Source organism: Gracilinanus agilis, chromosome 4, assembly GCF_016433145.1.
Source record: "Gracilinanus agilis isolate LMUSP501 chromosome 4, AgileGrace, whole genome shotgun sequence".
NCBI lineage: Eukaryota > Metazoa > Chordata > Mammalia > Didelphimorphia > Didelphidae > Gracilinanus > Gracilinanus agilis.
The window spans coordinates 421,121,971-421,266,149 of NC_058133.1; the positions used below are offsets into that span (position 1 = coordinate 421,121,971).

The 144,179-nt window shown below is 36.9% G+C and overlaps 2 protein-coding genes across 3 annotated transcripts in view; one reads left to right on the forward strand and one right to left on the reverse strand.

Moving 5' to 3' along the window:
- Positions 1-8,335: 8,335 nt before the first annotated feature.
- TMEM242 (transmembrane protein 242) lies at positions 8,336-71,712 on the reverse strand. The gene is made up of 4 exons (XM_044671753.1): positions 71,621-71,712; positions 70,675-70,775; positions 59,434-59,571; positions 8,336-9,115 (listed from the first exon to the last, which is right to left on the reverse strand). The coding sequence occupies exons 1-4, from the start codon at positions 71,706-71,708 to the stop codon at positions 9,017-9,019; spliced, it is 426 nt and encodes a 141-aa protein (XP_044527688.1). The 5' UTR covers positions 71,709-71,712; the 3' UTR covers positions 8,336-9,016.
- A 61,416-nt stretch (positions 71,713-133,128) lies between these two features.
- Positions 133,129-144,179, forward strand: part of ZDHHC14 (zinc finger DHHC-type palmitoyltransferase 14) — a 346,310-nt gene continuing 335,259 nt past the window's right edge. For both annotated transcript variants that reach the window (XM_044671756.1, XM_044671758.1), the window contains exon 1: positions 133,129-133,473. In XM_044671756.1, the coding sequence (XP_044527691.1) occupies positions 133,229-133,473 (245 nt within the window). In that variant the 5' untranslated portion in view covers positions 133,129-133,228. The remainder of the gene's footprint in view (positions 133,474-144,179) is intronic.

Genomic DNA, 144,179 nt, shown 5'->3' on the forward strand with positions numbered 1-144,179 from the left:
TAATCTAATTTTTAGGAAGGGAAATGTACTGAGTGGGTAAACTGAAGGACCCCAATTTGGCTTATTAAAAGAATATTACATATTGCAGTGCTTCAATGAATTCCAGTGCTTGGGACAAGATAAATCAACTGACTGGTTGTATTCTTAAGAAACAATTGCTATTTTTCTGAAGACTTTCCTATCTCAAAATCTAGGTTTTAGAAATGCTTAGGCAGACTGCTATTCAGAAACCATTTTCGAAGTCTTTCTTAGTATTTACAGATGAAGATAGCTACAAACAACAAAATACTTTCTGCTTCATTTTCTCTAGATACCCCAATTTTAGTATTTTTCAATTTCATAATCCAAACTTTGGTAATTATCCATGCCATTTAAAAAGAAATGCATGTATTCGTTTTGTTGACTAGCCCCTGGGGAAAGAAAAGCAAAAGTGTGAATCAGTGAAAAGTGGCTGTAAGAAGACCTGGTTTCAAGCTCCACCTCTGATAATACCAATGTGAATTTGGACAAGCCTCCTAAAATGAGACTTGAACTAGAACAAGTGTTCTTGATCTTTTTTTATGATTTATTTTAGTCTGATGAAATCTACAGACTACTTCTTAGAAGTAGTTTTTTTTTAAATCATAATTGATATGTAGATATGAAGGAAAGTAAGTTAAACATGTAGGAGATGTGTGACTTCATTTTGCAATATCTCCTTTTTCTTTATATATGGAAATGCTTGTTTTGTTTGGCTTTCTAAATATTTGGAATAATAAAAAAAATCATAACCAAAGAAAAAAAACTGAATCTCTTGTCAATTTCACCATCACAACATCTCTAGAATACACCCCTTTATATACTCCGACCCTGCCAGCACCTGGTCCAGGTCTTCACCACTTCATACTTGGACTATGACAATAGCTACTAGTGGGTATGCCTGCTTCAAGGCTCTCTCCACTCCAATCCAGCCTCCATCAGTCATTAAAGTGATTTTTCCTGAAGCACAAGTTGAATCATGTTACCACTCCCCACATATACAAACCCACTCAATAAATAAATTCTAGTGGCTCCCTATTGCCTCCAAAATCAAATACAAAATATCCTGGCATTCAAAGCCCTTCATAGCCTAGCCCTCTCCTGTAAGACTTTCAGGTCTTCTTACACCTTTTTACCTTTCCAGTTTTTTCACATGTTACATCTTGACACATACTCTTTGAACTGGTGTCATGGTCTTCTTCTAGCAGGTCCACAGACATTCCATCTCTTGGCTTGGGGCATTTTCTCTGTCTCTTATGCCTGGAAATCTCCTTGCTCTTCTCCAACCACTGACCTCTCTGGTTTTCTTTAAATTCCACCTAAAATCTCACTTTCCCCAATTGCTTTTAATTCCAGTGCCTTCTTCCTGTTAATTAATTCCTGTTTATCCTTTATATAGCTGGTCGACAACCTGGTGTTCAACTTTTCTAATAATGAGGCTCTCTACACTTAACTAGCCAGGACTTTGTCCCTGGAGTCCTGCTTAAAGTCTTTCTGTTTTGGTAGAATTTGCCAAATCTTGTCACTCCACTGAAGCATTAGAGGATGTAAAGTCAACATCATCTATACACAGAAAAAAATCAAAGGGTTCTCCAAATAGAAGTTAAATTCAATGGATTTTAATTTCCTCCGTCCATATGGTTTTAAAGTTTTTTTGTTTGATAAAAAAATGAGGCTGGTTTATTGAGGAGCTTTACAAACTCAACCTAGATCCTGAGTTGCCATTTTATCGAAAGTAATAGAAAAATAATAGGTTTATTTCTTAAGGTGATCAAGGAAAAAAGAAAAGAAACTGTTCTAAAATATTTATAACAGCTCTTTTTTTATGTGGCAAAGAACTGGAAGCTGAAGAGATGTCCATCAGTTAGGGAACAGCTGAACAATTTGTGGCATATGATTGTAATGGAATACTATTGTACCACAACAAATGGCAAAGAAGATGATCACAAAAAAACCTGGACTTACATGAAGTGATGCAAAGTGAAGTGAGCAGAACCAGAACGTCAAACACAGTAATAACAATAATATATGATGATCCACCGTGAATGGCAATTATTATTAACAAAGCAAGGATCCAGAACAACTCCAAGAGACTTGTGATAAAAAAGGCTATCCACCACCACAGAAGGAACAGATGGAGTCTGAAGGCAGAGTGAAACATACCGTTCTTCATTTTATTTTCTCCATGAATTTTTCTCCAGTCTAAGCAATATGTTGTCTTGTTTCAAAACATGATGAACAGGGAAATATGGATTGTATGATTATATATACAATCTATATCATATTACCTGCCTTCTTGGTTGAGAAGGAGACAGAGGTTTAGGCATATCTAATGTGAGAATTTGTTTCTCTTGGATAAACATATTTATTATAATTTATCAAATATTGATAACGAAGACCATATATTATATTATGATGCTACATATTATAGTTATAGAAATATTATGGTTATATAAATAAAATAAATGGTAAATTTCTTTTTTTACACATTTTTAAAAAGTAATGGAAATGATTGCATTTACCATTCACTTGCGGCTAATGAATGTTTTCATTCAATTTCGACTATATTGGTATGTGGCAAGGTAGGTAATTCCCTATAATCACACCATTAGCTCTGCTGGTATTTAACACTAGGTTCTATACTCTGTAACCTTATGAAAACCCATTTTGTTTTAGAGACAGACTACTGTCTATAGTTAATATATATTGTATGTTTTATATATATCAGAGGTACTTTGTGTTATCAACCGTATATTCACATACATGCCCATATATAGGAGAGTTTTGTGGCATAGTGGATAGGATGTTAGGCTTTGAGTTAGGAAATTCCAAGTTCAGTCTCATCTCAGAGACTTGCTAGATATGACCCCAAACAGATCACCTCTCTCGGCCTATTTTATCATCTCAAAATTAAGGATAATTACCTTTTTTTTCAAGTTTTTATTATTTTTTTCTGGGTTATACATGTATTATCACTCAAAACATATTTCCATATTATTTATTTTTGTAAGTGAATAATCTTATAAAACCAAAACCTCCAAAAATACACCCAAATAAATGTGATAAATCACATGTTTTCATCTGCATTCTTACTCCAACAGTTCTTTCTCTGGAGGTGGAAGCATTCTTTTTCATAAGTCCCTCAGAATTGTTCTGGGTCATTGTACTGGTGATAGTAGCAAAGCCTGTCCCATTTGATCATTCCACAATACTGCTATTGTTACTGTGTACAATGTTTTCCTGGTTCTGCTTATTTCATTCTGCATCAGTTCATGAAGGTTTTTCTGGCTCTTTCTGAAATCACCCTGTTTATCATTCCTTAATAGCATAATAGTATTCTATCACTATCATATACCACAATTAGTTCAGCCATTCCCCAACTGAGAGACATCCCTTTAGTTTCCAATTCTTTGCCACCACAAAAAGGGTGGCTATAAGTATTTTTGAACTTATGGGTGCTTTCCCATCTTTTTTAAGGGATAATTATCTTACTGCATGGCAAAGATCAAACAAGGTAATATTATAAAGCACTTTGGAAACCTTTGAACGCTATGTAAAATGGTATGTATTGTTGTTATTCAGTATCATTCCAAGGTCTGCTTTCCACTCCCAAGACCTTTCTTTCTTTGTCCTGAGAATAAACACTGTCCATGGGCAAATTTTTTACTTAGTAGCAGTAAATAACAAGAGTATTTTTCTTGAATGAATGCTGAGTTCTTGTAAACATTTCTTCATATTCTCTCTCTGTTGCTTTGCCTACCAGCCCTTTTGGGACAATGAAATTCCAAGTTTAGAGTTTAACTTCAAAACCAATATAAAGAGTAAAAAGTCTCCTTAATGTTGGTTTAGATGTGCAAGGGAAATAATTTGTGTTATCCATCCTTTAAAAAAATTTCTAGTGCTCAGCCTCCATGAAATGGATTGCTTATGGAGAGATAATGTCTGCTCTGTTCCTTTTTAAGTCTGTGAAAAATGTCATCCTGGTTAATAGGGTGATTAAAACTCTTTATGCTCCAGGAGATAAATGTGATTATGTTTGTCATATACTACCCAAGATAAAGACAGCAAGGAAGGCAAACTTGAAATTCCATAACGTTTCCCTTCTTCCATATCCAGAAACATTCAGAGCTCGATATACAGATGGTACGCCACATAAAAGAATAAGATTATCTGTTAAACATTTTTCCCTTCCATTAACCAATTTAACAATATGTTACTAATATAAAAGGAATAGACAAATGACAATATCTTCTGACATATAAATTCTGAGTTTAAAAAAACACTATTTTATTAGATTGCAGGTTTTCATCTGTATTACTTTTTATCCTGTAAAAAATAAAACTTGCAGTCAACATAGGAAAATAATTCTAGTTGTACATACCTTCCCGACACTAGTCTCATCTCATTAGGCCTCTGATTCATGACCATTCTTCTTACAGCATTCATAATCTCAAACTTTGTTTTTAGCATTTTTCATTTTACTGCTCCTTGTTCTTGAAGATTTCATTTGTTAGTATCAATCAGGTCATGTGGTTGAGACTTCAAAAAAATCAAATTTTGAAAAAAATCTCCCAAGTTCCTAAAAAGTCAGGAATAACTTTATAGTAGGAGGAAAAGGGGGCTATTTTGCTGTAGAGCATCAGCCTTGCCTCTCAAAAAAGAATACAGTAAAAATCACGGAGTACAAAAATGTTATATTTAATCTCCCCAAAAAACTACAAAATTTGCAAGGATATGGATTCAAAGGCAGCATGTGACAGTAGATAAAAAAGCAAAAGGACCTGGTTTCAAGACTCATTTGCAATATATACTATCAATTTGAATCTAGGGAAATCATTAAACCTCATTAAAATAGCTCGCTCTTCTGTCCATCTGCAGTTCTATTTGTTTTTGGCTCCCCGGAACAAGACCCTGGATACTCCCTAGTGGTTCCTCTCCCATCCCCTCTTCTAGCTTCCTTTTATGTGTTGTCTTTTCCCATTAGATTGTATACTCTTGAGAGCAGAGATGATCTTTCTATTCCTTATTTAATAAATGTCTCTTGATTGATTGATTCAATTCAATAAACATTTATTAAGCACCTACTATGTGCCAGGCACTATGTATGCTAGATGCAAAGGATACAAAAAGAGGTAAAAGACAGTTTTTTACTTTCAAGGAGTTTACAATCTAATGAGGGAAACAACATGCCAACAAGTTAAAAAGAGGAAATAATTAAGGAAGGGAAGGCTTTGGGTAGAATTTTAGTTGGAACTCAAAATAAAGTAGGGAGTTCAGCTAAGGAGGAAGAGTATTGTAGGCATAGAGGACAGCCAGAGAATTCCTGGAGCTGACAAACGTCTTGTTGGTAGAGCAGCCAGAAGGCCGGTGTCACTGGATCAAAGAGAAGACGAGGTAATGAAGGACTCTGAATGGCAAACAGCATTTTCTTTTCGATCCTGGAGGCAATAGGGAGCCATTGGATTTCTTGAGCATGAGGGTGACAGGGTCAGACCTGAACTTTAGGAAAATCACTTTAGAGCACGATGGCAGATGGATTGGGGATTGGGAGACACTTGGGCCTGCCTAGAGTGGCAATGTCAGGAGAGAAGGAGGCGCATATCAGGGATGCTGTTAAGGTGAACTGGATGGCTATAGATCTCACCCCCGGGGGTGAGAGATAGTGAGGAGTCGGGGACAACATCTAGGTTGTGGGCTGGGGGTCTGGGAGGAGGATGTAGCCCTGCTGTGATATGGGAAGTGAAGGGAGGAGCAGGTAAAAGCTCTACTTTGGACTTACTGAGTTTTAAGATGCCTCCTGGACATCTAGTTTGCGATGTCTGAAAGGTGGTTAGAGGTGTGAGAATGGGGCAGGAAAGGTAGATTTAAGAATCATTAGTATAGGGGCTACTACGGAGCACAGTGCCCTATCAAGAACCAAGCCTGGAATTGGGAGAACCTGAGTTCAAATCTGGACTCATATATGTAGGTCCAGGCAAGTCACTTATCCCCAATTGCCTGGCTTTTAGTGCTCTTTAGCCTTAGAATCAATAAGCATAAAGGATTTAAAAAAAAAAAAAAAGAATCATCAGTATAAACCTCTCAGTGCCCCCCGGGAACTCTCTAAAATTACTTTATAAAGTAAAGACTAGCTAATGATCTTCATTAGCAAAGGAAGTCCCCTTCTGGAAATTTCCCTGAACCTGCAGTGTCAAACACATGGCCTACAGGCCACATACAACTCACAACCATGTGCGCCTAAAGTAGATTAAAATGTAATTGTGAAATAGGTAACAAAATAAATAAAAATGACAAAACATAGATGTTAATATGTGGTTTTCAAAGTGTGACCTGCAGGAATCCTACCAGCAATCCCTGCTTCTATTTGAGTTTGATATCAAGGCCCTATACTAGTGAAATCATATAACCAATTTTTTTTTTTAACCCTTACCTTCCGTCTTGGAGTCAGTACTGTGTATTGGCTCCAAGGCAGAAGAGTGGTAAGGGTAGGCAATGGGGGTCAAGTGACTTGCCCAGGGTCACACAGCTGGGAAGTGTCTGAGGTCACATTTGAACCTAGGACCTCCTGTCTCTAGGCCTGGCTCTCAATCCACTGAGCTACCCAGCTGCCATATAACCAATTTTTAAAAAATTGGCACAGATTGGTTTAACATTGAAAGCATTTATTATTTAAGGCTTCTCCACTTCCTGTCCCCCACAGGTGTGTTGGGCTAACAAGCTCCATATCACATTTATTTTGTAGGTGGCCACTGTCTTCAATCTACCCTATAATGCTCATTTGTAATATGTCTCCATAAAAGCAATAATAAGATTCATTATGCAGAAGCACTCGCAAAATATTCTGCATCTACTATGTCATTTATTTTGTCAATTAACACAAAACATTCCAAGGTTTTCTAGGCTAGTTGTTATCACTATTAACAGAAGATACATATTACACATCTTGCATAACATTAAAGGAGGTGCTACAGTGGGATTCACAAAGAATAAAAGATATTCCCTGCACTCAGGGGCTTATACTTTATAAGTTTATTTCAAACCATGGTTAGTAACTTATTCTAACTCTTATTCTCCTAAAAAAAATTGACTTCTTTCCCCTCCCCTAACCCCACACTCTGGAGGAATTCCATATGTAAAGATAAACAAGAATCTTAAATTCTAGCTACAGGTATTTTCTGTAGTGCTTACTCCACTTTTTCATATAGACCTAGATGCATATGATTGAAAACCCTGATGCATGCACTAGAAAAAAAAATCAATGAATTATTTTCCAGCCTTTGTATTTGTCTTCATCCAAGGCTACAAACCTTTTGTTACCTGTGTTATTTAGTTTAAAACAAAAGATGAGGTGAATCTTGAGACAACACATACATAATCATAAATTTCACTATAATTTCTTTTTAGTCTTAGATTTTTGCAATAAGTTTTATATGAAACCCAGACACTGATTACAACTATTTAATCACAATTCAGCAATTTGAGTATGGCATCATGATTCAGAGAAAAATGCTAAATTATGCACTTGACATTTAATTTTTTATTTTTTATTAGAACTAAAAGGTTTCATAATAACAAATAAATTTCAAATGTACTTTATTAGACCTGATAGCTGACTAATTAGAGCTTAAGCAATCATAAAAAAAACCTTCACAATTGCTTTTTCAACCAGATGTTGTTTCTCTGAAAAATTTACATATTAAAAATATTTTTCCTTGTTCTTTTTAAAACTTTTAAGTCTCTGATAAATTCAGTGATTGCAATTAGGCACTGTTCTCCATCAGTTTCTATAAGAGACCACAGAGAAACAAAGAGTGTTTTCTTAATGACACATTACTTAGAAATTTACTCACAGAAAATTCATTAGAATTATTATACTAAATATTGAATTGTCCATGTGAGTTTTTAGTTAAAAATATTTGCTAGATGGGTGGGTTCAACATTATGTTGTTTTCACTTTGATGAGTGAGGTAAAATTATAATCTAACAGGTAGTATTCAGGAATCTAGCATAAAATTATGTCATAAACATATGCTTTATATCAATGACAGCATGTCAAAGACAACAAATTACTCTCAAATTATATTATCTATTGCTGGTTTCTTGCTCCCTCAAAGTATAAAAGACATGTAGAAATATAATGAATGGCCTTTAAGTGGGCCATTGAATGAGTGAACAAAAAGGCACAGAGCAAATGAAAAATCATTTCAAACAAATGATCCAATATTATGATGTATACCAAGAGGCAAATGTTTGGGCAGCTCAGCTGGCTCTTAATATGCCAAGCTAAGCCAGATAATCACACAATAACACAGGAAGCTCTTGGAATAAACTCATTTATTTTAAAAGATTGAGCCACTATTATTTCATTGTTAGCTATGGTTATGTTAGCTAACTAGCACTTATTAAGCACCTACTACATGCCAGGCATTGTACTAAGCTCTGGGGATACAGAGAACAACAAAAGCCAGTCTAGTCCTCTGCGCTTGAGGAGTTTACAGTCCAAAATTTTTTAGTTATTTTTTAAATTCTAAAAATGGACTGCTTTTAATTTTTAGCTTGATCTTCTAAGCTGGTAGTGAGATGTAACAAAGGTTTAGAAAGAGTATTTTTTAGAATATTTATGATAAAATTTAGCTTTTCAAATTAGAAACTTATTTTTAAAGTTTATAGAAATATACCTAATTTTCTATACTACTATATCATCCACAAAGGGAAGTTATTTACCTACAAACTAATATTCTTTACTACAACTCTCTAAGTCATGGAAAACATGTCCCATTCCCATTCATTTCCAAGATAAAGCAAATGCAGAATGACTTTGAGTTTTCACAGACTTCAGTGAAGATGCTGACAGCCAGAGTCCATGTTCCATCAATGATTTGTTCACTTTCCTGAGTAGAAATCAATTTGATCTTTTTCCTTCAAAGAAGATGGATATTTTGGCATTTCCAAGCTACTTTCCCTGTAACAATCACTTTGGAATTCTTTCATGCTCATCTCATTTGGATTTCAGTGCTTCCTCCCACTCAACAGATGACCCAGGGTTCTTGGGAATCATTGGAAATATTGATTGCATTTTACTCTGAAAGTCTTTCATCTAAAAGAAGGGGAAAAAAAAATCAGTCATCAAATGTTAAAAGAAGGGGTAAATATCCAAAGCTATTACAGACTGACACCTTTGCTGACTGGATAAAATTGCACTGTTCATGAGTAAAGACCAAAGAGTAACACCTGAATACAAATAAAAAGTAGGACCAAATTCTGGTTCTTTTGAAAGAAAAATGAAATGCCTACTTACCACATTCCAAGTATTATTTTCTGAATCTTAAAAAACACAAATCTCACATATGATTCCAAATGGCAGGAGTTCCAAATTACTACAAAATGGTATTTATTAATGACTTTCAATTTAAAAGGTAATGCTGAGGAGGGTATTGCTGTGTATCAGAAAAAACATTTTATACATCTATTCTATAGTTACGTATACAAATATTTTCTATTTAAGAACTGGGGTTATAAACTAATGAGACTTTTTTCTAACCTTAATGCAAACATGTCACAATTTCAACCTCCAAATTATTGTTGCCTCTTTCGATGAAGCCACTTGGTTAGGCTTCATTTATTTCAGTGATGTTTCTTTTGTACAAAACATTCTGGTAACTCTTCCTTTGAGACAGTGTTGTCAAAGGGTCTAAAGTGTATTCTCAGGAATATCAAGGTTGGATCTGATTTTTGTAAAAAGGCAAAAGTCATTGGAGGGAGCAGTTGAGTGGCTCATTGGATTGAGAGCTAGGCCTAGAGATAGGAGGTCCTGGGTTCAAATCTGGCCTCAGACACTTCCTAGCTCTGTGATCCTGGGCAAGTCACTTAACCCCCATTATCCCTTACCACTCTTCTGCCTTGGAGCCAATACACAGTATTGATTCTAAGATGGAAGGTAACGGTTTAAAAAAAAAAGTCATTGGAGACAAGTCTGATGAATAATGTAAATGAACAACCTGATTAATAACATGTTTTGTAAATACAACCCCCCCCCCCAAATGTTTTTTGGAAAGAAACAAATCTTATTTTTTTGTGGTTTAAAAACTGGTTTTGAAGGTAATTCTGTAAGAGAAGATTCCAGAAACATTTTCAACCACAGAAGTATCATTAAAATTAATTTAAAATTATTAAGATTCTTGAATAATAAGGATAATGAAAGTCCCAGCATCTTAATATCTTCCCCACCCTCCAAACCCACCACTCTTTTGAATGTCCCTATTTCTGTGGAGGGTACCACTAGTCTCTCAGGTTTAAAATTCTCTCTCTAACCCCAAATATCCATTCAGTTGCTAAAATCTCCACAACATCTTGCATCTGATTCCTCTCTAGTCACAGGGTAACTATCCTAATTCAGGCCCTAATTGTCTCTCATCTAGATTACTACAACAGCTCATTAACTGGCCTACCTGGCTCAAGTCTCACCCCTCTCCATCACACAATAACCAAAGTGATTTCCCTAAAGTGCAGCTCTAAACATATCACTCCCTTGCTCAATAAGCTATAAAAATGGTTCCCTATTGCCACTAAAGTTAAATTCCTGTTTTCACATTTAAAGTCCTTCACAATCTGGTCCCAACCTACCTTTCCAGTTATTATCTTATAACTCCTCTTCTCATACTCAATGGTTAATCCAAACTGGCCTTCTAATTGTTCTTCCTTCATGACAGTGTCCCTATATACTGGCTGTCCCCCAGATCTAAAATTTATTCCTTTCTCATATTCACCCCTTAGGAATCATTGTATTTTTTTAAAAGGCTCACCTTCAACACCACCTTCAAAATAAAGCCTTTCTCAATCTCTCTAGCTCTGAGCACTCTCCCTCCTAAAACTTACCTTGAATTTATTTTGAATATGCTTACTTGTATATACTGTAACACACCTTTAGAACATTTTGTATACACTTATGTTTGTTTCCCCCAAAGAACGTAGGTTCCTTGAGGGCAATGACTATTTCATGTCCGCCTTTGTATCTCCAGAGCCTAGCACAGTGTCTAGCAAGTGTTTACTAAATGTCTGTTGACTGAAAACTTTCATTTAAATCTATACATGCTGATGCATATTTTTCTTAAATCCTCAAACCAGTCCCGGGCTTGTTTTTGTTCTTGTTTCTCAAACTTCTCACAGGAAGGAGCATTTTGCTCCCAGTCTACTAAGAGATGAAGAATAGGTATAAAGGGAACTTAAAAGTACTCAACTCAGATTAGAGTTTCAGAAACTAGAAAACCTTTTAGAAACAAATAAAGAAAGGGAATATTTAAAAATAATAGGATATCAGGGGCAGCTGGGTAGCTCAGTGGATTGAGAGTCAGGCCTAGAGACAGGAGGTCCTAGGTTCAGATCTGGCCTCAGACACTTCCCAGCTGAGTGACCCTGGGCAGGTCACTTGACCCCCATTGCCCACCCTTATCACTCTTCCACCTAAAAGCCAATACACAGAAAATTAAGGGTTTAAAAAATAATAATAATAGGATCTCAATCAAGACTTTCTTCAAAAAAGAATTAAAAGTCAAACAAAACAATAATGACAATGAAATGTATATTTTAGCAGACAGGAAAGAATTCATTAATCATGTGAGAAAAATCATTCAACAACTTGTTGTCTGTCCTTGGGCTTATTTAACAAAAATGTTAATTAACATAAAGCTGGAAAAATCAAAATGCTTTTTTAAAAAATACTATTAAAATTAAAATAATTTTAACAACTTGAACAAATTATTGACATGGGAAACTGAAAATAACTGGAAAAAAGGACATCAACATAAATTACAGTAATTTCATACAGAAATATAACTGATTTAAATCAAATGCAATAACTAGAAAAGATCAAGAGCACCTAAAAAACTTCTTGGTTAGAAAAGAGTTTTAACAAATGAGAAAACTAGCAACCAAGAATAACATAGATTTATTGGATTTTAGTATATCTAAGATACTGGATTTTATTAGAAGAAAAATATATTTGTAAAATCTTATGGGGAAAGATGGTAGAAAATCATGAGTAGTGTCACCTTATAAACAGTATGAAATCAATGAAGAAAAAACCAATATAAAGAAACCTTAGTGAGAGACTCAACTAAGCAAAATCATCTCAGGAAGAAACTGGAGGGACAAAAGATGGAAAAGTTTTTATAACAAATCCTTTTTACCATCAGACAGTCCTTCATCACATTTGGACTCAATTCCAGATATGCATATAAATGAGGTGGGAATGGCACTTAAGAGAACAAAGATGGAAAGAACAGGTAGACGAGGTCAAATGTACACAGAAGAGATCCAGCTAGGAGATGCAATAATTTTGTAGGAATTGAAAAATCAATTCTCAGGGTATCTGAATAAGGGAAAGATATCATGGGAATGGGAAAAACCTTAACCTTTATTATTATGAAAAAAGGTGTTCAAGAAAATATCAACAACCATCAACTTACAGGCTTACTTTCCTATCTGTATAACATTATGAAACTAATAGATATGTATTTAGAGAATCCTCAATGAAAATATTAATAGGCAGGCTTTTGCAAGTAATATTCCATAGCCAATTACATTTTTACCATCACACAACTGACTGATGATTATAAATAGTAAAAGATTCCTCCATCTTCCTGGCTTATTGTCTTTTGACTATTTTTAAAATTAATTCAAGATTAAAAGATATTCACTGGTAAAGTGCTGCCTATGTATAAGTTTAGAATTATATAAGATTCTCTAAATGATTTAATAACAGAAGTAATATAATTCAACAACCCTGAGATCACTAACTTCAGAGGAGGCATTAAACAGGGAGATATGATTGTCAGAGGTATTCATCACTGTCATAAAGGAGGTCAGGTATAGCATATATGTTGAAAGGATAGTCTCTATAGATATTATAGAATCCCCTGTATGAAATCAGTGATCACTCAAAAGTCTGACCTAGCTACACAAGAAAACAATAATAATGATGCCCATTTGTCCAGTCCATGCTAAAAATTGAATTCAGAATTAAAAAGAATGGGCACGGCAGGATGGTATCACCGCTGGAAAATTTTAAAAAGATTTTAATGACTCCCAATTTCTGGTTGAAAGGTCCAGTTTTCCAGTTCTTCCTTTCTTTCCAGAAAGTATAGGAATAGATGGGCCTTTCCTAAAAATAATAAACAATATATATTTGTTTAAAAAAATTTTTTTTAAACCCTTAACTTCTGTGTATTGGCTCCTAGGTGGAAGAGTGGTAAGGGTGGGCAATGGGGGTTAAGTGACTTGCCCAGGGTCACACAGCTGGGAAGTGTCTGAGGCCAGATTTGAACCCAGGACCTCCTGTCTCTAGGCCTGACTCTCAATCCACTGAGCTACCCAGCTGCCCCTAACATATATTTATATATGTTCATATTTATGTATATGTATATTTATATGTGCATATAAATATACATGTGTATAAATGTTTATATTTATATATGTGTGTACATATATATATATATTTAAAACCATCAGCAAGCATCATTTGCAATGAGGATAAAAGCCTTCCCTCTAAGATCAGGAGAAACAAGAATGCCCATTATCACCTCTATTATTTAACATTGTACTAGAAATGCTAGCGGTAGCAATTAGAGAAGAAAAAGAAATTGAAGGGATTAATGTAGGCAGTGAGGAGACTAAGCTATCACTCTTTACAGATGATATGATGATCTACTTAAAGAATCCTAGAAAATCAACTAAAAAGCTAGTGAAAATAATCAATAACTTTAGCAAAGTTGCAGGATTCAAAATAAACCTACATAAATCATCAGCATTTCTACATATTTCCAACACAACTCAGCAAGAAGAGTTTAAAATCACCCTAGAGCTATAAAAGACTGTTTGCCCTTTGACCCAGCCATATTACTACTGCATTTATACCACAAAGATATCATAGGGGAAAAGACTTGTACAAAAATACTTATAGCTGTGCTCTTTGTGGTGGCAAAAAATTGGAAAATGAGGGTATATCATTCAATTGGAGAATGGCTGAACAAATTGTGGTACCTGTTAGTGATGGAATACTATTGTGCTCAAAGGAATAATAAACTGGAGGAATTCCATGTGAACTGGAAAGATCTCTAGGAATTGATACAGAGTGAAAGGAATAGAACCAGGAGAACCTTATACACAGAGACTGATACACTGTGGTAAAATTGAATATAATGGACATCTCTACTAGCAGCAATGCAATGATCCAGAACAATTCTGAGGGACTTATGAGAAAGAATTCGATACTCATTCAGAGGAAAAACTGTGGGAATAGAAACACAGAAGAAAAACAACTGCTTGAACACATGGGTTGATGGGGATATGATCTGGGATGCAGACTCTAAAAGACCACCCCAGTACAACTATCAATAACATGGAAATAGGTCTTGATCAATGATACATATAAAACCCAGTGGAATTGTGCATTGTCTACAGGGAGGGGGAAAGGTATTGGGGGGGAGGGAAAGAATATGAATCATGTAACCATGGAAAAATATTCTAAAATAAATTTTAAAATAAAATAAAATAAAATCACCCTAGACAATATAAAATATTTAGGAATCTATTTGCCAAGACAAACACAGGAATTATATGAACACAACTACAAAACACTTTCCACACAATTAAAACTAGATCTAAATAATGGGAAAAATATTAATTGCTCCTGGGTAGGACAAGCTATTATAATAAAAATGACAATCCTACCCAAATTAATATGCTTTTTCAGTGCTATACCTATCAAACTACCAAAAAACTTTGTTATAATTTTTTCTAATTCTATAAAAAAGTTCATTTGGAAGAACAAAAGATCAAGAATATCAAGGGAAATAATGAAAAAAATATGAAGGATGGAGGCCTAGCAGTGCCAGATCTTAAACTGAACTATAAAGCGGTGATTATCAAAACAATATGGAACTGGCTAAGAGACAGGAGAGTGGATCAATGGAATAGACTTGGGGTTAACGACCTCAGCAAGATAGTGTACAATAAACCCAAAGATCTTAGCTTTTGGGACAAAAGACCACTATTTAACAAAAACTGCTGGGAAAATTGGAAAACAGTATAGAAAAGATTAGATTTAGATCAACATCTCACACCCTATATCAAGATAAATTCAGAATGGGCAAATGACTTAAATATAAAGAGGGAAAATTATAAGTAAATTAAGTGAACATAGAATAGTATACCTGTCAGATCTATGGGAAGGAAAGGAAAGAATTTAAGACCAAGCAAGAGATGCAGAATATTATAAAATGTAAAATGAACAATTTTGATCATATTAAATTAAAAAGATTTTGTACAAACAAAATTAGAAGGGAGGCAACAAATTGGGAAAAAATATTTAAAACAAAAACCTCTAACAAGGGTTTAATTTCTCAAATTCATAAGGAGCTAAATCCCCAATTGATAAATGGGCAAGGGTCATGAATAGGCAATTTTCAGATAAAGAAGCCAAAACTATCAATAAGCACATGAAAAAGTGTTCTAAATCTCTCATAATTAGAGAAATGCAAATCAAAACAACTCCAAGATACCACCTCACACCTAGCAGATTGACCAATATGACAGTAAAAGAAAATAATAAATGTTGGAGGGGTTGTGGCAAAATCAGTACATTAATGCATTGCTGATGGAGTTGTGAATGGATCCAACCATCCCAGAGGGCAATTTGGAATTATACCCAAAGGGCTTTAAAAGACTACTTGGCCTTTCATCCAGCTATACCACTGCTAGATCTGTACCCCAAAGAGATAATAAGGAAAAAGACTCGTACAAAAATATTCATAGCCTCACTCTTTGTAGTGGCAAAAAATTGGAAAATGAGAGAGTGCCCATTGATTGGGGAATGGCTGAACAAATTGTGGTATCTGATGGTGATGCACTATTGTGCTGCAAGGAATGATGAACTGGAGGAATTCCATGTAAACTGGAAAGACCTCCAGGAATTGATGCAGAGTGAAAGGAGCAGAACCAGGAGAACATTGTACATAGAGACTGATACACTGTGGTACAATCAAATGTAACAGACTTTTCTACTAGCAGCAAAGCAATGATCCAGGACAATCCCAAAGGACTTATGAGAAAGAACATTATCCACATCCAGAGAAACAACGGTAGGAATAGAAATGCATAAGAAAAATATATGATCAATTATGTGGGTTATTGGGGATATGATTGAGGACTCTGACTTTATTGCAAATATTAATAACATGGAAATGGATTTTGAACAACGATACACATATAAGCCAGTGGAACTGCTTGTCAGCTCGGGGAGGGGGGGAGGGAAGAGGGTAGGGAAATAACATGAATCATGTAACCATGGAAAATATTCTTAATTAATTTTAAGGAGTCATAAATAAAAAAATAAAAATATCAATACTTTGTAGAATAGACTTAAATTTTTAAAGGGCAATAGAGAGCATGAAACACAATGTAGATACTACAAAAAAGGAATTACTAAGGAAAAATGGGATAAAGAATTTCATCAAATAAAAATATTAGTGAAAAGTAAGCTGATCATGTGGCAAGAGTATGAGATAGTTGTAAGGACAGCCCATGTATTCTACTAGCATAACTGCAGGATCAAGAAAAAGTGAAGAAGGGCTGTATCAAATTTATCAGAAGTTTTTTTCAGATAAAGAAATCAAAATTATCAATAAGCACATGAAAAAGTTCTAAATCTCTAATAATTAGAGAAATGCAAATCAAAACAACTCTGAGGCATCATCTCATACCTAGCAGATTGGCTAACATGACAGCAAAGGAAAGTAATAAATGTTGGAGGGGATGTGGCAAAATTGGGACATTAATGCATTGTTGGTTGAGTTGTGAATTGATCCAACCATTCTGGATGGCAATTTGGAACTATGCCCAAAGGGCACTAAAAGACCACCTGCCCTTTGATCCACTCATACACTGCTGGGTTTATACTCCAAAGAGATCATAAGGAAAAAGACTTGTACAAAAATATTTATAGCCGCGCTTTTTGTGGTGGCAAAAAACTGGAAAAATGAGGGTATGTCCTCCAATTGGGGAATGGCTGAACAAATTGTGGTGTCTGTTGGTGATGGAATACTATTGTGTTCAAAGGAATAATGAACTGGAGGAATTCCATGTGAACTGGAAAGACCTCCAGGAATTGATGCAGAGTGAAAGGAGCAGAGCCAGAAGAACATTGTACACAGAGACTGATACACTGTGGTAAAATAGAATGTAATGGATGTCTGTACTAGCAGCAATGCAATGACTTGGGACAATTCTGAGGGATTTATGAGAAAGAACACTATCTACATTCAAAGGAAGAACTATGGCAAAGGAAGAACATTAGAAAAACAACTGCTTGATCACATGGGTTGATGGGGATATGATTGGGGAATGTAGACTCTAAATGATCACTCTAAACTTCCGGGTTAAGATGGCAGCAGAGTAAAAAGCAGCTGCTTGACTTCTCCTAACCCACACATATAGGACTCCTCAAGAAGACATAAAAACAAATCCAGATGAACGAAGGGACTCCACAACAGGGTGCAACATTGAAGGTACGTGGAATCGGGGCATTTCCATGCTATAAGTAGGTAAAACAGCTCTCACTAAAACGCAAGCTGAGCAACCTCCTCCCCCCACACACACCACCTACAAAGCCAGCGCACAAGAGTTAGAGCAAATTTGGGGCAACCATTAAGTCCTTGGCAGTTACCTGGGGTCACCAGGGCCGGTTCCTGAGAGCAGCAAGACTTAAGACCCCAAGAGGCTAAAGAATGCACGGACTTGGAACACAGACCCTGAGCGCAGATACAATCACAGCTGCAGACACAGATCCTGAGCGCAGGCGTGGACCTAGAGTGGGGACCCAGTGCAGAGGGGTGCACGACTATGGAAGCAGCGCCCTGAGACTGTTAAAGGAGCTTCGGGCAGAGGAACAAGCAAGAGGCCCACCAGGAGGCTTGACCCTGAGAACAACTAGACCTGAGACGTCAGGAGCCCAAAGAGTGCAGACAGACCCTGGGCATGAAGATAAAGCTGAGAGGGTGCTGGGTTAACAATGGCAAGCCAGAGACAAGAACCCCAGAAGAGAAAGATCAAGAAGAAATCCTTAACACTCAACAACTTTTATGCAGAAAAATACAGACAACAGAGCAAACAGCAGAGGAGAACAAACAAGTAATCATATCTAAACCTTCCCCAAAAAAATGAAAACTGGTCACAAGCTATTGAAGAGTTCAAATCTGAGATTATGAGAAAGATGGTAGAGAACTGGCAATAAAATAACAGTTTAAAGGCTAGAATTTCACAATTAGAAAGTGAGGCTCAGAAATCAAATGAATTGATAAGCAAATTGAAGACCAGAAATGACCAGCTGGAAACCTTGAAGAACCAAACAAACCAGATTCAAAAGGAAAACCAAAAGATTATAGCTGAAAACCAGTCTCTAAAGTCTAGAATTGGGCAATCAGAAAAAGATGCCCCCAAATCAAAAAGAATTAATAAACGAATTGAAGTCCAAAATCAAACAGCTGGAAAACAATATAGACCAAATTGAAAAGGAAAAATCAAAAGAATATAGCAGAAAACCAGTCTCTAAAGACAAGAATTGGGCAAATAGAAGCCAATGATCTCTCAAGACAACAAGAACAAATAAAGCAAAGTCAAAAGACTGATAAAATAGAAGGAAACATGAAATATCTCACTGAGAAATTGACAGATCAAGAAAACAGGTCTAGAAGGGATAATCTGAGAATCACTGGTCTTCCTGAAAAAGCAGAAATTAATAGAAATTTGGACTCCATACTAAAGGAAATTATTCAGCAAAATTGCCTTGAAGTTCTACAACAAGAGGGCAATATAGACATTGGAAGGATCCATAGATCCCCCTCTACACTTAACCCTGAAAAGACAACCCCCAGGAATATAATAGCCAAAATCAAGAGCTTCCAAGTAAAAGAAAAAAATTTTACAAGAAGCCATAAAGAGACGATTCAGATATCAAGGAGCATCAATCAGGATCACACAGGATCTGGCAGCCTCCACACTACAAGACCGCAAGGCTTGGAATATGATATTCAGAAAGGCAAGAGAACTGGGTCTACAACCAAGGATCACCTACCCATCAAAACTGACTATAAGGTCCTAGGTTCAAATCTGACCTCAAACACTTCCTAGCTGTGTGACCCTGGGCAAGTCACTTGACCCCCATTGCCTACCCTTACCACTCTTCTGTCTTGGAGCCAATGTACAGTATTGACTTCAAGACATAAGGTAAGGGTTTAAAAAAAAAAAATCCTGACTATATACTTCCAGGGGAAAGTATGGGCATTCAAAAGATAGAAGATTTCCAAGTATTTGCACAGAAAAGACCAGGACTAAATGGAAAGTTCGATATCCAACCACAAAAACCAAAAGAAACATGAAAAGGTAAATAAGAAGCAGAGGGGAAAGAAAGAAAACTCTTATTTTTAAAGTTGCCTCTTTAAGGGCTTCAATAAGATCTAATTATTTGTATTTCTATATGGAGAAATGTTATGTGTAATTCTCTGTAGTGAACTCTATTCACTATTATAGTAATTAGAAGAATTATTCACAAGGAGAGGTTGGAGTACTAAATGGTCTAAGATGATAAGGGGGTGGGTGGGAAAGAATAGTAGAGGTGGGTGAATAGTAGAGGATACCAAGAGAAACTTGAATGAATAAGAAAAATAGGATATTCTATTACACACAAAGAGGGCATGGGAAGGGGAGGGGATGAATATTATGATAAGAAGGAGAAGAAGAGAACATTAAGAGGTAATATGTAAACCTTACTCTCAAAGGAATTAACCCTAAGAGGGAAGAGTAGCTATATCCATTGAGATATAGAACTCTATCTAACCCTACTGAGAAAGTCAGAAGGGATAAACCAAGAGGAGCAGAGGAGTAGGGAGGACAAAAAAGGGAGGGAAGGAGAAGGGAGAGGGAATTAAATATTTTCGTACAAGTCTGTTTATTTATGATCTCTTTGGGGTACAGACCCAACAATGGTATGGCTGGATCAAAGGGCAGGCAATCTTTTATAGTCCTTTAAGCGTAGTTCCAAATTGCCATCCAGGATGGTTGGATCAGTTCACAACTTAAAAATAAAAAGAGGGGAACAACAAGGGAGGGGGTAGAAAGGGTAGTAAATCAAGGGAGGGGACAAGGGTTACTGGTTTAAAACAAATCACTGTTTTAAAAGGAAATAGCCTAAGAAGAAGGGGTAGAACTAAGAGAGGATACCAAAATGTTGGGGAATACACAACTGATAATTATAACTCTGAATGTGAATGGGATGATTGATTATACTAAATTAAAAAGCTTTTGTAGAAACAAAAACAATGCAACCAAAATCAGAAGGGAAACAACAAATTAGGAAAATATATTTTTAACAAAAACTCTGAAAGGGGTCTAATTACTCAAATATACAAGGAGCTAAATCAATTGTATAAAAAAATCAAGCCATTCCCCAATCGATAAATGGGCAAGGGACATGAATAGGCAATTTTCACATAAATAAATCAAAACTATCAATAAGCACATGAGAAAGTGTTCTAACTCTCTAATAATTAGAGAAATGCAAATCAAAGCAACTCTGAGGTATCGCCTCACACCTAGCAGATTGGCTAACATGATAGAAGGGGAGAGTAATGAATGTTGGTGGGGATGTGGCAAAATTGGGACATTAATGCATTGCTGGTGGAGTTGTGAACTGATCCAACCATCCTGGATGGCAATTTGGAACTACGCTTAAAGGACTATAAAAGATTGCCTGCCCTTTGATCCAGCCATACCATTGTTGGGTCTGTACCCCAAAGAGATCATAGATAAACAGACTTGTATGAAAATATTTATAGCCGCGATTTTTGTGGTGGCAAAAAACTGGAAAATGAGGGTATGCCCTTCTATTGGGGAATGGCTGGACAAATTGTGGTATATGCTGATGATGGAATATTATTGCACTAAAAGGAATAATAAACTGGAGGAATTCCATGTGAACTGGAAAGACCTCCAGGAATTGATGCAGGGTGAAAGTAGCAGAGCCAAAAGAACACTGTACATAGAGACGGATACACTGTGGTAAAATAGAATGTAATGGTCATCTGTACTAGCAGCAATGCAATGACCCAAGACAATTCTGAGGGACTTATGGAAAAGAATGTTACCCACATTCAGAGGAAGAACTACAGGAGAGGAAACACAGAAGAAAAGCAACTGCTTGAACACATGGGTTGAGGCGGACATGATTGGGGATATAGATTCGAAACTACTATACCAATGCAACTATCAACAATTTGGAAATAAGTCTTGATCGATGGCACATGTTAAAACCAGGGGAAATGCGCAGTGGCTATGGGGGGCTGGGGGGTGGAAGAAGTTGGGGGAGGGGTTGAAGGGGAAAGTAAGAACATGAATCATGTAACCATGATAACTTTTCCAAAAAATAAAAATTATTTTAAATAAATAAATGATCACTCTAGTGCAAATACCAATAATATGAAAATAGGTCTTGATCAATGACACATGTAAAACCAAGTGGAATTGTGCATTGGCTATGAGAGGGGGTGGTGGGAGGGGAGGAAAAGAATGTAAATTCTGTAACCATGAGAAAATGTCCTTAATTAATTAATTAGTTAATTAGAGGTTTAAAAAATTTTTATCAGAAGTTGTGGACAAGAGCTCTACAAGATAGGCAGGCATGGATGAATTCTAACCAGCATAGCTGAAGGGAATAACCACAATGATTAGATCAGTCATTTGACTATCTGAGAAAAATCTCCATCTTGAATTATAAAAAATCATTTCTTGAGATTCTGGGGTCATGAAGTTTTTACTACACTAACAAACAGCTCTCTTCCATGCTTACAAGACTATAAAATTGATTCGTGTGACAAAATGACTGATATGAAACCAGTAGTTCTTTCTATATTTTATATAAGTAATCTGTAATTTCAAACTTTGCTATACATTCAGCAAACTCCATCTACATGCTTGCAGAAATAATATAACCCTTCCTTTACAGAATAGATAAAAACCTGCAAATTTGACTATAAAATAATCCCTATATTCAAAAAAACTCCCATTGCGAAATTGATGATACATTCCCCTAAGAAAAAAAGGTTCAATAATCTAAGTCAAATGAAATAACATAAGTAAAGCATTTTGTAAACCTTAAAGAATTATATAAATGCTAGCTATTATTATTATTAAATTGAGAATTTTGATTAAGGACGTAGTTAAAATAGCTGCCAGAACTACAGTATGTGGGCACTGCTGTTCCACCATCACTTAACTTTTCCAACTCTGAGATAGGTTCAGTTTTTAGTGATCCCACTATTTTCTCAGATCCACAAGAATTTAACTATATGGTTATGGATCTCAATTCTACATTCATCTTCCTCTCCAATTTCCGTTTTTTGTGTTTGTTTTTTTTTTTTGGCCCAAGTATTTACAATGTTTGGTAATGCTAGAGCAGCACTAATATCATTAGGTTTAACAAATGAATGTCTATAAAATTCTCTACAAAAGTTCCTATAGAAATGTAATTATTAATCTTAAATTCACTTTCTGGTAAACAGTAATATCTTTATGTCACAATAAAATCCTATTGAAATGTTGTTGCCAGTGGACAAGAATAAATAACATTTGTGAAAAGTAAAAAAAGATTCATAATGATCATGTTATATTTATCATAAATTAATTTTTTTGTTGGGGAGGTGGACTTGTACATTCATTGATGTAGAGAAACATCAGTGATGAAATTATTTCTACCAATGAATTGCAACTGTTCTGCAGTTTGTAGTCTTAGAATACAAAGAGAGACAATTCAAGATCATGTGGTCAGTATTTGTCAACAACTTGAAGTTGGCTTTACTTATTCAAAAGTCAGCTCTTTACTATGCCTCGTTGCCTTTCCATCCAACATTTTTGTTTATAGGGATATTATTTGACCAGAAGTATAACTACTGGCTGTCTGAACTATAGCCCTCACTCAATATAATCCCATATTCTATGCACCAATTTTCAAGGAAATCTTTTAAATTACAGAAAATATACACATCTGAAAACTGTGAATGGATGCCATTTTGTTTCAGAACCAAAACTTCAATGTAAACCGCATTTTAACTTCTCTATTTTCAAAAACATCCTCCTGATTAGAGGTTTGCACTTAAGTTTTATCTTCAATTCCTCATTTAAATTTGCTCCACATACTCAATCAGTTACTAAATCTTGTCATTTCTACTTCTATATTTCCTACATTTATCTCTACTTCCATGGCCACTATGCTAGTTAAGATCTTTATTACCACTTGTCTGGACTACTGTTATATCCTCCTAATTTTTTGTCTCTCTACCTTAGGTCTCTCCCTTTCTTATCTATCCTCCACGCTGTTGTCAAAGTGATTTTCCAAAAATGAAGGTCTGACCATGTCATTCTTCTATTCAATAAATCTCAAAGGATCCTTATTACCTTTATGATCAAATTCCCTAGTTTGGTTTTTAAAGTCCCTCTCAATCTCTGACCCCTTTTCCAATCTTGTTATACATCGTTGCCCTTTCCACACTTTTGTGGTTGGCTGAACTGATTCTGATATTATTCCTCACACACTGTAATTCATCTTCAGTCTCTGGGCCTTTTGAGTTAGTTGTTTTCCATCTCTGGAATGCTCTCCCCCATTACCTCTACCATCAAAACTCAATGCAAACGCCACTTTCTACTTAAGGCCTTTCCTAAGAGTATCCCACCCCATTCTAACTAATATCCTTCTGCTACCTTTGTATACATGTTTATACACTTATATGTGCACATATTGTCTCCTCCAGTAGAAGGCATAAACAATTTTACATTTGCCCTTGCATCCCTCAGTACCTGGCATATAATAGGTGCTTGATAAATGCTTACTGATTTTGAAACTTTAAAATTATATCAAATTCAGCAAAGTAAATTCATTTAAATAATCTCATGATACACATAAATTCAAAATGTCTGGCAAATGAAGACTTCATTTCACTCAGTAAACAAAGCATAAAATTGTGGAATAATGTTGTTTTACAATATCACAAACCAGAGCACCTGGTGTTTTATTCCTACATGATGCCACAGTGTGACATGTCATTGTATTGACAAGCAAGTTGCTTCAATTAGCCCATCTCTCCTTACAATATTTCTTTAATCAGGGTAAGCCAGAATATTTTTCTATCTTTGGAATTAAATATTATGATAAGCTCCTTTATTCTGTAAGGCAAGGTAAATGCTAATTTTCCAGGGAGTACCACTGACAAATGTCAGCTTGATATAGCTTAACTGAGAAGTGCTATTAGTTTACAGTACAGACACCAGAGCCTTTCATTTCTAATTAGGAGTTTTAACATCTATGATGCTCCTGAGATAAGGAATGCTTGAATATTCCATATTAATTTATTTACATTATTATATTAGCATGTATACTAATATCAGATCCATAATCCCAGCTTTCCATTTTCTAAGTTGCCCTAGCAGCTTCCTTTTTATCTAATGATAGCCTCTTGAGAATCTTTACTTCCTTCCAAATCCCTATCATCTCACATGCAGAAAGCTTAGAATCTATACTAAAGTCAATTGATTTAGAAATAAAAGCTAATGGGTAATGTTCTGAGAAATACAATCTCTGGAAGTAATCATTCAAATGGCCAATTTTTATTATACTGAGCAGCATTATGGCACAATTCAAAAGTAATCTTCTTCTATTAACAATAAAGTAAACTGAGCAATAGGGGTTGACTCTACAGCCCTTATTTAAATGTCAAGTACCCAGGATGACTGGGAATTTTGCCTATCCCAGGGCTTCTGGTAGCAGGATATTACTAAGACCCTGTTCAATAAGAACGATTTATAACACATTCTTTGATTTAACACCCCAACATGCTCAGTACCCAGAGGTAGTTCTCTAAAGTGATTTCACTAAGTTGAGCTTTATTTTTAGTAACTGTAAAATTTGTGATACTGCCTTTTCCTGCCAAATAAATTACAGTAACTGTTCCACTTCTGACAGGATTCTTTCTAAAAGCCAATCATATACTTTACTGCATTAAATAATCTCTAAATGCTACAGATCACTGTTATTTTCCTATCTTAACCTAATGATTCCACCTCGTCTGGCAAAATCAAGAGCACCTAAAAGCAGCTTCCATTTCGTAATGTCTTTTTAATGTGCACAGCTGACAGAATGTCACAGAGAGAAAAAAAAGGAAAAAAAAAAAGCTTTAGAATTGTTCCATTACAGAAAGTCACTGCAAGTCTTGCTTGGATTAAAATTATGAAAATGGCTTTCTCAATCAAGTAAATCCTAGAGTTAAAGTTTTCAAACACATGCTCCTTCCAATGTTCAATATGTATATTAGGTCAACCTAGATTTCTGGAAGACTCAGTTTTTTTATTTTTAGTTCATGTGCCAATAGAAAAAAATGCTTGTATTAATTTCCAGAGTAAAATAAGATTAGAATCTCTAAAGAGAAATATTAACTGGTAACATAATAATGGTATACACATATCTTGTCCTCTGAATTTACCTCAACATTTCTATACCTATATAACCGATCCTCAGTTCTAGAGCATTCATTTTGTATAAGCACAGAGAAAACTGTTACTCTTATTCCATTCTCCTTTTTCATCATTAATGATATCAACAATTCTAGAGATGTGGGTCAGCAAAAAGCAAATAAAGTTGAGAAAATGCATCCAGTGAATAATTCACTAAATGTTCATTTTGGATACCTATCAAATTTTTATATACAGAAGAGATAGTTTGATACTTTTACTCATAATTAAAAATAATGCTTTTGAGTTGCAAAGAGAGGTTTACAGTGTCTTCTGCAAAAATGGAGAAAAATTTTAAATAACTATCAAAATAAAACCTTGTAAAATTTTCAGAATTTCAAATTTAGAATATGAAGAAAATCTGATCACTGATTACTCACTGATTACCAACAAAACCACCACTACTACCAACCACATAAGTCCTGATGAGCTAAGTAAATAGTAGTATTTACATCCAACATAAATAAATCTTACTTAACGTCTCACTTTGGCATGGAAGTTCTCAAAAGTTGGCAGGGTCTTTGCAAGCTGGAAAACCTTCAATAATGGGTACATCAATGCACTATGTGTCTTGTCTAAGGACCAGATTAAGTCCCAAGACTCTCATTTCTAGAAGGATGGCTACTAGCAGATTAATTTTTTTTTAAGCCATAGCAATTCAGGAAGGCTATCTGTGGAAGAAGTACTCATGATAATGAGATCATAAATATTTTGTAGTGAAACATATTGAAAACCATGCCTTCTACATTTCCTTATAATTTTCTACGAATGAAATGTAATCTCTATGTTTGATGAAATATACTATTAAACTTAATCAATCAATACAATTACTAACACCTGAATAAGAAGTTTTTTTTCTCCACCTAATAACTCATAAGCAAATCCTAACCTTAGAATAGTTCCTCAAACCTACCTATTTATATCCCCAATAAGCAGCATGATGAATGTTTGTTTCATGGAAGACTTAGACTATGCCATAGGGTACTCAAGTCCTTTCACACTGAGTAATAAGTGATTTTAGTTTCAGGATGCTAGATCTTGACAAAATGAATCATTTATATCTATGACTTGAAAAGCTACCTTTATTCCCTCTGCTGGGAAAATATAGGTCAGCAAGAAAGAGATTATAGTAAAAGGAGTGGTTAAGCAAGGCAGAAGAAAATGTAGTAAATGAATTCTATTTTGACATACCTTCATTCTATCTTTCAAAATGGCTCCTTTGCTGATCTTAACTCTTAGATTTCCTTTTATCATCATCATTTGTCCTTCCATCTCCCCTATCAATTCACTCCTTCTGAACTCCTTCTTTGCTCTGGCCACATCATCCTTTCCTTCTCTTTGTTGTCCCTATTCCCTGCCCCACCCCCCTCTTTTCACTTCCTTCCCTTTACACTCTTGAGTGCATAGCTGGGCATTTCAATATGGCACCTGAATACATTGTCCCCTTGTTATTACCCCATTTCCACCCAAGTCCACAAACTTGGATTATTCTCATCATTCATAGTTTTCTTTCACTCCTATGCTGGACCATGGGTGCAAGTTCCACAACATATTTCAACTCCATCTAAGGAAGAAAATATTTCTAACAATTAGTGCTGTCCACAAGCAAAATAAGATACCTCAGAAAAGAGAGCTCAGGATAGCTTTGGGGAATACCACCCCCACACACACCCTACAAAGGGGCAGGACCAATCACTATAGACTCAAGCAAAGACTTGATGAGTGCTTTTCAAGGATAATGAGGAAGGGATTCATTCCCATTTACGTATGGCTTGGCATAGGTGAACTCTTCCAAAACTTAAGGTTCAGTGAGTTTATGAATGATGCTGTAAGATCTAAAGTCATGTTGACTGGGTCCACTTTATGAATTCACATAATCTAATTTCAACTAGATTCTCATCACTATATGGTGATCCTTCTATCCACTTCCATTTGTCTTCAATTCTCAAAGGTATTCCAAACTTCTCTCAAGCTTCCAATGTCATATCATTCCCCACCTTCTCTCAGATCTTTTTACATTACTTAATAATGGTAATTAAATTATAAGTTCCTTGAGGGCAAGGACTGTCTTTTGCCATTTTTTTTGTAGCTCCAGTACCTGGTGCCTTGACACATAGGAGATATTTAATAATGTTCACTGAATCACTTCCTGAGAAATTTGAGGCCTCCTGTTACAATTTCCCTCAATTTCCATTTTCTTGCACCTCAAAACTTTTCTCTCTTCATCAATCTTGTCTTCCAACTCCAGATTTCACAAATGGGGTAGCCTGTTTCCATGCCAAAACTAACCTTTTCATTTGTGTTCCTTAACCCATATCCCTCATCACTGATTTTCCCATTTCTCCCACCTTGATGTTTCCTTTCCCTATTTATGTAAATATGTTCAGGTCTACTTTAGCCTAAAAATAAAACAAGTCCCCTTGACTCAGCCACCCACTTCCATATTACTCCTTTTCTTCTCTTCCCATACTTCTAGAGAGAGTAAACAGTCCTCAATACCTCTAAGGCTTCTTCCTCACTCTTCAATCACCTCACTTCTACAATCTGGTTTCCCTCCCTACCACATGACTGAAAATGCTTTCTCCACTGCCACCAATGATTTCCTAATAATTCAGTGATTTCTATGCAGTCAGTCTTCCATGTCTCTGATCTTGCTATATATTTGCTACTGTTGACCACTAACTCCTGAGAGTCTCTTTTCCTTAGCTTCCAAAACTGTTTTCTACTTGGCCAACTATATTTTTCTTATTCTTCTTTGCAAATTCATCACTCACCACCTGCTCTTTAAGTGCAGGTGTTCTCCAAACCTGTCCTCAGTTCTCTTTCTTCTTTCTCTAATTTCATTCTTCCTTAATGTTTTCATCTACTCCCATGGCTTCAATGACCACCTCTTTGGAAATGTCTCAAATTTATTTTTAGTTCCAAACTCTCCCATATACTCCAGAAACATCCCAGATACGTTCAATCAAATAAATAGTCGATCAGCTTTTTAATTGAGGCACTATATGTTAGGCATTAGAAATACATGTACAGAGAATGAAACAATTCCTACTTACAAGCTTCTGTCCTAGTGGGGAACATAAGTATACATAAAACTACATAAAGAATAAATATAGTTAACAAATATCCACATATATGAATTAGTTTAATAAGGTGGTTTGGGAGAAAGGACATTAGCAAATGAGGGGGAGAGGTCAGAAAAGGTTTTGTACAAAAGAGGTTATTTGAAATGTATTTCTAAGGAAGAGGACTCTGAAGTGGTGGGGAAGAGGAAGTACATCTTAGGCACACAGGACAGCCAGTGAAAAGATAAAGAGATGGAGGGTGAGGAACAAAAAAGAAAGCAAGCTAGACTACAGTGGGATATGGAATAATGTTGTGAGGGAAAAAAAGATTAAGACTGAATTGTGAAGGGCTTTAATAGAGAAACAGTTTATATTTTGTTCTAAAAGCAAGAGCAAACCATTCAATTCCAGAGCTTAAAACTCAACATGTTCAAAAATGACATCTTTTGTCCAAAAATCTGCCCTTCTTCCCATGCTTCAGATGTCTCCCTATTCCCATCTATCTTCCACATAACTTTCTAAGGAATTTTTCTTTTTTTTAATTTTTTATTTAAATTTTTTTCATTTTTATTGTCACGAAAAACACTTCCATATTGGACATTGTTGTAAAAGCAAACTCATACATAATCAAAACTCCAAAATAAAACCACAAATACCCCAAAAAGAATGATGACTCCAACAATTCTTTCTCTGGAGGTGGATAGCATGACCAGTCAAAAATCTTTCAGGATTATCCCAGATCACTGCATTGCTGAGAGTAGCCAAGTTTTCACAGATAAATCATCGTCCAATATTTGGATGATGTTATTGTGTACAATGTTCTCCCAGTTCTGTTTATTTCACTCTGCATCAGTTCTTGCAGATCTTTCCAGCTTTTTCTGAAATCATCTTGCTTATCATTTCTTATAGCACAATAGTATTCCATTACCAACATGTACCACAATTTGTTCAGCCATTCTCTAACTGATGGGACATCCCCTCAATTTCCAATTCTTTGCCTCCACAAAAAAAGCAGCTATAAATATTTTGTACAAGTAGGTCCTTTCCCCTTTTTTATTATCTCTTTGGGAGATAGACCCAGTACTGGTATTATCAGATTAAAGGGTACTCACAGTTTTATAGCCCTTTAGGTATAATTGCCCTCCAGAATGGTCAGATCAGTTCATAACTACTAAGGAATTTTTCTAAAGCATAAGTCTGACCATGCAATTCACCTTGCACTCAGTAAACTCAAGTGGCTCCTTATTACCTATCCAATCAAATATAACATCTTCATATCCAACCTTTCCAATCTTCTTACACTATACCCCTCTTTATATAATCCAAAATACAGGTACATTGACCTCCTGATGTTTTTACACACAACATTTCATCTCTGTTCCTTTGCAATAACTGTCCCTCAGGTCCAAAATACTATGCCTTCAGCTTCATACCTTAGTTCCTTGGCTTATTTCAAGACAACTGAAAACCCACCTTTTTCAGGAGGTCCTTCCCATCCCCCACATTTGCTACTGCCTTCTCATGTGAGATTATTACCCATCTACTTTGTATGTGTTTGATATGTGCCTGGTTATTTTTTTTACATGCTCTTTTCCTCATTAGAATGTAAGCTCCTTGAAATCAAGGACTTTTCTTGTCTTTCTATCCCCAGCACTTAGAATAGCACCTGGGACGCAGTACTTGCTTAAAACTTATTGGGGGTTTTTTTCATATCAAGTCTAAATTTGCCTTCTTACAACATCCACCCAACTACCCAGACATTCTCCAGGCTCTTTCATCTCAAATTTGTCTTTATGTTTTGTTTCATTTTTACAAAGTTTTATTGATGGCTTGGCTTATATTACAAACATTTATAGATTGCCCCTACTCAGAATGTTCTCATGTAACAAAGTAAAACAATTAAGCAAAACTAACAATATAGTAGCTTCATTTGAAAGTGCAAGTAAAGGGGCAGCTAGGCAGCTCAGTGGATAGAGGGCCAGGCCTGGAGATAGGAGATCCTGGGTTCAAATTTGACCATCTGGCCTCTGACACTTCCTACCTGTGTGACCCTGGACAAGTCACTTAACCCCCCTGCCTAGACCTTACCACTCTTCTGCCACAGAACCAATACTTGGCATTGATTCTAAGATAAGGATAAAAAAAAAAGCAACATTCCATATGTATCTGTAGTATGGCTCTTCATCTTTTATTTATAATTTAAAACAAAGAACAAAAACTTATTTTCTCTTCCTCCTACCTCATTAAAAAAAAGAAAAGAAAAACAAATTCCTTTTATCATACAAAAATATATATGACTCATTCTGCACAAGGAAGTGGAGAGTATGTTTCATCATCAGTCCTCTAAAATCATGGAAGGTCTTTTTATTGATCATAATTCTTATAGCTTTCAAAGTTGTTTGTCTGTATACTGTTGTATTACAATTGCATATATTGTTCTGATTATGCTCATTTTATTCTCTATCAAGCTTATATGTCTTCAAAATTATTCATTTTCATCATATCGATGTTATAGCTTAACATTTTCTGCTAACTTCCTGCTTTTCAGTTCATGTCTTTCTGAAATCATCTATTTCCTCTTTTCTTACAACAATCTACCTTTTACAGACCTACCAAAATTAGTTCCACATCACTCTCCCGTTCAAAAACCTCCAGTGGCTCTCTACTGCTTAGAAATGCAACACATCCCAATTTGCTCAGTGTGGCACTGGTGTACTCTACAATTTTTCTGCCTACTTTTCCAGCTTTATTCTATTTTGTTACTCTTCATTTTCCCTAACTTCCAGCCAAACTGGAGTACTAGCTATTTCTTATTCCCTTGTTCTGCTCTCTTAAGTATCTGTACATTTGCACAAACCATCCTAAATGCCTGGAATATATCTTTTCCATTCCTTCTTCCTTGTCCCCCAAAATGCTCTTACTTCAAAGTCCAGTTCAGATATCATTCCCCTCTGAAAGCTTCTCTTATTCCCCCTCCTCCCCAAATGAAAAGGATTTCTCTTCTTGAAATTTCTTCTAGCACTTTCTCTGGAACTTTCCTTCTATCTTTCTTACATTATAACTTGTATCCATGTCTTATTAAAATTTAAAGGATGTGATGTGTCATTTTCCATCACTGTATCCACAATACTATACACACAATAGACATTTAATGAATGTTTAACTGAATGTCCTTAATTCTTTTTTCAACTCAATGATAAGTCATTTGTAATGGCATTTTTCCCCACAGGCAAAACACAAAACAAAAAGTTTCAATTTATGAAATCATTATCAAGCACATAATTTTAGTCTAGCACAAACCTTTGGCACAAAGTGGACATTTAACATGTTTACTGATTTTAGCTGAATCAAATAGGCAGATAGACTATACAACAGGCCTTCTGGTAGAGCACTAGCAATCTTCTCCAAGGATAAGATTATTTAAAAAGATTATTTAAGAGCAATCATTACTTTGAGCTCAGTCTGAAAAATTCCTTCAATCGGATGCCTTTACTTTTTATTTCTCCATCTTATTCTTGGGTATTTGATTTTTTTTCTCCCCTGTCACCTGTCCTACCTCCTTTCTGTAATGGTTTCTTTCACTGAGCAGTCATATTCTTTCAAGGTGAGTGTGGTGTATAATGTTCAAGGGGATGAAGACTCCATAGCTGAATTATTTCTTCCTACAGCGGCTTTTTGAATTTGTAGCACTTCAAAGAAACAGTATTGTAAGTAGGGACTTCTTCAGTTCTTTCTTATGGTGATTACCAAATCAATTTTTTTTAAGGCTTAAATAGAATTTCCCCAGATAAATAAGATATGTATATACACATTAAGTTTCTAGACAAAAAAAAGTTAAAAAAGACAAAAATGTCAATGTCATCCGAAATGGACTTAAGTCTGCTGAAAGTGCTAAATATAGCTAGACAATTTCCTAATGACCTAAGTTACATTCATATTCCCTCCAATATAGAATAAAAAAATCCAAAATTCGGTACAAAAATATAGTTGACAGTATGATTAACACTCTATACTTTTGGCAGGAAGAACCAAGAATTGCTAACTAGTAAGACTTTCTAGTCTTGGAACAAGAGAGCAATGGCATCATAATCATTTGTCCAAGGAAGTATATTGGTTAGGCTAGCAAGTTATGAGATGAGGTTAGAAGTTTTAGGTGAGGGGGAAAATATGTAGGTAAGGCTTAGGTCATATGGCCATGGCTTAGCAACCTAAACTAAGGGGCAAATCTCTGAGTGGGGCTAATACAAAACTGTGAACTAAAATTGTACTCTTAACAATTTGTAAATTATAACACATCTTTTACTCTGGTAAAAAAACAACCATAAAAACACAACTGCTTTTAATACAGAAGAAAATAAAGCAAATAGATGATGGTAGAGATTTCTGGCCCCACTCCTAAGTGTTAAATGTAATTTCATCTTTAAAATTTTTCTTAAATCAAAATGTAAAACCCTTGATTAGCAAAGCAAATTTGAGTGCATTAAATGAATATTTACACTGAACTTGGAAAAAGGCTGAAAGCCCCTAGCATGTCTACTGAAGTCTTTTTATTAAGTCTTCATTATAGCTTGGAAATCATAAAATATGAATTGTAGTTTTCAGTTACATTTGTAGTCTTTGTTTCTGTCTTTCACTCAGACACAAAGAGAAAAGTTGATAATGCATCCTATCTATAAGTGCTCTCTCAACAAGCCCCAGGCCCTCAAAGTATTTCCCTTATCTATAAACTTGTTTGAACTAGTAGGAAACAGTAAGAGCTTAAAAAAAGTTTTTTTTTTCATACTCTTCTTGAAGAAAAGAGGACTTGATGCTAAATGGAGAATGCAGTGATTGTCCTCTTAGGTAGTATCCCATATACCTACTCCAGAAAAAACTAAAATTCATTCCCAATCAAGAAGTCTGATAAGAAACCACAGTGACTTCTACCACCTCAAAACTGTACAAAAAAAATAATCAGCCAGAATCCTGCAGGCAACAACAGAAAAGGGGTCTCTAGCAAAGGGAACTTGGTTTTAATTCAATTCTTTCTACTTAAGAGAATAACTTTGGGTTCTTAGGACGTTTACCCTTTTCCAAAAGTAGCCTTCTACTCATTGATCAAACACTAGGGGTCCTGATTTTGTCTATCACAGAATTTTAAAGGACCTCAATATCCATCCAAGTCTAACAGTACTTGAAAGGAATCCCCACCATAGCATATGACCAGCAATCTTCTGATGACCTCCATGACAGGGAGAAACATTATACTTTTAAACAGCTCTAATTATTAAAACATTTTTTCAGCGGGCAGCAATCTGTGCCTCAGTTGATAGAGTAAAGCCTAGAGATGGGAGGTCTTTGGTTCAAATCTGGTCTCAGACACTTCCTAGCTATGTCATCCTGGGCAAGCCACTTACCTCCCATTGCATAGCTTTTACCACTCTTCTGCAATGGAACCAATACACAGTATTGCTCCTGAGACAGAAGGCAAGGGTTTTTATAAGAAAGAAAAAAATTTTCCTTGACTTTAAGCCCTACAATTGCCATTTTGCAACTTTTTGCCCATTTCTTCTGTTTCTGCCTTCTTTGCAGCATACACAGAATAAGATGAATCCTTCTTCCACAAGACAGGCCTTTGGATATTTAAAGAAAACATCATGTCCCACCTCATGAAGCTAAGTGTCCTCAGTTCCTTTAACTGATATTCATATGAAATATGGATTTCAGATTTTCATCATCCTCGCTGTCTTTCTCTGGATACTTTCTAGCTTCTCAGTGTTCTTCTTAAACTATGCCATCTTAAATTAAACATAATAGTCAAGATACGATTTTCTATAAGGACTACATGAAACCTAAGAGAAATGAGACAATATATATTTTAATACAAATTAAAAGCACTTGATGAAAGAATTAGAAGGAATATATAAATAGCTTAGCACAGAAATGATAAATCTTACTCAAGCAACAAATTCCCTGAAAATTAGGTCCTCTGGAGACATGATCATTTCACAGATCAGTTGACTTTCAGAGGTTTTCTTTACAGTGTTGTTGGTCTTATATAAATTTATTCACCTACTTCTACTAACTCCATTCAAACTAGCCAGGATTACCTGCAATTGTCTCTTACAGTTTAATAACATTCCATTATACTCTAATGCCATATTTATTCAACTATTACTTGATGAGAACCCCCTTTAAGTGATGGGCAAACTACTGCCAACAGGCCAGATGCGGGCCCCCTGAAATGTTCTATCCTGCTGCACAACATTATTCCTAATCTGACGAATACAATGAGTAGGATACAATACAATGAAATTTTGAAAGAGTTGCCTTAGAAACAGACTAACAGATGAGCATTTCCTTTCCTTTGGCCCCCCCCCCTTTAAAAAGTTTGCCCATCACTGCCTTAGATCCTTTGCTTTTGTTTTTTCCCTTTTAATTTGCCTCTTGGTATATTTTATTACTTTTACCTATATCAGAAGCTTATGCCATCATGATTATGATTCCTTGATACATGAACTGATTCTTTCTGGATACGTCCAGTATTTTTTCTTTAATTCGGAAGCTCTGGAGTTTGGCTATGACTTTTCCTTTTAGATTTTCTTTTAGGAGGCAATTACTTCCGTCTTTTCCTTGATCTCTGGATCTAACAGGTCTACCTAGTTAATTTACATCCAATATTTTAAAAAAATGTTTTTCAGGGAGTCCAATGATTCTTAAATTATCTTTCCTTGACCAATTTTCCACATTATTTCTGATATCCTATATCTCACATTTTCTTCTATTTTTTTTAACCTTTTGATTTTGTTCTAATATTTATTGTTATTTCATGGAGTCACTTCTTTCTATTTGGTCAGTTTTAGTTTTCAGCTTGTCTATAATTTGGGTAAGGTTTATCTCTTTTAAGTCAGTTATTCTTCTAATTATTTAATTTCATTTTAAAATCTCTTATCTGGTTTTTCCATCAAGACCCTCAATATATGTTCGATGGGTAGAACACTACTCTGGGAAAAGGGTAAAAATAATGAGAATCCAAAGTGATTCTCTTAACTAGAAAAAAATAGATTGACATCAAGTTCCCTTGTTATTACTTAAAAATCACATAATTAACAAGTAGCTCATGTTCATAATCAAAATGGAATAACTAAACAATACCTTAAAGATAAATTGCATGTCATTTTTAATGAAATAAAAATTTTATAAGGTTCCTGAGCTTTCAAAAAGCTACTTATATTAATTTCTTGATTAGCAGAAAAAAGAGCTATAAAGAATTTGAATGAAAAAATAACCTCCCCAAGTGGGAAAAATTAATTTTGTGGCTTTAGGCTTTAATTAAAAACACTACTTATAGATTGATTTGTCCTTTTTCTTGGTGTTTGTTTCCCCTATCATAATTCTATTAATAATGTGAATCCAAGGAAACATGAATGGGTAAAATGATCTGAGGCATAAAAGTTACTTTTATTTTTGAGGTGAGATTTTAATTATTCTAAAGCAAAAGAACACATAAATGTAATTTTGAAATTTAACTACTTCTGAAATATTTGAAATTATTCAAGGAATAATCTGTTAAAAATTTAAAATGCTGTATTTGGAAAGAACATTTAATTCCATGACACATTTTAGCAGATTAATACCCCAGTATCTAGATATAAAAGTTTCAACAGCCCCAACCCTGTAGAAAAAGGCAATATTGCAGAAGAAAATGAAAAAGGGCTCTGAGCAGCAAAGCTATCACAAGGTTCAAGCACTTTATTCCATAAGAGAGGTTAGTAAGGCCTTCATCAGAAAATCAAACAGTAAATTATATTACTATAAATAAAATAAAGTAGTCAGGCTGGAAGTGACATAGAGGAAAGAGACAGGAGGAAAATAAAAAGTAAAAAAAAATAACTATAAAAGCATAGTCTATTTTTATATGTATGAGAAAAACAGTCTAATATACCTCAATAGTTCTTGAGGTTAACACATATAGTCAAATACAATGTCGTGCTCAAAACAATGTCCTTGAATTACCAAGAAAAAAAAGTTTATTCAATATATGTTAAGTTAGGAAAGTATATAAAACATATGGAATTTCTACTAAAAATATATGTATATCTATACACACACATATATATATAACATATAACATATATATATATATATATATATATATATATATATATATATATATGGGCTTGGGGGTTTAGGGAATTTTTGCCTAAAAGGTGAAGCTTCAATATTTGGAAATTTTATTTGATGTGGAACATCTTATTTCCTGACAATATTACTATTATTAGTACATATACATACAAAAGTTTTTTAATAGTTTTTGTATTATATTTAACAATTTGCAAGTGTAGAAACATAAAAAGTAAAACTTTAAATAGAACTTGGGGAGAAATCATCTTTTAAGAACATGTATCATTAGCTATTCAGCTCACATCTCCCTAGATATCTTTCCCTCCATATGCTCCTTTGGGGGGGGGGGCAGTTATGTAAGAAACAAGGGGGGAAATCCCTCATGTAAGTATTTTTCATAAATCAAAGATATCTTTTCCTTATGGTAGAATAACATGCTTTCTTAGAGTGATTAAACCCGATTTATACCAAGCATGAAGTTTTAAAGGCTTTTATGACTGAGTTTATCTTTTCTATTAATTGCTATATGTTCTGGATCCAAAAATGCTTGGGGCTCAGTTCCACTTTTAAAAGAAAGCTATTGGTTTAAAAAAAAAAAAAAAAGGCCAAAAGGCACTTACAAATGTTGCCAAAATGGTTTAATTTTTCATGAAAATGAAACAATTGCATCGATCATTACTTCTTTTAAAACTACTGCTTGTAATTCAGCCTCACAGTCATCACATTACTTCTCCACATTTACATCAAGTAGCCTTCCTTGCATCAAAATGTTATGTCTTGGGGGCAGCTGGGTAACTCAGTGGATTGAGAGTCAGGCCTAGAGACGGGAGGTCCTAGGTTCAAATCTGGCCTCAGACATTTCCCAGCTGTGTGACCCTGGGCAAGTCACTTGACCCCCATTGCCCACCTTTATCACTCTTCCACCTATAAGCCAATACAGAGAAGCTACGAGTTTAAAAAAACAAAACAAAAAAAAAATGTTATGTCTGTTATAGCTGCAACAGAATTTGAAATAAGGGCTATAAAGACGTATTCTTGTCGTCATGTTTTTTAATTTAAAATAACTGATCCATAACACTAATTTCAAATAGTTTAAAAAAAGTTATTTCACAATCAATTCCATAAACCTTAAATTTACTAAATCTCCAAGAGCACTTGTGATGGATGGAGCTTTCCTCTGATGGAACAGTCTTACAGAGATCACTGTGATTCTATGTTCACTGATTTCTAGTAAGTGCTATCAAGAGTCAGAACAAGAGGGAACTAGACAGGGCACTCTGACATGCAGTAATCAGAATATGAAATTCAAGCATGCACCCTGGGGAAGAGAAACTGGCTGGGAATGCTTTGAGAGTATAGTATTTAGGAAGCAGAGAAGAAATGCAGCAATTGCTTGTGAGATTCCCTCCTCAGAAGCAGTTACAATCAAGGCTCGTCAGGAGCCTCTCTGTGCTAATCTTAAAATTTCAACTTTCTACTGTACAGTAAGTGGAAAATGATCTTCTCTAGGCCCCAAGACAACCAATTGGTAGACATAAGAAATTTGGTAAAATGTCAAGGAAGAATTATCTGGATTAAATTTGCAGAATGTCAAAGATCAAAAGAAAATTAAAAAGGAAGCTAGGAAACTTAGCTAGGGTATTTGAGGGGAAAAGAAAAGAAGAAAATAAACATTTAGTGTCTCCTGTATTCCAAGCACTGTGGTAAGTATTTTACAAACATTATCTTATTTGCTCCATACAATAATTCTGGGAGTAGGTGCTGTTACTATCCCCATTTTACTGCTGAATAAAATGAGGCAGACAGAGATGAAATTACTTGTCCAGGGTCACATGCTAGTAAGTGAAGCTGCATTTGAATTCAGTTTCTTCTGACTCCAGGACCAGCGCTCTACCCCTGCACCACGTAGCAGTCAAATACTCCACCAAATACTATTGTGCTAAAAGGAATAATAAACTGGAGGAATTCCATGTGAACTGGAAAGACCTCCAGGAATTGATGCAGAGTGAAAGGAGCAGAACCAGAAGAACATTGTACACAGAGACTGATATACTATGGTAAAATCGAATGTAATGGACTTCTGTACCAGCAGTAATGCAATGACACAAGACAGCTTTGAAGGATTTATGGTAAAGAACGCTACCCACATTCAGAGGAAGAACTGCAGGAGAGGAAACATAGAAGATAAACAATTGCTTGAACACATGGGTCGGGGTGGACATGATTGGGGATGTAGACTCAAAACTACCACACCAATGCAACTATCAACAATTTGGAAATAGGCCCTGAACAAGGACACATGTTACAACCAGTGGAAATGTGCGTCGGCCATGGGTGGGGGAAGAGCGGGGGGTGAAGGGGAAAATAGGGGCATGAAGCATGTAAACATGTTAAAAATGAATATTAATAAATGTTTTAAAAAATACTCCACCAAAGATTAAACATAGAGAAAGGAGATTGGGAGAAAAAATAACCTTGCTGGGAAATATTTAATGATTTCCAAAGAAGATATTCTGAGTTCTAATTTGCATTTGAATTCAGTGCAAACAAATTCAGTGCAGGTGGTCAGTAGCATCCAAGGTATGAAGCCAAAGTAGACTGGAGAAAAAGTTCATGGAATTTAAGGAGATTGAGAAATTGGAAGGCCAGAATGTTTAAATATTATGAAGTATTATGTTCAAAATTATTATTGTTATTACTACATCATTTATATTCAAACATTCTGAAGATCAAATCAGATATTTGTAAAGTACTTAGCACAGTGCCTGGCACATAGTAGGTACTATATAAATACTTATTCCCTTCCCTTCCTTGTCAAATTTGGAAATGGTTAGAAGTGCAGAAGAAAACTGAGTCAGGTGCTGAATTTATTTCCTAATGAAGAAAAGTAAGTGACGTTAGTCCATAAATGACAGCCACAAAGATCTGGACAGGATAGAGTGAACTTTAAAGCTTCCAATTCTTCAGGGCTTCCTTCATGAGATCTATAACTACTCAAAAGAGTTTAGTCTAATTAGTCAGGCAACAAACAATTTATTAAATGTCTATGTTCCAAGTGGGGAAAAGAAGACAAATATTAAGCCATCACTTTTCTCAAAAAGCTAACGCTTGATAAGGAGAGGCGATATATATTACACAAAATTTATAGGTGTGAAATATATGCATATAACACACACATACCATATTAGCCCGAATACAATATGACTCCAAATATTGTGCAATCTCAAGTATTTTGAAGGGTAACTCAGAAAGAGAAAGCACCCTTTTTATTTTCTCCTTTTAAATTACAACTTTCTCTTAACTTGTGAATAATGCAGGCACTTTATATTCAAATTTTTTCAACTTGAAAACAAGTTAAAGAAGTTTTCATGCCAATGCTTTTATTAAATATGTATCACTTTTATAGATACTTGTGAGAAACTACCTTCCAATTCCAAATTTACCTTCCAATCATGTTCTCCTTCCTCTTCTATTTCATCATCTCCCAAAGTAGAAACATCATTTGAGTCACTGCCATCACCCTCTTCTTCCCACAAAACACCATCTTCACTACCATCCATACTGTTTGATATATAACATTTTTTTAAATCCAAGCACAATGGACTTAGTGGAGATTTTGTCCCAAGTGGTTTTGATCCAGTTCCCTAATACAGTGACCAACAGTTTCTTTATTTATCCCAGTTGAAGTAAATTCATGGTTTCTGGCCAACATCCACTCATTATATTTTTTCCTCAAATGATCTTAGAATAGCTTATTAATTACTACATCTAACACTTGTAATTGCAATGTCATTCCTTCCTAGAATAACAACTAGGTTTGTGTGCATTTCAGCAATTCTCTTCTTCACATTTTCAGTCAGATGACCCTTGATGAGTCCAGTACGAGCATTCCTCTCAGACACAGTAATGCACCCCGACGCCTACCCCAGACCACATTCAACCAATCTAATGCAAGTTCTTCATTAAACCATCCCTTTTCCTGCACATGAAAGATCACTCCCGATGGTAACTTTTTCTTAGGTAATGTTTTACACCTTAAAATTACATAAGGAGTCAGTTTTTACCCATCAGCTGTGACTACAAACATCACAGTCATTTTAGTTTTCTAATTTCCAGTAGTTTTCATCAGCACTGATTCGGTACCTATAATATTAATGGTGACATTTAACAGAATATCAAAACAAACAGGCTTTTGGTCGGCATTTCCCATCTGCCCCAGGAGATAGCCATGCTTTTTACGTATGCTTAGGCATACAATGCACAACTTATGGTTTCAAAGCTGGAAGTGCTTGAATATAGTGCAAATGCGACTTTCAAAGGTACACATTGGGGAAAAAAAGTCGTGCTATATTCAGACTAATATAGTATGTATTTTGTGTGTGTGTATGTGTGTGTGTGTACACATACATTAAATGTAAGTGTGATGTGGGTTGATGGGGATATGACTGGGAATACTGACTCTAAACGATCACTCTAATGCAAATATCAATAATATGGAAATAGGTCTTGATCAATGACACAAGTAAAACTCAGTGGAATTGCACGTTGGCTACTGGAAGGGGCTGGGGGAAGGGAGGGAAATAACATGAATCTTGTAACCATGGAAAAATATTCTTGATTAATTAATTGGGTTTCCGATGGGGGGGGGGGAATATATATATATATATATAAGTATGGTGCCCCTATAGGCCTACCCTCCAATTCTCATTCACAATTGGGTTCACAACTGGGTCCACAAAGGGCTATCCCAAGTTCAAGGAACCTTCTTGGTTCATACTCCTAAAAGCTTCTCCTGAGACTTCCCTGATGACCTGACCTTCAGTGTCGGCCAAATGTCAAAATTTGCTCAATAAAGAGATGAGATGAAATGGCATTCCATGAATAGTAACTAGAAAACCCGTCGATTCTCCCAAATATACACTTTCAGTAGAAAGAGTGACTCAGACAGTGGGAACACATGTGGCCAAAGCAATGTACACCTCTGCAGGGCTCCATCTAATAGTCAAGGTTAAATAATCCACTTGAAGTTGATTAAAGAACTTCTTCGTACTTCCTAAATGAGTAAATAAATGCTTGTTTATAGTAGCCAAGTCTCTACAATCATCTCAGGTTAATTACTGATTTCTTCACATTTCTGGTTTTTAGAAAATTCCTTAACACTTCCATTCCACAAAATAATTTGGGAAGGGGGAAAGAAGTACTAGCAGCTGAAGGATCTATAAAGACTTCATGTAGAAAATGTTTTCCTGAGTTGAATTTTGAAGGAAATCAAAAATTCTAAGAGGCAGCGATGAAGGATGTATTTAAGGCATAGGGGATGGCTGATATAAAGGCATTAGGTAGCAGGAATGTCATGTAACAGCAAGAAGGGTAGTTTTGCTGGATCATAGAGTATGGGCAGGAGATTAATAAATGTTTGGAAATGTAAGTTGGAGACAGATTGTAAAGGGCCTTAAATGCAAAACTGAGGGGTTTGTATTTCAAACTAGAAATAACAGGGGAATCACTGGGGTTTACTGAATAAGGAGAGTTAGGGATAGTCAGTGACATGGTCAGATATACACTTTAAGAAAATCACTTTGGAAACTGTAAAGAAGATGGGATTGGAGAGAGGAGAGACTTTAAACAGGGAGATCAATTTGGAGCTCCCATATAATATTTCAGGTGAGACCTAATGATTACTTGATGATAATGGACCCAATCAGCATAAGTTATATGACTTCCCCTGATTCCATTCAGAAATACATTGAGTAGGAGGAGGGTTGGGGGGTCTAACAGAGCATGAATGTTGATAGAAAAACAGGGAAAGGGATCCAAGAGGAGAGAAGAGTATAGAGTTGAACTAATTATCTGCTAGATCGAAATAGGAAAAACCAAGTTGTTGAAGAATGTTTATTGTCCTGACAGTTAGTTGGATAATCTAGGTGATTCAAAAACTAAAAAGGAAGAAGAGAACGACCTTGATATTCTTTGGGGAAATTAGGTGATGTTTTTAATGACTGTGAAATCCTCCCTGACACAAAAAGCCTATTTTTTAATATCAATATTCTTCCAATGATGCAAGGCTATGAGTCATGAACTATAACAGTCTCTCAACAGGTTCTAGATCACTCAAAGGGCAATGAGAGGCAGATGGTGGGAGTGAGCATGCTGCAACACACAAAAAATTGTGCAGGGGATGCACCATAAAGGATCTTATCTAAGAAATATATGCCCAGAAAAGAAAAAAACAAACCATGTGCTGGTCTTGTAATATGAACAAGGCATTACTGATAGACAGCTTATATACCTCATTGATATTCATGCAGTGAAAAAAGATTAGAGGAAGGCCCCCAGCACACTGAGAGGAATTCTTGTGGTAGTTTTATGGGAGGGCATGAGGAAAAGTCACCCAGGATAGGCTGATATTAATGGGCTATATGCTTCCTAAGATGAAATACCCACATTCACAGATCCATTGTTATGTCTTTTTCATGCATTTATCATGTATCATTTTGTAGTTTATGTATCATATTCTTTCTACTAGATTGTGATCACTATGATGACAAGGATCAGATCTTATTTAATACTTGTATCACCTTTGGCTCCTAGTACAGTAATCACTAGGTATTATAAGCATTTAATAAATGCTTGATTGTTGAAAACTACCATTATCCAGGCTTTTAAGGTCAGTGAAGAAGTCAAATAAAATGAACTCCCTTTTAATTATAAGAGGACTGTAACAGGGGATTCACAAAGTAAATGAATATACAGGTAGTCAGAATAACTCTCTTTTTGTTTTAACAACTAAAAATGGAAAATCAATTTTCCCCTTCCATAAAGACGCAGAAAGGGAGTGGGACATGTAAAACCCAGTGGAACTGCATGTTGGCTACAGGAGGGGGCTGGGAGGAGGGCAGAGAAAGAACATGAATCACATAACCACGGAAAATTTTTCTTAATTAATCAACTTAAAATTTAAAAAAAAAAAAATGGAGTGGGAAGTTAGAGAATGTTGTTCATAACTATAAGAGAATAAAGAATAAAGTTTCAAACTCCCTAATGCTACCACATTTCAAACCCAGAACAAGAAACTATATACTTCTGACTTTAAGACAGAATTCAATTTGAGGTGAACATTGGTTTTTTTTGTCTGATTTTACTGAACTCCAGAATAGAACAGTCTAAAATACCAAATAGAGGCAGCTAAGTGGATCCATGGAGAGAGAGCCAAGCCTAGAGACAAGAGGTCCTGGGTTCAAATCTGGTCTCAGATATTTCCTAGCTGTGTGACCCTAAGCAAGTCATTTAAGTCTATTTGTTGAGCCCTTGCCCTTTTGTCTCAGAATTCTAACTAAGACAGAAAGTAAGGGTTGAAAAAATAATAATAATAATTAAAATCTTGGATGATTAGGAAGAAAGTATTTGATTGTTCCTAGAAGTATGTACTTCTTTACATTTTATTTTAAAACTTATCAATTAAAAATAATATTTCATTAAATTAATACTTTTAATCCAAAAGAACAATTCTGATTTATAAAAGCATTCTATAGTCTTGTGTTTTGGCCATTCAGTATATGCTTGTGTTGTGATAATGAGATTAAATCTACTTTGCCCATTCTCAAATCTAATCACCAAAAGTGTAAACAACTTCACTTAACTCACAAGTTGGGAGGTCCATGACACATGTGTATTAGAGTGATGAATCAGAATTTACTGACTGCCTCCTGGGCAGTCCTAAGAAAAGCATCTGTTGTGATTGGACATGTAAACTAGGAGGAAGGCACAGGAAGTAATGCAAAAGAAGCCCCTTTAAAAGAGAGTTCAGTGAGTTCAGCTTCACTCTTCTCCTTCATGTCTTGGACCTGAAGGAACTCTTCTTGTTTTAGAATTGAAAGAGCACTGGACCTGGGACCCTGAGACCCTTATTTTCCTTAGAATTGCATATGGTAAGTGTAAAGTCTAAATCTTCCTGACTGTGGGAGTAGAAACACAGAAGAAAAACAACTGCTTGATCACATGGCCTGATGGGAATATTATTGGGGTTGTAGACATTAAACGATAACTCTAGTCCAACTATCAATAATATGGAATTAGGTCTTAATCAATGATACATATAAAACCCAGTGGAAATCCGGCCTCAGACACTTCCCAGCTGTGTGACCCTGGGCAAGTCACTTGACCCCCATTGCCTACCCTTACCAATCTTCCACCTATAAGTCAATACACAGAAGTTAAGGGTTTAAAATTTAAAAAACAAACAAACAAACAAACAAAAAAACAGTGGAATTGTGCGTCAGCTATGGGGGGTTGGTGGGGGGTGTCAAGGGGTTTGGGGGAGAGGGAAAGAACATGAAATATGTAACTATGGGAAAATATTCAAAATTTAAATTTAAATTAAAAAATAAATTAATTACATTTAAGAAATAATTTTTAAAAAGACTAAATCTTCCTGGACTTCTCTAAAGGAACTGCTCTTTCAAAAGAAATTCTGTAACTGAAGCTCCTGCTTCATTCATCTTCGGCCCTCCAGGGCCATCTGGCCTTGGGCTCGAGGCTGAGCCTCCTCCCACTGAAGACTAATTAGATCTGCCTGGGTTAAACTAGGGGGCCAGAGCAAATTACCTAGTGTGTTAGATTACTTATCCTCTCTTATCCTCTTTCTGATTTTTTTATTTTCTCTTCCTCTCCTCATTTGTAAATAAACTTCCATAAAAGTCATTTTGACTTGAGGTTATTCTTTAATTGGGGATTGATAATTATTCAATTCCCTGGTGACCAAACCTTTTAATATCCACCTAACCAAAACCCCTTTTTACCCGGTCTGACACGGTCATTCAGATTATATGACCACTGACTCAAGCACCACTGCTTACCTGCCATTTTCCATGTTACACAAGCTGCCTTCCAGGAACAGAGCTTATAAGAAAAAATAAACAGCCTTTTGAGTGTTAGCTTTGCTAGTACAAACTAAAGAGATGGGAATGTGACACCATTCAATTCTACATTTACAAAGCAAGTTTTTAAGCTTAACTTGGGTTTTACATATAATTTCCTACTAGGAAACACATTTTCTACAGGCTGACTCAAAAATTCCAGTAGAAATCATTGTAAAACTGTCTTAATGTAAGATAATAAATTAGCATTCAAGTTTGTAGATAAACTTCCTATGAGTTTGATTACCTGAGAGATTAAATTAAATGCAATCTCTGTGTTATATAGCAAGGTGATAAGGTGCAAGAAGTTTTCCAGACATTTTTAAAACCTTAGACCAGTGATGGGCAAACTACTGTCCGAGGGCCAGAATGTGGCCCCTTGAAATGTTCTATCCGGCCACATGACATTATTCCTAATCTGACAAATGCAATGAGTAGGATACAATACAATGAAACTTTGAAAGAGTTGTCTTAGAAACAGACCAAGGGATGAGCATTTCCTTTCCTTTGGCCCTCTCTTTAAAAAGTTTGCCTAGCACTGCCTTAAACCATAGTGAAGATAGTTATTTATGTGTAAGGAAAAATCTTTTTAAAAAATAACAAAAAAGATTGTTAATCCTATATCTCAGAGTTTAATGAAGCAACTTGCCATAACAAAGTAAATGTTATAATAATTATCCACAGTAAAGGGGGATGGGAATTATACTTGTGATTTGGTAGTACAACAAACTCTCAGATAAGGCAACTCCCAGACCAATTATGCAGGTCAGCATCTTATCTGAAATTTGTAGTTTTAAAGTGCTGCCTGGAATACTGAAAAGTTAAGGGACCTATCCAAGGTCACATAAGCAGGATGTATCAAAAGCAATACTTGAGTTCAGGTCTTAATGACATGGAAGTCAACTTTCTCTCTCCTACTCCACCTACCCTCTTTTACAAGATAAAATTTCAACATAAAGAGATCAAATCAACTGACTAGAAAATCAGTACCATTACTTTATAATTACACCACATTTTACAAAGTCCTTAAAATAATTTATATAAACCAATTTTTTGTTTTTAAAAATCCCTAACAGTGTTTTTCTTTAAAAACAAGAAATGAATTCATGAGGGTCAATTAACTAAATAGATTAAGATTATATCACAGAATAGGGAAAAAACATTACTTCTAAAATATTTTTCTTAATCCCCAAACATAATATTCTTATATTTCAAAATAATTTTAAAGTTTTAAAATAGGTTGGACTATAGTATGAAATTGTCTCAATTCTTTAATTTTACATTTCTTTTCTCATCAAAGTTTTATAGATTACAGTTCCTCCAGAGGGCATGAATTGTGTTTTTATAATTTCCAATCATATTCTCAGTAAATGTTGGCAATGAAAATGATATGAACTTTCATTTTCACAGGGGTGTTAATCTGGGAAACAGATTGTAATGTCAGATTAAATCCAAAAGAATGTAATATTTCAATATCGTAACAACAACACTGGTAATTTGTTTGCTTATTCAACTATTCCAGATAGCTAAATAAGAAAACACCACAAACTACTCTAGAAATTATTTTCAAGTGTCACTTTGGACAACTTGTTAAAATATACATAAAAGGAAAAGATATACAAAAGCTCTAGAAAATTATGAAGAAGACATTCATGATCTATGACCTCAGAGAGCTGTATCCACTCTAACACCATGAGGGCAAAATAACCAAATGAAATGTTACTGAAATTTTAGTTTTATAACATATTAATTAAAAGATGCATTGTACTTTAGCCCATTTTGAAGTTTTAAAAAATGAAATACACTGATGAATTTAAAAATAGTTAATGTGAAAAGACATTCTTTCATTTAGCAATGTATTACAAGAGGAAGAGCTCAGATTCAGAGCTGCTAAAGTATTATTATGAGATTTAGCTCTGCCACTAATCTCTGTGAATTTGAATTTGGTGCACCCACTCTGAGCTTCAGTTTCCTCTTTTATAAAGATGAGGTAATGAATATGTGCTAACTGTACTAATACTTGAATTGAATGTTCAGAAGACATCTTAAACTGGACATGCCCCAAACCAAACTCAATATTTTCCCCCCCTAAACTTTTCCCCCTTTCAAACTTCCCTATTACTGTCGAGAACACCATCATATCTTTCCATTCCCCAAACTTACATCTTAGGCTTCATTTTCAAATCCTCACTGCTTCTCACTCCCATACCCTCTTACCTCCAGGATCAAATACAAAATCCTAGCCCCAACCATTCACTCTTCTAGTCTTCTTACACCTTACTCCCAAACACATACTCTTCAATCCAATGTCACTGGCCTCCTAGCTGTTCCATGAAAAAGGGATTCCACTCCTTGGCTCTAGGCATTTTCTGTGACTGCCTTCCATGCTTGGAACATTCTTTCCCCTTGTCTCTGCCTCTTGGCTTCCCTAGCTTTTTTCAAGTTGCAACAGAAATGATATTTTTTATAAGCCTTTCCCAACCTCTTTTATTTCTTTTGCCTTCTCATGGTTAATTATTTCTTATTTATCCTGTCAACAGCTTGTTTGTACACATTTCTTTGCTTGTTGTCTACTCTACTAGATTGTTATCTCCTTGAGGGCAGAGACTTCTTTTGCTTTTTTTGGTCTCTCAAATCCTAAGCACAGTACATAGTAGGTATTTATTTACTAAATGCCTGCTGACTTAATGACTAAGTGTTTAAAGAAGTTCTTAAGAAGAGCAAATAATACAGGATGAAAGGATTTATAGTTTCCACTAGTTCTCTCATTCAGTAACCTCTTATTATTATTTATTAAAATAAACCTATTAAAATAAATGACTGTGGAAATTGAGAGGAGGCCCATCAATTGGGGGAATGGCTAAATAAATCATGACATATGGTTGTAATAAACTATTACTTCACCATACCAAATGATGACCAAATTATTTTTAGAAAAATATGGAAAGAATTTACATGAAATTATGAAAAGTGAAAGTAGAACCAAGAGAACTTTATATATAGCTACAGAGTTAGTATCTAAAGAAGAACTTGTGAATGTCTATCTCCAGAGAAAAGAACTCAAAAGATATCATTTATATATAAATTTTTTTTTGTCAAATGTTGTCTTCTATAGTGTGGTGAGGGGAGGAATGAAAGGAGATACCTAGGATTTTACTATAACCAATAAACAAATAAATTAATATTCTCAAAAAAATAAATGATTGAAAAATAGAAATGGAAATCTCTATATTCCATTGAAAGAAAACTTCCTTTTTTGGCCAGCAGATGTAGCTACAGTTTAAATAGTGAAAGTAAGCATCTTTTATTAAGTGCTCTCCAGGTCAGTCATCAGATGGCACTTTTCCTTGGGCTAGATCTACCTTACAACCTGAAGTCAGCAATTTCACACTGTAATATAATTAGGTTTACTATGTGAATTACTCCCCAGAGAGCCTCAATTCTTCATCTTGCCTTATGTACATAGACTTGTCTTATTTCTAACTATACCAGAGTTTGTATGTTAAACATGCTTTCCTTATTCATAGGCATAGTTTTTTTAAAAGAAAAGATGATTGTTGTTAAAGCTTGATCACAGATAACTATTACTTTTTATGTCATAATTATCACATATATGTATATAAATGCCTTCTTGAGCAAAGGGTAGAAACTGGAAGCCCACTGATTTCCAAGCACGTGTATAGTGAGAAAACTGAAGTTTAAATTCTCTCACTATGTAAGATTATGAGTACAGAATTGCACAAGAAAAGTGACATAAAAAGGAAGTCATTAGGGAAATTTAAGACTAGAAAAGAAAGTGGCTGGGCACATGGGTGAAGAACAAGAGGTAAACAACAGATTGCCTATATGGTCCACTCTATCCAGTATCAGGAGAGCAGCAGGAAGAGGACAACAGGTACATAAGAAGAGAAAGTATGGTTGGGCTGAGGCCTCCACTGCCAGATGGAGAGCCCACATCAATGAGATCACAGATCCAATGACGAAGTATTGTGCAGGTCACCAAATGATGGAGGGCTAATAAGCCTTTTTCTGCAGTGCTCACTGGCTCACAAACGCTCTTCCAAGTGAAGAAGTACATGCCAGAAAAAAAGCAATCACAGCTGTCTCCTTAATGTCCTCAGGACATTAAGAAACCTAACAAGGTAAGAGCCTTATGGCAGCAGAGAAAATTATTCCTTTACTTGCTCACATAGCAAACTCACAAGTCCCCATGCCTATGTTCTGAGACCCACTCAAAAATTTCCCTATTGCTACTTTGGTCTTTGCCAGCACACTCTGCCCATGCCCTCACCCACCAACTTGTGGTAACAAGCAGCAGATCAACTCTGGTTGATATGTGGAAGTCTACTCTCCCAAGCTGATTCAGAGAAAAAGACAGAAGGCACTTAAACAAGATCCCAGTATGCAAGAAGATGGGGGCTCTTCTAACCTAAAAGAAAGGAGGCTAATATCTAGTTGAGACTATTTCTGGTCCTCCAGAAGTTTCTTAAGGCAGGGATTGAGACTGGAAGAAAGTGAACTCCCCATCATGAAAGAGGGCTGAGACATCCTTGAGGTCTATGTCCAAGAGGAACACCTTCAAAAGGGAAGGAGTAAGAAAATGAGTAAAAGAGAAAAAGGACTAAAAGTAAAAAAGATCTCAGGTGGGGCAGCTGGGTAGCTCAGTGGATTGAGAGCCAGGCCTAGAGACAGGAGGTCCTAGGTTCAAATCCAGCCTCAGACACTTCCCAGCTGTGTGACCCTGGGCAAGTCACTTGACCCCCATTGCCTACCCTTACCACTCTTCCACCTATAAGTCAATACACAGAAGTTAAGGGTTTAAAATAAAAAAAAAAAAAAAAAGATCTCAGGAGGAAGAAAACTCAGTTAAAAATGTTGAAGAAGCTGTGGTAGGCCTATGAATTAAGCCAGTCATTCTGGAAAGCAATTTGAAAGTATGCCCAGAAAGTTACCATACTATGCACTCCCGGTGACCCAGCACTCTGAGTATTATACCCAAAGAAATCCAAGTCAGGAGAAAAGGAATCTTATGTATAAAAATACAGGATAGACAAAAATTGCAAACTAAAGGAATAGTCTCTTATTGAGAAAAATAGCTAAACCAATGCTAATGGCCAAACAATGGTTAAACAAATTATGCTATATGAATGTAATGGAATATTGCCATTTCATAAGAAATGATTAAATGGTCTATTTTAGAAGAAACTGAAAAAACTTTTATGAACTGATACACAGAGAAGTAAGAAGAACTAAGGGAGCAATTTATACTATAATATTCTATAGGAAAAACAACTTTGAAAGACTTTAGAACTCTTATCAACATGACAAATCACAAGTCCAAAAGAATGAAGATAAAACTCACCACTCATCTCCTAACAGAGTGGTGAAGAACACAAAATGCAGAGATACATTTTCAAATATAATCAATATGCAACTATGTAGTTAAATATTTTAAATAATATTTTATTTTTTCCCCATATGTTTATGTTTTTACGTGTAAAAACAATTTTTAAATTTGTTTTAAGTTTTGAGTTCTAAATTGCCTTCCGATGATGCATTTGTGTCCTAATTTTACCACATCTCCTCTAACATTTATTACTTTCCTTTACTTTCAGATTGGCCATCTGATATATGTGAGGTGGTACCTCAGAGTTGTTTCAATTTTCATTTCTCTAATCAAGAGTGTGAAGATAGGGTTAACTCTCTTATCTATTTTTAGCTAATCAAATCAAGAACTTAAAGTACCCCTACTTGACACTAAGTAAGAAAGTTCTGCAAGTCACTTACTAGAGTAAGCTAACACCTCCAAAGGTCACTGCCCACCCCCCTTGGGCAGTGCTAGGCAAATTAAAAGACTATGATTGGCGTAAAGTAAGGAAGTGACAGGAAGTAATGTTGAGAAAACTGCTTTAAAAAGGCCAGCTCAAAGATTCAGTCATTCTCTTTGCTTTGGTGAGCCAAACTGGAGGAGTAGACTCTCCCTGGATTCTGTGTCAGCTTGTGGTGGGTAGAGTGCTTCCTTCCTTGGTTCTTCAGTGAGGAGACCCTCACTGCTTATTGGTGTTTCAGTAGGACACACCCTTCAGTGAGTTCTGGTGAGATTCTTAGCAGTCTTACCCTCATGTGCACTAAAGGTTCTCTTTGGATTCTTTAGCATCTCCTGGCTCTTCAGATTTCAACTTCCTAATTAAGACTTTGGGGTTTTTTTGTTTTGTTTTGTTTTGTTTTAAATCCTTACCTTCCATCTTAGAATCAATATTGTGTATTGCTTATAAGGCAGAAAAGTGGTAAGGGCTAAGCAATGGGGGTAAGTGACTTGGTCAGGGTCACATAGCTGGGAAGTGTCTGAGGTTATATTTGAACCCATGACCTCCAGTCTCTAGGCCTAGCTCTCAATCCATTGAGCAACCCAGCTGCCCCCCACCCCCATTAGGACTTTGGATTCTGGTGAGATTTGCTTTCAGATTCGCATTTGCAGTATGGAGACATTAGGATTAAACTTAGGGTATTTGTAGCTAGGCAGTACTTTCTGCCTCTTTCTTACATTTCCCACTTTCACTCTTTCCTACCTAAAATAAAGCTGCTACAGTCATTTTGACTTAAGGGATAATATTTTAAATCAGTGACCACAATATTACTTTAGAATTTTCATATTTAGCATAAAACCTAAATTTAAAATCTTACAAGAGTGACTTAGAACATATTTTCATAAGATTATTGATAGCTTTGATTCTTCATCTGAAAATTGCTTGTTCATGTCCTTTGACCATATGTCAATTGGGGAATGGCTTGTATTATAAATTTGACTTAGTTTCTCTATATATTTGAGAAATGGGACCTTTATCAGGGAAATGTGTTACAAAAATTTCCCCCCAGTTTATTGTTTCCCTTCTAATCCTGGTTGCATTGATTTTCTTTGTACAAAAAAATTTTAATTTAATAAAATCAAACTATTCATTTTACATCTTCTAATGTTCTCTAACTCTGGTTTAGTCATAAATTCTTCCCTTCTTCATAGATCTTATTGCTAAACTATTCTATGTTTCCCTAATTTACTTAGAGTATCACTCTTTATGTCTAAATCATATATCCAATTTGGCCTTATCTTGGTATGGGGTGTGAGATATTTACCATTACTTTTTTGTTTGTTTGTTTGTTTGTTTTTTTATTTTAAACCCTTAACTTCTGTGTATTGACTTATAGGTGGAAGATTGGCAAGGGTAGGCAATGGGGGTCAAGTGACTTGCCCAGGGTCACACAGCTGGGAAGCGTCTGAGGCCAGATTTGAACCTAGGACCTCCTGTCTCTAGGCCTGGCTCTCAATCCACTGAGCTACCTAGCTGCCCATTTACCATTACTTTTTTTTTTTAAACCCTTGTACTTCGGTGTATTGTCTCATAGGTGGAAGATTGGTAAGGGTGGGCAATGGGGTTCAAGTGACTTGCCCAGGGTCACACAGCTGGGAAGTGGCTGAGGCTGGGTTTGAACCTAGGACCTCCTGTCTCTAGGCCTGACTCTCACTCCACTGAGCTACCCAGCTGCCCTACCATTACTTTTTGACAGTGTAATTCAGTCCCTAAGATTTAATTCCAAGCAACTCCACTATATAAATATTGAGTGCCATATCCTAAGCATCCTTTAGTTTTTTTTGCTTTAAAAAAATATATCGGGGGCAGCTGGGTGGCTCAGTGGATTGAGAGCCAGGCCTAGAGATGGGAGGTCCTAGGTTCAAATCTAACCTCAGACACTTCCCAGTTGTGTGACCCTGACCAAGACACTTAACCTCCATTGCCTAGCCCTTACCACTCTTCTGCCTTGGAACCAATACATTGTATTGATTCTAAGATGGAAAGGTAAGGGTTTTAAAAAATAAAAATAAAAAAATGTATCTATTTTCCCATCCCCTCCGTCATTGAGCAAAAAAAAACCCAAACACAAAAAACCCTTGAAAAATAACACCTTGCTTATGGTCCCCTGGAATTCTGGGTGAGGCTTGACCCTGTATCTTGCAGGAATTCCACCCTGCCATTTTCCATGTTACAGTAGGCTGAGCAAATATTATAAAAATGATCATTTTACCTAAACTAATCTACTTATTCAAGGTCATACCAATCAAACTGCTCAAATATTGCTAGAAAAAATAACAACAGAATTTGTCTGGAAGAAAGAACAAAAGGTCAAGAATGTCAAGGGAATCATCGAAAAAAAAATAAGAAGGAAGGGAGCTTAGGAGTACCAGATCACAAACTATCTTACAAAGCAGTAATCATCAAGACAGTCTGGAACTAGTTAAGAAATAGAGTAGTGGATCAGTGGAATAGATTAGTTACATAATGCCTAGTAATTAATGACTATAATAACTTAAGTGTTTGATAAATCAAAAGATCCAATCTTTTGGGACAAAAATTCACTGTTTAATAAAACCTTTGGGAAAATAAAAAAAATGGTATGACAAAAACTGAGAATGGACCAATATCTCATACTTTGTGCCAAGACAGTCAACATGGGTATATGATCTAAACATAAAGGGTGGTACCATAAACAAATTAGAGGAGTATAGTAGTAGGAAATTATTTGAAACTGAGGGGATGTCCATCAATTGGGGAATGGTGGAACAAGCTGTGGTATATGATAGTAAGAGAATACTTTTGCACCATAAGAAAAATGAATAAGGGGGCAGCTGGGTAGCTCAGTGGATTGAGAGCCAGGCCTAGAGACAGGAGGTCCTGGGTTCAAATCTGGCCTCAGACACTTCCCAGCTGTGTGACCCTGGGCAAGTCACTTAACCCCCATTGCCTACCCCTTACCACTCTTCTGCCTTGGAGCCAATATACAATATTGACTCCAAGATGGAAGGTAAGGGTTTAAAAAAAAAAAAAAGAAAAATGAATAAGATGAGTTCAGAAAAACCTGGGAAGATTTATATAAACTGATACAAAGTAACATGAGCAGAATCAGGAGAATACAGTATAAAGTAAAAGAATATTGTATTATTCTTTTATGTATAACTGATGATTAATTGTGAAGGATTAAACTATTCTCAACAAAGCTAGTTTCCAAGATATCCACAAGGGACTCATGATGAAAATGTTATCGATACCCAAAGAAGGACCTGTTGGAGTCTGACTCAAAAGCATACCATTTTCCACTTTATTTCCTTCATAAGTTTTTTATTGTATGTATTATATCTGTCTTCTGTCACTGCCTAAGCAATATGGAAATATGTAGTGCATGAAAGCACTGGTATAATTACATAATGGGAATCACTGGATTTTGCTACTTGCACTGTCACACCCACTGAGTGAGACACCATCATTTTCCTAATTATATATATGACTATTCAACTAAATAAAAATTTATTGAACATTTAAAAAGCAATTATTTACCTCCAGAGGGAGAAGTGGAAAGAAATCTTAATCATAAAAAGTCAGAAACAATTCTCAAAAATTGTTTCTACGTGTAATTGAAAAATAAGATAAATAAAATAAAGATAAAATTTTAAAAACTTTCTAATGTGAGAACTCAGACTATTCACATATATTCATTTTACACTCATATATGAAACTGATGGGATAGTAGGACAAAATTAGGAGTTATCATAACCTTTAGAATGATTTGTACTACATGATAAAACTGCTAAGCAAGGAGAATCTCAAATGCATAACTAGTAAAATCATTTTGGCAACCCTTTACCATTATAATTTTCTTAATACTAAGCAAAGACTAAAGATTGAAAATTTTAGATTAATGCCTAAAATTCTTTATAATGAAATATATCTCATAACTAAAGAGTTAATAACTGACTGGTCTGGACAAATTATTCTCTTGTGAAACTAAAACAAAGTCAGACTCTTATTAATTTCTTTATTAACTCTGGGTGCAATCCCAGTTACTTTCTTTGCCTGGAAGTACTTTTGAGTTCCAGGGGCTTTGCTGATATTTTTGGCCAGGATGGATTTTCCTTGGATCACTGATACTCATGAGAAAGGGTAGAAATGGAGCTGCAGGTGCATTTCCATTGCTCCACATAAAAGAGAGGGCAGTCTAAATGATCTTGCCTGTACAGTTTATGTTCATAAAGCATTAAGATAACATGGTAGATACAGTATTTTTAAGAATATTTTTATTCTTTGTGATCAATGAAATATTATAATTAAATAAGGCTAACTAGCATATAAGAGAGTAATATCATAGTAACTATCCTACATTCTTGAAATTCAGGAACCACATTGGCCTCTATAATACCTTAGACTAATATATCTATATAAGCAGGCCCAGATAAAGAATTTGGTCGATCAAAGCTAAAGCAACAGCTCAAAAAGTGCTGGGCTCAGAGTGAATCACTCAGGTCAGAAGAAAAAATATGGGCAGGCAGGAGGACAGGATGAAGAAGATAAAAGGTGAAGGACACTGGAGGCCAGAGACTGACTACATGGAAGGATATACTAAGGAAGTGTTGAACAAACTGAACACAGTATAAGGAAGTGAAGACAGAAAGGACTTGGATTCAGGGGTAGGAAATTATAATACAAAAAGAGGAGAGAGCAATAAGAGTGTTCAGTATGAAGTAGCAAGAGAATGAGCACAAGCATGGTAAGAGGTGAAAAAGAAAACTGCGAGGAAGAAACTGAAAAGTAAAGAAGGGGAAGGAGACAGATGAAAAGGCCAAAGATAAAGGAAGACAAGCTTAGAGTCTGGAAAGGATGCCAGTTAAAGGATGAAGAGTTGGCACATGGAGAACACTACAGAAGGGACTGAATAAATAACTACTGATAAACATGTAAGTTTTTTGACTAGAGTCAGGATTCCCTGGTAGAGGGAGCTCTCTGTGAGGAATCCCTTCTATCAAGCCATTAGCACCTGCTCTACATCTTCCAATTTTAGAAAGATGCCAGGGACAATGGGGGTTAAGTAATGTGCCTGGGATCATACAGCAGGAATGACAGAGACAGGATATAGACCCAGGTCCAGCTTTCTATCCATTTTTATCATGTTAACTCTCTATATATTTATAATCATTGTTTGGGGAGTCTCTAACTGTAAGTTATCACAGACACAAACCATATGGCCTGCTTTAACAAATGACATTTATGTGGTGCTTTAAGGTGAGCAAAGTATTTGACATATACCACCTCATTTGATCTTTACAACCCTATAATCTAAATCCCATAGATATAACTGTCCTCATTTGGGGGATAAGAAAAATAAAGTTAGAGAGGTTAAATGTCCTGACCAGGGTGACATAGCCAATAGGTATCAGAGTTAAGATTTGAAACAAGGTCTTCCTTACTCCTAACCCAACACAGTATATTGTGTCAGGCAGCTTCTAGGCAGTTCTGTAACAGCAATTGTTGTGAGGTAACCTACTTTGATTAATGGATTACTTGATGTATTTCTATTCATTTGGAAAGGGAAAAGAAGAAGAAATAAGCAAATAAATCAATGTTTAGGAAAAAAGCTACCACTAAAACTAATAGCATACAATAAATGTATTAAAGAGTTATACAAAATGTTATTTAGGATCTGAAAGGGAAAGTTGTTACCAACTAAGGAAGTCAGGGGAGACGTTATGGAATAGCTGGCATCTAAGTTGGCCTTTACAGAGTAAGGAGGAATTCAATAGACAAAGAGAGGGAGGACATTCCAGGCAAAAGGTAAAGCACCAAGAGTTGTCCAGTTTGTATGGAATCTGAGGTACACAGAAGGCAAAGCAATAAGAGAAACAAGATAAGATTGACATCAAATTGAACACCAAGGCCAGGAGTCTAACCTTTATTCAGTTGGCAAGTAAGGCATTGAATATTTTTGAGCCCAGGAGTAAAATGACCATATTTGTGTCTAACAAAAACTATTCTGGGGGCAGCTGGGTAGCTCAGTGGATTGAGAGCCAGGCCTAGAGACGGGAGGTCCTAGGTTCAAATCCGGCCTCAGACACTTCCCAGCTGTGTGACCCTGGGCAAGTCACTTGACCCCCATTGCCTACCCTTACCAATCTTCCACCTATAAGTCAATACACAGAAGTTAAGGGTTTAAAATAAAAAAAAAAATAAAAAAAAAAACCTATTCTGGCAAATAAAGGATGGATTCAAGTGGGAGAAAGGTGATTTAGGAATCTCACAAAATTACTGAATTTGGAGACTATGGGGGAGTCTCAGGAATATCTTAGTCTGATTTATTCATTTTACAGCTGAAAAAACGAGGATTTTCAGAGGCTAAGAATCAGAGGCCTCGGACACTTCCAGCTGTGTGACCTTGGGCAAGTCACTAGACCCCTACTGCCCACCCTTACCACTCCTGGGCCAAGGACGGTCCCTAGCCTGGATGAAAAAAGGAGGAGGGTTGGGCGTGGGGCTAGCAACCCCACCCTGTAAAAAATACATCTGCTAAAGAAACTGCAACCTAAAGTAGGGGCAGCTGGGCTAGCTCAGTGGATTGAGAGCCAGGCCTAGAGATGAAAGGTCCTAGGTTCAAGTCCGGGCTCAGACACTTCCCAGCTGGGTGACCCTGAGCGACTGTGTGTCCCATTGCCTACTGGTTGTGGCCCTATGCTCCTAGAATGGAGTCCCAGGATAAAAAAAAAAAAAAAAAAAAAAAAAAGAATCATATAATCTCTAAAAATGAAAATATAGGTTTCAATGACTAGAGTTGGGGGAAGGGAGGAGCCACCAACCTAGAAATATTTACTCCATCTTAAAATAAATTAAAAGCATCTGTAATTAAGAATATGTAATTAAGAAATTAAGGACTTCTATAATTTTGTAACAAAATGACTTATTCTGGGAGATATTTCTTTTCAGTAATTTTTATAGAAAAGAGCAATTATGAAAATCAACAATTTCACTACTTTTTTCACATCTATATATAAAATTTGAATGTATTATTATTCTCTTTTGAAGAAAACTATTTAGAAGTTGTTATGGCTACATCTAGAATTCTTTTTTTTATCCTAAATTCAAATTAATTAAAGACAAGAGTTTTTTCCATGAAGAAATAACTAAAACTCTCTCCACCTATTTTAAAACAAACAACTTATGTTCTTAAGTTGATTTATCAAATAGATAAGTTGTGTGTCTTTAAGATCACTGAATAATGCAAAAGGAATTTTTCATTGATTTTAAATGCCTTAACACATTTTTAAAGTATGCCTTTGAACTCTGAAGACAAGTGGCTTTTTTATATAGAATTTTATAACTGAGTGGAATGTGAGAATTCATCTATTCCAGGGGTTCTTAAATTTCTGACCGTCTGTGAATATGAAGGGAAAAAAGACTACATCTTTATTTTTATTAATAATAAATAATAATAATAATAATAATAAATATGTTTATAGCATTTCCTTTAATTATTTTAAAACATTATTCTGAGAAAAGGTCCAGAGGCTCTGCCAAATTGCCAAAGATGTGTGTGATACAAAAAAATTTTAAACTCCTGATATGTAATACCTTATTTTACAAATGAAGAAACTGAGGTCTATTAAACAGCTTACCCAAGATCACAGGATTACATGGTCAGAGAGAGGACCAGAACAAAGGTCATCTAGCTCCTCTGTAGAAAGATAAACTAGAAATTTTTAAGTGTTTGGTGGGTTCTGTGTATGAATGTGTGTGTGTGTGAATGTATGTGTTTATAAGAGAGAAAGGAGTAAAAACCAAGATTCCTAAAATATGCAGCAGATTGGTGAATATGCATTCTGAGATTTAGGTCTGAGAAATAGTGTTGGTACTTACACTGTGAACTCCTAAAACTTTCCAGACTGCAAAACTGATTATACCAACTCCACACCATGCATAAAGAGAACCCCAACCCAATGCTCGTAGGGCAAGTGAAGAACCACTCTCGGGTAAAGCAGCGGTGGCAGTAATTCCCTGGAAATAAAAACAGAATGGTAAAAACAATGTGAGTTAAAAAGAATGATAGAGAAGAGAAAAATTAATCTAAGAGTAAGAACTTGAGATGAATCACAGGGTCATAGACTTAAAGCTTAGAGGCCACTGAATCAATTTTACAAATAAGGAAACTGAGTCTTAGAGAGGTTAAACAACTTTTCCAAAGTCACCCAGCTAATACATATCCAACACAGGATTCAAATTTAGATCTTTCTGACTCTAAATCTGGTGCTTTATCTACTATGCCATCTGGGAAAAATGGCCAAACAAGAGGTTATTCCAGGAGCAATTTTCTACCCACTAAACTAAATAATACAATAATAACAATAACAATTACATAGCACTTTAAGGTTTGTTAAGTGCTTTTCATATGTTATCTCATTTAATCCTCACAACTTTGAGGGGCTATTCTTTTCCTCACTTTATAGATGAGTAAACTGGAGGTAAGTAATGGTAAGTGAGTTCCCTAGGGTCAAATACCTGGTGTGTTCAAACTCATGTCTTCTTGGCTCCAAGTCCAACTTTCTATCTACTAAGATCAAGACAAAGAAACACTACAATGTAATTGTTTTTGTTGTTGTTTTAACTGGACATCCCTATGTTGCCCAGGCTAGAAGCACAGTGTTACTCACACATGGGGCAATCCCATTGATCTACAAAAAAGGCTTGGTCAACTGTTTCCAGCCTAGGAAGGTTTAATCCCCCAGGTGGTCTGGTTCCTCCTCCCCCATCTCTCTACCACACTGCTGTGCTTTGTGCAAATAGCTGATAGGGTTTTAGCCCTACTGCAGCTAAGATTTCAAGAGCTCAAGTGATCTCTCAGTCTCAGCTTCCCTGCAGCAAAAGGATTGCAGATATTCACAACCATGTCTGGCCCATGAGGTTAATTATATTAAAGAAATAATCACTGAAGACCAATTTCCCAGCCCTAAACTCTCAGCCCTCCTATACACCTTTACCTACTCACCACTTCTCACATACTCCAATACTCAGCTTCACTTAAAGGAGGTAGTGGAAGTAGGAGAGATGTCCCAGTTTTTCATATGCTTGGCATTTCTGTAGTAATCATTTTCTTATTTGAACTGTCTGTGTTTTCCTGTGTATTATCATAATGTTTACACTAAAACTAACCGAATTGGCTACTGAAATTTAAGGCTGGGATTTAAACTCTCTCACTAAGACTATCTGCTAGCCCTGGCAACCCTAAATACAGGAAAGAGAAAACTGACAATAGAAGAGAGTGGGTTAGAAAACAGTAGGTTGGCTCTTGGGACAATCTTCTCTGCAGTGTCCTGGGGTGATCTAAACTTCACCCCTTCATGACCAGTCAAAGGCCTGATGAAAGGCAATCAGTTTACAGAGAAGAAGGTAAAGAATAGACCACTCAGACTCCTGAAGTAAAGTCTCAATTGATCAGGCTACCTGCTAAGGGAGAGAGACTTTATCCCTGGTACAAGAGGACAAAGAACAAGGACTAGAGGAATGGTACAATAAGATAAGGCTTTAAGAAGCAAAAATTCTGGCGACAAGAAGCAAATTTTCAAAAAATATATTATAGAAAAATGATTGATAAAAAGTCAGACAAGAGTTGACTGAGGAGAAGAAATGAACAGACCTTCAGAAAAAGAACAATGTCCATGAAAACGTACTTCGCCATGAAGGGAAATGAGTAAAAATCTCTTGAGAAAGAAGAAGGTACCACAATCAGTTCCATAAGACTCCCTGAAACCATGAACCAATTCTAACAATATATAGAATGATTCAGAAGAGCTATTAAAGAATGAGCTCTAGCAAGTCTAGCCAGACTTTAGAAAAGACAGGCATGCTCCATAGCATTCAATTATTCCCCCTTACCTCCCACCAAAAAGGGCAAAAAAATTGGAATAAAGTAAAATTCGGAGGCAGAAAGAAAAATAAAACAAAACTTTAAAAAACAAGATTAAAAATACATATGAAAACTCTAAAAACAAAAATACTGAACTTGAAGAAAAGATGCAGAAAGATCCTAAGGAGCACAAGTCTTCTGAAAAAAAATTGAAAATATAATGTAATGACTTCAGAAGACTAATGATGAAATACAGAACCCATCTTTTGGAATAGAGGTGATAAAAGAAAAAAGGAAATAGGAGTTAGTAGAGTAGTATAGGAGTAATAACAGATATTTTAAAATCATTAAGGTGACTAGAGCAATTTTGTTACTATATTGATAAAATATATACACTTACACAACTATTTTTAAAATTACATAACAAATTCAGCATTCCTTATACAATCAAGCACTAACTTTGTCAGAAAATGAGCAAGGTGTTAGAAATACAAAGAAATGGGAAAAATCTGTTGATAAAAAGGAAAAAAAATTAAATAACATCATGAAAATGAAAATCTGAATACCTTCAAGAAATCATTCAAAAATTTTTTATGTTCAGAAATAGTGAAAGCAGGAAGCAAAGTTAGAGAATCTAACCCTATCTGCTAGTGATCCACAGAACACCAACCAAAAAAAAAAATCAGTAAAAAGGAGAAATGATTATCTATAGTTGTAGATCACAGAAGAGAAAATATACTACTAAATAAATCGCTAGAGAAACTAGAGTTAAAAGACTCATATTTTCTAAAAGGGATTGTTAAAGAATAAACACATTTCTCAGCACCATATTTGAACTTTTACATAAATTAACCATGTATTAGGGCACAGAGATAATATAAATAATCACAAAAGGCAGAAATGGTAAATAAACAATTTACAGACCATAATGCAACAAAAATGGTAAACAGCACAGGAGCCACAAACAAAAGGACACAGACAAATGGAGACTTAACATTAAAATCCTAAATAATAACTAGGTCAAAGAATAAATCATAAAAACAATAATTAAATAAAAAACTAAATACCTACAAATATATTCTGAAAATAAAAATGAGGATTAGCAAACTGAATGTGCATTTTGTAAAATTACAAAGCTAATCAAAAAACCCACCTAACATAAGCAAGAAAGAAAATATATTAAAATTAGAGGAGCTGATAATGAAAAAATGACAAATAAAACTTTGAAAAGATTAATAAAGTTGATATACTTTTAGCTAGTCAGATTAAAAAAAGGCCAGAAAACCAAATCAACAAAGTAACAACTAAGGAAGGTAATGAAAATGAAGCAACTAAATAGCACAGGGGCCTAGAGTCCAGAAGACCTCTCCGATCAAATCTCGTCTCAGCCACAAACTAGCTTGTGTCCCTGGATGAGTCACACAGCTTTAAAAACAAATAAACAAAAAACCCCACCTTATTTGCCTCAGTTTCCTCATCTGTAAAATAGGAATAATAATAGCATTTACCTCCCAGAGTTGTTGAGGATCAAATGAGATAATAACTGTAAAGCACTTAGCACTGTATCTAGCACATTAGCATTATATAAATATTAGTTATTATTATCTAAAATCACAACAAAACCAGAAGAAATAAAAATAATCAGAACCTACTAAATACAATTATGTTAACAAAAATGAGGACACAAAAGAGAAATATTTTCAAAAATAAAGAATATTCAAACTAACATAAGACCAAATAAATTTAAATAAGTTTAAATAAAACAATAATCCAATATCAGGAAAGTAAATAGAACTAGCTATAAAGGAACTACCAAAGGGGAAAAAAATCCTGGTCCTGATGTATCCACAGGTGAATTCTACAAATTTTTTTTTTAAAACCAATTTGGTAACCATACTGCACAAATTATTCTCAAAAGTAAAAGCACCCTACCAACTTCCTTTTATGAGACAAATATAGTCCTAATACCTAAACCAAAGAAAGATAAAGCACAGGACTAAAACATCATTGATGAATATAAATTCAAAAAATTTAAATAAAATCCTGTCACAAATAGGCTACATTGATTTATGCAAGAAATTTATTCTTTATGATCAAGTTGGATTTATACTAGGTAGGCAAGGGTGGTTCAACATTAGGAAAACAATCAACATGTTTAATCATATTAGAAACAAAATTATCCAAACTATAATTATTTTGATATATGTAAAAAATATTTCAGTCATTTGGAATTATAATAAAAAATGTAAGTGAAAATTTTAAGTTGTTTTAGAAGAGTTAAAGTCTGTTAAATCTACATTTAGAAGTTCTCAAATCCAAAATTGTTAGTAATTTTCTTCATAGAGGTTATATATGAATTAATTTAATAATTAAACTCTTTAATTGCTTTTAATAAGAAGAAAAATATACATTGCCTCTTCCTTTTAGTGAGTCCTACAGCGGTTACCTAGATACCTTACATTAACTGCTTTAAAAAGATCTGTGCTTTAGCTTCATAAACTGGCCTCATTTCCCTCCAAAAGTAGAAGCCATTAACCAAATGCTATTAAGTCAGAGGAAGCTTAAACACCACTGACCCAATTCTGATTTTAGAAACATAAGTTAAATTATTTCCCAAGGGGTCAGAATTTAGCCTGTGTATAAATATATTAAAAACATTAATATTCTGTTTAAATCAAATACTCTTCTTACATATTTAATATACAGATATACTATATGCACAGTTCAAGGAAAGGAGGAATTAAGACACAGTGGATAAAGAGCTGCCTTTGGAACCAGAAAACCTGAGTTCAAAACTTACTTCTAACACAGAGGATGTACCAAAAATTTCAGTCTATTTTAAGTTAGTGTACTAACACTGTGAGGCCCTCTGTACTGTGTGACCTTGGACAAGTCACTTAAATTCTCAATGTTTCAGGTTCTGTGATAATAAATATGAGAGAAAGTGCACCAGCATTGATAGTGGGAGGTTCATCAAATCCCTCAATCAATGAAAGCACAGCTCTAGTTACTATCCCTATCTAAATAACTTTTACAACATTTTTATCAAACCCAATTTTTGCCTAATTTTTTTTCTTAAAAAGTATCAATAGGGGGCAGCTGGGTAGCTCAGTGGATTGAGAGTCAGGCCTAGAGACAGGAGGTCCTAGGTTCAAATCTGGCCTCAGACACTTCCCAGCTGTGTGACCCTGGGCAAGTCACTTGACCCCCATTGCCTACCCTTACCACTCCTGCCTTGGAGCCAATACATAGTATTGACTCCAAGATGGAAGGTAAGGGTTTAAAAAAAAAAAAGTATCAATCTCTCTCTTTTTAAAAACTTTTGTTTGTTTCTATTTTTTTACTTTTTATAATGTATGTATTTATTTAGAATATTTTTTCCATAGTTACATGATTCATGTCTTTTTTTTAAAATAAAAAATAGTATGCATTCTGACTCCATTACATCTTTCTCTGGAGGTGGATAGCATTCTTTGTTATTAATCCTTCAGAATTTTCTTGGTTTATATTGTATTGCTATAAATAGTTAAGTCTTTCATAGCTGATCATTTTACAATATTGCTGTTACTGTGTACAATGTTTTTCTGGTTCTGCTTACTTCACTCTGCATTCTCTACATTCACACATACACACACTCTACATTCATGCAGGTCTTTCTATATTTTTATGAAATTAACTTGCTCATCATTTTCTATAGCACAATAGTAATCCATTACAATCATACCACAATCTGTTCAGCCATACTCCAATTGATGGACATCTCCTCAATTTCCAATTCTTTGCATTCTTTGCCACCACAAAAAAAGAGTTGCTATTTTTGTACAAACAGGTCTTTTTCACTTTTTTTCTCTCTTTGGAATTGTGAGAATTTATTTTTCATATCTTATATTCATTTCTATATATTAGGGAAAATTACTGTGAATTCCTGGGTCTGGGATCTGGGTCAGTGACACTATCTAGTCTGCTTCTTTTTGCATTTTCTCTGTCCTTGGAAATCCCAAAGAATATCTTCCTTTTTAACAGAATTTTCTTAATAAAGGAAGGGAACAAGCGTTCTTTTCTTCCAATATGACCTGTCTACCTGTGGGGATAGAAAGGGGTGGATGATTTGATGGACCACCTCTTAACTAGCTATCATCAATTAAAGATGTCTTGGGATGTTCAAGACAGGGGCTGAATAATGAGCTCCTAAGAGTCTATTTATTTAGCTGCCTGAGCCAGCTCAGCTCATCCTCTAGGTTAGGAGTCATGGAGATCTATATCATTCTATTGATTATGATGCTGGCCTAACCAATAAACTTGATATAATCAAGAATGTAATGTAGGATAATTAACATTGCCATGTTTGCTTGGGGCAACCTGTCAGTTGCCCTGGGTGGAATGTTGACTGTGGCATGAGCCAGAGGTTCCAACTGCCAGGTGGACCCAAGGTATATAAAGCCCTGGAAAACCAGGACTGGGTTCTGTTCTTTTCCCAACTTCTCTTCTCACCTTCACTACTACCCCTTGGGGATCCAGGATGGCCGGGAGGAGGAATGTCGGATCTTAGTTTACCTAGGTTAGGTAGGTTTAGGAGAACTTTACTGACCCAATAGGAACATCAAATAGATATAACCTATCAAGAGGTTGCTCTATAATACCATCAAGATATCATTTGTTTCTCCCAGGGCTGGTCCCTTGGGACAGCTGAAGATCACAGCAAGGAAGTTCATCAACATCCTGAACTTAGATCTAGGAGGCAGTACTAGACTAGATTCATAGGTTTCCTAACCCATTCTCCAAACCCTTTTCCCTAATCAACCTTTCAAATAAAACCTAAGTTTAACTTATGAACTAGTGGCTCCTACCTTCAACTCTGATCTAAGTAGACTGCTGATCAAGATTTCAGGAGGGTGGCAGAGTAACTCCATTGCTGTTAGGGAGGAAGCACCAAACTTCCCTTCCTCTCTAATCTCATTGTCATTCAATAGGAGTTACTTTCTCAGCTGAGTTAGAGGCTGAAGGGTAATCTTCTTAAAGGGGATTCAATCTTTGCCAAGGGAAATTACATCAATCCCTTGGCTGGGCTGGACATTGGGTGTTGGTCATTCCTACATCCAGCACCATCAGTAAACAGCTTGAGGTTAAGCCACACTAGCTTCCTGACTCCCTACAGCTTTATCAACCTCCATAACAGATACATCCATATGCCCTCATTACAAGAAACATATTCTTATCTGAAAATCAGTCTCTGGAGATAATTTTAATTGTTAACAGGATAGAGATGGTATTATTGAATCAAAGAGTGTGCTTTTATAGTATAGTTTGTAGGTAGATATATAGATAGATACATACATACATACATAATATTGTTTTAGAGCGCTGTGCACATAGTTCTAAATTACCCTCCAGAATGCTTGGAATGGTTCACAACTCCACCAACAGTACATTAATGTCCCAGTTTTGCCACATCCTCTCCAACATTTATCATTTTCCTTTTCTAATCACTGTCATATTAGTCAATCTGATAGGTTCTGGTACTTCAGAATTACTTTAATCTGCATTTCTTTAATTAATAATTGTTTAGAACACTTTTTCACAAGACTATAGATAGCTTTAAATATTTTGTCTGAGAACTTCCTGTTAATATCAATTGAGGAATGGCTTGTATTCTTATAAAAAGTTTAATCTAATTAAAAAACATTTCAAAAATAAATTCCAAGGTAACAGTGATAAAGATGAAAAGTGATCAAGCTGACCTCTCTGACATTCATATCAATCAACCGACAATTATTAAATGCCTACTCTGCTCAAGTGCTAAGCACTCAGGATACAAAAAGAGGCAAAAAACATCCCTGCCCTCAAGGAGCTTACAATTTAATGGGAGAGACAACATGCAAGCAAATTCATACAAAGATTTACAGGATAAATGGGAAATAAGTACTAGAAGAAACTACTGGCATAAAGTGGGATTGGAGAAGGCTTCCTGTAGAAGGTGATATTTTATTTGGGACTTAAAAGGAAGCCAAGGAGGTCAAGTAGTTGGAATAGAGGAAGGAGAGCATTCCAGGCATTGGGGAGTCAGAGAGAATGTCCAGAGCAGAAATGGAATGTCTTGTTTGTGGAATATCCAAGAGGCCAGTGTCAAAGAGTACATGTTGCAGAAAAAAGTATGAGACTGAAAAGGACAATAATTTTTTAAAATAATGCTAAAAGGCTTCAGAACTCTTATCAATATAGTAGTCAATCATAAGTTCAGAGGATTTATTGTGAAACATACAGCATATCTTAGCGATTTCAGTAGTAGACTACAGCTATCCTAAATTCTCAGATGACTAATATTTGATTTATTTTTCTGAAGATATCTTTATTACAAGGGAGAGTTCTTGGAATGGGGGATGGGGAAGAAGAGTCCTTGGAAAGTAACAGTGGTGTAAAAATAAAAAATGAATAAAACATCAAAAAATTTTTGAAAAGAAAAAAGTGGAAGAGGGGCAGGGTAGTATGCAAGGTAATAAAGGGTTTTGAATGCTGTTATATTGTAAGGAGGTCACTAATATCTATTTGATGTATATGAAGTTGGAGTACAGAGAGATGATAGGATGGCACTTCTCCTTTATAACAGTTGCCCAGGCAGGATCCTTTAGGTCAAAGTGTTTATCCCTTCAGGACCCACCTGGGGTTAATTGATATTAATTATTGGGCTCTTCAGCTGAGGTAACATTGGTAATCTGACTGCATGACCCCCTTCCCAAATAAGCTTTGGAAACCAATTCAGGAAGGTACTTTAAACTTTAAATATATTTGGTAAGAAGGATAATGGTGTGGGATGGAGGTAATAGGAGACCCTACTTTAAATTGATACTAATGAATCTCTAACTGCAGGCAAATGAAGGAATCAAGATGATAACTTCCTCTGGTACAGCCTGGCCAGGGCTAAACCAGAGTAGGTAAACTGTTGTGAAATCTTCAGCTTCTTCTTCAACAGATCTTAAGCCTAATCAGTTGAGATATCCGCCCTTTCCACCCTCTTCTTCTTCTCCTGCCCACTTCCCAGATCCCTCCCGGACCCTGGGAAGCCTAGATAACTAAGATGATGAACTTCCTAATATCTAGGGGCAGTAGAAACAGAGATGGTGGTCAAGTACAAGTTGATAACGGTACAGGAAACACAGGAGGAGCTTGCAGGGTTGAATTTGCAAGTCTCTATCTCCAAAGACCAGGATCCACACTGATCTCCAGCCTCAGGGACAGGTAAAGACCCAAGAACCTCTCTCAGGGTTCTCAACTGCCCTCTCCTGAGTCCTCATGCCTCCCTGGGAACATTCTATCCAACTAACTTATCTGTCAATCAAAAGTGAACTTCAAGCTCCCAGAGATTCAATATAACAATGCCAAAGCATTTTTTGTATTTGCTCCTGGAGGAAATAAGAAGCCATACTCACAATGAAACATCATTTGAAATGCTAGCCAAAAAAAAGTAAATAAATGTTATCTATGTATATATGCTTGTGTCTGATTATATTTTTGTTTATTGATTTATTTGGCAATTCAGTTTTCCTTAATTATTAATCAGAAATTATTACAAATTTAAATTAAATATCAAACATCTTTAATAAGACATGAATATTTGCATGCAGTTCCACAGAAAAGTTATTCATGAGTCCCCCAAGCATACTGCAGATACTGTACTGAATTTTCTAAGGCTAAAATAGTTGAGTTACTCCCTTGTAAATTACTTTATACTCATCCCACATTTCTGTCTCAATATTAGCATGTATTTATTAGTATGAATATTTACCCATACTTTTCTGAAGTACCTGACAAAAGTTAATATTCCTTTATAAAAGTGTAGACATTAAAAGGCAAAGCCATTAAGCAACTTACTCAGTTAATTGAAAGTCAATGAAAATAGCTAAGAACAAAAGTTCAATAATTCTCATAAATTTCATCTTTAGAGAGCATTTAAGTCAAACTAATTTTAATCACTAGTTCATAAGATACATTTTAATAATATTTCCCTTATATTCTTGTTATGTAACTTGAAAAGTATAATTTTCCTTGCTAAGAGAGGCAAAGGTTTCATTGTTATAAAATAAGACAAAATAGTGATTTAACCTTGCCAGCTACAACAGAAAACTGAATCTGGCTCTTTTATTTGCCTAAAAGTGAAGGGAAGTTATCAGGATGCCAGTTATTTCCAAGTCTACAGATTAATTATGCCTATTTTGAGGGTTTGTGAGTTCAAATCCTACCTCTGTCTCCTAGTAAAGTGACTTAACCTCTTAGACTCCATTTCTTTGGTTGGCTGATTGGTTATTGTCCTTTGTACTTAAAGGACAACAAAGAGATCCAAAATGGCATCACTATGTTGGAGTCAATGTGCAGCATGTCTGATTGTGGCTGATCAGACCAATACCAATATGAAGATTCTACCATAGGTTGGACACAAATATCTCAAATGGCACAACAAAAAAAATATCCTAACAGTAATAATGGGCAAATAATCTATTCTCTCAGTACCTTGGACAACTCTTACAGAACTACCAATATGTATAGATAGAGATTTTGCACATAGGGAGTTCAGTGCACTGATAAAATCTGAATATTCTTTGAGTATTCCTTCACCTATCCCTTTCATCAATCTAGCCTGTATTTGAGAAATAAGCACATTTACCTTAACTAAATTTTTTAAATTAGATTTAACTTATCATGAAAGATTATCAAAAGTTCTTTGATCCCAAGTCTCTCACCCAAAGTGTTAACTACCCTTCTATCTGTATGCCATCTACAAATCTAATGAGCATGTCTAGTTCTTCATGAAAGACATTAATAAAAATATTATTAAGTAGCCTGGAAATTTAGGCCTTTCTACTTAGGGCTTTCATCCAAGCTGAAATCAACTTATTAATCTTTAGAACTATTCCTTTAAGCAATTCCAAAACATCTAAGTATACATCAACATCTCTTTATCTTATACTTAGAATAGAAATCTTGTTATGGAAACAGGTTATAAATTTATCTCTATTTTTTTTAAAGAAACAATTTCTTAATATTTTTACTTAGAAATCAAATGAGATAATAATTGTAAAGCACTGAAGCACACTTAATAAGTGCTTGTTCTCTTAAAAACTGGCAATAAAAAAGAACTTTAGATTGATTTTTAGAGGTCTATTACTCTTAAAATCAATGTGAAACATCATCAAAATAAAAATCATATTCTATCCTCATTCCAGATAACAAAATTTTACCAAAAATAACTTCGTGAAATCACAAACCTTATTGAACCATTGAGGGCTTCTCCTTTTAGCCAGTGACAGAGTTGTAACAAAACCAGCCACCATTCCTGCAGCAGCAACTGTACCAAGAAAAATTCCACCTGCCAAAGATTAAATTTTTTAAATTCAGAGTTTAAGAAAGTTTCAAAGAAATTTTAAGGTATGCTCAATCCTCATTTAAAAAAAAAAAAGAAAGAAAAAACCCTCAGAAAGTATTTATCAACTGCAAAGGAGAAAATGGAAAGCTATTACACTTGTTTGGGATCCCTGCCATTGTGTAATGTCAAGGGTTAGAAAAGAAGTATTATTTTGTTTTGGTTTTCCCTATTAAACTAAGTCCGTTCTGAAAAGAGCAAAAGAGGTATGTTTAATGGAAAGAGCACTAGCTAGGGAGTCCATAATGATGATGATATCTGCACCTACCTCATAGATGAGGCGAGCGGTTTGTAAGCCTCAAAACTATATAAATGTGAGATATTATTATTATTAAATCTAAAATGTTTTCCTCGCCCCAGACCTCACTACCAGCACTAGGTAGTGATTCTGGGGGGCTTAAAGGGAGGGCAGCCTGCCTTCCTCTTCTCCCTCCAAAACTGCCCAAAGCTCCCCACCAACGCACCAAGTGCTTCGGGAATGGCTAGAAGTGTCCTTAGATCATCTGGTTGTTCTACAGATGAGGAAAATGAGGATCAATGTAGCGAAGCAGATCGCTCGTTAGGGTCAGGGTCAGGCAAGGCTGAGGGAAGGGTGTCTGGTGTGGGGTAAGGGGGAGGAGCGGGAAGAGGCCCAACACAAGCGTCCTCTCCTGCTAACTCCTCCCCCAATCACAAATAGTGCATAATCTGCTAGTCCTCTAGGTAGAGTGCGGCAGGCCCACAGCACGGCCGAGCCCCGAGGCTCCCCAGAAGCTCAGGGCTCCGGGGGACCAGCAGCTGCCCCCGCGCACCTTTCACGAGAAACAGCCGATTGTCCGAGCCTGCGGATTGCTCCAAAGACCTTGGGAACTCCCCGGGCCCGGGGCTCACAGGATCCATGACTCGACGGCGCCTAAGCCGTCCAATAACAGAGCCCGGGTGGAAACTACGGTCTCAGAGAGAGAGGTGCCGGCAAAGGAATACCGTTGCGGGCTGGGTTGCCGGCTACAAAGTTCCGCCCTTCCCTTTCCGGAGTCTGAGGTCCACGTGCTCTAGCCCCGCCCTCACCCTCCCCAATCCCAGGCTGACACTTGCGCAGACGCTCTATGGCTCCGCTGCTAGGGCACGTGAGCTAGAGCCCCTTGTGAGGACTCTTGTTGGGTTGGGAAGAAAGACGAGCAAGCATGGAAATATAAGGTAATTTAGGGCCTTAAACCTCTGAGATCCGATATTAAATATCTACTGCCTGAATCTAATACTAAAAGTTGCTGACTGCAGCAAACAGCCCAAGACGTCTTGAACTCCTGGCATGGTATACAAAATGGATGGGTGGATGTTTGGATGGATGGATGGATGGATGGATGGATGGATGGATGGATGGAATAATTGCATAGATAGACTGATGAATAAATATAGTTGGATGGATGGACAGATTGGCAGATAGATAGATGGATAGATGAATAAATGAATAATTGGATGAATGGAAGCATGACTGGTTAAACAAATTGGTGGATGAATGGATGAATGAATGGTTGGATGGATAAATAGATGAAGACATGAATGAAGAAAGTATTTATTAAGCACTTATGAGACGACAAATGGAAAAGTAAGGTAGCCCTTTACTTTCAAGGTGCTCACAATTTACAGGGAGAGACAAACATATATGAAAGATTTCAGTTGCAAGCCAGATGGAAAGATCCCATGATTCCTGGGATGCAGAGGCTAAGTAATGCCTCTTCTTTAATATAATTTACATATATAATATATTCGTTTAGGATGCTGAGCCATTTGATAATCCCAAAGACTTTGATAACAAAAACTTTCTTTTCTGAATCTTCAATTGCAGCATCTTCAGGAGGAATGTCCAAGCTGCATTTCCACAAAGTTGATGGTTGATGGCTGATGGCTGTGGGTGCTAGACTAAAAACATTGCCATGTCCAAGACACTTACATTCAAGGCCCTAGGTTGTTACCATTAGGGTCTGTGGAGAAATGGTGGTCAAGGTGGTTGTGGTGGTATAATTTGCCTGGCACATGCAACCTCCTGTTTCTCCTTCAGGGTGTCTTACTGCTTCAGATAAGTTTGTTTTTTTACCCTATGGATAGGCAGTGGGGAAGAAAGAAAGCTGCCAGCCTCAGAGCTCCTGTACTTATGCCTTGTGCTCACAATTGATCAACTGTTGCTGCTGGTAGCAATAAGGAAGATAGGAACTTTCTCCACAATGGAATGAATCGATCTAATCCAATCTCTGGGAAAAACTAAGGTTCAGAGGGAGATAAATTTCCCAGAGTGACAAAAATAGTGTCAGAACCAGAATTTAAACCTAGTGTTCATGCCCCAAATTCCTGCCACCAAATATTATTGTGCTGATCCCATATACATAAGGACCAGCAAGTAAACTAGCTTGGGAGGAATCCAGAGTACCTGATATATAATCAACCTGAGAATATAGGTTGAAGTCTAGTTATGAAGATCTTTAAATGTCAAGTAGTTAGTCAAACTTTTATTATGTGCCTACTATGTGCCAGGCACACTGGTAAGTGTTGAAGAAACAAAGAAGGTAAAAGATAGTCTCTGACCACAATATATGAACAATTATGTCCATAGAAGCTGTATTCAGGACAAATTTGGAATGACTTACAGTGGAAAGGTACTAGAATTAAAGAGCATCAGGAAAGTCTTTGCTGTAGAAGGTAAGACTTAGAGGAAGCCAGGAGGCAGAAATGAGGAGAGTATTCCAGGTATGGAGGAAAGCCAACATACTTGAATTCAGATGATGGGAGTGTTTTATTTAAGGAATATCAAGGATGCCATTGTCACTGAACCACATGGTACATGTGGGAAGAGGGTATAAGTTGTAAGATGATTAAAAAGACAGGTAGACCAGGTTAGGAAGGACTTTTAACTCCAGTCAGAAGATTTTTATATTTGATCCTGCTAGTGACAGGAGCCACTGGAGTTTGTTTGAATGGCAGAGGGAGGATGAAGGTAATATAGTCAGACCTATATTTTAGGAACATTACTTTGACCACTGAGAGGAGAATGGACTGGTAGGGAGAGAAACAAAAGACCACTGGGAGGCTATTGCAGTAGTCCAGGCTTGAGATGATAAGGATCTACATCAAGATGGTGGCAGTGTTAGAGGAGAGGAGCTGAATTCAAAGATAATGAAAAGAAAATCAACAGGCCTTGGCAATAGATTGGATATAGAGCATGAGGGAAAGTGAGGAGTTGACACTTAGAATGAGAGCCTGGGTGACTGGGAGATAGATGGTGTCCTCAAGAGTAAAAGAAAAGTTAAGAAGGTTCTAGGGGGAAAGGAAACTAGTTCAATTTTGAACTTTTTTTTTTTTTTAAACCCTTAACTTCTGTGTATTGGCTCCTAGGCAGAAGAGTGGTAAGGGTAGGCAATGGGGGTCAAGTGACTTGCCCAGGGTCACACAGCTGGGAAGTGTCTGAGGCCAAATTTGAACCTAGGACCTCCCATCCCTAGACTTGACTCTCAATTGAACATGTTTAAGGTGAATAGGAATTTGTTTTATTTTAGTAGTAATCAAGATCCAGGGGGCAGCAATGATTCTGTAGATAAGAGCACTGGGCCTATAGCCAAGAAAGCCCAAGTTTAAATACAGTCTCAGATACTTCCCAGCTGTGTGTCCTAGCTGGACAAGTCACTTATCCTCTGATTTCCTGACAAAACAATTCTGTAGCCCCACTGGAGAAGGTAATGGCAAACCGTTTAGTTTTCCTTGCCAAGAAAACCCCATGCCACCTAGCTGCCCCCTAAAGTCATCTTTCTTAGTTGTATTACAGCATTACATTGATATATCCGATTTTGTTCACCAAGTGTCCTTCCATTGAATAGCTAGGACCACAATCTCTTAAAGATAAGTAAATGAACCTGTGGATGTCAAAGACTTAGCCAAGATCACATGGGCAAGCATTCCTGGAGCAGATGCTGATACCTAGGTCTCCTAACCTGTGGGCCAATGCTCTTTTCATGGCACAACACTCTACCTAAGGGACTGTTAGCACTTTCAAGACAGCAAAACAATTGGCACTTTATTTAAATGCTGGAATGTCTCTCTAAACTTCAGGAAAATATCAGCAGCTAAATTAGTCTCCTTTGCAGTTATAATGAACAGTGCTGCATGGGGACACACTGAGAAGACTACAGAAAGAATGTGGTGATTTGGTTCCCAACTAAATAAAGTGAAAGGTCCAACTGTTAGAACTGAAGAATACAATATACACATACAGATGTAAAGAAAGACCCCACTTGGGGTCGGGTCCCTTGTGTTTCATGAGACTTTCTCCCTCTCTCCCTATAGCAAGGAGCTATCCTTGTATGGTTCAAAGGCAGGCAAAATAGATATCTCTAAGACTCTTCAACCCTCTCTCTTTGCTGAAGAAGACTTTAATTCCTACCAGGAGCAGAAGTAGAAAGTTGGACCCAAAGACTACCACTCTGTTTTCCTCAGGAAGAGGAGAGATTGAACTATAATAAAATCTATTTGCTTCCTTAAAAATTGTTAGGCTAGAGGATATGGTTGAGCCTGATCTAACTTCTGATCACTGTGTGAAGAGTGAATCAAACTCTCTTTGCCTATCAATCAGCAACATTTAAGTTAATCAATCAAAAACTTAAGTACCCCTACTTAGTACCTTACTAATTATGAGAGTTCACAAGTCACTTGCTAGAGTGGGTGACAACTCCAGAGGCCACTACCCCTCTTACCCCCCCCTTTTTTTAAGCAAATTGAAAGACTGTGATTGGTTCCCATAAAGTGGGGAAGGGATAGGAAGTGATATGGAAAAAAGACTATAAAAAGTCCTGAACTTCCTATCCAGGAAACTTCTCCTATGGAGTTCTTTGGAGTCTCTGCTCCTTGGATCTTTCCCTTTGGACTTCTTTGGAGGAAGCTCCTTGGGTTTTTGGACTTCGACTTGGAGCTTTGGACTTTTCAACTGTAGTTTTCGGCTTCAGGACTTTGACTTCAGCTTTGGAGCTTCTTGGAATCTGGGATTTTCTTATTGGGTTCACTGCTGCCTTGGTGAGCTTAGCTCACAAGGGTTTTTCTTCATTGGGACCTTGTCTAGATCCTGCCTGGCTTGCTGGTGGGTGACAAGGATTCCCATGTGGAGATTATAACTCTGTTGGGGAGTGAGCTTCATTTTACATTTAGGGTAGGCTAGGCAGTCTCCTTCCCTCTTTCCCTTCCACATTTCCCTCTTTTTACTAATATTCCAATTAAGCAAAATTGCTAAAAGCTGCTAATAGTTTTCCTGACTTAAGGGATAATAATCGGTGACCACTTTTTTATAACTCTCTTATTTAGTCAAAATCCCAATTTAACCATTATAACTGTGTCATTATTATTAGGGATAAGGGGGACCCCAAGCCCTATGACCAAAGCTTGATCCCTTTCCCACGTAATATCCATTCCATAATGAACATACAAAGTGAATAGCAAAGAAATCCATTTGTCTAAATCACAACAAATCAGAAATCAGTATACATAGGAGAGTATATTCCAGACAAAACAGAGCAAAGAAGCTCTCTCACTGGGACTGAGTTAACTCAGCTCAGTAAAGAGAGTTCTAGATGTCATCCAAGGGGAAATTCCCTAAAGTCTCTAGTATAGCATGCTGGGGATAGGGACATGATGGAGCACCTCTCATATCTACTCTGAATCCTTTCCTTCAGCAACCTGAAGTGTAGCTGGCTCTCTATATTCCTAATCAAAGCTCTAAGCCAGAAGCATCCAAAGCAACTCAAAGCTAAAATAATCCTGAAGAAGACTGAAGAAGATTGAAACTCTTCCACTCTTGCCCACTCCACCCCATCTCTTACACAAGGTATTCACTTCTAGTGAAGAGTAGGCTTTGGAATAAGACTTATACAGTTATGTCGATTCCAAATAATTTTAAAAGACCCCCCCCTAGAATGACTGAACAAATTGTGGTATATGATGGTAATGGAATACTATTGTACTATTAAGGAATGATGAACAGCATGGTTTCAATAGAGCTGGAAAGACCTATGTGAACTGATGCAGAGTGAAATAAGCAGAAGCAAGAGAACACTGTACACAGTAACAGCAATATTGTGGAACGATCAAATGTGATAGACTGCTACTAACAACAATACAATGATCCAGGACAATTTTGAGAGACATCTCAAAAACAGCACCAAAGGAATTTCTCTCACCACTTTAGAAATTCACAATAAAAATTTTTAAGGGTTCAATATCTTCCTGAACTGGCAAAGTGATTAGGTGTTCTGGACCTGAAGTCAGGAAACTTCATCTTCCTATATTCAAATCTGATCTCAGACACTTACTGGGTGTGTGACCCTGGACAAATCATTTAACCCTGTTTGCCTCAGTTTTTGCATCTGTCAAATGAGCTGGAGAAGGAACTGGCGAACCACTCTAGTATCTTTACCAAGAAAACCCAAAATGGGGAAATGAAGGACAAAATTGAAATGACTGAACAACAACATCTTCCGGAACTATTGATAGTAAGCGTTGTTTTACAGTAAAAAAGCAGTAATTAAAAAATATAATGACAAACAGCAAAAGCTTCACTGTGCATAGCCCAAGTATTATTATCCTTTTACCAATGGTCAAATGAAGATTCAGAGAAGTTAGTTGGTTGTTAACAGGCAGCACTAATTTTAAATTATTAGACACATCTAATCCCCCCACCCTCTAAGAGAAAAAGATAATTACCTGGATAATGTATATTGTGAAAGAAAGTGCTTTCCAAAGCAAAAAAGCTACAAATGTACAAATGTTATCTAGCCATTCTTTTGATTCCCTTCAGCTCTATCCAAGCTGGCAGTTCCATTAAACAGTGCAGAAGAAAATTCAGTGTGATCATTTTTAAAAGATGCCTAAGTTGTCCAAAGACCATCCACACAGATCTTCTACAAGTAGGAATCAGAGCACCTAGAATGATACAGAACTCAAATATTTGATGCAACCAACAAAGATGAGCTATTTCTGTTGGACTGTTATTCACTTTGGAAACTGAAATAGAAATTGATGGGCAACAGTAGAGGCTGGTGGGTGGGAAAGCAACCCCCTCAGAGAAAGGGTATGCTGCTATTTTGGTGTATATCATTCTATTTGGCTGAAAGTTCATAAAAGCTGTGCATCTGACCACATTCTTATTTCAAATCTTTTGGCCTCTCTAGATTTTATTTCATTTTTTTTCTGACAGCTATATCTGCTAACATACTGAATTTCCCAGAATTCTGATGGCTTCACCAAGAGCGACTTGCAATCACGAACATTCTAGATTACTTCACTTTTCTCAAAAGCATGGCTTGCATAGCTTGGTTTCTCCCTCCTTGAAGAAAGAAAATAAAATTATATTTATAGTACATAAATATTTTTACTTAATATATATATAAATATTCTCTACTTAAATATATACATATGGGGCAGCTGGGTAGCTCAGTGGATTGAGAGTCCCAGCTGTGTGACCCTGGGCAAGTCACTTGACCCCCATTGCCTACCCTTACCACTCTTCCACCTAGGAGCCAATACACAGAAGTTAAGGGTTTAACAAAATAAATAAATAAATATATACATATGTATATATACTTTACTTACTACATATATATTTTACTTAATATGAATATATATTTTAGACTTTTGATTTCACAGGTCTGTATATAACCCTAGCACCATCCTGTGCAGGCATGAGACAATTTCATGAAGCCTCGTGATGGCGAAGGGCTGCATACATGAAGAGGGATGTGACTCCTGATTGATAGAGAGATCTCTGAGCCTGACAAGCAACTTAAGTTCAGACATTTCAGAGAGACTCCAGTGAAAGCCTGACAAATTAGAGAAACGGCACAAACTTGAATGTAGAGTCAGATGAAAAAAGGTAAATACAGACTTTTGAATTACCAGTGGAAGAGCTCTCTGGAGCTACAGACATGTGACTCAAACATATCCTCTGACTTCCAGAACCTGCAACCCTAGACAAAGCTAAGAGTAGACTTCCTAGATAAAAATCTATTTTTTCCTTGACTGAGCTAAAATTTTATTTCACTCTCAGTTTAAAAACTCATCTACACTTGTGTATTCTTTCCTCTGCTCTAACCTGAATAATATACTGTTTCCCTGGAAAAATATGTTTGCTCAATATTCGAGATTGCTTTGGACATAGACTAGCATTTAGAGAGAGGAGAACTAAGCTTGGCAATGTGTTATTCTTCCTTTTAGAGGAGCCAGGGAAATTGGTTTTTATGCTAATCCCCTAAAAAGCACTCTATACAACAAATATTTAAGGAATGGTAGAGAGATATTCTCACATAATATCCTTTTTGGAGATAGGAGAGCAAAGGAGTAATGAACCAGTCATGGCTATTCTAAATCCTTTCCCTTCCTGAGCTAACGCACTGTCTATATGATTAGGCAGGACCTCCTCCTACTTTCTACAGAGGAAGAAATCATAGTATTCCCGGAAATAAGATGGAGTGGGCTAGATCCTCAATAAGATCTATCTGAAAACAATGAGAGTGCCATTTCTGTATGTTGGACAATCATCTGTATTTCAACATCTTTATTATATGGAAGAAATTCCTATTGTGAGATCTTCCTCTACCAATGTAGATTGACAATTTATCTTTAATTTAGAATCATAGAGAGTTGAATATGCAGCTAAATGGCATTGTAAGTAGAATGCTGAGCCGGAAGTCAGAAAGACTCATCTTCTTAAATCTAAATCCAGCCTCAAACATTTACTCACTGTGTGACCCTAGGCAAGTTACTTAACCCTGTTTTCGTCAGTTTCCTCATATGTAAAATGGCGAAGGAAATGGCAAACTATTCCAGTGCTGTACCAAGAAAACACCAAAAGAGGTCATAAAGAGTAGGACATGACCAAAATTACTAAACAGCTAAAACAAATAGAATTGCCCTAGGAATGCAATTAACTATCAAAAAAATAAAATGTATTAATAATCATGACAGGTGACAAAAAAAGCAATCTCTTTGGTCAAGAAACTTACATTTTATTAGAAGAGACTACATGTATACATACACATGTTTATAATATTTACAGAATAAATATAAAAAGGATAAATGAAGAGAGAAATGAAAAATGAAATAAGTACAAAAGTTAAATTCCCAATAATTAGAGAGGGAAAGCACTAGCAGTTAAGAGAATCAAGAAGGAATTGTATTCAAGGTAATGCTTGATCTGTGTCTTAAAGGAATTGATGGATTCTATAAGGTAGAGGTAAAAGGGAGTGTATTCTAAGGAGGAGTGAAAACTAATGAAAAGGCACAGATATAAGAGAATGGAGTGTTGGACGTGAGGAACAGAGAGAAGGTCAGTTTGTTTAAACTATAGAGCATGGTAAGAGAGTAATATATGAGGCTGGAAAAGAGAGTTTGGGACCACACTATGGAGAACTTTAAAAAACAAATAAAGGAATTTACATTTGATCCTAGAGGCAATAGGGAAGTGCTGGTGTTTATTGAGTAGGGTAGTCATGGGATATAGAAGTTGCTTTGGGAAATTGTTTAGAGGATGGATTTCAATGGGGAAAGGAGTCAAGGAGCCAATTAAGAAGCCATTGCAATAGGCCAGGTGAAATGTAATAACTGTACTAGAATATTGACTTTGTGACGGCAAAGAAGGGTCAGATGTGAGAGGTATTGTGGAGGTAGAAATAGCAAGATCTAGCAACTGAGTAGGTATGTGTGGTGAGAACCAGTGAGGACTCAAGGATGTCAAGTTTAGAAATGTAGAAAAGTATAAGAATGGCGAAGGGAGAAAGAGAAGAAGGAAGGGAAAGGAAGGAGGGAACGAAAAAACTAAAGATTTACCTAGGAATATTGATTGATATACCAAGAAGTATTTATTTAGCATTTACAATGTGCATAGTATTCTGCTAAGCCCTCTTGATACAAATAGATAAATAAAGACATTCCCTGTTCTCAAGGAGCTCATATTTAATGGGGGAGACAACACATATAAAAGGTTTCATATCAGATGGAAAAGTTCCATTGTCCTTGGTGTGCAACTACAAAGCACATGTTAATGTCTCCTCTGTAATGTCATTTCTGCTGATAAAATCATATCCATTTCTGATGTGGAACAATGCCAAGGACTGCTTCTGACAGTGCTAAGGACTTTGGTGGCAAGAACTTTCTTTCCTTGGTCTGAGTAGCTGTATGTAGCACCTTCGGAAGCAGTTGCCAGGTTACATACATCTCCACAGGGGTTGCTTCCCAGGATGATGGCTGAGGGCACTAGCCTGGAAACACTGCTACTCCCAAGGCTCTTGGATTTAGGGTTTAGGGATATCTCTTCCTCAGGTATGATGAAGTATGGTGATAATCTGACTTGCCTAGCATATACAGCCTCCTGTCTGTTCCTCAGGGGGCCTTGCCGCATCAGCTAGAAACAGGGGAGTTACAAAAAAGCTGGGGGGCAAGACTGAGTCTGAGATGTCTCTGGGATATCCAGTTTGTTATATCCAACAGACAGGCAGTGATCAGGACTCTGACTCGGGATAGAAATTGAGGTTGCATATGTTGTCTTTGAATCATCTGAATAGAGGTAATAATTAAACCCAAGGGAACTCATGAGTTCAGAAAGGGTGTCCAGGACAGAGCCTGGGGGAGCACCCACAGTTACAGGGTGTGATAGGCACTATATAAACCAGAAAAGGATCCTGAATAACCAAGCAAGTAGGAGATTAACCAGGAGAGAAGAGTTTAATGAAAACCCAGAGTAGGGAGTATCTAGAACAACAGTGTCAAATGCAGTAGAAAAGTTAAGATCAAAGAAGACTGGGGAAAAAATCAGATTTCACTATTAGGAGAATTTAAATAACATGATTATATAGCTAATATACATCATAGGCAGTACTTTAATGAAGGTCTCTCTGACTTTGAGAGTTGCTTCTCCATCCACTATGCTGTTCTGCCCCTTTATGTGCTAGAATTCTTGTTAAGAAAAAAATACAACTCCTTTATAATGGAGTAGATATAATGGAACTTTTCCATCTGATTTGCAGTTGAAAACTTTCATCATTATAGGTTTCTGCTCTTATTTTTTCTCAACTGTAGAGTGCAGTCTTCCTATCACTTTCTAACTCAGGGGAATTATTTTTGTTATTGTGACTGATGAGAGGATGACCTGACTTCAAATTTGACCCCAGACACTTACTAGTTCTATGTCCCTGAACCAGTCACTTATGAACCAGTCACAGTCTTCTTTATTCCTCACCCATAAAAAGGGTATAGGAATAGCACTTACTCCCTGGGTTATTGTGAGGATTAAATAAGATAACTCTTGCAAAGCATTTTGCATAGTTCCTGGCACCAAAGTTCTATGGATATAAATGCTTGTTTCCTATCTCTCTGTCCCTCTATCTTTCCTTTCCTTCCCTTCTTCCTTTCTTCCTCTTTCTTCTTTTCTTCCCTCCTGTCTTCTTTCCTTCTCCATTCTTGCTTTCCTCCCTGCAGCTCTCCCTCTTTCTACATTCTGAAAGTCCTCAGTCTTCTAAGGCTTGTTGTAATCAATACAATAACGTCTGTGGAAAAGCAACTGAAAGAGCTTTAACAAATTACAGTCTTTACTTTGTGCTTTTGGTATTCTTGCTGGTTTTTTTTTAAAAGTCATCACCCCATTTAAAAGATGACTTCACATCTGAATGGAAATAGTATGTTTCTAGGCAAGCCACTAACGTTCTCTGATGGATATCCAACAACGTTCCTGAAAAGTAAGGAAACAAGCAACAAAGGGTTAAAATGATGAGGAAAAACTCTTTCCAGTGTTCCTCCATTAGTTGGCAAGTGTCTCTTGCATTCCACCCAGGCATGCATTGCCTTCTGGGGCCCCACATCCAATTGATGTAAATATCTTTTGAAGTGCTTTATAATCAATAAAGTACAATATAAATGGTAATATTTCCTCTTGCACTGAGCAGAGAATAGACCTCAGAAGCTTAAGCCTCATTATTCATTACAAGTATCATTACTTATCTTGTAGAAACCTATTCTGTAACTGTCCATGTTGAATAATATAATTTTGTCTTTACCACAGTAGATGAAAGTTATCATTATAGGTTTCTGCTCTTATTTTTTCTTAATTGTAGAGTGCAGGCTTCCTATCAGTTTCTATCTCAGGGGAATTATTTTTGTTAATAATAGCCCAAAACTTTCCCGAAAGCTATCTTATTTCCTAAGCCATATAATATCTTCTTACAAAAGAGTGAGATACAATATTTCTTTTAACTATTCAGCTACTTAGAATTTAGATTTAGAAGGAACTTTTGAGGTTGTCTAATCAAACCTCCATTTTTGCAGATAAGGAAATTTGGTGCCAGGGAGATCAAATAATTTATTCAAGGTCTCAGAGACCCTAGATAGAGCTTCCTGGTCTGCACTTTGAGCCCAGTTTCTGTGGGCCAGGTTCTGTGCCACATTAACTATCATTACTATCAATCTCTTTAAGTGAGTGTTTCCTGATAACAGAAAAATCATGTGTTTCTACAACAAAATAGATTTCATATATTATAATTTTCCCTAATCACATACAGATACATACCTTTGCTCACATTTAGCATTTAGTAGGCTATTAAGTACTTGAATAATATCAGTAACATCTGTTTGGCAGGGGTAAATGTGGGGCTTAAATAAGGTAACTTGTAGAAAGTGCTTTGGAAACCTTACAGTGCTATTTAAATATATCAATTGGAATTGTTAATAATCATCCTCACTTTGTTAATGAACATTTCTACCAATAGTAACTTTCAACTACAAATATAACTTATTTCAGTTATTTTTAAAGTATTACCTACATAATTCAGTTTTTCATTCTTCAAAGAGAGTAGCATAATAATGAATACATCAAAATTAGATTGTTAGCCATGTAAAAATTATAAATTATATACCTACTACTGAATAGTAATACTGTCAATTTATTTCATTTTTGAGATTAAAAAAAAAGTGTTTTTATATTATTCCATTTGATTCTTACAACAACCCTAGGGGATAGGATTATCTACATTTTTTCTGTAAGCAAATTGAATCCCAGGAAGGTTAAATGATTTATCTAAAGTTATATATATTTATAACAAGTGCCAGAGAAAGTCTCCTTACTTCAAGCCCACTCACTACCTCTCAAAGTTATGAAATGGGTAAGTCAGAGAGTACAGTAAAATTCTAATTAATCAGAATGCTGGGAGAGAATGGAATGTTCTGGTTAATTTAATTTTCTGGTTAATTGAGAGTTACACAGAAAGCCCTTTTTGTTTCTACTATTGTAGTTCTAATCCAGTTGGGATTTACAGGGGACTTTGAACAAGAATTAGAGCTGTCATTCTATGCTTAAAACAATAGGTCTTTATTTGGTTTGCAGTTTAAGAGAAAGCCTTGTAGCTTAAACTGAGATACCTAAAACCATGAGCATAGAGAAGAGGTTGGATTGAATGTACTTTGAGCCCAAAACATCCTATGAAAGGTTGTGTTGTTTGTTTTTTTTTTCCAACCAAATCCTTCATGTCAATTTGTCATCTTTCCCCCTAAAAATGGCAGTTAATTTCTATTTATCCAACTTCCTGAAATTTCTGGTTAATTGAAGTTATTAAATAGTTATTAAACATTGCACTCAGTGCTAGACATTATAAGGAATTAAAGGAAGAGAAGAGATTTCTACTGGGGGGGAGGAGGGGGAAGTCTCCATTTAGTCAGGAAGTCAAAATGTAGCTATCAAAATAAAACTTGATAATCAAATGTGCCACAGACTGTAAAAATAATTGAAACTCAGGTAATAATAATAAAAAAACCCAGAATGAATTGTTGATGAGCTCAAACAGTACTCAAATGATTCAAATATTTCCATATTAGAGACTATATATACATATAACTTTTTAAAAATAACTTGAACATGATAGATTTGTGACTGCATCAAATGTCCATAATCCCTACATGAATAGATACTTTACCACAGGGCCCATCTCAATTTAGTCATGCTTTTTCAGTTTGTGGATTCTTATCTATAACCACCTAGAAATATTCCATAAAGGGGATCCTCAAGGATTGAGCACTTTTTTCTAGGTCTCTTGACTTTGCAAAGATACCAGACAAGCACTCAGGCTATCAATAATTCTTTGCCCTCACTCCCAGATTGGCCAGCTTTCTTTTCTAGTCAAATGACTCCTTGGTGATCTGATAATAATGTTTATATCACTTCTGCTCAGTTGTTTTTATGGTAATATATCATAACCCATTCTTGCCATCCCCCTGTACCTCTTCATTACATTTTTTTTTAACCCTTAACTTCTGTGTATTGGCTTATAGGTGGAAGAGTGGTAAGGGTGGGCAATGGGGGTCAAGTGACTTGCCCAGGATCACACAGCTGGGAATTGTCTGAGGCCGGATTTGACCGTCTCTAGGCCTGACTCTCAATCCACTGAGCTACCCAGCTGCCCCCTCTTGATTACCTTTTGACTTACCTGAAATTTTAATTCTTCAAAGACTTTGGTATTCCATGACTCATAGCCATATGGCATCATCAGAAAAATACTGACATAAAAAGATGTACCTGAATGAGGTTATATGCACTCACCAAAAGTGCTTCATAAAATATATTCAGTTGTATGATCTAAGTGGAAAAGGAATGGAAATGGGAAAAGGAATCTAAATGGAAACTCTCTAATAAAGTTCTACAAATATCATTTCACTGATTGCATCAAAAAATCATTGTGGAACTTCATAGGTGATATCTATAATCACTCCAAAAAGTTCATTCAAGCTATCCACATATGAAAAAGCAAGTGACTGAAAACTACATATTGTCCAGACTATGATATACAGCCCAAATGGACAGCACATAGCACTAATCCATCAGAACATATATATTTGGAGAAATACTGTGAATGAACAATAAGCTGGCCTAGAACTGAAGAAGTGAGGGAGAACAGTCTTGATCGTATTTTGGGAAGTTGTATAGTGATTTTAATGACCTCAAGCCTCTCTCTGAAGCAAAGCTTTCCATAAAATTTCATTAATTCAGCTCTCCAATGATGTCCCTATGTTTTAAATGATAGGTATCCATGGTTACTTCTCACAGGAGGGTATATTTATTTTTCAGTAAGTCTTCCTTATGCTTCACTGAGATTTTGTCTTCTTTTCTTCTCTTTGATTTATTTCTGTTTCTGAATATAACAGCCTCTTAGGCCAAGACTATATAGCCCAATAAACTGCTTTATATAGTAAATTACATGACCATTTGGAAGATAGTGCTTTGTGTTATGTCTACATGGCCTAGGGCCCTGTAAAAGAAAATTGAAGGTATTTGATGGGTTCCCTGCTGAAAGCATTGTACAAAAATTAAAAGATTCATCCATCTATAAATTTCATGTAGTTAAAATATTTTGGCAACATCTCAAATCCATCCTATTTAAAGATTACTAACAAAAAAGTAGTGAAAAGCCCCTAGAATAGAAACCAGAAAAACTTAACTTTTCATTGTAGTTCTACAAGCAGCTAAGCTTGGTGATCTTGGGAAAGTCAGGGCCTCAGTTTCCTCTTTTGTTAAATGAGGGGGTTGGACTAAATAAATACTCTTTAACCTTGCAAGTTTTGAGCTCCTCTGGTTCTAAGGTCACCACTGAAATATAAGCTTATCTTTGAGGGTCCTACCTTGTAAGTTCAGCCCTTTCCTTGCTTTCCTTAGTCTGGGACCAGACTACAACTAAGTAATTGCTTTACTTTGCTCTGGCTGTCTGAAAACAAGAGTGTGTTTGAAATGGTGGAAGGGCTGGAGCATACCCCAAAATGACTCATCTAAATAAGAAACCTCACTTTCCCATAGCTAATTTAGAGATGTTTTTTATATTTGACAGATGAGACTCAGCAGCTATTTGCTTAGAAAAATTTAAAACATCACTGAAAAGCCTTCTTAGAGTCTTCATTCCTACATTTTTAAGACTATAAGGGAATTGGGAGGTCATCTAATATAACCCCATCATTCCATACAATTAGTGTAAAGAAAATTCAATTCTTCTAAAAATACATTCTGGATTAGTGTAGTCTAGAAACAAAAATAGAACGACAGCACAGAACTATAATTTATTATTTAAAGCCCTACTGTACATTTGTCCTTATTTGGAAGTCTTTCACTAGATTACTCTACCCCTTTCCCCTCCAATGTTTAGAGATCATCTAGTTAATCACCCTACTTTGAGATAGGATTTCAACAAAATTCTCCCCTTTAGGGATGAAGTATCAGGTAGCTTTAGCTCTCGGCCCAGTTTTGTTCTTCTTTATAAAAAATTTGATTGACTCTATTCTTAATTTCTGTTAAAGAGACCTGGTTAATGTTGTCATGGGTGTCTTATTAGAAAAATATTTGTAAATATGGCACAGTAGGAAAAAACCAAATGGATTTAGAAACAGAAGACCTTAATTTCAATCCTTCCCATGCAAGTAGTCACAACCAATCTGGTACTCAGTTTTGTCAGGTCCAAAATTGCCTATTAAAAAAAAAAAAGATTCTGCTCAAATTCCCCCTTTAGCAGACCTTTCTCAGTTGCATCTCTACCTCTCCCCAAACCTTCTCTCTGAATTGACCTTTGGTTAACACTGTATCTATCTTTTATGTACATAGTTATTTACATGTCTCCCTCTTTAAAATTTAAGCTCTTTAAGGGCAGGAAAAGTGTTTTTGCCTTCCTTTGTATTCCTGATAATTTAGCATAGTGCCTGGAACATAGTAGGTGCCTAATAAATGCTTGCTGACTAATTAAGAGAATGATTCATTCTTTTTTTGTAAAAAAACCTCTTACCTTCTATCTTAGAATCAATACTGTGTATTGGTTCCAAGGCAGAAGAGTTGTAAGGGCTAGGCATTGGGGGTTAAGTGACTTGCCCACAGTCACACAGCTAGAAAGTATCTGAGGCCAGATTTGAACCTAGTACTTCTTATCTCTAGGCCTGACTCTCAACCCACTGAGCCACCTAGCTGCCCCTATGACTCATTATTCTTATACTTTGTGGTACACACACACCTGCAAAGGAAAAAAAAAAGATCCTTGAACAATCATATCTTCCTTCTTTTCTTTCCTGTTGCCTTTTTATCTTAACTATTGCCCAACTATTTCAATGATAGGAAACTGAAAGGATCTAGAAGCTAACTGAATCTGAGAAAAACAAAAATATTTTATTAAAACCATACTAAATATCAAGTAAAACTCAATATGAGTGGGAGTTGATTGAGTAAATTAATCAAGTTACCCCACCCCATTTCAAGTAAGTGGTCAATTGTTATACTCTTGTACTATAGCCAAGTGAGAACAAATCTCTATTTATCAATCAAGACTTTCAAGAAGCTATGTGGGGAAAAAGGTTCTCAATCAGTTGGAGTTATGTTACATAGGAAGAGTGTTTGGATTGGATGAGGAAACTTGGCCACCCCTTGGGGACCTCTATAATACCAGAGAACCAATTCAGAACCAGAGACCAGAGATAGAGTTCCACCAACAGAGAGGAGTGTTCCAATTAAAATCTTGACAGGAATCAATTATGGAGGAAAAGAACAGAGCATCCAACCTTGGTCTTGGGTTTGATCTGTCTTTCTCTCTTCTCAAATGGACAAGAGGAAGACCTCTTTACCTTCCAAGGTCTTGAATACTTTCCATTTTTGCATCCATCCATGAGCTGGATTAGCTAATGACATTGTCTGCATTATGGGCCAAGGATATACTGGACACAGAATCTAGGCTCTCTCCAAAAAGCCCAGCCAAAAAGCTATGCCATACTAAAGAGGAACAACTTAATTCCTGAAAAAGAACTTTCAGGAGCAGGAAATTACCCCTTTGCCACTTGTGTTTTTGAAGCCTGAAGCTACTTTCCTTTAAACTCTTTATGTATTTGTGAAAGATTCTCTCATGGAATGAACTTTGGAAGAGATGTTATGTGTCATCTAATCTTACTATATACCACCTTAGTAAATACACTTTTCTAAAAGCCACCTGGCTGACTAGTTGATAATTAAGGATAGTCACACTAGAAAACACTGGTATGGCTAGTGAGTGATCCTGAAAAGCAAACAACTCAAAGATCTTTCAGGGCTACCTTCTTTGTGATTGGATTGGACCAGTGTTTTCCTAATGTAGCTTCTTTCTTCCCAACTTGAGGAAACTTGACCTGAAAAAAGATAGAATTGTCCCCAGGGCCTGATTGATCTCAATTTCTCTGACATGGCTTCCTTCCTTGCCTCCCTCTTCTCCTTATTCAATTTAGGGTAGACCTACGACAAAACCACCCCTAGAACCCAATTGATCCCAACTTCCCTGATGTAGCTTCCTGGTCATTTAGGGGAGCTGCATGCAGTCTTAGCCTCTCAGACTTGGTAGGCTTCTGAGATGATATATATATCCTGATGACCTACTGACCAGAATGTTTCCAGATGGTGAGCATGAGACCTTGTCCAGAGGTTAAGTACCACTATATCCTTTTTGCATATCCTTGTTGTTTTAGTGCAAAGTAAACCTCCTTTGTTAAATATTCAATGACTTGTAAGTGCCTCATTTCATCCCTAAACTGAACCTGAACTGAGAAGATGCTGGCATTAGAGTTGTGCCCACAACACCTTAGAACACTGAGAAGATAAAGCATCCTTCCTCTGGGGACCTGACCTGCCAGTGAGAATGGAGGTTGGGAGAATAAAGTCTCAGAGCCTATACTACTCAGATAAACTTGCTAAGTAACTAGAACTACTTACACTTAAATTAATTAATTTCAAGGCACAAAGTATCATAATAACTTTTAAATAATTTCCTCCAAGTCCTCATCAAGATTCCTTGTCCATTCGTTCTCAGTTTCTTTTTTTTTTTACCAATTTCCTATACATTATAAAAATTAATTTATTCTTTGAAATTACAAAAATTTCCCTTTCAGACGGAATGTTTAAAGAACTTTTTAAAAGTTGAAAAAACCCTGTGAGAGTCTATCTATCACAAAATCACAAATTAAAAAACCTAAATAGTCAAAGTATTTTAAAATTATATAAGCAAGAAAAGCAGCTTAGGTGGCAAAGTTGATAAATTGTGGCAGGTACATGGTTAAATGTTTGGATTCAGAAAGATATGAGTCCAAATCCAGTCTCAGATACTTCCAAGATAGTCATTTAAATACTTTCTGCCTCAGTTTCCTCTACTATAAAATGACAGATCCAATCTAATAGCATCTATCTCACAGGGTTGTTATTAAAGATCAAATGAGATGATTCTGTCAAGTGCTTAGCACAGTACCTGGCACATAATAGGCACTTAATAAATATTTGTTTCTCAGGGTTTATAGAAGCATGGAATCATGGAATCCCAGAATTGGATGGAACTTTAGAAGTCTTGCTATAGTGTGGTATAATATAAAATGCACTGATATAATCAGAAGACTTGTGTTTAAATTCTACCTCTGTAATTGGCAGAATAGTAATTGTTCAGAGTTAATATAATTATATTATTATACATTATATAATATAATGTTATTATATAGAAGTTGTACAGTTAAATTAATATAATTAAAATGACTATCCTACCTAATCTATCTATTCAGTGTCAGCTCATTTAAATTATCAAAATTATTTTATTGTGCTAGAAAAGAATAATAAAATTAATTTGGAAGAACAAAAATTTAAAAAATATCAAATTAATTAATGAAAAGAAATGTAAATGATGAGGAGGAGGCAGCTAGGTGGCTTAGTGGATTGAGAACCAGGCCTAGAAATGGGAGTCCCTAGGCTCACATCTGGACACTTTCTAGCTGTGTGACCCTGGGCAAGTCACTTAACTGCCATTGTCTGTCCCTTACCACTCTTCTGCCTTTGATCCAATATACAGTATTGATTCTAAAATGGAAGGTAAGGGTTTAGAAAAAAAAAAAGAAATATAAAGGAAAGAGGTCTAACAGTTCCAGATTTTAAACCATATTATAAAATAGTAATTATCAAAACTATCTGGTACTGGCTAATGAAGCCATCCAGCTGCTCCATGAAGATTCCTAGTGGGTAGGACACTCAGAAAGGGGAACAAAGGACTGAGAGAAAATGGGTTACGGGTTAAGGCCTAAGGGAAAGAGAACATAAGGCGAGAATAAAGACACACAGACATAAAAAGTTCTGGCATAAGGTAGTCAGACAGCGAGTAAGCTCTGGTGGTCCAAGAGCTTCCATGGTTCAGAGCTTCAATGGGATGAAGCTATCAGAGCTTAGATGTAAAGAACTTAGATGGTTCAAAGTTTAACCCTTAGCTGTCATACTGCTATTTTTATTGGGGTTACAACAATATAGGGGGAAGGGAAGAGCCAAGTGATCGGATACATTAACATTATGAGGTAATCATCACAAGATACAAACTGCCAGATTCTAAGACAATACCCAGATCAGGAGTTCATTTGGTCTAAGGCATCTAAGGTTGTTTGATACATATGTTAATTGATTGTTTTAGGTAAAATAAGGAGACTGAGATAACTGACCAGTCTTCCAGAGTGTAGCCTTAGGGAAGGGCTAGGACTTTGCAAGGTTGAGGTTCAATTTAACTCAAGGTTACAGAAATCAATCATAAGCAATACAAGAATCAGTTTTTTGAGCACTCTTAAAATAATATCAAGATTAATGTATACCTGGATTGCTACAGCTAAGAAAGAGAAAGGCAGTAGAACAGAACAGATATACAACAGTAGTAAAAAATTATAGTACCCTTGTATCTGATAAAAATATAGATCCAAATTTTGGGGATAAGAACTCACTATTAGGAAAAAATTGCTGGAGCAATTGGAAAGAAGTTTGGCATATACCACTTGTTAAGATAAGATCAAAATAGATATCTGACCTAGACATCAAAGGAGATAGAGAAGCAAATTAGAAAAGAGAACATATTTCCTATCAGATTTATGGACAGAAGAGGAACTTATGAGTAAACAAGAAATGGAGAGTATTGTAAGATGAAAATGGATTACTTTGATAACATCAAGTTTAAAAGTTTCTGTACAAATAAAACTAATGTAACCAAGATTAAAAAGAAAACAGAAAATTGGCTGGGGCTGGGGGAGCAGTGTTAATACAGTTTTTCAGAGAAAGGCCTCATATCTAAAATGTATAGAGACCTTGGTCAAATTTACAAGAATAAAAGCCATCTCCCAATTGATAAATGGGCAAAAGATAGGAACAGTTTTTGGATGAAGAAATCAAAGCCATCTTTAGGTATATGAAAATATCCTCTAAATCATTCAGGCTTAGAGAAATGCAAATCAAAACAATTCTGAGATATCATCTCACACCTATCAGTTAGGTTAAAATGACAAAAGGGCAAAATTACAAATGTTGTTAGGGGTGTGGAAAAATGGGGACATTAATACATTGTTGATGGAACTGCAAACTGATCCTACCATTTTGGAGAGCACTTTGGAATTATAGCCAGGGAACTATAAAACTGTGTATACCCTTAAGCCCAGCAATACTATTTTTCAAGAAGATCAGGGAGGGGGCAGCTGGGTAGCTCAGTGGATTGAGAGTCAGGCCTAGAGATAGGAAGTTCTAGGTTCAAATCTGGCCTCAGACACCTCCTAGCTGTGTGACCCTGGGCAAGTCACTTAACCCAGATTGCCTAGCCCTTCCTGCTCTTCTGCCTTGAAGCCAATACACAGTATTAACTCCAAGACAGAAGGTAATGGTTTAAAAAAAAAAGATAAGGAAAAAAGGTCTATATATTCCAAGATATATGTATGTATATTATGTATATATATATGCATATATATATATATATCAGCTCTCTTTGTGGTAGCAAAAAACTAACAACTTCACCATAAAAAATGATAAGCAGGTTACCTTTCTTTAAAAAACTTGGAAAGACCTACATGAAGTAATGAAGAGTGAAATGAGAGAACCAAGAAAACTTTATATATGGCTATAGAATTAATAGTTGAAATATAAATTAAGAATATCTACCTTCAGAAAATGAACTGAAAAACATATATGAAAGATACAATCTATAAATGCGTATTTTTTGTTAGGTGATACCTTCTATAATGTGGGGAGGAGAGTGAAGGACTGAGATACTTGAGAATAAACTATATTAAATAATTTTTAATAAAAATAAATACATTCTACCTTTGCTATTTATTATCTGTATAATTTTAAACAAGTCATTTCATTTCTCCAAGCTCTAGTTTCTTTAAAAATGAGGGAATTGGACTCAATGGCTTCTAAGCTTTCTTCCAGTCCTAGATCTCTAAGTTGGTACACTACTTCCATCCATGTCTCAACATAGAAGTCTCCATAGCACCCGCTTTATTCAGTCATCCAAAAACAACCCCAAACCTCTTTTGAGAGATGCTTACAAACTCTTTCTTCATTGGCAACCCTGGGCAAATCATTTCTCTTCCTGGAACATCAATAAAATCACAGAGTTGGACTAACACAAAGATCCTTATCTTTACTTTGAATCATGAATCCATTCTAGTCAATAAAAGTTTATGGACTTCTGCCCAGAATAATGTTTTTAAATACATAAGATAAAGAAAGGATAAAGGAAGGCTTCTTTTAAGGAAATGGTACCAGAATTAGCCTTGTAGGAAGAGAAAGAATTGAAAGGAGAAAGAAAGTATGTTTTAGTCATGAGCAGATACTCAAAGAGGTAACTTACTTAAGGTTACACAGGAAGCAAGTACTACAGCCTGCATGGAAACCAGAGAGATCCAGAAGATGTAGGGAAATGGCTAATAGACTAATTTGGTTGTTATAAACTGTATTGGGAGAACCAAAAACAAACTCCCAGTCTTAAGGTTCCAAGAACAGACCAGGCCAAAGTGATTAGATATACAAATAAAAGAAATTTACTTAAACCCAGAATAGATATCTTTTGAGCCTTTTAAAACTATTCTTTTGAATAGAATTACATTTCCTTGGGTCTGGCTTGAACCATTATGTTTTTCCTATTAACCTAGAGTCCCTGGGAAAATGTTTTAAGTACACTGAAGTCCAAGGTCTTGATTCTTAATATTGTGAAGGGTGGATTAAAGAAAGGAAAGGCTGAAAGAAGGGAAATAAGTTAAGAAGATATTAAATAGCCTTGGTGAGATGTAATGTGACCCAGAACTAGGGTTTTGGCAGTGGAAGTAGAGAAGATGAGATGGGTGTAACACATTATGAAGGTATAAAGGAAGGATTTGGCAACTGATTGAATGTGAGGGAGGAGGAGGCATTCCCAGGAGGTGTTCCAATGGCTACCATGAGTGACTAAGTTAAAGATGTTGTCATCAACAGAAATAGGGGAATTGAGAGGATGGCAAACTTTGAAATAAAGATAAAATTTTGGATGTGTTGGGTTTAAGGTGTTGGTTTAGTTCAGTCATTTTTCAGTAGCATCTGACTCTTTGATCCCATTTTGGGGTTTTCTTGACAAAGATACTGGAGGAGTTTGCCATTTCTCTAATTCATTTTACAGATAAGGAAACTGAGGCAAACAGGGTTAAGTGCCTTGCCCAGGGTCACACAACTAGTATGGATCTGAGGTCAGATTTAAGATCAAGGAGATGTCTTCCTGACTCCAGAGCCAGCACTCTATCCACAGAGCCACCTAGGTACTAGTAGAACATCTTAATTTGAAGTGTTTATTAGATTATTGGAATTTTAACACTGGAATTCAGGGGAGAGAGCAAAGCCTGATACCTAAAATCAACAATTATACTCAGAGATGGTAATTGAGGTCACTGGAATGAAACTAAGTCAGAATAGGGAGAAAAAAAGAGAAGAGGTTGTAGGACAAAGCCTTGAGAGGGAGCCACACAATGAACTGATATCAATGATTTTTTAAAAATTATTGAAAGGTGCTAGAAGACAAGAGGTGGCCAACTGTCACAATTTTTGAAAAAGTGAGGACAATAAACTCTAGAAACAAGATCAATGTGTTCAACATTTCTCCCTAGAAAGATTCTAGAATAGATTATTTAACAGAAATTTTGTGAATATTTAGAAAGGTAAGTGGCAACCACTAGAAGCCAAATAAATTCACCAAGACTATCAAGCTCAAATAACCAGATTTGGTTGGGGACAGAGTCAAGATGATGGCTTAGTAGCAGCAAAAGCCTAAACTGCTCTGACGATCCTTCTTGTAAAAGTGAAATTTGGGAAATGCCATCTAAAAGTGTATATATTTCTATGGACATGGGAAATGTATCAAAACTACATTTCCCGTGATCCAACATGGTCCAACTGATTTCCTTTTTCCGGGTTTTTGGGCTTGGGAAGGCCTACGTCTTGACCCAGGGAAGGGTATATAATCTCCTGGGTTAGGAGGGAGTGGTCTTTTGGCCAGCAGACTCGAGACAGTAATGGAGGCGGCAGTTTTGAATGCTTACAAGCGTGTGGTCTAATTATCTATCAGTATGGCTTTAATTAAATTACTAATATATATATTTATACCAGCTTTTATCATTTTTCATATTTATATTCTAAATAAATCTTTAAAAACCATATCAAAATGACTGGAATAAAAAATGAACAGCTAGAAGATACAAGAGGGCTCTCCCACCAAACACAATTTGAAAGATGGGCAAAGAGAATTTATTTTCACCAGGATAAGGGGGAACTGGAAGGAAAACTGCACATAGAGGAGTGCTGGTCAACCCCTCCGCCCCCTTATTGCACTAGTTTCCAGATTGGGCATAGACTAACCTCAGGATCCTGGGATAGGGGCTAAACCAGCAAAAGAGCATCTCAGACCTACCCCTTGAAGTCCCAGGCCCTGGCACCAGCCCACAGTGAAGCCCAGAAGGCCTTTTAAATCTGCCCTGTTGCAGCACAGAACTAGCCCCAGGGCAAAATACCTCACACTACAAAACCAGCAAACTAGCAGCAGAGGACATGGATTCAGCAAGCAACTTTCAGAATTCCCATTTCACAGGCAAAAAAGGGCTAGGAAAATGAACAAACAGCAAAAGAAACATTTTACCCTGGAAAATTTCCAGGTGGACAAACAGCAAAGCACAGAACTAACAGGAGATGGTGAGATCCAAGCAACCACATGCAAAACTTAAAAAAAAAAAAAAAAAGGTGAGGGGGGAGGAATTGGTCTCGAGCTCTGGAAGAACTTTAAAAGGAATTTAAAAATCAAATAAGACAGTTTAAAGAAAAATGGGAAAAGGAAATGAAAGTAATGCAAAAAATATAACAGCTTAAAAAGCAAAATTAATCAATTGGAAAAAGAGGCACAAAGGTCCAATGAAGAAGAAGAGTTTCAAACAACTATATTTCTTTTCTTACAATGGTTTTATTACCAGTCAGTAATGATGCAGCAGGTAGAAGGTTAGCTTCAGAGTAAAATCCTGCCTTTGATATATATTGCTTCTACTATCTTGAGAAAATCACTTAACTCCTCAGTGTCCCCAGGTCAAAGTTACAAAAGAGTTGACCCACATGAATTAAATCACAGTGTGAAGGTCTGGATGTAAATAAAAAATATAGACTACTACATAAAAAAAGAAAATTGTAGACATAGTGTATCTGGATTTCACATTTCTTATTCTATCCTCTGGGGTTATAGTGGTAAATATGGGCTTATTAATAGTATAATTAGATGGGTTCATAACTGGTTGAATGACTGAGTCCAAAGAGGGTTGGTGGTTGACTGGGAGATCAGTGTCTAATGAGAGGAATGCCTTTAGAGTTCTGCCATAAGACTCAGGCCTTGGTACTGTCTTAATTCACAATTTTAATTAATATGTGAGTAAAAGACTGAATGACATTCTTGTCAAATTGGCATGAAGCTAGGAGCTAATTTATCAAATCAATGAATCAAGATCCAAAATAAAATAAAATTTAATAGAAATGAATGTAAGGTACTGTGCTTAGGCTTTTTTTTTTTTAAAAAAAAAGCAATAATGTAAATAGATGATGAGAATGATGAGAAAAAGATTAAAAGAGACTGAAAACTCTGCTGTGGCTGCCAACAAAGTAAATAAAATTATAGGCTTTATCAATAAATTTATAGCACCAAAAGTTAATAATATCACTGTATTTCATGCTAATCATAGTACATCTTGATTATTTTGTTTATTTCTTGGTGTTACATTTTAAGGGAACTACTGACAAGTTAATCTGTCCAAGGGAAGATGACTAATGTGGTAAATGGGTATATCTCATATTATATGAAGCACAATTGATGAGCTGGGGGTGGGGAAAAAAAATAATATTTAGGGGGCTAGTTATAATCAAATATTGGGTAGCTAATAATAGCACCTAAAAGGGTGCCTATTAGAAGCCAATCAACGTAAAAAATAGGAGCTAATTCATTGTATCACCAATTCCTTATCCAAGATTATCTTGATCTGCTAAGCCTAAGGTGAAATAATTGGAATGATTGTTAGGTGGAAGAGAGAATTGACTTACTCTGTGCTTCTTCAGAGAACAAAATTAGGACCAATTTGTGGAAAGAAGGTAAAGGCCAGCTTATAAGAATCATCTTGAAATTAAAACTATGCAAAAATAGAATGGGCTGCCTCATTAAGAGTGCACTTGTCACTGAAAGTATTAAAAAAAGAGATTAGATGACTATTTGCCTGAAAAGCTGGAGAAAGAATCCTTAAATTTAGAAAGAGATTATACAAGATGAACCCTCCTCCCCCCCCCCCCCCCCCAGGGCCATAGAATCAAAACCTCTCCAATTTGCAAGGAGCCTCCAGGGTCATCTAGTCCAATTCAGATCTATACAAAAATCCTTTCTGTAGCATACTTTACAAGTGGTCATCTAATCTTTAGATAATGATCTGGAGCAAGAGGAAACCAGGGGTATATTGGAGTCCACTCAAACTATCTAGCAAGACTGGATTTTTACATTTTGGAAATTGGTAAATGCTACAAACAGGCTCCATTTATTGCTTTGTTGATTGTCTAGACTTAAAGTGATGGAAAAAATGTCATTAGAGTGATGCAGATTAAATTTTAAAGTGTATTGTGATTACTTTACACCTATTAGATTGACTAATAATTATGACCAAAAAAGAAAGTGATAAATGTTGGAGAGGATATGGGAGAATTGGGACCCTATGTTGGTGGAACTGTGAACCAATACAATCATTCTGGAGAGCAATATGGAAGCACACCCAAAGAGTCATAAAACTGTACATACCCTTTGATCCAGCAATACCACTAATGGATCTGCATCCCAAAGAGATCAGAGATAAGGGGAAAAGACTTACCTGAACAAAAATATTTTTAGCAGCTCTTTTTGTAGTGGCAAAGAATAAAAAACTAAGGGGGTAGCCATCAACTGGGGAATGACTGAATAAGTTGTAGTATATGCTTGTAATAGAATACTATTTGTACCATAAGAAATGAAGAACAGGATGAGTTGAGAAAAACTTGGAAAGATTTATATTAACTTATGCAAAGTAAAATGAGCAGAAGTAGGAGAACACAGTATATTGTAACAGAAATATTTTACAATGATCATCTGTGAAGAACTAAACTATAATCAGCAAAGCAAGTTTCTAAGAAATCCACAAGGGACTCATGATGAAAAATGCTATCCAATGATAATACATATATGACCCAGATCAAATTGCTTGCTGACTCTGAGTTGCAGGGAGGAAAGGAAGGGTAAGAGGTGGTTTGGATCTTATAGTTTCATAAAATGTATGTTGAAAATTATTAAGACAAGTAACTGGGAAAATAAAATATCTTTGAATTAAAATAAAGAAAAATAAATTAATTAAATTAAAGATAAATTAAAAAAAAAAAAAAAGAAAAATGCTATCCATAGCCAAAAAAAGAACTATTTTAGTCTGATCACAGGTCAAAGCATGTTGACTTCCAGTTTATTTCCTTCATGAGTTTTTTGTTGTATGTGTGATATATGCCTTCTGTCATGGCCTGAACAATATGGAAATATGTATTGCATGAAAACATTACAATATAATCTATATCAAACTATTTACTGACTGCAGTTGGGAGGAGAGGAAGAAAGGGAAGAATATGAATCATAAAATGTCAGAAAACAATTGTCAAAAATTGCTTCTACATATAATTGAAAAATAAGTATGTTGGGAATACTTTTCCCCCCTAGAGATACATTCATCAAACATTTACCAGCATATACCTGGGGAGAACCCATTACCTCATAAGGCAGCTCATTTCACTTTTTAGATATCTCTGATTCTTGGCATATTTTGGCTTACATGAAGCTTACATTTACCTATTTGCAAAATTTACTCACTACTTCTAGCTCTGCCCTTTAAGGCCAAGCAGGAAAAAAAAAAAACCAAATCTCTTTTCTGTAGTTGAAAACAGTGAATGTCTCCCTTTTAAGACTTTTTTCTTCAGGTTAAATTTCCCCAGATGCTTTCACTAATATACTCATCACATGATCTGGAGACCTTCCATTATTCTGGTTAGTTACCCTTCTCAGGAAGCTCTCTAGCTTGTTAATGTTCTTGCTAAAATGCAGTGCCAAGATGGACATAGTCTTCTACATAAGACAAAGGCACTCCTACCTCCCTCATCCTCTCTTAAATAAACCCTTTCAGAAATTGTCAGCTCTTTGCCAGACAAAATATTCACTACTTTGTATTCATGAAGTTGATTTTTTTTAATCCACATATAAAACATAAGACATAACATTTATCCCTATTAAATTTTATCTCAGTTTCCATCCAATGGTTCAGCCTTTCAAGATCTTTTCATATCCTAACTCTCTCATCCAGTAAATTAGCAATCTTTCTCAGCCTTGTGTCATCTGAAATTTTGATAGACATGCCATCTATACCTTTATGCAAGTCACTTTTATAAATATTATACAACATAGAGACAAATATAGGTCTCTGGGACCCTTTCTTGAGCATCCTTCCAGACAGAAGGCATTGAATAATTAATGACTACTCTTGGAGTCTTTCCATTTAACCAAATTTGAAGCCATCTTGCTCAAATATTCTCCAGCTCACATCTAACCATCTTTTCCACAAGGAAAGCATGGGAAACCTTGCCAAATTCTTTTGTGAAAGTCAACTTAGCTATTTCCATGATATTATCTCATTCTAATTTCAGCTAGGTGGCATAGCAAATAGAGAACCAGGCCAGAAGTCGGGAAATCAAGGCATATAGAGTGACTTGCCCAAAGCCACACAGTTAGTGTCTGAGTGTATTTGAAGTATGATTTTCCTTACTCCAGGTCCAGTATCCTATCTTCTGCTTCTGCAAATTCTTTCAATACCAGAGAATATGGTTTATTTGAGCCTGCTGACTTGGCTTTCATTAAAGGCAGCAAGGTGCTCTCTTAATATCATCTTACTTATTTGGGTTACAAAGCTCTCCAGGCCCGAGATCATGTTCCTTGGCAAGAAAAACAAAGTAAGTTATGAGTCTTCTCCTTATTGTCAAAACCACTTCAAGCAGTGGCTATCTGGTACCTTCTTTGATACTCTACTTTTCCTCAATAAAGTTGAAAACAACAACTCTCCTTTTCCTTGTGTTTGTCCTTAGCTTTCCTCAATATCCTCATCTCATTCTGAGCCATAGCACTCCAAAGGTTCTTTTAGGATTGTGTCACATTTTGATATCCATCCTCTATTACCTGCCTCCCCCTTCCACTTTCTGCACATCTTTAAAAACAATTTAAGTTGGTCATTGAATTCCCTGTTTACCCACAGCAATCTCGTTAAACAACTCCCCATTTCTCCCTTAAAGTATCTCATTTTTACTTTGTCTTCATAATTTCTTTCTTTCAATGGCTTCTCTTTCAACTCTAAGATTCAGTGTTTCTCTGAATGGCTAAATGTTGTTTGTTAGATTCCTAAAGAAAGATAATTATCTTTTTGTCTTTTGTAAAGTGTAGAGTGAAGGCAAAGCGCCTATAATAAAGTGATCCCCACAATAAATTAATTCTATTGAATACTTCTGCTAGCCACTTTTGATTTACTATTATTCATGGTATGACTAAATGCAGCAAGTCAGGGACAGCAATTCAGTTTAACTTATTATATCCTTAAACTCAATCTTCTGCAACACTAAAAAAAATTCTCACTCCAAAATCATCTGTCTCTATAACACAGTTAAAGGCCCATATATGACAGCTGGAAATTTGTCAATGTATTTAAATCTAGAAATATTTTATAAGACCAAGGATGTGATGGATAGGAAAATAAATTGTGTGGAAAAACATTGAAATTTATCATCACCACATAAAAGAAGTGTTTCACTTTAAAAGAACATAATTCCACTAGCATAAAACTCTAGCAAAAGAAATAGAGATCTTCTGTAATAATAGTAGCTAATATTTAGTAGCACTTTAAGATTTAAGAATGTACTTCATACATATTATCTCATTTTAATTACCCAACCATCTGGCAAATTAGATACTATTATATTTATTTTACAGATGAGGAAACTGAGGCTCAGAGGGATTAAATGATTTGTCCAGGTTCTAAGGGTCTGAGGCAAGATTTGAAATGCAGCCTCCCTGACCCCAAGGCCAACATTATAACCACTAACCATAGTGAATCACTGTGACAAGTGAGCTGTCTCTAGTCTGGGGGAGCTGGAGGGTAGAGATAGGATGGACACTACCCAATTCACTAACTCTAAAACTCCAAATTGCAAAGGGCTCCCAAAAAGATAATAAATTGGTACTGATACTCATTTTGTGTATGAATTGGCAGTTCTTTACAATTTGGGCCTTATGCAAGTAATAATGATAATAATAAATAATAGTTAAGATAGAAAGTAAAGGTTAAAAAAAAGGTAAAGGGATACAACATGAGGTCTTTGGATAGGGTCATCTATTTAAAAATAAATCCTTCAGTCATCTGTCCTGTAGGTATAATTTTATCAAGAGATTGTCATTAATAAAAGTGATGAAGGCCAAGATTAAAAGGGAGAATAGTATTTTAATAAAAGCCATTACTGATAGAATAAATTGACCACGCACCTGTAAGAAACCTATTCAAAACTCGCCTCAGCCATTTTACCTTTCGTATCTTCCCGTGCCCAGGTAACTCAAGAGGAAGTTCAAAAACACTTCCCAATATTTAAAGCCATCCCTCACCTTGAAGACGTCATCTAAAACAGGAAATCCATTGGACCACGGGAAATGTAGTTCCAAGGTCCCCCACATGTCCACAGGAAGTTTGTCAAACACTATATTGATACATATATTGAGGTTCAATCCTTCCAAATAGAACCCCAATACTTTTAAATAACACAAGGTATATTCCTTGAGTAAGAGGATTTTTAACTCTTTTGAGATTCCCTAATTAAAATAAGATATCTCTGAGAGGTATAATACCTTTAGTCCCAAAAGTTAGCAGTTCAGAGTGAGTTGCAGAAAATAGATACTTACAGAGAGAAATATCAGAAATAGAATACTGGAAGTGAGGAAGTAAGGGGTCAAGGACAAGCTGTCTATTTCACATTCTTGACTATGCTGCCTCTGGCCTAATCCTACAATACAACCCTCAAATTTTTGTCCCCACACACATACTATCTCCTTCACTACAGTCTCAGATGAAAAGGGAGCCCTTTGCTTGGCAAGGTCAACCCTTTCTACCTATGCCCTGTGGAACAATGAGTGGCTCTGGTAAATATTTCGTGACCAGTTCTGTGGGGGGGGAAACTACACACTGATGTATTTGTAAATTAATCTACATTATTAAAATTTTCTCCATCACTTTCTTAATCTAATAAATTAACAAAATAATAAATCAGACCCGGATTTGTAGCATTTATCAATTTCTGAGGTATAAATCCTCATGTGGAAAATTTAACAATTGGCTCTCTCTGACTCCAACCAATGCACCTCTACTTTGATCTCATTCTCTACTCTCCAGCAGATTACCTTCATTGTCATTCTAACTCTCCCATTTTTAATCTCTCCCTATCTACTGAGTCCATCTCTGTAACCCACAAATCTCCTAATCCTTTTAAAAAAAAAACAAAAACAAAATCCAGCATCATAGGAAGTTTTTAAATGAAGAAATCAAAGCTAACAATAATCATATGAAAAAATGTTCTAAATCTCTCTTGATTAGAGAAATGCAAATTAAAACAACTCTGAGGTACAACCTCACACCTATCAGAGTGACCAATATGGCAGTAAAGGAAAACAATAAATGTTGGAGGGAATGTGACAAAACTGGGACACTAATGCAGTGCTGATGTAACTTATCCAACCTTTCTGGAAGGCAATTTGGAATTATGCCCAAAGGGCTATAAAATAGTGCCTACCTTTTGATCCAGTAATACCATTACTGGGTCTGTATCCCAAAGAAATAAAAGGAAAGGACATATTTGGTCAAAAATATTTATGGCTGCTCTTTTTGTGGTGGCAAAGAATTAGAAACTAAAGGAAACAAACTAAAGGCTGAACAAATTGTGGTATATGATGGTAAAGGAATATTATTTGTTGTGTTATAAGGAATCACGAACAGGATGATTTCAGGAAAGATCTGAAAAGACCTATGTGAACTGATACAGAGGGAAATGAGCAGAACCAGGAGAACATTATATAGTACTGGTAACTGAAACATTGTGGAACGACCAAATGTGATAGGCTTTGCTTACTAATAGCAATAAGATAATCCAGGACAATTCTAAGGGACTTATGACAAAGAATGCTGTCTACTTCCAGAGAAAGAAATGCCAGAGTCAGAATGCAGATGAAAATATATGATTTATCACTTGTTTACTTAGGTATATATTTTAGGGTTTTGGTTTTGTAAGATTATAACAATGAATAATATGGAATTGTGTTTTGCATGGTAATACATGTATAACTCAGATTGAATTATTTGTCAGCTCCAGGAGGTGAGGAGGGAAGAAGAGAGGGGGACAATATGGATCATATAACTTTGGAAAACTCATGTGGAAATTTGTTATTAAAATAAAAAATCCAGCATCCTTACTAGATCCTCCTACTGGGAGACAGGAATCTATCAATCAACAAGCATTTATTAAATGTCTGCTATGTATTGGGCCCTGTAGTAGGTTCTAGGGATACAAAGACAAAATTAGTCCCTGTTCTCATGGCACTTACATTAAATTGGGGATTCAGTGGGCATATACATAAATATATACAATTTAGATACAAAATTAATGCAAGGTCACTTTTTCCCCCTTACAGAGTAGGGAGGGGAGGACACTAAAGAAATCTTCAAGTAGAAGGCTTCTTAAAAGCTGATTTTAGGGACTAAGTTGTCTTGATGTCCTCAGGTGTATTTTGTAGAGTTTTTTCCAGGTGCCAAAATTATTAGTAGGTACTGAAGTCTATTAACAGTTGATCTGCTGTTTCATAAGGCCCAATGGAGATGGAGGACAAAAAAGGAAAGGATCTGGGGAGGGTTAGGAATGAACTAAATAAGGACAAGAGAATTAGAGTAAGAAAAGGAGGTTTTTGCTCCAGAAAACATCAATCTGAATCTATGTCTTTAGGGGGCAGGAAGTGCAAACTTGTCATCCAATAGGCACCAGTTGGTTCTATCTTCCTATATATTGTACATATAATCTATATCTAAATGTATAACACACAAATACATATATCTGTGTATGTATATATACATACATATATGTGCATATACTTTTACTTTATGTTGACTTCTATTATTTGTCATATGGTACCAAAGCCCACTGGGATGGTACTTTCCTCATTGGTGCAGATGAATGCTCTGCTCTATATGAGGAGAGGGATGGAGTTGGCGATAGCAGAAGAAGACCAGCTTTTTTCAGTTTTGTTCACCTTTTCTTCAAGCTCCTATGGGCAATTATGACTTCTGGCTTTAAGAAGGAAGATGAAAGAAGACAGTTGAAAGAAAAAATTCTAGGAAGACATGAGAAAAGCTGGAAGTCTTCATCGTGTGCCTGCCCCCAACTTGCTACACTAGAAACTTCCTGGAGTTTCCTCTTTGGCTGAGATCTGAAATCTCATGGTTGAATTGAACTGAGTTACCTTGCTCCCAATGAGGGAGCTCCATCACTCTTTTGTGTGTGTGTGTGGGGGGGGGGGGGAGGGGGGGTAATATATTCTCCTACAATTTCTGTTTTGCTATGGTTTGGATAAATGGGTTTCTTTGCTATATGCTACCTGTGTCCATTGTGGAATTGGTATTTGGTGGGGAAAGAGTCAAGCCTTGGATATAAAACTTGGAGTCCTCCTTCTCCAATAATAATAACACAGTGATCAGGAGTTAAATTGGATCTGAACGTGTCACCAGACTATATATAAGAGAGTAGACAGTTATAATTTTAGCCTGATATTCCTTTTCTCTGAGTAGAGTACTCCAACTTCCTGCTTCTCCTACTGACAAGAATGAAAGTCTCCCTTACAGAAGAGTAGAAGAGAAGAGGTTTTCCTGGCAAATACACTGGAATGGTTTACCACCTTCTCCATCTCATTTTACACATGAGGAACTGAGGTGAACAAGATTAAGTGACTTGCTCAGGGTCACACAGCTAGGAAGTAACTGAGAAACTTTGTCCCTTTGTATCAAAGTCCTCTCCCAGGTAGCCTAGCCCTTGGCTGGATCTTTCCCTTTTGTATCCATTGTAAAGCATCAGTCTCTCCCTATTAATCCTGTCTTGAACTTCTCATTTCCTTGTAGCCATTGTAAAGCCAGTCAACCATACTTCCCCAGTCTTTAGTTCCATAAGATCATCACGCTTTATTGTTCCTTGGAGAATTATCTTTGGCTGTAATTCTCTCAGAGATACCGTTCCCAGAGCCCCAGAGTTTTGACTCTGTGTGGTATTTAGCTCTGGGCTCTATGTAGCTGCTAAATATTAAGGACTTGTCTCCTTTCCTGATTAAAGATTTAGTTTTATGACTACTTCAGTGGTTCTGTGGTTTTTGAAGTCCACACTACTTCAGGCCCAGCACACTATCCACTGTATCATCTAAACGACCTTATTATTCTAGCTACTGTATGAAATGAGAAATTAGTGTGTTATTCTCACTATCTTGGAATTGCTCCAGGCAGGAGTCCCTGCCTGATGGTCTTAGATCCTGTAGGACTCTTGACTAAATTCTAAGTACCAATTTTGAGTACTCTTTTGTCTTAAGAGGACTCTCCTATTGTATCTTGTATTTGTATTATTGAATCTTCCAACTGGAGGTCCAACCCATTGGCTAGAATGATCTTATCCTCAGCCCCTCCTAGATTACCCAGTCCCAAATCATTCCCCTCTTCCTATCTGTCTCCAACTCCCAGTTCATTCCTATAAAATATTGATTTGCTGATGTATCCATTGTGAAGCTATTCTCCAATTTCTTGAAGATGTTAATAAGCTTGAATGTGTTCATTGTAAAGCCAATGTAAAACTATTCAACACTGTCTCCAACTATTGTAAAATGTTTTAATCTCTTTTAGGAGACTCAATTACATTAGGATCCTATAAAAAGGGGATTTTCCTGTGAATTATTGGGCAATTGTCTTGGGTCACAATTTGAGGCAGTTCCCCACATTTTCTGTGTAATCCCTTGGAGCATCTGTCTTGGGTTTTCTACCTGAGACAATGCACCCCCCCCCCCATCTCCCTCTGTCACTCAATAAAGTCTTATATTTTAAACGATAGATGTACTTGGTCATATATTGCTTAATAAGTGGTAAAAGAGGATGAACTTTGAAATTTCCAAGGTTCCCTCAGCTTCTACCCTACACACTACTATTATTGTTATTATTTACTTTTTTGACCTTCACAGTGAGACTGTGAAGTAGGTAATACAAATATTATCCCCATTTTATAGAGGAGGAAATTGAGGTTCAGAAAAAGTTATTTACTAATGTTCACACAACTAGAAAGTTTTAGAATATGTACCCATTTCTCTCCTAATTCCAAATCTGACACTCTTTCTCTGGCTGTACATAATCTCTCATATCATGGACACATAGCACAGGAGTTCAGGAGAAAGCCTGAAGCTGGAAATATAGATGAGGTGGTTTTTAAAACCAAATTGTAGCAGTGGGAGTACTTGAAATCACAGAGAGAGAAAGTGTGTGAGAGGAGAGGCCCAAGGAGAACTGATCTTTATTTCCTCTCATCTTCCAGGAAGAATGGATTGATAGAAATTAGATTTTTGTAAGTCACAGGAGGTAAACATTCTCCCATCCTCTGCCCAGGTGAGGTAACTCTTTGAAAGGCTTTTGTATTCCCTGCTCCTCATAGCTCTACTTAGAGCCCTGACCTTGGGCAGACTTGACAGAGGCCAGGCTTACTGTCAATCAGTCATAGAATTCCTCTCCCCACATTTCATGCAATTCAGCAGGGTGTGAATTTCTATTAGATATTTTTCAGGGAACTAAATGGACTCTTTTTGTCTTCTTAGTTGCTGGGAGCAAGACTATAACCTTACTAGATGTGTCTGGAGCAGCCCAGACTGAACCTTGAGGAATAGCAGAGAGTGGGTTTATGCCATACAAGGTTCAAAGACAGTCATTTTCAATAAAATAAATCTCATCCTGTTTAAATAAGGTTGTTGAAGACATGCCCAGGGAAATCTTCAGTAGGAAACTATCATGAAAATAATACTTTGGAATTGAGAAGAAATATTATACCAGGCCACAGAAGGTTGGGGGAGGGGGTTGTTGTTGCCATTTAAATTTAAAATAGCTGAAAAGACATTCAAAAATTAGTTTCTATGCATATACTACATGTACTTAACTCTTGCTGTATTCTTTGAAACACTCAGAATTATAAAGCTGGAAGGAATCTCAAGGAACCACTTGTTTTGTCTCACACAAATTAGTGTTGTAATTCCCAGCTCTGAAATTATGAACAATTTTTTAAAATTACATTTGATTTTTTTACCAATTGCATATAATAAATTTCCACATAAGTTCTGAGGATATATGATCAAAATAATTTCTCTCCTTCCCTCCCGTCTCCCAGATCTGGCAAACAATTCAATCTGGGTTATACATGTATTATCACACAAAACATATTTCCATCATATTGTTCATTTTTGTAAGTGACTAATCTTATAAAACCAAAACCCTACAACATATACCCAAATAAGCAATGGAAAAATTGTATGTTTTCATCTGCATTCCTATGAAATTGCGAACAATTGATAGAGATGAGGGAGGCAAACCTCCTAGGAAAAGAGGCTTATGGTCCAACTTGTTATCTGAGAGGGAATATAAGATGCTATGTATGTCCCATCCATAGTTCATAAGGTGACCAAATCCATAGGCTATGCAGGGTGTATGAAGAAGTCTATTGAAGAAGTCCAAAGATAAAGAGATCCACATTGTATAAATTAGGGGGGAAAACACTGGAAAGGAATCAGTACAGATTGGTGAAATGATGGTTTCTATTCCCTGCTCCTCCCCACCCACTCCCACTCTTATCCCAACTTCCAAACTGGGCACATACAAGAGAGATTGCCCCAAGTGGAATTGGAATTCCATGTGAACACATTATTGGATGAATGTAGCAATAAGCTGGTGTAGTAGAAATAGTGTCCATTTGGAGTGAGAGGACATGGGTTCAAATCCTGTCTCTGCCACTTAGTATCTGTGTTGATATTTAACAAGAAACTTGGCTTATCTTTAAAGCCAGTAGGTTGGACTCAATGACTTTGAAGGTTTCTCCCATTTCTATGTTTATGATTCTATGATGCTATGATCATGGCAGCAAGGCAGTGTTTATTACTAAGCCTAGCATCAAGAAAACTTGAGTTCAAATCCAAGTTTGGACACTTACAAGCTATGTGACCCAGGGGAAGTCATTTTACCTCTGTCATTCTAGTTTTATGAACTATGAAATGGAATTGATAATAATACCTACCTTCCAGGGTTGTTGTGAGATCAAATGAGATAATATTTCTATTGTTTATCACAGTATTAAGTATAATGTTGTGAGATCAAATGAGATAATATTTCTATTGTTTATCACAATATTAAGTATAATGTTGTGAGATCAAATGAGATAATATTTCTATTGTCTATCACAATATTAAGTATAACATAGTAAGTGCTTAATAAATGCGTGGTCCCAGAAGAAAAACATTTGCTTGATCAAATGGTTCAATGGGGATATGATTGGGGATGTAGACTCTAAATGATCACTCTATTGCAAATATTAATGATAAAAAAATAAATCTTGATCAATGACACATGTAAAACCCAGTGGAATTGTTCGTTGGCTATGGGAGGGAAAGAATGTGGATCATGTAACCATGGAAAAATATTCTAAATAAATTATTTAAATAAATAAATTACAGAAAAATAAAGACAACTATTTCAGCAAAAATGAAAGCCAAAAAAGAAAAAGAAATGCATGTTTCCTTCCTTCTTATAATCACACCTAAAATGTCAAAATCTTCCAAAAATTAATCAGTAGGGGTAGGGACATTACAAAATAAAACTTAGATTAGGGTCCAGGAAGAATTGGCATTTTTTGCCTGGGTCTATTGCTCCTTGATTAAGCTATAAAATTCAAAATTGAGGAATACCTTGATGACTCAGTGGTCTAAGAGCCAGACAGACTTAGAGATGGGAGGTCCTGGGTTCAAATCTGGCCTCAGACACTGCCTAGCTGTATAACCCTGGGCAAATCACTTAACCTTCCTTGACTAGCCTTTACTGCTCTTTTGACTTGGAACCAATACACATTATTGGTTCTAAGATGGAAGGTAAGAGGTTTTTTTTTAAATCCAGGATTGGTGATTTCAGATCAAAGAGGATTATCCAAATTCTCCTTAAAATCCTGAAAAAATTCTACCTTTTCCAACATGGGATTGTACTGCTTCCCAGAAGGCAATCTGTCCTATTGGACAGGTTATAACAAAAACTATTGGGGGGTGGAAATAATGAATATTCTATCTGAAAACAGAAGACTTGGTTCAAATCCCAAGTCCCCTTGGGGAAGACACTAAAGCTCTCTGTACTTTGGAGTTTTCTTCACTTGTAAAACAAGGAAGTTGAACTAGATGAATTTTGAGGTCCTTTTCAACTCTAAATCTATAGAACTTTGAATTTTGGTTTTTTGGAAGCAATTAACAGAGCATGAGAAAGAGAAGTTTTATAAGAAAGACCCAGAGAAATTCATAGGAATAACGTAGAAGCCAGAAGGTCAAGAAAAACACATAAGGAAAGAAGGAGTAAGTGAAATGATGGTTCATCTTACACACCTTTTCCACCATAGACTTTTATAATGATCTTTTATTGTATAAGTGTCCTAACCACATACTCCCCCTTGTAGGCATCTAGGCAGTACATTGGATAGAGCAACTGGCTTGGAGTCAGGAAGACCTGAGTTCAAATTTGACTTCGGATACTTCCTAACTGTATCACTCTGGATAAGTCACTTAATCTCTGGCTGCCTCGGTTTCCTCAACTGTAAAATGGGGATAATAATAGCACCTACCTCTGAGGGTTGTTGTGAACATCAAATGAGATATTTGCAAAGTGCTTACAAACCTTAAACAATATATAAATACTAGCTATTATTATTCATGAATAATCATTCTGCATTGTTGCCACAGAGAGAAAAAATAACAGAACCAGAATTCTTACCCCGATCCTCTGACTCCAAATCCATTTGTTCAGTCCACTATATGTTCTTAAAGAATGAGATGGGGAGTGGTGAGGAAGGAAGCATGTGGTTGAGGAAAAGGAGATTCTTGGAAGATGAGAAGACATATAAAGACTGGCTGAATCTGAGGAAATAGGGCTGAGTAAATTAGTCATGTTGAATTTGGGGACTTTAGATGACTATGAAAGACTTTTTTAGAAATAATAGTAAAATCTTATCTAGTGCTACTATGTGCTGGGCACTGTGCTAAGTGCTTTCTTTTTTTTTATAAGTGGTTTAAACCTTATGGTTTAAACATTTTATTTATTTGTTTGTTTGTTTTTAGGCGATGGGGGGTCAAGTGACTTGCCCAGGGTCACACAGCTAGGAAGTGTCTGAGGCCAGACTTGAACCTAGGACCTCTCTAGGACTGGCTCTCAATCCACTGAGCTATCCACCTGCCCCCTGCTAAGTGCTTTCTAATGATCATTTCATTTGATCTTAATAACAACCTTGGGAGGTAGTGCTATTATTATCTCCATTTTTTAGATGAGGAAATTGAGAGAAAGATTAAAAATGATATGCCCAGGATTATACAGCAAGAATGGATTTGAATTCAGGGCCTCCTGGCTCCAGGCTCGATGCCCTATCCACAATTTTTGCCAGGAATAGCTTGAATATAACAGGTTGTTGTAATAGAAGTTACCCTAGAAACTCCAAGAAGAGTACCCTAGCAACCTGTACCAAGCTGTTTTTATTCTGTTCTGTCCCTAAGATATTCTTAGACTAGATTGTTATGATCTGTCGATTAGCTAGTTGTCCCTTCTGAATAGAAAAGACTGTACCTAGAAACCAAAGGCCTTGATAATATAATCACTTTGAAGTCCTTCTGTGAGAACAAGAGAACAGCCCAGCAACTAGAAGATTTTGATCATAGAATTCAGGGTGCATTGTGATATTAAAATGATTTAAGTTCAGCTGATTTGCTTCACCATTTCCTCCTATCCTAATTAGGTTATCTTGGAATGAAAGGAATTCAGAGGCCATCTAACCCATATCTATACCCTCGATGACATTGCTAACAAGTCAAGGCAATGATCATTTTTATTAACTAACTACTGGTGCCAGGAATTATGCTAAGAGCTGAGGCTACAAAGACAAGCAAAAAATAGCCCCTGCCCCAAAGGAGCTCACACTCTAATGGGGGGAGAAACTGTGCAAACAATTATGTACATACAAGCTACCTACAGGACAAATTGGAGGCAATCTCAAAGTCAACAAGTCAACAAACATTTATTAATTGCCTCATGTGCCAAGCGCTGGGGATTCAAAGAGAGGCAAAAAAAAAAAAAAAAATAGTCCCAGCTCTCAAAGGGCTCATGTTGTAATAGGGAGAGACAACATGCAAACTATCATGTACAAATAAACTATAGAGAGGTTAAATTAGAGACAATCACTAAAGAGAAGTCCCTAGCATTAAGGGGGATCAGAAAAGGCTTCTTGCTGAAAGTGGGACTATAACTGAAATTTGAAAGAATCCAGGAGGTGCAGCTGAAGAGGGAGAGAATTTCAGATATGGGGGACAGCCAGTCAAAATGCATAGTCAGGAGAGAAAGTATCCTGTGTTAGGCAAAACAAGGACAGTGAAATGATATCATAGAGAACATGATGGAAAGTAAGATGTAAGTATGGAAAGGCAGGAAAAGACCAGGTTTTTATTAAAGGCTTTAAAAGCCAAAAGGAAGATTTACATTGATCCTGGAGATAATAGGGAGTCTCTAAAATTTATTGACTAGAGGGATAGAGTGCCATGGTCATATCTGCTCTTTAAAAAGACCAGTTTGATATTTATAGTCATGCTCTTTGTGGTAGCAAAAAATTGGAAAATGAGGGGATGCTCTTCAATTGGGGAATGGCTGAACAAATTGTGATATCTGCTGGTGATGGAATACTATTGTGTTCAAAGGAATAAAGAACTCGAGAAATTCCATGTGAACTGGAATGACCTCCAGGAATTGATGCAGAGTGAAAGGAGCAGAACCAGGAGAACATTATACACAGGGGCTGATACACTGTGGAACAATCGAATGTAATGGACTTCTCTACTAGCAGCAGTGCAATGATCCAGGACAATTCTGAGGGACTTATGAGAAAGAACGCTACCCACATCATCTGAGAAAGAACAGTGGGAGCAGAAACACAGAAGAAAAACAGCTGCTTGATCACATGGATGGATGGGGATAAGATTGGGGATGTAGACTCTAAGCAATCACTCTAATGCAAATATTAATAATATAGAAATAGGTCTTGATCAATGACACATGTAAAACCCAGTGGAATTGCTTGTTGGCTATGATAGGGGGTTGGGAGGAGGGGAGGGAAAGAACATGAATCATGTAAACATAGAAAAACATTCTAAATCAATTAATTAAAAATTTCAAATTAAAGCACATACACATGCAGACCAATTTGACATTTTTTTTTAAATTTGAAGCTGGAGAGGAGAGGAAAGACATATAGGAAAAGGAAACCAATGATAAAGTTATTGCAGTAGTTACGTTATGGGATGATAGGGGCCAAGACTGGGTTGATGGCAGTGAAGGAGGAGAGAAAGGGCTACATTTGAAAGATGCTGAGAAGGCAAATCAATAGCACTTTGTAATGGATTAGATATGGGTGTGTTGAGAGAGTAAGAAGACTGGGATGATATCTAGTTTGTGAGCCTGGGTGACCAGGATGACAGTGGTACCTTCGTAAGGAAGTTAGGAACAGGGGAAGGCGCTTTGGGGGGAAAGATCCCAAGTTCAGTTTGGGCACGTTGATTAATAGTTGTTTGCACATATTTGTTTACCTGTTGTTTCCACCATTAGACTGGAAACTCCTTGAGAACAGAGATTGACTGCCTTTTGCCTTTCTTCATATCGTCAGCGCTTATTATAGTGCCTGGTTCATAGGAAGCACTTAATAAACGTTTATTGATTGACTGATTGTTGATTCTACTACTGAGCATCAAAATTAGCCTGCAAAGAAAAATCCTGAGGGTAACATTAGTAACTTTTATTGATACTAAGGCTTATCATAGAGACAATGGACACTAGTTATCCACCTCCACAAACAGAACAAGAGAAAATACATTTAAACCATTTCAGTTTGAGTATAGATTATATATTTGGGAAAACTTGGATTCTCCAATCATGAGAGAGTGAAATAAGTTATTGCAAGAGGCTGTAGAAAAAAAAATCTTTCTTAAAGATTCTAAGAAATGATGAAGCTCTCTCTCTTTTTAGACCCTGCATATTATTTTCATGTTGAATAGGAGGGTTTTGAAAAGAAGTAGGATTAACTATAATCCTATCAAAAAAGAAAGAAAAGAACATTGATGAGTCATTTAAAAATACAAATAATAAAGCAAAAGAAAATGCAGAATGGAAAAATAGCAAGTGATGAGCAATGATGTGAGGGGATCAAGTGTGGTATTCTCTCATTTAGACAATAAAAGTCTGATGGGAAGAGATGTGCCTCTTGGGGAAGTCCCAAATCCTTGGGGTAATAGAATAAGTTGGGAAAATTGTATGGGTCCCTCTGGGCCCTTGAGGTTCTCTCTAAAATAATGGATTTTCTCCCTAATAATCCTAAATTAATTTCATTTGGAGGGAAATTACAAACCCTAGGATAAATTTGGAGGAATGTCAACCTATTTGAGGTGAGGACTTAGCAGAGAAGGAAGAAAAATTGTATTGATTATTTTGATTGATGGCTTGCTATGTCTTTGTTTGTTTGTTTGACAATAACTGATCTTTCAAGCAACCTGGCACATTTTGCATGCTGCTGAATGTGCAGAGGGAAACATTACTATTGAATGTTGGAGAGAATGCTGAGTCCAGTCCTATGCCTTCCATGAGGGACTTACTTGGATTAGTTCCAGATAGTCTTTGAGAGAGACACATATGTAGAAAGAACGTACTGACGTGTAGGGAAGCTAGGTCTTTAACTTGTCCCTGATTTTCAGCTTGCCTCTGTAGGATTTAAATTAATGTCCAACACTCCAAGTACTAATTTTATAAAGCTTATTAATAATCACTTGAAGGAGAACGAATAAAAATCTAATTATCTAACAAAATTAAGATCACGTGAGTAAAATTCTCCTGGCTTTCACCTCACACCCCCTCCACCAAACATAATCACAAAGAGAGAGCTAGAGGAGGGGTTACACAAAATTTATATCTTCCCCCCATCAACATGTAACGTGAGAATGAACATAGGATGCTGGGAATTTTAGTTCTAGGGTTCAAATTGTAATTACACAATTCCTCCCTCTGATTCCCATGGGAAATGGACATGTAGAAATCTCCCAGATTTACATGCCTAGTTTCCCCATAGAATTAGCGTACATAATCAGCTTATATCTCTAAACATCTTCAACTAGAGATACATACAATATTGTACTTTCTAAGGGGAAATTACAATAATTTGGAGATAAGAGGGAAATAAAAGAGAAAGAAAAAACAAATGATTGCTAGGTGCACTGACAAAAAGCCAATTGGGGAGCAGTCCTGTTTTGCATAAGAGTATACATTCAAAATAAATCCATTCAACCCCACACAGTTCAATTTCACTACATCTCAAAGTTCATTCTGGATCTTTTGGTGCTGTGTGAGGTTTCTGCAGGCATCTCTATGGCACCTTCTCCAAACAATTTACTTTCTTTTTTATTTTTATTTCTTTTTTATTTTTTAAACCCTTAACTTCTGTGTATTGGCTCCTTGGTGGAAGAGTGGTAAGGGTGGGCAATGGTGGTCAAGTGACTTGCCCAGGGTCACACAGCCGGTGTCTGAGGCTGGATTTGACAGTTTACTTTCTTGATTCAGGGAGGTAGCAAGTTTCTTATCCTAGAATTACTCTCAAACAAGAAAAATTTTTATAAATCTAGAATTTTATGACAATTATACACCTCTGCAGGAACTTTGGAGAGTGAACTTCTCCTTGGGTAATGGTGTACCTTCTCTCCTAGCTCGAGATGAGATCTTATCTCACTCACTCCGAAATAAAAAGTTTAGTTATTCTTATGTGTTCTTTGCTATAATCTAATCCAGTGTTTCCCAAAGTGGGTGCCACCACCCTCTGGTGGGTGCTGCAGCGATCCAGGAGGGCAGTGATGGCCACAGGTGCATTTATCTTTCCTATTAATTGCTATTAAAATTTAAAAAGAATTTCCAGGAGGCTAAGTAATATTTTTTCTGGAAAGGGGGCAGTAGGCCAAAAAAGTTTGGGAACCACTGATCTAATCTGTACAAATTCTTTAATTTGTTTGCTGTTTTTTTTTTTAACACTTACCTTTCATCTTAGAATCAATGTTACATACTAGTTCCAAGGGAGAAGAGCAGTAAGGGCTAGGCATTGGGAATTAAGTGACTTGCCCAGGGTTGTGCAACTAGGAAGTATTTGAGACTAGATTTGAAGCCAGGACCTCCCATCTCTGGGCCTGGCTCTCAATCCACTGAGTCACCCAGCTGCCTCTTTTTTATTGTTTTGCTTCAATAAATGGGTGTTATTCACTATTTGAGATGATCTTTTGTTACCAGCATTTGGTGGAGACTAAGCTAGCTAGCATAAACTAAAGACTACTCTTCCTATTAGTAGTGACCATGGAAGCAGCAATCCTTCTAAAGGACTCAGACTCCACAACTAGAGATATCTGAGGGAGGCAGATGGAATTCTAGCACAATATCCCTCTTGGAGACAAGAGAAAAAAATATTTTGCCTTGGTAGCATTCCTGGGATCTGCCTGGCACTCTCTAGCTAGCTTTTGGAGGGCCTTTGGCTCTCCTTGTGCCTGTAGAGGAAGACCAGAGCTTGGGTCCTGACAATCCATTTTTTGCCTCATATTTAGACAGCCCCTGCAGATCTTACATTTATATTTTTCATAGAATAAATTAAAGACTCTGGTATCCAAAATGCATATCAGGTCTTTTTTAACAATATCTGTACAAACCTAGACACAGACTGTATTTTGAAATTCCCAGAAAAGAACTTTGGATGAATGAGTCAATGAGTGATCTTTGAAAAGTCCTTAAAATTCAAAGGGCAGCTAGGTAGCATGATGGATAGAGAGCCAGGCCTGGAATCAGGAGGACTTGGGTTCAAATTTGACCCTAGATATTTCCTAGTTGTGTGACCCTGCACAAGTCATTTAACCCTGTTTGCCTATCCTTGATATTTTTCTGCATTAGAATTGAAACAGATACAAGGTAAGAATTTAAAAAAAAATTACCCTTTTTGTGTAAAGCAAGAGCTTGAAGTTTATCATATTAGTATTACTTCCCCTTCTTCCACCACTCCCCTATCCCAGAGACTCAGGATCTTCTTGCTGGTAATCAGAGTGAAGGCAAGAGAAAACTGCTTCATATATCCCCCATTAGAATATAAGCTCCTCATTAGTAGATATTGCTCTATTCTTTGAAGTTGTATCCCTAAAGCCTGGTACATTGTAAGCATTGAAGCAATGTCTACTGATTGTGGCTCTCTTCTATGTCCAAAGCAGGCTCGTTATGCTGGTCCTTCACAGTCCTTCCCTTTGTGACTCCCTGGGATCTACAGGGTGAGAAATAGCCCCCACTGTTCCTTTTTCTGTGTCTCTTTCTCTATCTTAGCCTCAGTCTCTATTTCTCTCTTTGTCTCTCTGTCTCTCCCCTTCCTACCACCTTCTCTTTTTCTCTTCTCTCTTTCTCAGTTGGGGAGAAGAATGAGAGAGGGTAGAGTAGGGCAAGGGAGACAGACAACAATTTGAGCTCACTTAGCAACTGATTTCTGATTATCTTAAATATTATATAGGTTCCTACACAGGCTAGTCTTTATTCCCTACTATTCAGAGAGTAAAAGAGATTTTTACCTCTGGATCAGTCTATCATAATTCTTCTTACTCCATTATGGCAAGACTGGATTATAATTTCTTATCAGAATTATTGCAAAATACTGTGGGTTGGGATAACTTTGGGTATTACTCTCTCTGACTAAATTGCCATTCTGGTCAACTGACCAGCCTCCTTTAAGTTTGGATAACAGAAAACTTTCCACCAACACCTGTTCAGCCGAAGTTGGATGAAAAACTGATTTCCTAAAATAGCATTACAAGAACGGACAGAGTAAAGGAGGCTGTACTATTTTCCTTGGCCCTGGCCCCAAACCTGAGATCCATCATGGGACAGACTGAGTAGGTTCCATGGTGCTGATTGATACCCTCCCCATTTAGTGAGCATGTGGGCAGTGGCCAGGAATATTTATCCAGGGAAGGGGCCAAGAAAACAGGTCATGGAACTAAAAAAACAAAGGAACAACCAGTCAACAAATTCTTATTAAATACCACTATGTGCCAGGACCTGAGCTAAGAATTGGGATACAAAGGAAGGCAAAAAACACAGATTCTGGGGCAGCTGGGTAGCTCAGTGGATTGAGAGTCAGGCCTAGAGACGGGAGGTCCTAGGTTCAAATCTGGCCTCAGACACTTCCCAGCTGTGTGACCCTGGGCAAGTCACTTAACCCCCATTGCCCACCCTTAACACTCTTCCACCTATGAGCCAATACACAGAAGTTAAGGGTTAAAAAAAAAACACACACACCACAGATTCTGCTCTCAGGGAATTCACATTCTAATGAAAAAAAAGCCCTCATACTCCAAGTAGTAACCATGTCAAAGCAGAAATTCTATGACCAGCTTTGAGGAGATTAGGCTTACTCTGGAGCCCTTTCCTTTGGAGAAAACAATGTCCCAACACTCACTGCCACTTGTAAATGGGGGTAGATAAAAGTCTACTCTAAAAGTGAGTTCTATCTGATGATTACATTAATTTCATATCTATTGGGGGAGAAGGAGATTTCATGAACACATGAACACATGAAATCTCCTTCTCCCCCAATAGAATATAAGCTACTTGAGGAAGAGTCTATTTAATTTTTGTATTTTTATCTTCATATTCTAGCACAGTGCTGGACACATAGGAGGCACCTAATAAATGTTTGCTGATTAATCAAATGTGCCTATAATTATCTTTATCACTATGATCTTTAATCATATTTACTTTAGTATCATCCCATTTGGCTGTATTGGTTTGCTTATTGTTTCCCAACAAACTGTATGCATACTTACCTCCATGACTTTACCTATAACATTCTATGTGCCCTCTCACTTTTTCTGTACACATTCTTCTCTAAGGGTCAGAATTTAAGGGGCAAAAATAAAAGGGCTGGACTAAATTTATCAGAGTGTGGTCACCAGGAATTAATCAATTCCAAATTATTTTTTAGCAATTTATTTATAAAATAGAGGGAAAGAGTAAATGTAGAGAAAGTAGAGAAATGAGAAAGAAGGCAGAGTAAGATCTGTAGCTCAATGAGCTAGACTATGTGCTTAAGCCCTGGCTTTACTCCAGCAGGGTTCCAGAAGCCTCAGTTAGAGGGCCTATGTGGGAAGCCAATAAGAGAATAGATAAAAATCTGAGACTCCTCTTTTGACTCCTTTTCTGATCCACACCTTTCCTTATTGAAAAGCTTTAAGTTCTTAGCAAACCAATAGTCAAGAGGTTAACATTCTTCCCCTTTGGTCAGAAATGCAGCCGCTTGGCAACCCAAGGCCAAAACCTTAGTTTAGCAGGGGCATTTTACCCCAGAGAAAAGTATTCTCAGTCTTAGCTTGCTGATAATCACACAGCTGATGGTCCAGCCTGGTTCTTATCTTCACCTTGAAGCTTCTAAGCCTGTTGTATTGTCTATGTTAAAAATGCAGCTCTGCACAGCTGTGCGAAACTTTTCTCGTGCTTTTGGGTGAGAGACTTTGAATTTTCATATATAATAAACTTGTGACTCAATGGTACTTCGGAGAAGCAGCTTTGAGTTAACAGTCAAGATCTTGTCCCATTTCTTATCAGTTAAACCATTCTTATCAGATTATGTGGAGATGATAGATAGATCTAGATAGGCCTAGGCATCAATTAAACAAAGGTTTTAGCCACAAAGCCTCCTCTGAAATGAGGTGTCTCTTCAGAGGTTAGTACCTCCAGAACAAATCAAGGAAGGGAATCAGCCTTTTTTCACTCACCAACATGGTAATCCTAATTGAAATAGAAAGCAGTCCTCAGCCAGGGCTCCTCCAGGGTCAAGTTGAAGGTGAAAGACTTCCTCATAGGAAGTTCTTGCCACTTATAAAGACCATTCCTTTGGTCACTTCCTGTGCCTTCCTCCCACTTTACATTGTAATAAAAAATAAAATAAGGTAAGAAGGGGTTTCGGTCCTTTGGTGGGAAAGGAGGGTGCAATAGTGGATTGAAGTTGTAAGGAGAGATGTAAGGGAATGGCTGTATTTAAGGAAATAGAGGACAAGGTAGTATAATGAACAGTAAGAGAGATGATGAGGTAATTAGGGGAGGCAGTTGCAACAGGGAGACACTCAGACTAGAGACAGAGGTTATTGGGGAAAGAAGGCTGGACTCTTCCAGGGAAAATGGTATTTCTACAGACACAAAGGTTAGGGCCAGTCAGAAGTGGTGTGAATCTGACTAGAGGGCTTTCTAGTCAGTTTCTCAAGTCTACAAAGAAGGAGTCCCAAGGCTCCTCCCTGTTAGTGAAATTGAAGGGTTTCCAGGAGGAAGTATAGAGACAACTACTTCCTCCCAAGATGGACGCTCCCAGCTTCCCTCAGGAAAATAAAGAGAATTGTTCTTTCCCTCCTTCAACCTTCACTTATCCTCAAACCAATGATTTAGCAAAGGGTTTGATTGGGTAAAGTGGGGTTTATTAAAGTTTCAGGGTTGATTATAAAGGAGAGAAGGGTATAGGGTTTCTCTAACAGCCTAAGGAGAAGCTCAAGGTGGGGGAGGGTCACAGGAATGGCTTGGAGCCTGCTCTCTCTCAGCCAGGGAAGTTTGGCTGCCCTTGAGGTTAGGGAGTACTAGAACGATAAAGCAAGGGATAGTTTGTTTCAAGGGTAGCCCTACTTGTCTATGGGGAACTAAATCCTCAGAGTCTAATTGCTACAACCCCAAAATCCACCCTTCTCCCAAAGCCCACAGGAAAATCAGGAAGGTAATAGGGAATGAAATAGGGAAGTTCAGGGAAGAAGTTCAGAGAAGTTAGCTAAGCTCCAAATGTCCAAAGACAAAAGCACAGATTCAAGGCAAGGTTTCAACCTGAAGGCAGAGCCCAGTTCGCCCCTCTGCTCTTCACAAGCTTCTGGGACCAACTGCCCTTTGTCAGAGTTCTAAGGCTGGCTAACTGCCAGAAATTCTACAGTTATGTTTTGCAAGGGTAAATGCCTTGATTGCACCTCTGCATTACAACATGTACCAATTACAGCTAAAGCTTTGCTTAGGAGTACCCAGGTGGCAATCAGTCGATATTCTTATTTGTCACTCACTATAGCACATGTGGGTCACAGACCTCCCCATACTTAAAAATAAGTGGGGTATATAGCTTCTGGTGATTACATCTAAAAATGGGCAGGGGAGAGTTAATCCCATCTTCACACTTCAAAGCCTAACTCCATCAGTAGACCCTCCAAATAGCTTCCTCTGTTTAATTCAGCTATCCAGTGTATCACTCTGATTTTCCATATGATTGTCTCTTGTTCTTACTTCATAGTTTTTCTATTTCTACTAGCTTGATGTTTAATCACATTCTTGACTAAGAGGTAATTGTGTCCATGAAAACTGTTTAATTTGAACAAAGTTACATTAGCCCAGGCAGTGCCATAGGAACAATGTTATAAATGAAAGACACATTCCTGTGAGGTGTAGAATGAAGAGAAGGGCTAACTGAAAAGAGTGGCCAGAACCAAAAGCTGAAGAATCATGTACTAAGGACTCTGGACCCTAAGATTTGGGTCTTCTCTGAGGTGCAAAGGCACGAGAGTGAGGATGAGTAAAAGCTCCAGATCTCTGACTTTTCCAGTATATTACCTCCAATAGCACAACTGATGGACATCTAAGTAATAAGTATCTTAAAAGAGATTTGAACTCAGGTCTTTTTGACTCTATTCACTGTGCCATCTAGCAGCCTGCATAGTTAGTCTGTTCCTGATGTGATATATATTATGTTATCCCAGGATCTGGACAAGCAGGGACTCCTGGGGGTTTTAGTGCACATGCATCCTTTCACCGATGCTTTATTATGATACCAATAAACTATAGTGGGACAAATTCACTAATTGAACAGCATTTCTTGCTGTTGAATTCCCAACTAAACTAGATCAAGTGTCCTGAGGTAAGCAGGCTGAAATTCTGGCTGTTCAGAGGCACAGGGTAGAGAGGAATGTCAGAAGTCCATCTCAGGGTCAGGAGAGGCTCCAGAAAAGGTACAGGACTTAGAAAGTGTCAAGAATTAGTCTAAGAGTTTGAAATGGTCTGAAGCATAAAATATGGATAAAGGGTAAAACAACTAGGAAATATTGAAACAGGATGGGTGGGGGATGAGGGTGGGGGTGGCAGACAGAAGCCAAGCTATAGCTAGGCACTTGGTGTGGCCAAAATATGTGTAATGGGAATGCTAGACTGCCATATGATTTTTGGATTAGCTATATAAGATTTTAAATATTAAGATCAAGTTTTGAACATGTTACTAGGAAATGTAGTTTTGGCAGGGCAACTTAATATGGGCTGCAACTGTCTTATTTGAACATTTCTTGCTTATATTATGTTGCATTTAAATTTTTCTGTGTATGTATATTCTCTCTCCATAAATAGATTGTAAGCTCCTTGAGGGGAGGGATGATGTGTTTGTTATACTTGTTTGTATAATAAGTACTAGCTTCTTCCCTGAGTGAGGTTAATTAAATCTCTCCTCTCAGGGTTCTGAGGTATTCTTAAGGTTTGGAGGTGTTTTAAAAAAAAATTTAATACTCTCAACTTGAGTTGGATTCTGTATACGTCTCCTCTGTAGAATCAGCTGGCTCAGATTTAACGGTTTCACAATAGTGTAGAGATTAAAATTAATATGCAAAATACCCCAAGAATAATATTTATAAAGTTTATTAATAAAACTAGAGAGAGCTCACCCAGCCCACGTATAGAGAAGAGAGTGAGAGGGAGGAGACCCTGAAACTATATACAAACAACATGATGACACATGTACACAAAAGGGAAAAGCATTCTGGGTTACACAGTTTTAGGGGTTCAAGATTTTCCAACTATACAATAGCATTGGTCCCGCCAAGTTCACACCCAAATGTGGCATCCTTGCCAGGTGATTCCTTGTCTTAGCTACCTAGGATGGTCCACAAAGGCTACATCAATAGTGGGTTGACTACAAAATCCAACATGGTCTCAGCTCCCAAATTCCTAGACCTGTTGTGTCTTGTTCTTATGACCTTTTGAAATTCACAAAATTGTAAGCTCTAGATTAATCTCTTTTGCCTAAAATGAAAAGACAAAAAATGAAGCAAAGAACCAAAAACCATATTCGCTAAGCTCCTTATTGCCCTCATTTGGTAGAGGGTCAAAGCCCTCTACCCATATAGCATTATTTCTCAATGAACACTGTCAACCTGAAAAAGTCACATGAAGAAGAATAAAACCAAAAGAAGTAGCTAAGGCCCTTCTCGTTTAGGAACTTTTGAATGTCAACCCCTCTCCTCCTCAGTCACTCAATAAAGGTTCCACCATTTCAGATGGCTAGGAGATCAGAGCCAATTATAGAATATCTAAGTTTCTTTCAAAGAGTCTCCAGGGAATTTCTATTACACATCATCATGCCTTTCTTGGAAGTTGGCTCCCTAGCCACTTCTGGGAGAATTGCATCTGTGGCACTTTGCACATACTCAGAAGGACAGTGTTGAATGGCTCCTTTTCTCTTTGAGTATCTTTGTCTTTGATGCTTCCCAATTCTCTGTACTGGGATATTATTACTGTTGCCACCTACTAAATTTCAGCTAGTTATTAGTTGAAGTGTTATCTCCCTCAAAAGAAGGGAAGTGGCCTCTGCCATCCCTCTTTTATTTTAGAACCCAAAGCAATAAGAGTTTGAGCTCTTTTAATGAGAATAGGAAGAATATGCACACATCCAGTCATTAAATTAGGGAAAGGTATTCAGTTGCTTTTATCTTCAAGTTTTCCAGCTCCTAAAATAATAACTATCAGGGACTAAGCTTTCTTGGAGCACAACACAGCTCTTCAGATAATTAGAGCTTTCACATATTTATCCTGTCTTGGAGCTTATTACTTCCTGTTAATAGGACTCATCTTTGTTCCAAACCTCTACCTGACTCAAAACTAGAAACTCCTTATAACTCCTATTTAACTCTTTTGGAATATCCTCTTCCTCCAAACTCATTTCATAAGCTCTGACAAAGAAACCCCACAAGAACTGTGAGTGAGGCACTGCAGTTTTTCTTAGCTCCCAAAGATTCTTTAGGTCTCCCAAGCAAATGAAGGAAAGGGAAAAAGGGAAAAATACTTTTTTTTTAAAGCCAGGGAATGTCAGTGTTAGGCAATGCCCACCACTTAAATCTTTTGTTCCAAATTCCTGCCCTTATTATGTGTTATGTGGCAAGTAACAAACACCTGGGGATTTGAAAAGAGGGACTGAAATAGGGTGTTGGAGGTGCAAATCAAAAGAAGAGGATGTGTTGGAGAGATATTGTAGGATTAGAATGAATAGGATTTAGCTATTTGATAGGAAGATTGATAGAGGAGGAAGAAGAGAAGGAGAGAGACAGAGAGAGAGAGAGAGACAGACAGACAGACAGAGACGGAGAGAGAGGAAAGGAACCTTGGCAAGAGTAATGTCTTCAGAGAGCAGAGGTTGGATGAGTCCAGATGTAGAGAGGTTTCAATTTTAGAGCATTTGAAGATTTACAAAATACTTTATAAATACTCTTGATTTAATCTTAATAGTTTGATTGGGAGATGCAAAAAGGGGCAAAAGATAGTTCCTGCCCTCAAGGAATTTACAGTCTAATGAAGAAAACAACATGTAAACAAATATATGCAAAGCAAGCTATATACAGGATTAAGAAGGATAGAGAAAGTTTACCACAGAAAATGGGATTTAGTTGGGATTTAAAGGAAGCCAGGGAAGTCAATAGTTGGAGTGGAGGAGGGAGAGTATTCTAGGCAGAAAGGATAACAAGAGAAAATGGCTGGAACCAAGAGTTGGAGGATCTTGTTCATGAAACAGCCCTGAGGCCAGTGTCACTGAAATGAATGTGTGTTGAGAGAAGAGAGGCTAGCATGTCACGCCTGGAATTGGGAGGACCTGTGTTCAAATCTGGTCTCCTATACTTCCTATATGTGACCCTGGGCAAGTAACTTACCCCAGTTGTCTAATACTTTCTGTTCTTCTGCCTTATTTAATATGGATTCTAAAACAGAAGTTAAGGTTAAAAAAAAAAAAGAGTATGTGTTGGGGAGTAAAGTATAAGAAGACTAGAAAGGTGGGATGGAGCTAGGTTGTGAAGGGCTTTGCATGCCCAAAAGAGTATTTTATATTTGCTTTTAGAAGCATTAGAGAGTCACTGGAGTTTATCTAGCAAGAAGGTGGGTGACATGATCAGACCTGAGTTTAAGGAAAATCACTTTAGTGGTGTCAACTTGGAATCTAGAAACCCCAATTGAGATCTTGAGAACCCCAAGTTTGTGGCAGTTAAGCAAAGGGAGGTTGAGTTGCTTTGACATACTTGAAGAGAGCAGTAGCTAATTTAAAGAGTCTCCTCTGGGACTATCCTGGGCACTTAATCCTCTCTGAGACAGTCCCAATCAGGAATATTTCTGAGTCCTCTTACTAAGCATCTTTGGGCATGTCCACACTTTCCATAAAAACATAACCCTTAGATGCCTCCAAATGAAAGCTCATGCAAAGTAATTTTAAAAAGTTGATAGGAACTCATTAGGACTCCTCTGATCATTCTCAGACAGAACTCGAGGCAGGAAATCCTGGGTTCAAATCCAGCATCAGCTAGGATAAACTCATCCATAAAACAGAAGAGGATAACAAAGTGGATTAAAAACCATAATCCCAGGGGGCAGCTGGGTAGCTCAGTGGATTGAGAGCCAGGCCTAGAGACAGGAGGTCCTAGGTTCAAATCCAGCCTCAGACACTTCCCAGCTGTGTGACCCTGGGCAAGTCACTTGACCCCCATTGCCTACCCTTACCACTCTTCCACCTATAAGTCAATACACAGAAGTTAAGGGTTTAAAAAAAAAAAAAGCATAATCCCACAATATGCTGTCTATAAGAAACATATTTAAAGCAGGGAGACGCACAGGATCCAGGAGAACACTGTACACACTAATAGCATTAAAGTATAAAGATTAATTGTGAAGGCCTTAACTATTATATGCCATGTAAGGATCCAGGAAAATTCTAAGGAACTAATGATGGAAAAGGCAATCCAGTGCTATAGAAGGAACTGACTGAGTCTGAATGCAGATTGAAGCATGCCATTCTTCACTTTACTTCTTTCTGAATTCTTTTCTAGTTTTAAGTTGTGATTTGTGCCTTCTTTCACAAAATGACAAATATGGAAATATGTATGATATAATAACATATGTATGGCCTATACCATATTACTTGCCCTCTTGGGGTAGAGTGGGGGGGGGGAAGACAAGGAGAGAACATGAATCACAAAATAGAAAACAATTCTTGAAAATTATTTTTGCATGTAATCTGGGAAAAATACACACACACACACACACACATACACACACACACACACACACACACACACACACACACACACACACAACAACCCAAATCTGGCTTGAAATACTTCTTAATTGTGTGACCCTAGGCAAGTCACTTAATCCCAGCTGCCTAGCTTTTACTTATCTTCTGCCTTGGAATCAATTCTAAGACAGAAAGTAAGGGTTAAAAAAAAAAAAAGAGGTACAATGGATTGCTTCAACAGTTAAGGGCTTTCTATCACTAAAGCTTCTTTCTAGGAGTTCAGATATCTTAAGGATGTTATCTTTTGACTTTCAAATACTATGAAAAAGTCCTTGAAGTTTTGGGCCCTCATTTCCTCTCACCTGGACTTTTAAAGTAGCCTACTCATTATTTTCTCTTCTTTTAAGTCTCTTCCCATTTCCAATCCATCTCTAGCTGCCAAAATTCTATTCTTAAAGCACAAGTCTAACTCCTGAACAAATGTCAGATACCTTTTACTTCTGCTAGAATCAAATACAAGTCCATCTTTTTGGAATTTAAGGCCCTTCACAACCAGAATCCTCTCTCTCTCTCTCTCTTTCTATATCTATATCTATATCTATATCTATATATTTTAATTCCTTACCTTCTGTCATAGAATCAATATTAATTATCAGTTCTAAGGCAGATGAGGTAAGGTCACAGGGATTTAAGTAACTTAAAACCTAGTTACACAGCCAGGAAGTATCTCAGACCACATTTGAATCCAGGATCTTCTGTTTTCAGGTTTGTCTTTCTACCCACTGTGCCACCTAGCAGCTCTTTTTCCAGTCTTTTATATATTACTCCAGACACACAGGTCTCCTTGCTCTTCCTCAAACATGACAATCCATTTCCTGTTTCTGTCTCTTTACATAGACTATCCCTCCGGCCTGGAATGTATTTCCTCCTCATTTCTGACTAATAAGGTCCTAAGTTTCCTTCAAAAGTTCAGCTCCAGTCCAAAGAGAACTCCAGTTTGGTAGTCAGTTGGTAAAATGTCTTTTTAACTTCATATTCTTCTAGGCTGTTGTAAAAATAAAATTAAATAAAATGAACAACAAAAGTTCAGTTCCAGGGCCTCTTTAGAAAAGACCTCTCTTGATCTGATGCCCCTTATGTTTCTGGTTCCCACCACAATTAGAGTGTATTTTTTTTTTAATCAGTCATGGATCATTTATTAAGCACTTAAGATGAACTTGAATTCTGCTGCCTTGGTCTCCAAGAACCCTGGGTTACTCTCAGATATGTCAAGGCAAGTTTTCAGCAGAGAACTCTAGTAAAGTTAAAATTGACATTCCTCTGAAAAAAAGACTTCCATATAATCTTTATTTTGGAGGGAAAGCACTTTGCCATGAACATGTCAAAATGGGAATTTCAGAGGAAAAGAAGATCTTCTTTGTAAAAGAGAAGAGAGGTAAATACTTGTGTTTTCTATGAGATTTTAAGTGTGCAGAGTCCTCTGTCTCCTGGTTGGAGGGGACGGGTCACTTTTTGATAGGCTTCTTAATTCCAAATTTTATCTTTCGAAAGCTAAACCGCCAGCTTTGTAAAACAATGTCTATCAGAGACAAGAGGGCCACAAAAAGTATGACTACACATATTTGCCAGTATAGTGCATCTATAGAGCTTGGTGGGTAAATGAGTGAGTAGAAGCCGGCATACGAAAGGTACAGAAATGCAAAAACATCATTGAGTACGTCAAAAACGGGCCAGGTCAACTTTTTCAAGTATTTTGGGAGTGCCAGGATATTCGCAAAAATGAAGAAAAAAAAGAAGGAGGATTCTAATATTAAGATCCCTGGAATGAACACATTGGCTGTTTTGGTTACCCTCATCAGCGAATATGACACTAACAATAATATCTCAATATTCTAAGCAATAGGGTAGGATTTCATTGCTGTGGTTCAGCCTTATCTCATCTTTTTCTATAGTTGGAGTATTTTGGGGGGCCTCTAGAGTGTATTTTGCATATACATAGATGTGTGCCCAGGGTAATCGTTTGAAATAGAACTCAAGCTTCTAGAGAGCTAAGACTTTTTTGTTTTCCTCCAGGCAGCCCCATCACTTAGCACAGAGCCTGGCACACAGTACTTGTTTTATTGAATGATTCATGAATGGAACTACCTAGACACCAAAGGTGAAGTTTGTGAATTTAAATGGTCTTTAGCAAGACAATGGCAAAGGAGACTAGATCAGTGGAATCGAATTCCATAGTACAAAGAATTTGGAGATGAAGGGGTGGGGTTTGGAGTGGCCCATAGAAGGGATAATTTTGGAAAGTAACTTTTATGAAAGAAATTTGAGGTGTGACTATAAAAGATGCAAAGCGAATGGGTCTAGTATAAGCTCTTTGGATTCCAGTTTTGGAAAAATACTCACAATGAATAAATAGAGACTAAGGTTGTGACAAAAACTCACATTTAGGGCTTGTAGAGTCCTTTGCTCAGAATTTGTGAGGTCTCAGGATCACAAAGTAAGAGCTGGAAGGTTATCTAGTCCAGCCCCCAATTTTACAGATAAGGAAACTTAGGCTAGGATCACTTAAGTAGTAGTTGTCAGTTGTGATTTAAACTTAGATCCTCTGAGTGCAAGTCTAGTGTACCACACTGCCTAGTGCCAGTATTATTCTCTATATTTTTTATTTCTTTTTTTTAAATACTTATTTTCTGTCTTACTGGTTCCAAGGCAGAAGAATCGTAAGGGCTAGGTAATGGGGGTGGCAGTTCATGGTCATAAGACTATAAAGTGCCTGAGGGCGCATTTTAACTCAATATTTTTTTGTCTCTAGGCCTGGCTCTCAATCCATTGGGCCATCTAGTTGCCCTTTCTGTATTCTTTCTATTAATTGATTGTCTTGGAAAGTTACTTGATATTCAGAGGTGAAATGATTTCTTTTTTTTTTTTTTAGTTAATTTTTTATTTTAAATTTTAAACCCTTAACTTCTGTGTATTGGCTCCTAGGTGGAAGAGTGGTAAGGGTAGGCAATGGGGGTCAAGTGACTTGCCCAGGGTCACACAGCTGGGAAGTGTCTGAGGCCAGATTTGAACCTAGGACCTCCCATTTCTAGGCCTGGCTCTCAATCCACTGAGCTACCCAGCTGCCCCCTGAAATGATTTCTTTAAGTCTTACAGGTATTAAGTATTAAGTATAAGAGGCAGAATTGGAAAATAGGTTTCCCTAATCTGAAATCCAGCATGGTTTTCCACAGATAAGGAAACTGAGATTTTTATTGAAATGTAGAGACTTGCCCAAGATCATATCACTTTAAATGATGGCCAGGATTTGATTTTCCTCTAAACTTAAATCACAAAGACTGTTTTGTCTAAAATTCCTATTAACCACTAAAGTTTCTGCATGATTATTATCCTGATTTTCATCATCATTGATGACATAAAGTATCTCTTAATTAAAAAAATATTTGTGTATAGCGATCCTATTACCACCAAATAATTAAAAATATTTAGGCAGTCCCTAATTCACTGAAGTCAATTCATATAGGTCATGGCCTATGGGCCAGAACTTCTCTTTCTTATATTGCTGATTAGAATTTGACTTTTTCCTCCTTCTCCCTTCCTCCTAAGTCCTCCCCACCCCCATCCCAATCAAGGTTCTTATTTACTCCAGACGAGCCGCTAGATCCCCTTACCAGAGAAATGTCCTTACCAGGTTTTTTTTAAAGCTTATTTAGAATATTTTTCCATGGTTACATGATTTATGATTTTTTCCCACCCCTCTTCCCTTCCCCCTTCCGGAATTGACAAGCAATTCCATTGAGTTATACATGTATCATTGTTCAAAACCCATTTCCGTGTTATTCATATTGGTAGTGGTGTGATACCAGTTTTTACCTTTCCATTCTCTTTCCCTTTAGGCTGCATTTTGCTAATTTTAAAATTTTTACTCATTTTTAACATTTAACATTTTTCTAGAGTTTCATATTTTTCTCCTTCCCTTAAGTCTCTCTCCCACCCTTTGAAAAAGCAAGCAATATGATTCCCATTATAAATGTGAAGTTATTCCGCTGAATTTCTTGCCCCAGGCTACTGTTCTCAGTGTTAGGCTGATGAGGGGGGGCACCTGCTGGAGGAGGTGCAGATTTGTTTCAGGCTTTCCAAATGGGATTACATTTTCTAAAGAAAAATTGTTACATGTGGAGTTAGGCACAGTATTCTACATCCTGGACATTGAAAGTTAAATAAGCTTTTGTGGACTGTCTTGGGAACCCACAAATATAACATTGCTTCTATGAGAAAATACTTTGCCTTGAAAAAACAAACACACAAAAACCTCTCCTTTAAAAAAAATCCAATTTTGACTTGTCTCTCCTACCTCAACGAATTTAATCAGATTAGAAAAGGATCTGAGTAAATTCATTTTCATTCATAAAACCCTATCCAGCTGATTAAAAAAAAAAAAACCAGACTATAATCCAGGTACTATTGGCTCAATTTTTTTCTTATCGCAACCATCACTCCTCAACTTCCCTCCTCATTTTTTCACCCATTGGAAATCAATTTCAAGATAGTCAAGCACTTCCCTCTACCCACGAGGGGCAAGACGTATTTCGAACTCTTCCAAGAAGAATGGAATGTAGCAATTACTCGTCTCATTCTCGCAGCGAGGAATGCTGGGATTGTAGTTTTTAGTGTTACCCCAAGTTACGTTTTTTTGGGGGGGTAGATGCAAAAGAAAGAACTACAAATCCCAGAAGGTAGAGAAAGGAAAGCGTAAACTAAGAAGAGGGCGGGGCAGTCTCCTCTCTCCGTTTCTCCCTTTCTCTCTCGGTCTCTCTCTTCTCCACCCCCATCCTTTTATCCAAATATGTATAGCTTTGCAAACTGTGGCGTGGTCTCTTAGATCTTTTAGGCTTGCTTATTCGTCCAGCTCTGTGACGGCAGTAAAGCGAGGGAAGAAGGAAAGGAGGAGGCGGAGAGAAAAAGAGAGACTAGCTCCTCCCGTTTCTTTTAATGTCAACTAGGGGAATGGGTTGATTTGACACATTCCCAGTTGCTGGGAGGTTATTAGTCTGGGCAGTGGAGGGATGGATGGGCGTGAGAGGAGGGAGAGGGGAGGCAGTTCCCATTCCGGCTGCTGTAGGGACTCCACAAAGAAAGAAAGGAAGACAGACAGCAACAGACAGGAATAAAAGGAACAAAGACTGAGGTTTAATACGGGAGAAGGAGGGGTTGAAGAAGAGGGAGAATATGGTAAAGATAGAGCTAATGATCACGTAGAATCTATTATTTTGGTAGGGAAGAACAGAAACTCCTCCATTTCTTACCCCTTCCCCCTTTCGTTCCCTGTGCTAGCAGAAAAAGAGTCTGGAGTCTTTAGTGGCAAGAGAGGAGCGAAAGTCTAGCCTAGCAGAGACCTCTCCCTATAGAACTGGCTTCTTTGGTGAAAGAGAAAGAGGAAGAGAGCTTCCCCTTCCTCCCTCTTCTTGATTCCGAGCTTTAATCCCAATTCCGGGTCTCCCTCCGTGTATGCACGCCTCCCACATCTCAAATGAGGAACATGGGGGCTATGTATCTGTAAATCTGGTAACTGGGATGGGAGTGGGGGCTCCAGGAAACAGCCTGGAGTATGTGGGGTGAGGGGACTAGGTATTTTTCTCGTTGATTCTCCCCTTCCTCCCATCTCCCCAGAAGTCAAGAAAACGAACTGGAGGTTCTTGGTTAGCTTTTTTTGTTTTTAATTTTTTTGGTCCAGTGGCAGCTGCTGACTGGAAAAAGAGGCTTTCCGGCTGGGGGGCGGACAAAAGTCTTGGCATTTGTGTGTTTTGGGAGTGCACGCTGCCTGGGAGGCGGCCGCCTAGAGCCGCTTGCAAGGGGGTCTGACCTTTGCTTCTCCTGGGAGGCGATGAGAGCTGAGGACCCCCATAGTTGTGCCACAGTACCCCATACAGCCTTGGAGCAAGGAGCTGAAGAATGTGCTTGACCCTGAACAGAGGGGAAGTCCAGAAGTGATGAAGGGTTGCATGGGCAAACTGAGACCCGGGGAGCTGTCCCCCAGCCCAGGGCGGGAGGGTTGCCCCATCTGAGGGGCTTAACCCTAGAGAAGGAGGAGAAAGAGGAGGAGCCCAGGGGGGTGCAGAAGCAACCACTCCCGCCCCACCAACGCTTCCACCCATCGCCCACACCAGGGCCGTGAGAAGCAGAGGAGGCGGAAAATCTCGGAAGCGCTCGCCCTGAATCCTTGCAGCAGGCGCTGGGGAAAGCATTTGCAAACAAGTGTCTGTCGCGGTCTAACCAAGGCCCACCCCCGCTGGCGTCCCTTCCTCACTCTGGGGCTGTCTCTTATGGGGCAAGCGGAAGACATTCAGCCACTCGCCACACAGTCCGCGAGCAGCCGCTGGCGAGACCTCGTCCTCCTGCTCCTCCTAGTCCCATAGTCCCATCTCCGCGGCGGCGGCGCTGGGTGTGGAGAACTCTGCTGCTTTGCAAACAGCTGGGCGGATTGGAGGCTCTCAGCCGGACTAGTGCCTGGGCATTCACAAGGATCTATACCGACCCAAGCAACGTGGTTTTGTTGTGGATTTCGTTCTTGTTTCCCTCCCCCAACCCCGGGAAGCTTCGGAGGTGGCTCGGGCTAGCTCCCATTTTCTATTTCTTTCTCTCTGGGGAAGTGTTGCCGCCTGGAGAACGGATTATAATAAACCTGGCGAAGGGGAGAGGAGCAGCTTGTGAAGCCCTCTGCGTGCCCACCGCCGCTGCCCATCTCACTCGAGTTCTGAGCTCGTCACCCTAGACATCCCCCAGCAGGGGTCATCTGGGAGAAGGGTTAAAAATCCACCTCCAGAACCGAGAGGGGCTCGGAGAGGAGAGCGAGTGCTTTGTGGTGTGCTGTGTGAGTGTCGGTGTTGGTATATGTGAGCGCGCCTGGTTTTGTGTGCGTTGGAGGGTGTCATTTTTCCTTCATTAGGCTTAATTTCGTGACCCCTCTTACACGTGATTGAATTGATTAATAATAGAGGGGTGGTGGGGAGCTCCTTCCCTGAGGAACCTTCCTACTATGACAGCCTTGGTCTCCAAAGGGTTAACTTGGGCTACTTGGCAAAGTTATCACTGGAACGGTAACCTATTTGGTGAGCTTTAATTTGAGCTTGTGCTGTTGGTGGAGGGGCTCTAAGAGAGTGGAGTCGTCTTAGTTAAGTAGTTTGTGCTTTTTGGGGGGGTTGGGTGGGGAGTGTGTCCCCCGGATTGTCTACCCTCTTTGATGACTCCTGGAGGCGGTGGGCCCATGAAAGACTGCGAGTACAGTCAGATCAGCACTCACAGCTCCTCTCCCATGGAGTCTCCCCATAAGAAAAAGAAAATCGCGGCCAGGAGGAAATGGGAGGTTTTCCCAGGAAGAAACAAATTCTTTTGTAACGGGAGGATCATGATGGCTCGGCAGACCGGCGTCTTCTACCTGACCCTTGTCCTCATCTTGGTCACTAGCGGACTCTTCTTCGCATTCGAGTAAGTGGACCATGCAAACCTATTCTCTTTCTGTGTCCCATGCTTCTCACTCCTTTCACCCCACCTCTTTTATTTACTTTCGTTTTCTAGAAGCTAGCTCCTGTTTATGTTACATAACCAATTTTGGTGGGAATTTTTTGGGTTTTTGAATCCACAGAAATAATGCTCTCTTGTGTCAAGTTTCTGAGTACAGAAGGAGGGAGTGCAAGGGGTACACACGTAGGTTAACTCCCTGTGATTTTACTGTTCTCAGGATGAACAAGGATGGAGAGTCACTGGTAACTGACCCTTTACTTTTTTCCCTCCTTTTAAGTTCCAGGAATTGGCCAACTATAAGAGTATTTTAAATTCACTAATAGGCAAAGACAGTTGAGGCATTTTGTGGCACTCACCAACCCCCATATCTTCTGTGTTCTCCAAAGGAAAATGGGAGATTTTGCTCTTTCAGGTATATAACTGCAACCCACCCACTATGCATGTGGATGATTTTAGTTTTAATATTTTATAAAACGATCAGCTTTCGACTAACAGTTATTCACTCCTGTTTGTGTCCAAAATATTTCCAAACAGTTCTTTCTCCACTTATCTGTAGGTTTCAATATTTTTTATTTCAATATTTTAAAATTTAATTATCTTCAGAAACAGGTGATTATAGAGACGTTTGGCCTATTATTAACAATGGTGAAACTGAAGGAGAAACTTATTGTCCAGTCAGCCTGGTTGGACTTTGTGATTTGGTCTGGAAACAAGAATGCATGTGGCTTGCTTACTATTTTCAGGAAAACCAGATTGAGCCAATTGCAAGTCTGCCCTTGTGCCAGCTTACAAAAAGTCTTCTAATTTATTGATAGGTATTAGATAAAACAGTTTAACTACATCCCAGAACCAATTTCAGTGATTACCATAGAGTCCAGTAATATGAGGATAGCTTCTCACATTGAGCCGGAGATGATAGGAAGGGCTCATTGCAGTTTGTGGTTACACTGCATCTATCCATATGCATGTGTGTAAACAGAGATATAGATAGGTTTTCTTTTAGCCTCAGCAGCTGAGCTACCATGCAGGCATGTTGGTACTCTTTCAAAGAGTCTCAGCTGGATCAGGTTAATTAAATCAACTATGTTTACTTTGGGTCCTAATAAGTAGATATGGCTTTGTACCTTGTGTTTGCTTTACCAAATGCCTGGAGTACATGTGAATGATCTCTTGACATGGCAGTAACTTTCATTTAGACATCTGAATTACAGAAGTGAAATAATTTGTGTTTAAAAATTCTTCAAAGATGAAAAAAATTTTTTTTAAAGTAATGCATTTAGGACAAATTTACCATCCTCCCTCCCAACTATCTGCTCTCTCTAACTACCCTAGTCTTCAAAACAACAAAAAATTCTAATTGAAATGAGTTTTCCAAGTGTTTTCTTGGAGTTTATTGATTAGAACAATTGTGTGCTTTTGAGAATATGTAGGAATACTGCTTAGTAGTGTGTCTTGAAGAGGCCATGTAACTCAGTGGAATCTAAGCCCAGGGAGCTGTTCTGGTGTGATTCTGCTACCAACTTTGCTGTATTCACTTGGGATAGTTAGTTGTCCTTCAAAAAACCTGTGAAAAAGGAAGTCATAAGCAAGGCATTTTGTGAAAACTACTAAGCACTTTGAATTTAAGTTCTCTAACTTGGTGTAGAAAGTTCTTAGGACAGCAGAGATAAGAAAGTAGAGATCCCCTTTGATGTTATGGAAGAGTCATCAATTTAACAAGGTGTTCTACTAGACAAAGTTCATTGTACTAATAACTTCTTTTTTTTCTTTTTAAACACTTAACCATTGGTTTTAGAATGTATTGAATATTCAAAGGCAGAAGAGCCGAGGCAATGGGGGTTAAGTGACTTTGACCAGGGTCACAAAGCTAGGAAGTGTCCCAGGTCATATTTGGACTCAGATGCTAATAACTTCTGTATGAAATTGAAAGATCACCTGTATTTAAGATCATATGCTGAAGGTCTGGTTTCTTTAGATTCATGGGAAAATGGGCATGACATGATCTTCCTTTTGGTTCACTCACTTTTTTGGACCATTTTCAGCACATAGATTTGTTAATTTAAAAAAAAAATTATTTTTAAGATATTTTTCCATGTTTACATATTTTATTTTCTTTCCCTCCCTTCTTCCCTACCTCCTCCTGGATCCAATAAGCACTTCCACTGGGTTATGCAAGATTTATTAATTTTGTGACCACATTGTTGAACTTTGTCCATAAGGACATTTAAGATAAAATAATAAATATTTCATGTAATGTATATTAACCCTACTATAGGATTAGGGAGTCCCTAAGTTATTACTTACCAGCTTTTATTTTGCCCTCAGAAGCATAGCACCTAATAAAGCTGCCATAAATTCATTTTCATTTCTTGATATATTTCCTCATACTGCAGAGTATGTAGGTTTTTTTCCTAAGAGTTCCCCATAGTCCTCACTAGCAGGTTGTTAGGGATCTTGCTGTGTGTCAGCAGTGTGTTAACTGGTGGGTGTAGAAACAAAAGGGTGTGCTGGGATTTTATTAGCTACTATTTGTAGTAACATTTTTATACTGGCTAGGTGTCTATCTGCTATGTTGTTCTCCCTGAGTTTGGTTAGGCAGTTTTAGAATTTAAGGAACCAGGTCACTCATCTCCAAAATAATGGTACAGTTGAGAAGTATTACTTTTGGAAAATATGGAACTTTTTTGATTCATTAATTATGTTTTTCCCCCCCTTTAAGAATGTTTGTTTCTATATTTGTATATATTCTCCACTGATTGCTAATGGTATAGTAAAATAAAATAACTTTTTTCATTTAAAATTTTTATTTTATTTTTTAAAATATTTTTTCATGTTTCCATGATTCATTTTCTTTCCGACCCCTCTTCCATTCCCCCGTCCCAGAGCCAACAAGCAATTCCACTGGGTTGTATAAATGTTATCAAATAAAATTTAGACAAATTAATTTCATAGGACTTGGAAGAACCAAAGAATGGTGTGGTGGAAATGAATATAGTAGTTATCCACAAGAATGCCCATATTATAGGTGGAAAGATGCTAAGGAATGGAGATAAGGTTAAAAAAACAAACTCTCACCTTCTGTCTTACAATCAATACGAAGTATTGGCTCCAAGGCAGAAGAGAGTTAAGGGCTAGAGACCATTGCCATTAAGTGACTTGCTCAGGGTCACATAGCTAGGAAGTGTCAGAGATTAGATTTGAACCCAGGACCTCCTGTGTCTATGCCTGACTCCATCTACCTAGTCACCTAGCTGCCCCTTGAGATAACAAATTTTTAAAGAAAGTGAGAAACCAAAAATCGATATCCACCCCCCAAACTATTTTCTATTTTTAAAAAAGTTTCTTTGACTGTTTCCTATTACTACTTCTCCTGACCACTAAATCTTAAAATTGTTCAATCAGATTTGATGGAGATAGCATTATTCTTACCTAGCAAATAGTTCTTACAGTGAACTTAAGGAAGGACTTCTTGAAAACTGCTAGCTTTTTTCACTAAGGTAAAATTATGAGTTAAATGTGAGAGCAGGTAGAATACTAGTTATGACTAAAGAAATCACAGGACGGAATAAATACAAATGCGTTTATTAAAGCACTTACTATTTGCCAAGAACTGGGCTAAGGTCCAGGGATGCGCTTAAAAAAAAAATCCATTGTCCTTGTTCTCAAGGAACGTAGATTTTGAGGTGAGAAGGACCTGAGAGATCCATCTGCTCCTCAGCTCTGATGTCTTAAGTTTACAGGTGGAAATGGGAGGTCTGGAATGGCGAAGTGATTTACTCAAGATCATCATCCTAGTAAGAGAAAGATTCAGGACTCAAACCATTTTCTGACCTGTGAAGTACACATTGTCTTAAGCTACAAATTCTGTTCACAGAGGAAAGACTTTTGTACGGGGGTAAAGAACATAACTATGTGAATCCTTTCATGCCACCAGTGATATCAAGAAACAGTAACTGTGGCTCTCCTCTTATCACTGAAAGAATAGGATTGGGCAACTGGTTAGCTCGGTGGATTGAGAGCCAGGTAGAGACGGGAGGTCCTAGGTTCAAATCTGGCCTCAGACACTTCCCAGCTGTGTGACCCTGGGCAAGTCATTTAACCCCCATTGCCTATCCTTACCACTCTTCTGCCTTGGAACCAATACAAAGTATTGACGTCAAGACAGAAGAATAGGATTATTTAAAGATATGATGAGAACACTTCAAACATTTCCCCACCCCAACAGAGCAAAAAAGACTTAGGAAAACTTTTCAAAAGACCATAATAAAAACTCACTTCCAATTTTAAAATATCAATATTTTAGCTATAAAAAAAGGAAAGTTCTTAGATTTTACAATGTATTTCTGGAGTTTTTTCCAAAGAGGGGAGGATTGTTTATATGTTGACTTCCCCCACCCCCACCCCATCCTCCAAACATATGGAGTACTGATGAAATGTGACAGGATTTAAGAGATATAATCAAAACTATTTTTTAAAGGAAGTCTGAGAAACCTGATTGTGTGAACTCTCAGAGCATCTCACTGCTTCCCATGACTAGTAAGAGCCTCTAGACTATCTTTGCATCATAGTCAATCACATACTTTCAGAACTGCAATTTGGAGAGAATAGTGGACAATATCTTTATATCATGATCCATAATGAAAATATCCTGGAAATATCTTGGAGGCTGTGTTAATGGCCGGCATTAATACAGTAACATGCATTTATGATAGCCACCTCCTCCCCACCTCCATGCCCATGTCCTACCCAGCAATTACCTTGCATTTTAAATGCCTCCGTTTGTAATTAGTAGATGGTATCCTCCCAATTGTATAGATGGGGAAATGGAGGCAAGGATAGCAGTCAATTTTCCCAAACTCAACAAGCCAGAGTTGAAGCTAGAAAAGGACATATAACCTTTCTCTTGGAACTAAGTGCAAGAATTTCATCTGTACTTCTTTTTCCTACTGAGTACTTTGAAAATACAAAGTACCTTTGTGATGTATGTGTATGTGTATGTATGTGTACATGTGTACACATATGTAGGTATATCCACACATACACATATGTGCATTAGTTACTAGCAACTAGGAGAATTTTTCATCCATCATTTTCCTAGCTTTGAACTCTTTACTTCTTTCTAATAAAATTCTTTTGCTATTATTGACCATCAAAGTTTTATTGTTTTCTCTGTCTGCTGGCTAGAATGGTGTTAATTATTTTTAGGCCATGTCTGCATAAACATCAAAACTCTTTTTGCAGCATAAGGGTGGATATAATTGTAGACAGTCATTTCTGTATAGAAGAATTATTATGTCCTGCCAAGAAAGTTTTGATTATAGGTTTTGTGGAAACTAGTCTATTCCACTGCAGTAGAAAAGACTGGCAAGAAAAGATACTTGTGGTCATTGGAGATGCTATACCTGGTTACTTATAGCAGTTTTAAATAGGAACTTAAAAATATTAGTTTGATTCAGGTTCGGTTGAGTATTTTGATGATGCTATTCATAAGTTTTGGGAAATATGTAGTCTTGATCTCAGTTCAAACTCTCTTTTCTATGATTTTGTGCTTTTTTTAAGGTCAAATTCTTTTTGGATCAGATGCTCTTCCATTTATTTTCCCACTTCCTTCTTCATCTTTGCTTGCTTTCCTCCACTCTCTTCCTGTGAGGAAATACCTTTCATTTATTTGTTCTGGGATTTTTGTCATCGCTTTATAGGACTGACTTGGCAGGACATTTATTTCTTACATACTAATTCTTTAGGTACCATCAAGTGGTGGCTTATTATAGTCATGTTGCCTGAAATGGCTTATCTTCCGGTTAGAGGATGAGAAGGATAATTTAGCACCTGCTTAGAGTAAATGATCCTTTCCTGTGAAAATAAAAATATTTTGTTATCTTAATAATAACTAAGAATCAATTATAGCCAAACAGCCTAGCATTCATTAGAGATAAGAGCTGGACCTCTGATTTCATTGGTATATGGAGCTCCTAGATCAATGGTGAGCCATAAACACCTGTGGAAGGATGAGGATGGAGGTGGAAGGTGCTGGAATATGAGGCGGTGGTTGAAGGGCCCCCTGGGGCACATCCTGGGGCTCTGTCCAGACTGGCTGGTCGGGAGGTGAAGCCAGATATGGCTCAAGAGCCATACGGTGCTGACCCCTGTCCTAGATGATGACATTTCTTCTACCCATGTAAGGCCACTCTTTTCCTTGCAGTTTATAGTCTCAGAATGTAGCCTAGAGCATGAGAACTAGAGGGATTTGCCTAGGTAACACAACTGGTGTGGCATTTGAACCAGGTCTTCCTGGGTCTGAAACCAGCTTTCTATCCACTACTTACATTCAGCTCTCTACTTATGGTCTCATCCTTAGTAAACACTTGTTGACTGATATGCAATTTAAAGCAAAATTTAAAGAAATACAAAGATCTAAGGACACTGAGGTGCTATATTCAATTGGTATTAATCAAAATATAACACACTGCTTTTCCCTACTCTGCTATTAAAAAGAAACCATCAACTCTTACTCTTGGTTAACGTATTTTGGTCCCATCCAAAGTTCCTCAGGTGTCTTTTGTCAATGAATAGTCTTAGAATTTGAAGAGTCTTCTTTTCCAACTTCACATACAGTTAAGGAATCCTCTCTGCAATATCTCCGACGGGTGGTTTATTATAATAAGTCCTCTGCTTAAACACAATCTCTTCCAACATGCTTGCAATTAAGGTTTTTCTTCTTCTGATGGCTAGCTTTAGGTGGTTTAGGTTTTCTCACTCTTCTTAGCCTCCCAAGCTTTCTGGGTTTTTTTTGGGGGGGGAAGCTGACTGTCTATCACTTTTTTTTTTAAACTCTGAGGTTCCTTTATAGCTCAGATGTTTTATGTTCTGAGGCCCTTTCTCAACTCTTGACATTTCATTTTCTAATAATCTTATGTTCTAAAGGCTTCCCCAGTTTTTAAAAATTTATTTATTTATTCAGCTCCTCCCTTCCCTTCCCACACCACTAAAGACAGCATTTGGCAAAATATACAGATTATGTCTTTTGTGTATCCATTTCTCAGTTCATTGTCTGGAGATGAACAATCCCAAGTTATTCTTCAAATATTATATCTGTAGCTATAAATAACATTTGTCTATCACTTTTCAAGATTAGGAATCAAAAGCAATATTATGGGTACATATGTATTATGTTTTCCCATGTCTCCCCTGAGATTATATTTTTCTAGGCAGGAAAATATTTTTCTTTTGCCAGACTGGTTCCTGCCTCTATTTCCCTGCTGTATAAATTGGTGTAAACGTTATTTTGAAATGATTACACAATTTGGTGTAGTAAAGAGAGCACTAGGTCTGGAGCCAGGAACACTTAAGTTCCAATTTGGCCTCAGATACTAGCTTTGTGACACTGGGTAGTTCATTTAACCTCTTTTTGCCTCAGCTTCCTCAACTGTAAAACGAGTATAAAAAACTTCCCAGGGTTGTTTTGAAGATCATTTGAGATAGTATTTGTAAATGCTTAGGAGGGTGGCTGGCACATAGTAGGTACTCTATAAATGCTTCTGCTACTACTACTACTACTATTATTCTGTAGAGTATCTACCAATTTTATAACCAGGCATCTACCAGAGATTTGATAGGACTATTTTTAATTCTGAAAGCATATTCCATCTCTCTCCCACCCCTCAGGACAGACATTTTAAAACAGAAATGAACAGGGAAGACATAGAGTAGTTTCCTCACATTCTCCAACTAGGTTTTAAAGGCTGATGAATTAAATTCCTTTGAGAAGTGGTTGTCAAAATACATAAAAATGGTTTAGGGATGGGAAATGTGTATGATAGTGGAACGTGCAATAAACTGTCTTATGATTAAATGCCATACTCTGGCTCTTGTTTTGCCTTAAGACAAATCTAAGCCAAAAAAACAATGCCAGTATAAGTGTGAGCTACTGAGAAAGGGACATTACACTTTATTTTATTTTATTTTATTTAAAAAAACTTTTACTTTTCATCTTGGAACCAATACATAGTATTATTGGTTCTAAGACAGAAGAGTGGTAAGACCTAGGCAATGTGGGTTAAATGACTGCCCAGGGTCACACAGCTGGGAAGTATCTAAGGTCAGATTTGAACCCAGGACTTCTGGTCTCTAGACTTAGCACTGAATCCACTGAGCCACCCAGCTGCCCCCCAGGATATTACACTTTAGTATTTTGGCATTTCTCAAAAATGCAAATGAATTTTTAACTTTGACTAATCAGAAATTCTTTTGGGGGCATTATTCTTATTTGCAGATGGATTATTCTCTTTAGTGACATAGTAAATAGAATCTGAGATGGCCACAGAGAGCTACATATGTTATTGGGTCACCTACTTTCTAAAGGCAATGTCCTCTCACTTCTCTACCTTAATTTCATAAGATATTTTGGATCATTCACTCCTTTCTACAGCCCTCTCCTCCCTTTGCTTACATGATATCATGTGATTTCCTTTTTCCTTTGTTGTGTTCTTTTTCCTCTTGCATCCTATCATAAGACCAGAGTTCATCTAATTCAGCCCCTTCATTTTATAGATGAGGAAATGGAGGCTAAGCAAAGTGACTTGTCCGAAGATCATTTAAGTAGTATGTAACAGGGCTCAACTTTAACTATGAATGTTTTCAAGGCTTGGTCTTATTCCTCTGTTCTTCTCTCTGCATGCTTTCCTTTTTAGAATAATTAGAATAATTAGGAAACCTCTATGACTTGTTATTTAAAATTTGCCTTTCTAGCTCTTCTTTTCCACCCTCAATCTTTTTTCCCCCCAAGTTACTTAGAAGGATCAGCAGCATACCTTCACCTGAATCCCCCATTGACATCTGAAATATAATTATGATTCCTTCTAATGGGATGTTCCTCATATCCCCCTTAGTCTCAAAGATGTGTTTGTTCTTCTGGTTCCCATGACTCTTCCTTCCTTCCTTCCTTCCTTCCTTCCTTCCTTCCTTCCTTCCTTCCTTCCTTCCTTNGAGGGCATGTGGCTAGATGTCCTATTATACCTTTTCAGTTCTGTCTGTCTAAAGCAGTCCACTCATCTTACATCATGCAGAAATCTGCCTCTGTAATTTCATGATTAAAACTCAGGCTCTCCACCTCCAAATACTGTAATCTCCCCATTGTAGCGATTATAAGTACCTGAGGGCAAGAACTACATGATTTTGATCTTGGCAATGCCCCTGTCTAGCCTTTGCACACTATAGGTGCTTAATAAATGTCTGTTTAATCTAATTAAATGAATAGAATTGGAGGTTAACATGAACCAAACCTCCTCTGAAGATTTCCTTTAATAAAGAGAAGAGAGACAACATTGTGAAGTAGATAGAGAATGGACCAAAGCCAAGGAGAGTTAGAGTCAAACCTTGCCTCTCTCTCCCTCCCTTTCTCCCTCCCTCCCTCCCTCCCATACCTTCGGTCTTAGAAAATATACTAAGTATTGGTTTTAAGGCACTTACCCAGGTCACAAAGCTGTTAAGTGTCTGGGACCAGATTTTATCCCTGCTTCTCCCTATTCTAGGCCTGGCTCTCTATCTCCTGAACTAGCTAGCTGTACCTCCCACAACTGTATATTCAGAATTAATTTGGAATTTTTCCTCCTGTTCATATCCACTCAGTAACCAAAGTCTAATACATTTTATTCAGCAATGGTTATGCATTCATCTGATGATTCAAAACAATATTTCAGTGACTATTAGGTGTAGATTTTGGGGATTTCTTCTCTTTTTCCGTGGCACATGGTTCCTCCCATTTGTTCCCTCTACTAGGGAACCCTAATACCTCCTTTCTATGATGACCTCTTAATTTACCCAGTCCATATCTTGTATTTGCATATTAGTTCTCTTGGTTGTCTCCCTCCATTAGAATGTGAGCTCCTTGAGGGCAGAGACAAGTGTTTTTGTTTTTCCTCCTTTCCAGGGGCCTTAGTATAGAGTTTGGCCCACAGTAAGAACTAAATAAGGCTTGCTGATTGATTCTGAAGTCAGTGGCTCCAGGCTCTCATCTACTTAAGCTTGGATCACCTGCAGCCTCACAACTTGTTTCTCTATATATATTCTTTCCCTATTCTTGGCTCTATACCCTACCGGAATAATTTTTTTCAAATACTATGCTTGCCACAGCTATCACAGTAACTTTCAGTTTTAAAATGTCTAATATGTATAAGTCAGAGAGAGTCTTAAAGCTTAGCCAGCATGCTGTTTTGTTGGTTTTTTTTTTTTTTTTTTTTTTTTTGCTTTTTTGTGAGTAACAATATTGCATCTTCTGCCTCTTTGATTTTACCTATGGTCTAGTCAAGTACTTTTTTGTGCTGTTCTTCTGTCCTGGGCCTTCTACAACTTTATTTGGCACCTATCTGAGGTGTGGGCTTCCCCAGATTAGTACTTATTCACCAAGTGGTACTCACAGCTTAATGGGACCTCATTGGCTATGGTATTGCATTGTTACCCTTTTTTCCTTAGTTGAACAAAATTGTTTATTAAAATGATTTTTTTTCTTTCTGAGAGGGCTAAGATCATCGTTAGTTGGAAAGTAATGTGACAAAGCCTTCATTTCTCAGTATTTTTGAAGCTCTGGCCTTTGATTTGAGAGCTATATTGTAGTCAAAGTTGAGATAAACTTGTTGGTATCCTATATGTTGGAGGAATTTGGTGAGTGTGGA

What these genes read in the sequence shown, in the direction of transcription:
- TMEM242 (XM_044671753.1), bottom strand. Translation starts at nt 71,708, where the DNA reads ATGGATCCTGTGAGCCCCGGGCCCGGGGAGTTCCCAAGGTCTTTGGAG. An exon ending in TCGGCTGTTTCTCGTGAAAG is followed by an intron (nt 70,776 to 71,620) that starts GTGCGCGGGGGC and finishes AATCTTTGGCAG; the next exon opens with GTGGAATTTTTCTTGGTACA. An exon ending in AAGTTTTAGGAGTTCACAGT is followed by an intron (nt 9,116 to 59,433) that starts GTAAGTACCAAC and finishes CCCTTCTTTTAG; the next exon opens with ATGAAAGACTTTCAGAGTAA.